General features: G+C 38.2%; 4 protein-coding genes across 4 annotated transcripts; 1 reads left to right on the top strand and 3 right to left on the bottom strand.

The window, feature by feature from the left end:
- Window positions 1-2,084: 2,084 nt before the first annotated feature.
- Window positions 2,085-8,360, top strand: LOC146145718 (uncharacterized). The gene is made up of 5 exons (XM_083389682.1): window positions 2,085-2,257; window positions 2,866-3,015; window positions 5,772-5,936; window positions 6,952-7,074; window positions 7,981-8,360. The coding sequence occupies exons 1-5, from the start codon at window positions 2,149-2,151 to the stop codon at window positions 8,322-8,324; spliced, it is 891 nt and encodes a 296-aa protein (XP_083245808.1). The 5' UTR covers window positions 2,085-2,148; the 3' UTR covers window positions 8,325-8,360.
- A 2,937-nt stretch (window positions 8,361-11,297) lies between these two features.
- Window positions 11,298-32,146, bottom strand: LOC146145717 (cGMP-dependent protein kinase 1-like). The gene is made up of 18 exons (XM_083390655.1): window positions 31,995-32,146; window positions 30,029-30,380; window positions 29,191-29,409; window positions 26,724-26,887; window positions 25,132-25,285; window positions 24,413-24,560; window positions 23,707-23,921; window positions 22,987-23,139; window positions 22,162-22,256; window positions 21,608-21,719; window positions 20,668-20,924; window positions 19,551-19,671; window positions 18,695-18,825; window positions 14,226-14,388; window positions 13,245-13,392; window positions 12,602-12,738; window positions 11,822-11,985; window positions 11,298-11,403 (listed from the first exon to the last, which is right to left on the bottom strand). The coding sequence occupies exons 1-18, from the start codon at window positions 32,144-32,146 to the stop codon at window positions 11,298-11,300; spliced, it is 2,991 nt and encodes a 996-aa protein (XP_083246781.1).
- Window positions 32,147-42,441: 10,295 nt separating this feature from the next.
- LOC146145716 (uncharacterized) lies at window positions 42,442-45,883 on the bottom strand. The gene is made up of 4 exons (XM_083390654.1): window positions 45,745-45,883; window positions 44,660-44,829; window positions 43,506-43,665; window positions 42,442-42,578 (listed from the first exon to the last, which is right to left on the bottom strand). The coding sequence occupies exons 1-4, from the start codon at window positions 45,881-45,883 to the stop codon at window positions 42,442-42,444; spliced, it is 606 nt and encodes a 201-aa protein (XP_083246780.1).
- A 17,055-nt stretch (window positions 45,884-62,938) lies between these two features.
- Window positions 62,939-134,385, bottom strand: LOC146145715 (uncharacterized). The gene is made up of 22 exons (XM_083389672.1): window positions 134,196-134,385; window positions 133,675-133,730; window positions 108,891-109,033; window positions 90,852-90,929; window positions 88,603-88,710; window positions 87,802-88,178; window positions 86,923-87,269; window positions 86,423-86,498; window positions 85,525-85,759; window positions 83,672-83,794; window positions 79,994-80,093; window positions 79,302-79,368; window positions 78,398-78,684; window positions 74,651-74,731; window positions 72,994-73,251; window positions 72,343-72,516; window positions 70,687-70,771; window positions 69,712-69,885; window positions 65,235-65,312; window positions 64,914-65,045; window positions 64,412-64,517; window positions 62,939-63,981 (listed from the first exon to the last, which is right to left on the bottom strand). Exons 1-22 carry the CDS (start codon window positions 134,233-134,235, stop codon window positions 63,795-63,797), a joined length of 3,312 nt encoding a protein of 1,103 aa, XP_083245798.1. The 5' UTR covers window positions 134,236-134,385; the 3' UTR covers window positions 62,939-63,794.
- Window positions 134,386-144,179: the final 9,794 nt, after the last annotated feature.

Here is a 144,179-nt window from a genome sequence, read left to right as displayed (position 1 = left end):
GTGTCAAATGCTAAATGGCTTGTTTCGCCATTATCACTGCGGTCAGCATTTGGATTGTTTTTAGCTACTTAAGACCGCAATCCGCTTGATAACTAACGTCTTCTTAGCTATCGACTTGTGCTGTTAACAACGTGGATATTTGCAAGTTGTATCGGCTATATGCTAACTTGTTTCGCCGATCTATAGTTTGAAACTGGTTGTTCGTTCATCAACTAATACAATTCTAATCACCAGAACGTCTTGTGGCGGCTCGCGAGTTAGATACGCACCTTTGAAGTTGGAGTCAGAACAAAAGTGTCAATTATAACACTCTTCTGTTGAATAAACTATTATAAGCTCAACAAGCTGAACTCGTGCCCCACAAACCCACGTCGACGAACATACGAACAAGATATTTATCCTATAATAAAGGGAAAGCATATTCTGGCAGTCAAGTGTTCTTTAAATATGACTGTGTTGATATCAAGGGTTCTTAAACTGGGGTCCATGGACCCCTTGGGGGTCCGTGAACTAGTTTTAGGAGGTCCATCAACGCCTAATTGAAATATCAGTGTATATTTTGGAAGTAAATCAATTTATCAAAGAGAACAATTTAATTAAAAATAGAACGGTTTTACACTGACTGTAATAAAACTTAATTTCACTTTCACATTTTTGGACCGAAATCAGCAGATTTAAATCTATTTGTATTGTGAGGTAAATTTATGACGTCAGTTTTACATTTTTTGACCTAGCGTGGTCCGCGCGAGCTCTTTTAGGGGTCCGTGGTAAAAAAAGTTTAAGAACCCCGGTTTATATCATCTGTGCGATATGTTGTATTCCGTGATTCTATTTGTTACGTTTTTGTTTTGCAAGTAACGTAAGGCTTATGAACCAGTGTTCTAACGGCTTAAGCTATCAATTATGTTTGACTTGACATACGTCTATGGATAAAACTACTTGACTTAAGTTGTTTTACAAATGATGTGACATAGGATCCTGTACATACGACATACGTATAATAATGGTGGAGATGTAAATGATTTATTAATTTGTGTTTCAAAAATTTTATTTGATGTTAAAGATTAGGACTTCTCTAATCTAATTAGCTATAGAAGTTAATAGTATTGACGCGGACTTCGGTAAGTAAAGTTTTGTACTTAACTTGTTACTTGGGAATGACTTAAGTGATATTGCAAATAACTTGACTGGGACTTGGAATTTTAAATGACTTTAAAATGGTTTACAATATTGGTATTAAATCAAGGTGTACATTTTCTCAAATTTTGTTCCAACTTATTGTTACAAAAGCCAGTAAAAAAAACTCAGCGATCATCGGACAAAAAACGTTATTTAGTCAGAACGCCCACATTTAGTAACAACATCGACATTTTCCTTAAATATCAGGCAAAACAAGTTTTATATCTGCTGCTTATTTTTTTAAGCATTCGCAAAGCAAAATGTGGAAGTTAAAAACAATTCAGTTGCGATCATAAATAACCAAGCAAATCCTCAACCTCTATTACAACTTAAACATCAGGCAAACCCTGAGTGATACACGAATCACGCACAGTACATCTCTGATAGCTTCAACCAGTGGTTCGCAACCGTTTATGGCTGCCACCCCCAAGAAAAAAATAAATAGGGTTTTGGCACCTCAGTAGAATTTTCGTTGAGTAACTCACTATTTATAATGTCAAGTGGTTTACTATAAACAAACGAAACTGTAACAATGCGAATAAACTCTGAGCAAAGTGCGAATAAACTCTGAGCAAAGAATTGTATTGTGATTTATTGTACTCTAACTATAGACAAAGAGTAAAAGGCTTTGCAATAATAGCAAAAATAAAATGCTAAATATTTCAAAATATCTCGCAGCACCCTTGAGCATTAGAAATAGCACCCCAGTGTGCCGTAACACCACTGTTGGGAAACACTGCCCTAAACATTCAAAAGAGTTTGCCCGCAATTCTCATAAGGTTGTTGACTTGCTGGCCACGCAACGAAGACAACCCAGGGATTTTTTCATATCGCCTGCCTGTATCCAGTTACCAGTATATAACGCCGACATCCATCGCACATATCTTATTATGGCCGTGTTAGTAGAAAGGCATTACTTTTTTAATCGTCAAAAGATTGAACTTCACTCGAATTCTTCATTCGTCAAACATGGATGATTTGAGCAAAAAAACAACGCCTAAGAGTAAACATCTACTTCTCCTTTTATTGGCTGTTTTAGCTTCTTTTGGTTTGTCAAACGCAATTGACTCTGCGGCAGGTATGTAGCATTTTACTGGTTTCTCTTTGTCTAAAAAATTGAACCCTTTCCAAGGTGATAGATATAGTGGTTTGTTTCAAAGCTTGTATATTGTTTGGCGAGAATTTTAAGTGACAATGTTTTGCTGAACTATACTTTGTAAACGCCAGTTCATTAAATGTATATAGAGTGTATCAAAACAATGTCTATACAAAAATTGTCCTTATTTTTATATTTTCGACAAACACCTTGCTATATAGATAAAACACTACAAAAAATCAAATGAATAGTTGAGTATTAAAAAAGTGAAATAAGCTATTGCTGCCAACTGTTATATTAAAAAAGTGTTTATATTGTTGTACATTTTGACCGGAGCTTTAAGTTGTGAAATTGTAATGATATTAAAAATAAAAATTGGCATTGATCCTAGTCAACAACTGATAATACAAGTATATATCAAACGTGTTTATTAAAATGATGTTGTTTTACTCAACCAATTTGGCTACGGTAAATTTGCTTTTTAAGGCATGGCAGTTGAGTATTTAGTTGCGCGATGGTGTTTCGCTATAATAAAGTACCGGACGCTTTCAGCAACACATTAATATCAAACACTCCGATTTAAACTTCAGTGTTCGCTGCTTGGCAAAGCACCCTGACCATTCCCGGTTCGACCGGAGCAGCTATTATCTTGCGAAACAACACGGCTGCCTACGCTGATCAGACAAGCGCCGCGACCGCTCTGGGCACAGCCACTTCATGTTCCGGATCTGCTTCTACTAGTAAGTGCTGTTTTGTAATGTAGCAAACTGTGTTTATTAGTGTTGTGAAAAAGTTTTTTTTAATGACTCAAGTCCCGGTCAAGTCATTCGTAAAATAACTTAAGCCCAAGTCTAGTCTTTTCGAAAACATAACAAGAAGTCAAGTCCCGGTCAAGTCATAATTATAGGCAGTTAACTTTAGAAAAGTCCAACTGATAAACTCGTCTGAATATGAGCAATAATTTTATGTAAAATATATCTTTACCGTAACGTATAACAATCAAATTGTTTTATGTAGGCCTGCAAGTATTAGGATAAATAACCCAACTTTAAAAAAATGCTGAATGAAAATAATTTATTTCAACACCAGTCATATGTTTAACAGATCTAAGTCAAGTCAGGTCATTTAAAATAGTGACTTATGTGCACTTGAGTCAAGTAATTGGCTTAAGTCATTACTACACTAGGCGTTTGATTAAATTTGTTAAGTTCGAACTCGTGCAGAACTGTTACTGTGTAGTTGGCCCAACTTACTCAATCTCTTGATTTGGGAAATTTTTTCTCAACATATGGGTCGCGACCCGAAATTTGGGCCGCAGTTGGATATGGTTGGATTTAGGTATGTCCTTTAAATTCATTTTATTCCGATACAGAAAACGTCATTACTATGTTTGGTAAAACAAGTAAAAGAAATGAAAGTGAATAATTCAGCGGCACAGTTTTCACGGTTATTAGAACAAAATGGCTTTAGCGTTGAGAAGTTTAGTTACCAAGTTGTTACGTACTGTTTTTTGATAATACTACATTTCAATGTAGTAATAACTGTGTTAAATCCAAAATCATGGCTAAATTTCGATGTTAATTAGGTTTTGGATCGGAACCGATACCAACCTAGTATCGGACAAGTACCGAAACTATCACTTAGGGTCGTGTATCGGCTCCAATCCTATATTATTGGACATCCCTAGTTAGATTCAATAGAATTGGTCCGGAGCAAATTTCTCCAATAATATAATTAATAAGCAATACCAAGACACGACTTTTATTTATTAAATTCTACCTTATTTTTGCTATTGTCTTCCGTTATTTTTACGCTTCGTATTTGGGTCGCCACGAAACAATTGTTAACACTGATTTAGGGCGTGACATAGTGGTTTGAATGAAGCAGGAACGTAATTTTGGTTTAAATTTGCTAAATACTAAAACTGATCGAACCATGACTGTGTTAGACCCGTTATGTGGCTTCAAAGAAGATTGCAACTTTTAACTCTTAAAAAGTTTAGTTGTAAAGGTTAAAGGTGCTTTGCACGCAAATCAGTGTGCTTGTTTTCTGGTGTTTTGGATTATGAAGGCAACCATACAAATCCACCAAATACACCAAAAGTAGCACATTTGTCTTCCAAAAAATAAACTACACAAGTTGCATTTTATTAACGCTTTGACACAATATCTTGTTACAATATATTTTATAGGGGTGTTGAAATACTCGAGGGTTGCACCACCACCTAGAAAGGATTACACATTTTTTATTCTATTCTTGTTAACAAAAACAAAGATATTACGTAAATCGAATGTACATGCTTTGTTCGAGACGCCCCCTGCTTTGTCAGGTAATGAAAGCTACCATTGGCTTGGTATGCCTATTGTAAAGCATGTGCGACGGCACTGTAATACATGTGGCTATCAGGTTTACCGTGTCGCAAGTTTTTCCAATCGCGTAACTTTGGTTTCGCCGTGTTGTAATTTAAAGCAATAACGACGTTTAGTCAGTGAAATGCCAGGGATATTTATAGAACACAACGATGGTTATTTTTCTTAAACTTTCTGGGGGACTCTATAGCTGACGCTAAAGGTCAAACACACAAAGAGTTTTGGCAATGTTAAAATATTGCACTGTCTTGTTTTTCTACCTGCAGGGACTCGTGCCTAATACAGATTTTGCGGGGATTTTAGTTTTCACCAATTTCCGTGACAAACTTTATTCTGTTCCATAAAGAGCACCATTTTATGTGGGAATAGCTGACAACAAACGGAGCCACTTGTATTGCAGCGTCTTGTTACATGTTGCTTCAGCGACTAATCGTGTGTTTCCCACAGGTGATGAAACCTTGTGGAGAATTCCCGTTAGGAATTGATTTTGTTCTAAAATTGTCTTGCCCTTTATCTGAGAAGGGCGGTGAACGGAATAGGGGAGCGACTGTGCTTTGTGTTGCAATTTCGCGAGGTCAAATCTTGTGTAACTGGCATGGACTACGTCAACTATACAGATTTTTGTACGAGTTTTTTCGATTGAGTGGCACTCCGCCATGGCAACAGATCGAGCCACTGTGTTTTCTTTGTAGTATTTCAGTGATCTTGTTATACTCTGCAAATCGCGTATACACCAGCACGACTCAGTTAAGAAAACGCACGAAATAATATTGTTTTGTTTATTTTGTCGCGCACTTTTATGCGGGAGACATAAAACAAAGAGGTTCTTAAACTATGATCATGACGCCCTGGTGCGGCATTTTAATTTTCCCAGGGCGTCGCATGTTAATTCCGTTTCTTATATAACAATAATGGATTATTATTATCTTCAGCAAACAAATAACTAAATTGGATTTCGTGCAAATTTGGAATTTCGTGAAAATAAATAATGGTGCGTCGGAAGTCCAATAAACGTTTTTTAAATTCGTCGTAAGAAAAAAGTTTAACAACCACTGGACCAATAATACGACGCGGTGCATACTTATTTCCTCAAACAGCAAAGCATAATTTTATTATTTTATTCAAAGTTTCCTCCCTGTGCACCACTTCACTTCACCCGTGTCATGCCAACGCCGATTGTACCAGTCCTGCAACATCTCTGGCAACCTGTCAGTGCAAGTCGGGATACACCGATACCAGCACGGCAACCTACCCACCTACAAACCTTGTACCACCCGGAACCAACTGCGAAGGTAGCTAGAGGCTGTGTCGAATAATATCCTTAGAAGCCAATATCCAATCCTAAATACAGTAACAAGTCATTTCAAAATAGCTTAGGTTCCTTTTTAGGTGCGCGAAAATCAACAAAGTCAAGTCATTTTGTAAAATAACTTAAGTCGAAGTTATTGTGAATAAATAACAAGTCCCAGTACAAGTCATCAGTTGCCCAATTCACGTCCTAGTCAAGTCATAGTTTGAACAGGTCAAATTCAAGTTAAGTCCTGACCATCAAAAAGAAACCTTAAAGTATTTGAATTAATAAACTCGTACGATTATGAGCAATGTCTGAACTAAAAAAATAAGAAAATCCTAACGCATAGCAAGCAAACTGTGTAGGATAAATAGCTCAAGTTTGCTTAAGGAAACTCTTAATTTTAACCCAAATCATTTGTTCAAAATACTCTAGTCAAGTTAAGTCATTTCGTCCAAAAGTTTAAGTCAAGTCAAGTTATTTGACAACAGTTTGGCTTAATTGCATTTAATTCAGGTTATTGAACTAAGTCATTAACAACACTGCCTAAGGGGTGGTATATGTCTTCATACTTTACTAGGGTGGTATCAAGGCCATTTCGCAACCACATTTATTTTTGCATTCAAAACTTATTTTACAATCCAACGCAGCGCATTCGATTTTACAAGAATTGATTTAAAAGCAAATGTCAACGGAGGGAAACAGAGCTCCATAACCTTGAATCACGTTTTGGCCTGATACAGGAAAACTACATTTCAAAGTTTAAATTTCACAGTTTTTTTTTGCTTATGACGTCAATAGTTATCAGATCGAGTAATTTTTCCAGTAGTATTTTTATCGGACTAAAGTACACCGGACCCTCGCAATTCAGGTTGGATCCAAAGCTAAAAATTGTGTAACGCCGTTAGAAATTTTAACCGACGCCCGATTTTAAAACCTCTCTCGTAGCTCATAAGATTTAGAAAAAAACTAAAAGCCATGCCTACTGTACAACTTCTTACATTTATGTTTGCCAGACATAAACGAGTGTTCGACTTCGGCTCACAACTGCCACAGCGATGCTAATTGCACCAATACTGCAGGATCATTCACTTGCGCTTGCAAAACAGGGTTTACTGGAGACGGAGTGAGCTGTACAGGTAATACAGTTCTACATTACACAATTGTCTTAACTTTCCGCTTTGTGGATCATTTTATTGTCAACGAGATTGGCTATAGGTTGTTACAATCGTTTATTAAGTTTTGCCAACGAAGGAAAAACAGAGCTGCATAACCTTCAAGCACATTTTGGCCTGATCTTTAAATTTTCTTTTTTCCCCGTTATTGTTGTCCTAGTAATGCTAGTATGTATGTTTTTGCCTATACTTGCAATATATTGCAATATTGCCCTGACGCAGATTGCCCGAATATTTGGTCAAAACCTTGGTGATTTAATAAAATATTGCCTAATGAACAATTTTACAATTGAAACAATGCCTGACAGAAATAGCACAGGGTGTCCATAAAGTCTCTTTACAATTTAAAAATATAATTAAAAAGTGAAATGATGAGATATCGCAATGAGGTTTGTTTTATGTTAATCGGTATTTCATAAAGTTTTTATTGACACTAAAATTTATTGTTTCAGGCAAAATTTTAAATGTTGATTAAATGTTTAGAAGTGTATTTAATGTGTCAATTAAAACTTTATGAAATACTGATTAACATAAAACAGACCTCATTGCGTTATCTCATCATTTCACTTTTTAATAATTTTTTTAAATTTTAAAGAGACTTTATGGACACCCTGTATATTCATATAAGTTTCACAGTTTGGTTTGCTAATGACGTCATTGGTTATCAGGTTACTTTGGGCCAAAACACCTGTTATCGGAAATAAAGTAGGCTATAACATACATCTGCCATTGAGTTTGAATACGAAACCTATATTGTTGTGTGACGCCCAAAATCTAAACAAAGTACAGTTTTAAAACCTATATCGTAGCTTATAAAATTTTTAATAAAACTAAACAACGTGCCGCAATTTGTTATACTTTGTTGACCAGACATAAACGAGTGCTCGACTTCTGACATCTGTCATAGCGACGCTGATTGCACCAATACCCCAGGATCATTCACTTGCACTTGCAAAACAGGGTTCACCGGAGATGGAACGAGCTGTACAGGTAGGCCTAATACAGTTTTACCTTACACAATTGTCTTGACTTTCCGCATTGTATTTAATGTTATTCTCACAAAGATTATAGGTTGTTACATGCTTGTTATACGTTTAATATTTTCAACCATTTATATTGTTTCTGTTTTGTTCATGTTAGTGTCTCCCAGTCTATACCTTTCTTTTATTTATGTTTATTGCATTATCTTGCATTCCTATATTCCTAAGGACTAACAACGAACAATAATATAGGGTCTGAATAAAATTGATTTTTAGGCATATTGGAATTATTTAAAAATCACAGCTTGTAACACATAGTAACTAGACCGAGGGCAACCAAACTTTTTTTTTTCGGGGGGAACAACTATAAAAATTATGACAGGCCGGGTAACTGTAAGTATTGAATATATTTACCTTGTTTGGCCTAAATAACATAAAATGGAGGAACCAAAAAAACAGTTTCGTTTGAAAATCTATCTAGTATAAGCTTTATAAAATTACCGTTTTTTTTAATTCTTGAAAATTTAGCTCAGTTTTGCAACCTACCGGTACAACATTTCCTGAAATGAAGAATTATTAACCGAAATTTGACTTATGGAAATATTCCCTGGGGCAGAAGAATTAAACCAGCGGGCTGTAGTTTAGTGGCCCCTGAGCTAAACATAAGTAGCGCAATATGACTCGGAACGAGCAAAATTGATGACTAAGCAAACTGTGACCTAGCGGAAGTCGACTTCCAAAAAATCAAATTCAAAATGAATGCAAGAGCTGATAAAACTAAAAGCACAACCATCTCACGTTTATTTCGTTGATTATACCGTTCATCTCATTTCAGCCATTGCGACTACGACTGTAGCGCCCACTACGACGGCAACCACTGCTGCAGCTGCCACACCATCAGGATCTTCGGCTCCAAACCTTCTTCCACCTTTGATTCTGACTTTGTTCTTTGGCACTCTGTACAGCGCACTAGACTCTGTTTACATTGCACTTTAAAAATGTTAGTGAAGCCAAGGGCATTCTGTTCTACTCAACTTTGTATAAAGGCTTTATGTATACATATATATTTTTAAGTTCTTTATTTAATGTAATTGTTTAATGTAATTGGAAAGGTGTGTTTTATAAATCCCTTGAAATGCTAAAAAAACATTTGACAACCACTACTTAAAAGTAATCAAACGTTCTTTTTATTGGGCCACTAGCGTATAATAATTTAAATTATTAACTAGTTATCTTTTGAATTTCAATATATCTATAAATACTCTCTTAAGATGTTCCAACAGTTAAGCTTTTTTGTCAGTTTTTCTGTTGCTTTTTTCACGCAAGATTGGCAACCACTGCTTATGTATAAATGTTGGCCTTTAATTTTGTTTAAAGAGATTACAACTCTTTAATAGATATGTAAAGATAAGTGCTAATTTTTGAATGTATTTATAGAAAAAAGCTTTTTTTCAAAGTTCGTTGGAGAAATTGAAAACAGGGTTTTAGTCCCTCAAACCAACCTGAACAAAACATTGTTTATATACATAAATATGCTTTGTTTGTGTATTAGAAATTATCGTAAGGAACGTCCCATAGCAATTTAGATTAGGCTATTACTGAAGACCAGAAGTTCTTAATCAATGTATCGACAAGCATGATTTTTAAATGTAGGCGCTTATTTTCTATACCGGTGCACTTATTTTTTATAAAGCTTTAAACCTTGACGTTATCCTCCATGTTATTCTTACGTTAAAAACATATTATCCAGAGGGGGGCATAAGTTTTAATAAATGTTGGGGGTGACCCAAAACGTTTGAACTCCTGCTAGATACAATTGATGGAGATATTTCAAAGTATACCTTCTAAGCGCGATTAAGTTCAATTAATATTACCTAAAATAAAGGCTACAACATTTATAATTGATAAGTTCAGACACATATCTGGTCCATGGCAAACATTAACTTTTTGACAGTAGCCTTTGTCACACGATCACTGCATTGTTGGAATTGAGCTGTACATACTCTGTTGGTAACCATTATTCTTTTTTTACCTTTTTGCACTTATGTCGCCATGCAGACCCATCATTCGAGTCTAAAGTAGTGTAAATAAATACAACAAAAGTTGCCGGTTTAGTTTCTGTGTTTTACTCTTTTGGGTTGCGACCGCCTAAATGTTTTATTTCTATGAGGCATATTGTTAAAGTTGTTGATATGGTTATAGAGTGTTATCCACATTACGAACACCACCTTATTACACAGCATGTAGCCCTCCTGCATATATTATAAACATTTACCTTTTTGCGACGCAAATAGTTTGGAATACGAATTTTTTTATTAAGCAAAAACGAAAGTTAAATAGAAAGGCAACACAAAATCGTAACTAGAATAAAAGTACTCCCGATTTAAACGGTATAAAGCTTACAGGCAACTATTTTTCGTCGTTTGTTCGTTTTTCTTGGCTAGCAAATCTATAATTGCAACAATTTTACTACGCTCTTTACATGTTTGGAATACGGTAAACTAATATACAATCAATCTATTATGAAAACAAGCTACAGTACTAAAGACGTTAGGCAGAAATACAAACTCAATCTTTACAGGATAAGAAAGGGAATTTCCAAATCACTATAAAAACTAACTAATAAGTGCAGATTCGTGAAACAAGTTAAATATACTTTTCAAAACCGGCTACAATTGCCATTGTAACAACAAGTTAAATTAGCCCTTTGCCAGTGCACCGCAGGCAAATAGGGCGACAATTTAACAAGATAAATAAAGATGTTTTATCATTTTTTTACTTTTTTTACGGTTTAGCTCATTGGGTAAAACGGGCTTTGAACAAAATACACTATGAGGCCAAATGTAATAAAAAATGAAGTATAAAGCAAAATATTGAAGAAAATACCAGTATACCCAAAATAGTTTGCGCTCGCTTTACTCGCCAGGTGCCCTACCACGCTTTTAGACGTTTCAGGTGCGGCGCCTTACCTTAAAAAAGGTAACGAAGTACTGGGTTGAATAACAAACCATTACAATGGACACACGACAGCGGAAAAATTACGCGAAACAAATTCTTAAAAAAACGACTTTTTTAGAGTTTGGAACTTTATTCATTTTGCAGTAAAAATATGAAAGTTTGTTCACCACATAAATATGTTACAGTGATCGGGAAACATTCTTTTTTTGGCGCGTAAGAATGCGAATAGAAGTAACGGCGAAAAAGTTGTTAAAAATTGTTGAATTCTTTGCCTGACTCCTTAGTAGCATCATTATCAAAATAGTGAGTGTCGTGAACTGATTTTAGGTTGGGCTTCCAGGGCGGGGTTAGTGTTCTGCATGAAAAAACACTCGTTTAATATTTATCTTGGACAGCCCAATCATGACAATCAAAATTATTTTGACAGCGAAATATTGCAGTGTTGTATACAAGTCCTGTCAAAATAATTTAAATTCAAGACAAGTCATTTGCAAAAACAGTCAATCAGCATGAAAAATAGATAACAAACAACTAAAATTAGTATAATTATTTTATATCAGCCGACAATTCGCAATGGAAACATCAACAAGACTAACAAATGGCAAGCAAATATTTTCTAACGGTTAAACAAAGATAAATAACCCAATTTTTACGAATGTTTTTTAATACAACACCTATAAGTTAACGCAAGTTATTTTCTCTACACTCCAGTCAAACTACAGTAAACAAACTACGTCATTTCGAAAATTGACTGGAACAAATGGATAATTTACCTGAGACGTAGCGCCGTCCAATCGAATCCGTCGAACCAATTGTGTGACGTCACGTCTTTTATTGCGTCACGTCCGGCGCCAAGTCGTTCTTCCGGTCTGATCTGGCAGAGTTGTCCGATGAGCGAGCCGGCCTCCTCTCCAATTTTGTTCAGCGCTCTTGCGTCCTAAATTGGTGTGAAGTCCAAGGGTAAAGGAACATTGCATTAGGGACATACATCTTTAATTTTACATAAATTTAGGTACAAAGAGTTTTGGTTCATTCTTAGACCACAGTTAGATACATTGGCGTAATAAAATCGCTTGCCAACAACGCTTAAGACAAGACAATGGATCGTCAACTATAAACACTGTAAAGGTGTTTCATGATTTGGGTTTATAGGACTAAAAAGCTATATATATACAAACATGTATATATATATATTTGCATTGTGAACTGGTTAGGCACTTTTTAAATCAAAAGTATCCAACAACGCCATGATTAGCCTTAGCCTTAGCCAGTCATCCGTCAGGGATTTCACTTTAAGCAAGCAGAATCTAAACTTACAATTTACAGACTGGGGATTAGTTTGAAATAATTATATCCCAAATTGGTTGTGAAACTTATATTGTAGTTCACGCCTAATTTACATAATTATTTTGAGCTAGTAATATTACCATGTGACATAGATTAAGTTTGGCAAAAAACTGCCTCACACGAAAAACTTTAAAAGGCACCAAAAGGTAGCGGCACATATGCACTTTATAAGGTATTTTAACTGCTGATTATAATGGACTGCCAACCTCAAGGTGAGACTCCACTCCAGCCAGGATGAGGTCGCTAAGATCCTTTCTGTTCCTGTTCCTGAACGGAGCTTTTCCGGTGAGAATTTCAAAGATGAAGATGCCAAGTGCCCACAGATCGACACTGAGGGTTTGAGCTGGAGAAAAAATAAACTGTTGAATCTACTGGATTAAGTCACATATATAGACCATCGACTTTAATGACTCTTTGTCTCGAATATTGGCTCTTTACAAATTTTATAATAACTTATTGCGTTTGGGCTGTCTAAGGTGCAACAGTCTGTAACGTAAGTCCAAGTCCAAACAATAGACATAAAATCCCAGTTTAAGTAAAATCTTAACCATCCATTTATAGAGCAAGTCAAGTGCAAATGAACTAATAAAACTGGTAAACCCAATTATAAGTATTCTCAAATAAAAAACGACAACATATAGCAATCTAACTGTTTCAAGTGCACCAATTGAGATAAATAACACAATTTTAATAAAACAATTCATTAGAAACACTTAATTTTAACAAGTTGTTTACAACAATGACTTAAGTCCAAGTCAAGTCATTTATCCAAACGACGCTCAAATCAAGTCATTGTTACCAAAAAAATTTAAGTCATGTAAAGTAATCAAGTTCCAAGTAAGTACTCACCCTTGTAAAGAATTGTCTCAGGCGCCATGTATTCCGGCGTGCCGCAAAACGTGTAAGTTCGAAGGCTCGACCTGCCCGTCAGCTTCTTGGCGAAACCGAAGTCTGTAAGCTTGCAGTAGCCGCTGCGGTCTATCACCACGTTCTCCGGCTGAAAATGGAAATGAACGGATTACAAACGCATTTGTGGGCGTAATAGAGCTGGAGTAGCTTATAAGACGCTTTGGAATTCGAAATTTTGCAAAAAGTGAGTTTACCCCATTTGCTCCCAGCTCATAAAAAACACCTTTTACTTATGTGTTAAAACATAATTTGCTAATGTGGACAATTGTGTGTCGATGTAATTTAAAGTTAGGATAGTTTTTTTGTAAATACTGATCAGCATTGTATGGGAGGTAAGAGTGTAGAATGATTATAATATTATGTTTGAAGCGCTTTCTGTTTAACATTGGAAACCTTTGCGAAATAGGCGATACTGTAACTGTGTTTAGAATTTGTTTAGAATTTCGTAGACCAACCTTGTTTAGTGGTTTTTAAGTAAAATAACTTTAAAGTATCAAAAGCAATGAGTATATAACCCACACGAGCAAGTAAACTGACAACTGCATCCCACAAACAAGCAGTGACACATTCACATTTAAGTATTAATATGAAGTAAAATAACCACTTCAGTAAACACGCAATTAGTTGCACCTCAACCTTTAAGAATGAGTATGAAATAGCATGCAAGTCTAGCCCACACACATTTAGTTTCCTATTTAACCCGAACACATTTAAGTATTAACCTAAATCAATAAGCATTAACATAAAGTAATGACATACTCTGATATTGCAACTGGGAAAACATATATATGGCAATCAAACAACATTGAAAAACACAATGGAAAATCCTGTATAGGTTATGGAAACGTTGGTACATTTTTTGAAAAATATTGCCAGGAGAACAATTTTACTATTGCTACAACAACTATAGTTGCCCATTACCTTGAGGTCCCTATAGACGACGTTCCTTGAGTGAAGAAAGGTGAGACCCTCTATCACGCAAGCTGTGTAGAAGCGCGCAAAGCTGTCATCCAACTTCTTCATTCCCTTCATCAGCGTAAAGAGCTCGCCTCCTCCGCAGTACTCCATTACTAGGTAGGCGAATCTGGAAGAAAACAATCGTTATAATACGACTATGAAGTCTTGGTTATGTCTGTTTTTAAACATTTAAAAAAAAATTGTATTGATTTGCCGTCATGTAAGAAAACAAAGATAAAAAGAGTTGATAATAAATCCCAAAGCCTAAATCGACATCATTTTGATAAAAAGTGACGATACGAATGCTATTTGTATCATCATTAGGAAATGTGACGTATCGAAAGCGTCTTTATCGAGACGGTGTCCATTTACTCGACCTTTTTGGGCTTGGAGATTCATATCGAGCTACATTGCAGACCCGTGCATACGGTACCAAAGATAAACGATGCCAACGAATTCTCCACTTACTTATTTGACATAAGAACGGCAAATCTGGAGGCATTTCTATTTGTAATAGTCAAATTGACAAGCTGATTGGACTAAGTATGGAAAATCGTCAACAAAACAACGGTACTGTAGAGTGTAGAGGCTGGCATTTTTGACAGAAAAAATCGTTTTGGCACTTTCATCAAAAAGTAGATATCTTTAAATTCGTAGGTGATGGTCATATTCATTTTGGTTGTAACAGTGTTTGTTTTTTAAATCACAAACGGCAATCCAGGTGGCATTTTCGTCTGTCAAACAAAAAAAAGGATGACGTTGGGAAATCTGCGAGCGAACTTTTTGTTGAAAGATCCATCTAACGTCCTACAGTGATAGCAGTATTTGCCTGAATTAAACTGTAAATCAGTTGGCATTTTTGCTATATAAATTGTATAGAATAAATTGAACTTCTGAAGAGAATAGCTTTGTTGAATTTTCAAGCAAACAATACGATAAAGAGGCAGTGTTATAAGACAAATTACATTGTTAAAATGGACACGATTTTGCAGCAACGTGCTTCATTTGTTCAAAGTAAGAACAGTTTTCAGTTTTACTAAAAATGGCTACTTTTAAAAAGTCCCATTTCAATTCGCTAATCTAGCCTGTAATTTTGACTTTAAAGTTTGTCATAGCCATAGGGTTGTTTTTCGGCCTGAGGATATTTGAACGTGTAATGAGTAAATGCATAGTATCCTTATCTCTGCCAGACCCCTTAAATTAACTCGTTTACACTCGTCTGGTTCAATTTTAAGGAAGGCGTCGGTCATATCGCGTAAAGTTTGCCGATTGGTTGAATTTAGATAAGGTAGGGGTAACTACAAATATTGATGCTTTTGAAGAATGTGCGACCCGTCACGATGTTTTGGCAATTGTCAGAAGTGCTGTTTACTGTATAGTGCGCTGACATTTCCATAACTTATATAGACAAAATAGTTTTATCATATGATGAGACAAGGGTGAATTAAACCTGAAGTTAGATGCTAGGGGGGAACAAAACTAAAAACGTTTAAGAAGCACTGCTCTAAATAATTGTCCAGATGGGGTGCGATTGTAACTAACATTGTACCAAAACCTCAAGTTGGCATGTTATCCTGAAAGCACTCTGTTGTGTTATTTACCGAAACTGTTTGCAAGGTCGTTTCTCTCTTTCACCGATGGATAAATTGCGACTGAACTTTCGGCGCAGTCACGTTTTCCCTTTCAAGTGGGTCAACATTTGACTCGCAATCTTTAGATGATTTATCCCACAAGCAACGACGGGTTGCGGCTTTTCTGTCGTGCGAAGCGCAACTTCGCCGTTTCGCGGTTAACGTTTTCCTAGAAAGCATCGTATCGCACTAAACAATTCAACGCAACCACTCGAAATCGTGTACAGTAAAAATAGTTGCATATAACATGATTTTATATGATTGATTTTACCATTAAGAACCCTTCGAAATATTTTATTGCAAAAAGTAAAATAAGACGTGAAGAGTCATTATTGGCGGCTTGATTACCCTAAAGAGCATGTAGAAACGTTCTAATAAATATAATGTCTTACAACAATGCCACGAAAGTCACTGTTTTCAAATGAATTGACTTGATTTTTGTGCAAAATAACTTGACCTGACTTAAAAGTATTTTGGACAAATGACTTGTCTTGACCAAAGTCTTTCAAAGAAATGAGGGTGAAAAAGTATTTTCATTAAGTTTTTTCTAAAATTTACGTATTCATACTAATTTTTGCACATAAAACAATTTGCTTGCTCCATATTGCGTTTTTTTTAACATTACTCTGTTTCGGACAGGAACATACCATTTTTATGACAAGGACTTGACTAAGAATTGTTTTGCTCGAATTATGACTTGACTTGGACTTACGGTATTTTACAAATGACGTGTTTACAAAACTAACCGCAGTACTTTGAGAATTCAGGCAGACATGACCCGATTACCATGACTTCTGCTGCAACTTGTCATAGCAGGCGGCAAACCTGTGAACCCCAAGTGGACTTACAACGTGCAGTCAACAAGAGGAATTTATGAAATTCATGCAAAGTCGCTCGGGGTGCGTCCGCAAGGCGGTTGCCAATCAGCGGATTGACGTCATACCCCAACGCGCAGTACACTGAATCCACAGCAGCGCTGTTTGTCGCAAACACTCGAGAACACGGGCTGATTGCAAGGCAAACTTTGGGGTGGGGTCGTCAGTTAAAGTTGCACCGTGTTCGTACCCTTGCACGTTTTCAAAATGGTCAATGTTGGACATTGGACGACGCTTAATGGTTTTCGAAAAGACAGCCTACATTGGTCTATAGAAAGTCATCGACTTATATAAGACCTCTTATATGTGTGCTTTAGTTTTTTATCACTTGAAAGTGGCTGCTTTTCATGGCAATTCTAAAAGGTGTACATAAGCCTCCATTAAAAACGAAAACGTCCAAACGTTTTTCGTGTTTTGGCACAAGGAATTGTTTTAATTTTCTTTGAAAGTTCTTTGAAAGACATCAAAGTTGTTTGTATATGAACGACCAAGTTGTGCAAAAAAATGGCGCCCCCAATTTATCTAACATTTGCTGCAAACAGTAGGCGAGCTTAATGCTCCTTTGGACCTCAAGCAAGCGCCTTGGGCGGGCGAACAATCAACCAGCCATCTGTTGACCGAGCAGAACTATAAGTGGCGATTCGTAGCCCCAAAACACACCGGCCGGTCCATTAACTATGTTGTAATATCGCCGAATTTAAAGTCAAAAATGGCCTCTTGTATTATCGCAATGTAAACACTTGGTGCGTCACTCTGCAGGCTGATTGCGACACCACCGCGAAACGGAAAATGGACACAGTTACGGATTCCTTGAATTCTCGGCAATTTGCCTTAAGTCTAAAAAATATTGTTTTCCGGCGACATGTCAATCATCACACACTTTGAAAATAGCATAATTTTTTTTTTTGAGAAATTTTGACCTATTTGTTCTTTTTAACCTCAATTCGACATGGAACCAATTTTAAGAGTGACATACCATTGGTAATTGTCATGTATATGATTATGGATAAAAAAAAAATATAGCTATAGCTTTAGGCCATAGGATTAATTTAACATATGATTAATGGAAAGATTGGTTGTGCAACATAAATCCTCGTCGCGTTCTATCATTTCATCGCGTGGGTCTTTTATTATTTAACCCACTTTTATCCCAGAGCAAACAGCATATGATTCACGTTCGACGAAACGGCCTTCGCGATTAATTAGTCGGGGAATTTTTTCGGGGACACGCCAAACTCGATTTCTAGCTTTGCCCGCCCGCCCCAACGGCGGACTTTGACACTATCTGTTAGTCTACGGAATGTTAAGTGACGCATTTCGTTACGTAACGTGATTAGGGGGTCACGTAGTCTGTTCTCTGCAGACAAAGTTACTGATTTCTATTGTAAATTCGTGCTTCTTTCGCAACATGCGCGCCAGATCTTGGACTTTTACGTCACGGTAAACTAATGCTAAAACGTAAGATAGAGTGGACTTTGTACGACTAATAATTATGTCCATTAAAACACACACTTGGCGCATAGCTGTTTAAAGGTTGCATTTTGACGTTTTAAAGTTTGTTCAAAAAGGGTATAAAATTAATATATATTTGTTCGAAACTTTAACGAACTGTTTTTACATTTTTTTTATAGCGGATGGCAAATATTTAAGGCGAACTTTTCACACCGACTAACCATTTAAACCTTGTGAATTTAAAATTGGAAAAAAAAAAAAAAAAAAAGAATTGAAAAAAAATTATTTGTTTCAAGAAATTGAAAACAAAATTGTTAAAATTGTTTTAAAAAATTGAAAACAAAATTGATTAAACAGTATCAAAATATTGAAAAAAAATGTTAAAGCTGTATCAAAAATTGTGTTAAAAAATGGGTGGATAACAAATTGTGCTTTCCATGGTAGAACGTGCATTTATTTCGGTAACTCCGCTTACTTTTGATCGTCGAACGTCGAGTAGAGTGACACGATGAAGGGACATTGTTGCGACGATTTCATCTGAAGGAATCTCTCGCTTTGTACTTGATCCTGAAGCTCTGCCGCCGTAATTTCCTCTTTTGAGAGACGCTGCAAATATGACAACCAATTTTTTAGATTTCTGTACAACTATTGTGTATCTGTTCTAGTGTTTGCTGTTTTGGGTTCACAAGGGATGTAAACAAATGATTTTAATATGACTTTAGTTCCAGTCAAGTCATTAGTTAAATAACTAAAGCTTAAGATAAATAAATCAATTTTGTAATAAAATGTTAAAGAAAAACAATTAACTATACAACCCAAGTCATTTAACTCATTAAATATAAGTCCAAATCAAGTTATTTGTCAAAAAAACTGCAAAAGCAAGTCAATTTACACAAAGTTTTAAATCAAGTCATAAAAAACAGTGACCTAAATGTATACTTACGGATTTTAAAACTGTAAACTGAGCGCACTGTGTCTAAGTCACGACTAATATCAATATAACACTATTTTAAGTTGTGCAAAAAAGATAGTCCATAGAGACACGATAAAGGGGTCCTTGGTTGGTCAACTAGAATTTAAATGTCTTAGCTATCGGTACATTTATGATAAGATCCTATTTATTATACTACAGCTGTTAAGTTACTCAAATTAGCTGCAATTGTAGTTTGTTAACGTGTGTGCAGCCTATGACGAAAACAACATATTCGAGAAAAGGGAAATAAACAAGTTAAAAACAGCCTTGTAAAACGCAGGAAAATAAAAAAAAGCATTATAATTCCTTATTTGTTAATAAATTATGGAAACTTTACGCGAATGCAATTTCAACCCACCTTAATGGCGAAAACGTTGTAGTCCCCAGTCTTGGTGGAAACAAGGTCAACAGATCCAAAAGCCCCGGTTCCAATCGTTGAAATATAGTTGAAACTTGAGCGTACCTTGCCCTTCAGAGATCTGCAGCACAGAAATATGTCATTAAAGACTCTTGTGCAAATTAGAGAGTTTCTATTGTAAATCAGAAATAAATACTGTGTTAATGTCTGTATATATCTTGGTTTTATTTTCAGGACGATTTTATAAACGTATGCATTCATAGTTTACCGCGGAATTTTTTCTCTATGTGGAACATAAAGGCGTCACCTTGATATACAAATAGGTGTAACATAGTAAAAAAAACCTCCATAGCTTATTTTACCTCGCATATTTCGTGCTATTGTTCACCAAATATTAATTTGTTTAACAAGGGCATATTCAGACGGTGTTGCGACAATACCAAGCTGTTTTAAGAGCTTGTCAATCTTTTGTGACGAACTCAAGGGGTATGAGATTTAGAGTCGCGAGGGCGTTCAACTAACAGTCTGACAGTTTGAAATTTACACTAGAGTCATATTAAATTCTCTATATATGTGACCTTGAGACTTTAAAATCGCCATAACAGGTAGTTGCAAGATAACTTCAATTTTAATTAAATTATATTTAAAGGTCAAAGCGAGTCTTAAAAAAAATATATGTTCCGACTGTGGTTGTTTGATTTTTAAAGAAAATAAAACTGGAGAAATTCGCTAATACAATCAACAGTTATTAACTTCTGTTGTAGCCTACTATAAAATAAAATAGAACAATGGTTCATAATTTTTTAGCACATACTTCCCAAAAATATTTTTGGTTCACGTGGACGAGGTTGGGCATGATTTTGTCTAAGATGATGTCAGAGAATAAGTAGACTTCAATCAAGTCATTGACTTAAGTCATTACAACACCGACACCCCTACAGTATATACTTCTTACGCGGAGATAAACCTAAATTAATCAAGTCATTTTAAATTAAGTCATTACAAAACTAACAAACCTACAGTATAAGACATACGAGGAGATGGACTTGGGTCAATCAAGTCATTGCCTTAAGTCATAACAACACTAACCAACCTACAGTATGGAGTATATACTTACGCGGATATGGACTTGTACTGTTGCTCGTGTTTCTCCCCGTAGTCGGTTCGCAGCGGTTTGCGTTTTTCAGTCGGAAAACTGTTTGCGCTTCCGTATCCGCTCGATCCACTGGATCCTGCAGCTCCATCCGTAGAAATCGTGTCCCGGATCCGGATGTTTTTAATCACGTTGTCTTCCGTGACGCGTTCTGAGGTGGATCCTCCGCGAAGGAGGTCGTGTCCGATCTCGTCGGAAGGCAGAAGAATACACTGGACAATCTGGACGAGAGGTTTTATTCAGTTTTATTGTCGTGAGGTGGTGATTAGGGATGTCGGATCGGAACTGATAGCAAGTCTGTACTTCCGCTACTAAATTAATATAGGAATTTAAGCTATGATGGACTAACAACTTATTTTTATTTTTTTTAATGTAACCTATATTGATTTAGGCAGGAGAATGAACTGGACAATCTGGTTGAGAGGTTCATATCGTTTAATTATCGTGTGAGGATTAGAGATGTACGATAATATCGGATCGGAACTGTTAGGAAAGTTGTAGTTGTGATACTCAATTAATATAGGAATTTCAGTCACGATTTCGGAACAAACACAGCGATTTATTTTTTTAAATTAACCCAGTGTGTTCTATAAAGCAATAAATCGGATTTCTACGGCACTACAAGACACAATGCAAACTTACAGAATTTTTTAAAGTATTTGTGTAAATCATTTTTATGTAAATACGTCGACATGGTTTTAGCATTGCCGAAATTGTTTTGTTTCTTGCCGTTTTTTTATCTGGGTTTGCATCACAAGAAGTATGACTGAAATCTGCTGTAAGTTAAGGTTATAATTAAAATGTTTCAACTTAAGTTCCATATTAAAAAAAACACCGCGATCGATACCGAAATTTTTTGCCAGCTAATTTTTCATCGTGATTAAAAGGTTCATAGAAATCTTACGTCGTCTCCAGACGCAACGTAGCTGTTGGCGTAATGCCTTCCGCTGCTTTTTTGGCCGAGAACATGTCCGCTTTTCAGCACTTTCTCCACCGACTCGGTCCCATCCAAGTGCCTACAGTTGTTGAACATCACTGTTATAGCAATTTAAACCAAAGTCATTTTATGAAAACTGTTAAAAAGCTGTGGTTAGGCATTTCGACACAGCGCTTCAAGTTAAGTGTACTTTGCTGGTAAAAATAACTTGAACCGTAAAGCTGACAATAGGCGTCAGGACTGGCAGACAATATGCGTTTTAATATTGACAAGCTTACCCCAAAAGCAAAGTTCATTACATTAAGCTTAAACTGAGAATAAAAGGCCAAACGTTTCATAACAATTTGACTTTCAACGGTGCCGCCTGATTTTATCATTTGAAGAAGTTAAATATAGCTTTAAACAAATATTAACCAAATAGATCGAATTCTGCAAAAGTTATTCAGTTAATAACCCGCAGTGCGAAAATAAAAAAAAACATTTAAGGTTATTAATACGAATCGCAAGGATTGTGCGCTTACTTCGTGACTGCGACTTCTCCCTCCTTGATGACGTAGATATGGTTGATGACGTCATCCTGCCTGATGATGTAATCTCCCGACGAAAAATGTTCAACCTGGGAATTATTAGGCACCTTTAAAATCGCGCTTCAATCTAACAGAAAATATTTTAAAACAGTACCAAGCCACGGAATCCACAAAGGTGTATTCTGCAAACTAGCCCTGCTGAAGTAGTACTTATTTAAAGTTAATAAAATCTCAAGTACACAATCGTTCGTGTGTATACACTTTTTCATAAATAGCCAAATGCGTGGCGGCATTGGATTTTGTAGTTAAGGTAAATATTGGTCGAATTATGTTTTTGCATCAAATGTTTTTTCTTAAAATAGCTGAATATCAAGAGGCCCACTCGGTATTCAAGTTGTACTCAGTTTTAAACAATAGCGACCTTCACGTTTTTCCTGGAAGCTAGTTTATTCGTCCAGTTATGAACAAACAGCAGTCTTGACAAACCACAGTAAAATAACTTCATCAAAAAATGAACTTATATAAACTGTTGCTATGAGGCATGATATTAATCGAAAATAACTTCTATGTTAATTATAATTCTTATCAACAATTATAATTAACAGAAGCTTTTTATGGTTAGCGAGATCTTATTTGGTAGTTATGCATTTACTTCAAAACCCGTTCTCAGAGATTCAAACCTAATTCCAATAAACCAAGATCGATGCATTGTTATTCTAATTTTTCTGTTTTGTCAAACCAGGGCAGTATCCCATTGAGGCTTATTTTCAGAGTAACATAATCCCATATAAGTTATAATAGGGTTTTAAGCAACCGTACCTTGCATTGGTGAACGGCCCTCTTCAGCGCAGCCACGTCGACGTTCTTGAAGAGCTTCAGACAGCGAAGGAAGTAAATGACGTCCTTCTTCCTTCTTCCGATGTCTTGCTGTACAGCCACCGACCGAAATTCGTCCCTGGTAATGTACCAGACCTGCAGACGAAAATAAGCAGTGATATGCCTGTCATTTCTGTTTTGGATTGTATTTTGAAATATGGTGCAAAATCCTGTCTTCATGAAAAGTATAAGCCGAAATATTGCCATTTTAAATTTTTATTCACGTGCATTTACAGAAATTTAATAGAATAGTAATAAAACTGTAGTTTTTGTACGACAAACCAACTCCGTTTTATGTACGTAAATAAACAGCGATAAGTTTGTGATATGATTCTTATAACCCTTCAATTTTTCGAACGCAAGCAAAACGTTTAGCAGTAACGCTAATATCGGTTGAATATTGAAGCAAGTATAGAGCTAAGCTTATATTTTAGCAATAGCAAAGCGCTTCTGTTCTCTGCCTTTAATTTCAACTAAATCATTTCTGTTACAAAATCTATTACCGGAATTAGGAGATTTTTGAATTACTAAATAGCCTTATCAAGGTAACTTAAATAGTTCAACAGGGCTACTGATGGTTGTAAATTTCTATGTGAAGATGCACTGTTACACATGTGTTGCAGGTTAGTAAAAAGCACAAAAACAAACAAGTGTTTAACCTACCACTCCCGGTTGTACACTGCGACAGTTGAAAACCCTCCTGGTGTGATAAAACACGTCAACCTCGCCGAAGACAGTCCATGGTCTGACTGCTTCCCCAGCCGTCATATTGCTGATGTCAGGGGACAATTCCTCCCCTGTCTTGTAAAGGCGACAAGAACCCTCCGCCATTACGTAGAAAGCCTGGCCCAACGTGCCGCCTTGCATTAGTCTTTCTCCTGCGAGAAAGCAACTGCGTTAAGCCCGAAAGCAAATGGATTTACATTACACGAATTTAAGGTGTATCTCAATGGTACCTAATATGTTTAGCAATGCTTTAGAAATGAAAGTGTGATTTTTTAAAAATGCAAACAACAACGTGTCTTTAAGGATAAAGTCATTTATTATTATGTCAGCTCGTATAGGCGCAATTTTATATTCTTATTTCTGTTAATTAATTTCGATAATTTGTGCACCAATGTAGTTTTAAATCCGAAAAATAGCGTATTGCACGTCATTATTTAGCCTAAGTTTTCTTTGTAAACCTTTTATTTTCATTCTATTCTATGCGACTGTTTTAAATATTGCAATATGCTTACCGTGCACATACACCTCTTAGCAAGCCATATACGATACAATACAATGTATCATTGTAAAGATAAAATTAAAGAGACAGATGTAACTTAATGAAATTAATTATTTAATGCGTGAAACCAATATTTTTTCTTACCTCGAGCGATCTTTTTAACTTTCATGACATCGACAATCTTCGTCCTGAGATCCAAGGATAGTTGCTGGAGGCATTTGCTTGCCGAGATGGCGTTCAACAGCTTTCGCCTTGTTTCCGGGTTTTTCTCGTAGGTTTTCGCGACGATTTTCTGTGGACGTCAAATTTGCAATTGAACTAAAGCACTTAAAACGCGGAAATCAGATTTTAAGGTATGTAAAAGGTTTGGTAAACCCAGTATGGCCTACTTTTGAAAACCAGCCAAACGTCTTTTAACCACTGCAAACAATCACAGCTCAAACTGCAAGCCAGGTACCGTATGTAATTAAGAGAATCAAGCTTACTTTAAGGCTTCTTAAACTTGTTCTAACGCGGATCCCTAATTTATTTTTTTGCTTCGCGTGGACCACGGTAGACAAGAAATTGACGTCAAAATACAAACTTCAGAAAATAAAAAATACAAACAAACTTCAAGAAGTACTTCGTTTGAAAAAATGTGATAGTCAAATGGGATCGAAAGACGTGTTTAAGAACCCCTGTTTTAGGGTAGGCCTAATTACCTATAACAGCAAAGGTATTTTAACAAGTGAAGACATTTATCACAGCTCAAACTGTAGGCTATGCCAGGTATGCAATTATAGAACACTCCAAGCGGTAACCATCTGCGTATTTCCACTTTGTTACCGTATCTTATAAATAAGCATGTTTTAACTTAAGTTTACCTTCTGCCGAAATTCGCGCAATCCTTCTCTCTTGGTAGGCGGTGTTGACGAATTAGAGGCCTGCGACACTTTTGCCCCTTCGCGACTTGGTGACGTCATTCTGACGTCACCGGACGAGAGGTTTTTCGGCACGGCGATGCGTTTCGACGATTTGCTGCAAAAATAATAAATTGTATGTGTTGTCTGAGGTGTGTACGATAGGTCGTGTCCCGTTTCAGTATAGTATGGACATTATATTTCGCAAATATTAAAACCGTGGGTCTCCATAAAAAACACTAAAAATAGTAAAAATGCGGCAAAGGTGTTTTAGCAAAATAATATCCACAAAAAAAAGCTAATGCCGTAATGCCATACTCTGGTTTTCTCAGACATATTTTCAGCAATGTGTAAGCGACATCATTTTGTTGACTTTGAAAGCACAACCAACCGTTTAGTACTTATTTCCACTTTGTGTTTAAAACCTTTTATATTAAACGGTTTACCATTTGGGGTAGATTAATGCCGTCAAACGAGATAGCGCAACGCTTTGAGGTCTGAAGTATCAGATAAATTGGCTCGAAATTTAGAAAGCGTGATGCTATTTAGTTGCTGACTTGGCCTAAGTTGATAAAGTGTGGTCATAAGGGACTGTTTGCTATGAAACGTTGTGTTGTTAGACAAATTAAACCTAATCACCCTGGGATTCGTGGTGGGTATAGATATCGCATATTTTGATATGTGTGGTATTGTGTTTTTAAACAAGATCTTTTAAGGTAAGCTAGAAAAACTATTAAATCACTGACTATACGCAATCCAAAAATATTACTGGAAACTAAGCTGTACGTTCAGATAACCAAGACTCTACAATAGCCTAGTTAATAATCAAACCCATCGCCAAGGCCTAGAAATAAAGTCAATTACTTTGCGCAAACGTTGTTACAAACCTTCATGTGTTTTAAATATCTAAAATGGATAAACACCAAATAAAACGTCCACAAACTTATTGTTACCCACGTTTTACTTAGAATTCTAACAGTTATTTTAACAAAAAGGAGCGGGATTTGCTATTTAAATGCTCGTTAAATTAAACAAAGTTTTTTAAAAAAAAATGTTGACTGTTTAAGCCAGTGATTCGAAAACAGTTAGCCGCGATAAGTCAAGGACTCGAGAAATTCTCAAGTGTTGTGTAATTTTTGGTAAGATTATACACATTTCTCTATACTAACAATCAAGCGAGACTTTAATTCGCACTATTAGTTATTTACCTAATTTTTTTTATAATAATTAGCTATTGCCATACCGTTCAATAGGAATGAGTTTTAATTGCATTGGATTGTTATGCAATGATGTACTTTAAAATTGGGTTGCCGCGATTCACCACTGGTGTAAGTTAACGCATTTTTTTTTGCATTTTTCCCCTTAACCGAACTGTGCAGCGATATATTTTTTAAAGTGTGCCGCAAATTTTGTTTTCACATCTTTGTGCCGCCACCTTAAACGGCTTGGGAATGACTAATGCAAGCTATATATTCGTCGCATTTTTTGCGCTGGGCCGAACCGTAAAACGTTTGCCTGTATAGGGTGCAAACGCAACAAAATGAACGCGTTTAAACCTGGGCGCGGGCAAAGTCTCCTGGACGTAGTGCATTAGCTTCTCGTTTTTCCGACGCTCGCTTTCGACGTCCTTCTGCAGCGCCTTGTACTTTTCCTCCCAGGTCATGTTGGCCTGATCTATGGAGGCGTTAAGCATCCTCAGTTCCTCCTCTTTGCCGCGCACCTGAATGCAAAAGTTGTCGAAAGTTAACTCTCAGTCGAGTCATCAGTTGCCCAAGTTTAATACCAGCCGAGTTAAGTCTTAAAGTCATGACATTGACATAAAAAAGGTAAACTATATAAGCTGGTAAACTCTTTTTTATGAGTACAAACTCGACTAAAAATAAGAAAAACGCAAAATAGAGCAATCATATTGTTTTACGTACAAAAAATAAGATAATTTTTTAAACTTTATTGAAACATATTGAAAGAAAACACTTTATTTAAACCTAAGTCGTGTGTCTAAAAGACTTATTCAAGATCATTCATTTAAAAGCAGTGACTTAATTCAATTCATTTCGGTAAAATGACTTGAGTCAATTAATTCATAATTAGACAAAAGTGACTTAAGTCAAGTCAAGTCATTTAAAAACAGTGACTTAAGTTCACTTAACTTGAGTCATTGACTCATTACATCACAAATAAAAACTAATTGTGCAAAGGCTGTAAACTTTACTGGGCAAATTTCCTTGCAATGCTGCAGAATTGTGCAGTTGCGCAGCTCCAAAGAAACAGTGACATAGAGGCTCGGGGGTTGTGTTTGCTGGGTCAACACGGCAGCTGTGGGCGCCGTCGGCTATCCAGGCAATGACCTTCGACGGTCGCACGCATCCACTGAGAAACACGCGAGGAATGCTCGATAAATTGACCCGCTTCCGATAAGCGTTTGCTAAAAAAAATGGTTTCGCCTGTTTAACTCGAGTGCGTGGAGATATTCTGAAGGCCGCTACGTTCGCATTTGATTTATCCCCTACGTATTGGCTTGCTCGCCAGCCAACCTAGGTTAATTGCGAGCAATCTAACCGCCGATAAAAGGCTCTTTGCTCAGAAAAGAGGTTAAGTTGTCTTGTGGTTGTAATTTACGATACCAATAACGTCCAGTACATTTTGAGGTCAGGCAATTTACCGCAACCCTCAGGATAGTGTTTGCTGGCAGTTGATGTTGATTTCCAACGATAAATACCACTTTGCACGCGATTTTCGTGGTTTCAGATTGTTGCCCTGAAAGCAGTGTGTTTTTAATCTATTCAGCGCCGACCTAAATACCATCCAAATATTTTTCAATTTTGGAAAAATCTTGCCCAGAACTAATCGCAATAAATCTAACAATGTAGAACTTTTGCAGTCGGCAACCCAACCAAATTAAACGGCGACATAATTTTGGGTCTTAACCCATAAAGGTTCTGAAACAATGTGTTTAAGGTTACTGACAAACACCGAGGCTATAGAAAGGGTCGCAACATATATTTGCAAGTGTTTCTTTTGTTTTGCGTTTTTTAATTTTTTTCGAAAGGATTAAAGTGTTATATTGTGTTTTTGAATTCACTGCAAAAAAGTCTAGCCTTCCGCCAATAAATGATTTACAAATTCCTATCTACTAACCCACGACAGGCGACGAAAAAGTCGCCTTTCCCTTGGGCGTGTAAACAAACGGCCTGATAGGCGACGAAGCTTGAGCACAAAGTTCAATTAAAACACCCGGTGTTTTTTGGCTGGGGAGTTCGAATTGAGTCAAGTGATGCAATAACTTCTATTCAATTTGAGAGACGCTGTCTGTCAAGTTGCTCTGTCATACACAGGAGTTCTCTTAAAACCAGGCGGGGGCCCGAATTCGTTTTAACGACCACCGACCTTGAATAAGACCGAAACCTTTACTGTCGCTTTTAAAACTGGACCGCAGCTTCTATGCGGTTAGTCGTTCCAAGTTACACATGACAAACGTGTGACGTGGCAGCACGAATCGGGTCAACACGAGGACAAGGTAAATCGGGAAACTTTTCCAGTGTGACAAACAGTGTCACAAAAGAGACCCGCAATAGCCTTGGGGTAGTTTTTCTCTACACGGGGAACTGCGATGCGTAAACATATTGTTCTTGTTATGTTCGGCGGACTTTGATTATTCAATTGTGGCCTACAGTTGCTATTTTTGTTTAAACAAGTCTATATTTAAAACAGGGATGGTTTCGTGTGTTATAACACGTATACCCTTCGTCATATGTTTATCAGGTAACTTGCCAATTCAAATTTCTCACGCACCCTGTTTTTTAATTTTACCTCTGTTGGATGCAATAGGGCGACACAATAACCCCAAGTCGCTATTTATTTAGTTTGGTACAAGTGTTGTAATGACTTAAGTCTATGACTTGACTTAAGCTCACTTCAAAAATCGACTCTTTTTCAAATATACACCCAAGGGGTTTATGGACCCAGTTGAAGAACCCCTGCTGAAATAAAGGAAACTCAGTTAAATTAAAGTCAATCACATACCGTGAGTTGAAGCTCCTTGATCTTTTCCATGACTTCTCTATTGTTTTCAGGCGTCAGACTTTGTGATCGATTGCTTCTCCTGCTTATGTTGGCCACTTCCTGATCTTTCTTCCCGTGATCTTCCGACACTCGCCTCTTGTGAAAGATGTTGAAGATTCCCTTCTTCTTTTTCCCGCCGCCAGTTTTCTGATCTTCTCTTTCGCAAGAATCGTGGTCCATCTTTAAAGAAGCACGAAGGCCGCGTGAAACTTTGAAACCAGTTTGGTTATTCAGTGTTACGCCAAATACAAAGTTTATTAGAAGGTTCTTAGCGTGTTGAGCGCGGAGGTTCTTTAAGATTTGCCTCAAACGTTTGTGAGGTATACCGCAAAACCGTTTGGAAAACAACCTCTTTGTAAACATGCCAGTCTTGAATGTGCGTTATCTATTTCGGAAATACTGTGGTATTTATTTATAACTTGGAGTTTAGTTGGTGGTTTGTCAAGGTATAATTGCATTTCTTTGACTAGTGTACGGCGTTTTTTTTCTCGGTGCAGCGATTGTAAAAAAAATTCTGAACCAATGGCTTAGTGGCAAAACCCCTGATTTCGATATTTTGATTTCGAGTGATTGGTTTGAATTAATGGCGTAAGATCTTTTTATAATTAAAGTCAACGTATATAAAATAATTTAGCTAAACTTCAGCTACACCTTATACATTTCATTTCAGTGTGCTGGTAAACATTAGCCTAGCCTACTTACGAGACACCATGATTTAATTCCTAATTAAAAAATGCGCGCCACGTAAACAACCAATTAAACGCCGCCGTGCAAAAACAGCCAGCCAATCACACCTTACCTCGCCCGAATCCTTGTCGCCGGTCACTCGTGGCGCTCTCTCGTCCTCCTCTTTGAAAGATGCAAAGTTAAGTGACGTCATAGAGACCGAGAGCGGGCTCTGCTCTCCCTCCTCTTCGTCGTTGAACGACTGTAGTGAGCAGCTGGAACCGTACAGCTCGTCGTCGGCAGTCGAAAGTGAAGCCATCGAGTCGCAGTGGTCCGGGATTGTGTCCAGCTGCTTTATTTGGCCTTTAGGCGCCGAGCTGAAGGACGTGAAGCGCGTCACGTGCAGCGAATGCTCGAGGCTGGCCGTCTTGCGGAACTTTCGCATGCTGGGAGGCGTGCGAACGGGTGAAGGTGGGTTGCTCTTGCTGGAATGAGGTTAAGAGGGGTTGTTTTTGACTTGTTGTCAATTGGTTCGAGGTAAGCAACAGATAACTTCCTAAATATTTGTCTAAATATAAAGAAATCAATTTGGGCTAGAGAATACTCCTATACGACTATAGGCGACTGTAGTCTTTCATTTTGCTGAAAGTTAAAACTTTTAAACCTGTGTTTTATAATTAGTACACCTAAAGATAAAAAGCGGTGGCAAACTCGCACAACAAGTTTAACATTATTAAAACTAGATATTAATGTATAGTGAATTAATCCGAAATCCCGGTTGGATTAAATATTCTCAATAAAACTGACTGACGAACTAACACAAGACAGACGATTTTAGGGTTATTAACAATATGGGGTGTTTTTTTAATTAAAAGGTTGAATTCTGAAACTGTTACGTTCAGTAACGTATAAATAAGAACAAAAAATATTAGGATTTTCAGTGTGGAAAAGCCTAGTTAAAAAAATACTTTTAAAAATAATATGGAAATACCAAGGCGTTTAAAGTATCACAAAAATATGCGAAAAGAAATCACAAGTTCGAAGTACTGGACCTGCACTTGCACAACCGCTGGCAATACAGCAATTCGTTATTTACAAGCAAAAAGTTTTTATATAACTTGCCAGCTACATTAAAATCCGCTACATAACTCACTACTAAATTTGATAAATTTCCATATACAAAGGATTTTTGCTATTAATAATATTATACCAAACACTGCGTGTATGCACTAATAACGCTCCTGCAAGCGCAAAATATACACGTTTGGGTTTTTCCTGAGGCACGCTTACTAGTTCTGCTGTCTCTGTGTCAACTTAAGTCAATATAGGCCTAATAATAATCAACCACTCACAACTGGTCGTTATACTGGTGTGCAAACAGCAGTCGGTTAAGGTAAATCTACCAATGTTCAGTTTTTCTAAGGTGTGTTGGCGAAATGTAAGCTAACATACATTTACACACTGAAAGCGAAACATATGTTAAGACGCGGTTAAACTAATCACGATTTCATTACCGGGAAAATGCCCTAATTGAAATAAGCGATCGTAAAATTTTGTTTTAGTGTGATCGATGTATAAAATGTCGCTAAGTTGATTTTATTTAACAAGATTGTTTTTAACTGACTTTTGTTGCGGTAAATAATGTTCAACGCATTTATAAAAATTGCTGAATACTGAATACGCTTACACCTGTACATTTTTTTTATTACCAGTCAGTGCTCGTTAACAGTTGTCTAAAGATTTTTGTGTTAACTTTGGCACTAGTATTGCTACCAACAACCACAGCTCGACACAGCAGTGGTTGTCAAACTTTGGTCCTGTTGTACCCCTTCTGGGGCCCTTTAAAACGGCATGTATCTAAAATTTCGGTTTATTATGTCTCTTGACGAACTTATTGATTTATATAGTATTGAAAATAATCATAAAAAGCAAAGTTCCAAGCCTGCACGCCAATAAAGGACAAACGCTATTTGAATACAACATCTTAATCAATCAAGCTGCTTATACGGAAACTTTCCCTAACCATTTAAAATACCTCGCGGAACCCCGGTCAAGAATCTCAACTCTACAATTCCAACCGCCATTTTTTCTCTACCCACCTTGAAGCGGCGTTCGAGCGTCTGACTGTGGCTCCGTACAAATCCGGGCTGCTTTCCGATTGTGCAATCGAAGGCAGCTCAAGTGTTAGTGGCCGCGTTTTTCTTATTGCCACCGGACTCTTGTTGTCCAACGCCACGTCGCCCGACGTCATATTCGCGCTGAAAGAGCCGGTTTTCCGTTTGAACAAGCCCTTCATTTTGTCACGTTGCTCTGCGGTGGGTCCCAGAAAACGCACAGAATTCCAGATGAATTACAAAACCTTTGCAAAAGACAAAAAAGATGCGAACTGTTAGGGAAAATATGACCGGCAATTTAAATATAGGTGGTTGTAGGCTACTTCCCATCTTTGAGTTATTATACTTATGTAGTCAATGGGTTTATTGCCGTTTACTATCTGCACTGAAAGCATGTTTGTTTAAATTTTAAACATTACAAAAGGTCGCAGAGTAGCGGTAAAGAAAGATACCTGGAAGCTCGATTTTTTGGCCTAGCCAGGGTAAAGATAAATTATATTAGTAAACACCAAAAAGGGGCAATCAACATAATACAATGGTAAATGGTTTGTTCCATAAGACTAAATTGTATTTTCTAAATTCGTAAAACCGGACATTTGTTTTACGAGGATTTCTGGGGATTTCCTCAAAATATGGATATTATATATTTTGTAGCTGTACGTGTTTTCGAGCTTATTTATGACAAGCCGATTTTGCCCTGTCACAGGGGCTATAAAACAAATAACAGGCTGGCTCTAGCAACCAAAATTCAACATACAACTCGTATCAAACGTGATAAATGCCACAAACCGCTTTTACTATAACAATTCCGACGCGTTTTTACGAGGCCTTAGTCACTTTAAAGTCAATTTAGGCTTAGGTGTAAATATTTTCCAGAAAAGTCAAAGTTAGGCCTGCTATTGGAGAGAAAGTTACTGACCTATAGCTCTAATGTTTTCGCGTCTATTTTTAGACTTTATAGCGCTTGTCTCCTCTATGTAAACTGCGGTTCAACTGCGAACTTTCGTAAGAAAATAGTTCAGCTATAACAGTTAAATCATGCAGGCGTAAATAACAAAAAGACTGAAACGCCAAACATTACCAAGCCTTCAGAAGCACTTCAAAAACATGCCTTTTAGGTGTATTACGTAGCGTTGAACTTATCAGTAGCGTTCTGCTACATTTTGACCTATTTTTGTTACTTTAAATCGCGATTAAGGCTGAATTCAAACCGCATTTTTCTGTGCAGTCTCGCGTTTTTGCAGTGCTTAGCGCACTTAAGCATCACCAGTCGTCAAATCATTGTAAGCTCGTAATAACGCGTGGGCCATACGGTCCAGTTATTTATTGGCGAATCAATGTTTGCCGAAAAAAAAATATTCCAAACGCCGCATCCAAGCTTAAGGTAGCACGCCGACAAAAAAGGCCGATGATGTTGGGTTACGCCTGTTGTAAATCGCTAAGCACGCAGCGCTCGCCTGACGGGCCGAACAGCGGCGGTAAACTTATGATGGGGTCGGGGTCACGTTGCCGCCTCGTGTTTACTGTACGCGTCTCCTTGTTTTTTCTTTTGAAATTCCGAGCCCTGGACACGCAATATGTGATACGTCGCACATCTTACGTCCCTTTGCTGTGTTGCATATTGAACCTATGAACTTGCCGCCTACGTCAATTCGAACCGGCATCGGCTGTAAATGATCGCCATTACGTCGGGCACAGTGCGTCCGGAATCCGCAATAAAAAAAGTTTAATTTCGCCACTGAAAGAAACGCCGGGTCGTTATTTATCATCTTGTGACATGCCAGTAAATTGCGCAACGTCTTTTGGTCATTTTTTCAATTAGTATTCCATTGGAATTTAGGGCGTTTTTATTGCCTTTTCGGAAAGAATTTCTCACTTTACGAACCGTACTATAGCAACTTACCTATCTCACCTAAAGACTAAATTAAAACCCTATTGTTGAATTTTAGGTGTCAAATATATTCGAGCGTGTCCATAATGTTTTTCACCAAAAACAATTTCCGTTTTTTATGCAAATCTGGTTTTATTTCTAGAGCAATATCATCATGCCAATTTAATTTACCAAAGACAAAACCGCATATAAACATTGTATAAAAGGTCCTACAAAAACCCAAAGTGTTGTTTCTTGTTCTTTACAAAGTTACATGATTTCGATTTCGTGTAATAATTTCTGATTATCATTCTAGGACGAAACTTTGAACTGTCTTTGTAATGAAACGGTGTCGCAAGTTGTTATCGGCTCTGATTGAACATATAAGCATGAAATTTTGTTCAAAATGTTAACAAGTGTTAGACCAATCTATTTAGCATGGGCAGATTTAAGAGGGCTGCGTTAATGGTTAAGATCAGTTAACACAGGGGTTCTTAAACTTTTTTACCGCTGACCTATATAAAAAATTAGTTTGCACGGACAAGTGTCGGCAAGAAATTTTTAAAAATGACGTCATAAATTTACGTCACAATATAAATAGACAAAAATCTGTCGTTTCCGGTCCAAATAATGTGAAAGTGAAATGCAGTCTAAATACATTCAGTGCAAAACGTTTAATTTTTAATTAAACTATTTTATTTGAAAACTTATTAGGCCTTCATGAACTTCCTAAAACTAGTTCATGGACCCCAGTTTAAGAACCTCTGAGCTAACGCAAAGTTGAAGCGAAGCGTGCGGAGCTCGCTTTTTGCGCAAAGCGACATAAAAGCGAATAAATAACCAACTTTGCTCGCCGAATGTGATCGCGCGTGTTTGTGTGTGCTACAGCGTCCGTCCAGAATCCAAGGTTGCGCGTCAACGTTTGTTAATGACAAACATTGTTGGTTGCGAGCGAAATGAGCACAGAGTTTGAGCTAGACGGCCAATGCCGGAGAGACGGATTTTAAGATCCAATTTTTTTTCCTAATCCTTAAAGACTAAAGCGTGCTGATAAACCCTTGCTTGGACTTACATAAAGTTTGTTTTGTCGTCGTTAATGTGTATACTCTAATGCCGATACTGCGGTATGTGGTACTATATAGTGGTTACAAAAAACAATATTGCTGAAAATAATTTTTTAACTGGGTTTTTCACTTAATTTTCAAATTGGTAAAAGCTTCTATTTCTAAGGGTTCAGCCTGTCAAAAATGGGCCCGCTGCAACACAGACGTGCTCATGACTTGGTAGCATTGCGAACGATATCTTGTAGAAATAAGTAAGGGCGAACGCAATCAAACTGCTAATGTCGCAAGGAAAATCTGAAATTAAATATTTTTCTTCACCAACGATTCAAATAAAAATACAGGAAGAATTGTCTACAGCAGTGGTTCACAACCGATGGTACACGTGTAGTTCATGTATTACGCGAAAATTTTAGGAGTTACGCAAAAAACTAAAAATAAGTAATGCTTACATTGCATTTTTACTGCTAATGTTGCAAAGGGAATCCAAACGTAAATCTTATTTTTTACCAAAGAATTAAAACAGAAATACAGAGAGCATTATCGGCTGCTAAGGTTGAAAGTCATTGTAGAAACCAAGCTTTGTAAAACACTCTTTTCTCTTATTGCTTGCGTATTAAAGGACGGTAGCGAACATAAAATTTTCGCACGGTAAAAAGCAAATACACTCCAGAAATGGCGCAGGTTTTCTGTAAGACGAAAAATGAAATGTTTAGCGCACAATACTTCATATACAAACAAAAAAAGGTTGCGAAAAAACATACCAAAGTTTGATGTCTGGCGTGTAGAGTGTCTTCGTATTGATGCTGGTGTCGACTGCACCATGCACCTAAAATCAAGAGCTTTATGTAGGAACTAAATTGACCCCAAAGGCTAGAAGCTAATTACATTCTTAACGTGGGCGTGCACTACCGCGCCTAATTAGGCGTGCACTACCACGGAAGGCGAGCCTAATTAAATGATTGTGTGATGCGTCGCGCCTTACGCGCGCGCAAGACGGAAAACTATAGTGAAAGGGGAAAAACTTACAGTCATCATGGTTTCCTTTAAGACCAGTGGTTCTTAACAGGTGGTACGCGTGTCACTCTAGTTTTCACGTATTACGCGATTAACTTTCCCGTCGTATGTGGAGTTGAAATAAAAGGGTTTTAATAAAGGTGTAATATGACTGGGATTTGTCTCTTTGAACTTTATGGCCTGAACGTGTAATTTCGCCTGGTGCTGTAGCGAGTATGTTTGTAGTTCAGGGATGTTCAAACTACAGCCCGAGTGGTTAAATCTGCCGGTCAATTTTGATTCAATAATTACAAAATACAGTTAAAATGTTGACGAATGCAATTCCGAACTAAATTTTAAAGAAATTTAAAAGTAACGACAACTTCCGAAAGCTCGTTTACCGATAATCAAGTTATAACATTTTGTTGTCCGCTATCGTTGGCCTTATAGTTATTTAGCCTTAGATTTGAGTAATTGTTTCAATTACCTTGCGTGGAAATTAAGTGTTTTATTTATATTTAAAAAAAGCACGTTAATTGTTATCTATTTTTTTGCATGTAAAAAACATTGTTTGCTATATATTGCATTTTATTGATTTTTTATTTGAAATCCTGCCCATACACCGATAGTTCATCAATTTTAATGGTTTAATGTTTTGTTTTCATGCTGACTTGCTGTAAACTGGCAATTGATAACTTGGATTGGGACTTCGTCTTTAAAAAACTTGACTTGGACTTTCATTTCAAAATGACTTGTTTACATCACCGATGCGAAAAGGTTGTTGCCCTTACATTGGGAAACAACCTTTGGGCAAAACCTAAAACAGTAATTGTATAAACGTTTGCTGACAATAGGCCCAACTTCGATTGATCACCCATGAGTAACAGACTTTATCCCGGCGAAAATCTTTCGGGCTTTGGTCAGTGTTTGGTTAGATGACAGTAGTGCAATATTGTGACGTGCAAAAATCCAATCTTACATAACGAGCTTTTTTATGTTCCTGAAAGTTTTTGTTGTTTGCAAAGCAAATAACGCCTGGAATCTCGAAGGTGGTCTTCGAATCGACGTCACGGTTTTAGCGAATTCGTCATCAAGACCGGTGTTATTATTGCTGATCAAATAACATTCGACGCTTCGTAACTCAAAATATATTTAAACTATTATGCCCGGCTAATTTTTTTAACCCCTTTGAACTAAGTGGAAATGAGTTAAAAGACAAATATACAAATTCTATTTGATGATTTAATCTTGGATTTTGAAAATGCCCGCACTCAAAGGTTATATTCCGCCCTAAATCTTTGACTTATTTATGTTAAGAAATGTTTTATATTTACTAACGTTTTGTGATCAAACAAAATGCGCCGCCCTGTAACTCAAAATATGTTTAAACTTATTTCGCCAGGCTAATTTTTTTAACACTTCCAAACTAAGTGGAAACGAGTTAAAGTGTAATATATACAAATTCTGTTTGCTCAATTACTCGTGGATTTTGAAAATGCCCGCACTCAAAGGTTATATTCTGCCTTCAATCTTTGACTTAATTTTATTTAAAAAGGTTTTAATATTTACAAACGTTTTTTTTTATTAAATAAGTGTCGAGAAAACTGTATGTGTTACTTACTTTTACTACATACACTTATAGTTTTGTGGAAAATATTTGTTTTTCGCACCTAACAGAAAGTGACATCAATGCCAACAAGCAAATCAGGTATTTTTTCGGACACGTCGCGAAAACCGCTATACGTCACTGATGACGTAACAATTAGGAGATCGTACGCACTGACAACAAGCCACCCCGAAGTTTTACTGCTGAAAAGCCGCTAAATACACCAATAAAACTAACGAGATGCGTTGTTTTGTTCGAGACTTTTCTCCTGTGAGAGAGAAGTTTCCAATTTGCGCAGATTTATAACAGCATCCCAAAGTTTAACTTAGTATTTCCAATTCGCCTACTTAGTTCTAACAAAGCTTTACAAAGTGCTAATAGAAATACACCATTACCAGGGATCGCCAAAAAAACTTGTGATTAGCTGCGTGATCTTTTTGCGAACAACATGGGTCTTGTTTGGGACAATAGGGCGCTCTCAACAGCATTCAGGCGTAATTAGTTTCATATTTCATAAGCCTTCTTTGTGAATCCAGGCCCATACCAAAAAATGAAACCGGTCTTTTTGTTAACTCAAATTCATTACACTGTCATAATTTTATTTCTTCTACCAACACAATACACGACAGATATTCTTCTATATATAGTTTAGACCAGATGTTGTAAACTGTGGCGTGGCGACGCCCTGGTGCATCATTTTAATCTTTCAATGGAAATCTTTTTCAAATAACAAAATTGTACCTGTTGGTTATATGCAATCACATTTCTCAGTTCTGATTAACTCATGTGGAAAACAAGCCTTGATAACTTGTTATATCATTTCCTTGGAGGCACATATTATATAATGCAGGGGTGGGCAACTTACGGCCCGCGGGCCAGACCCGGCCCGCCAACGCAAATCATCCGGCCCGCGATCTATTTTACAAACTGGGCACCGAGCGATATCTCATATTTTTCTTGCTATTTAAACTACGAAAAAGCAAATATTTTCTTGCGCTTTGCGTTAATCTTGTTCCTCCATCGAGTGTAAATTGCAAAACACCCTAGTTTTATTCCTGAATAATTGACGTTGCGATGACAATACGATGCGTAAAGTATACACAGCTATCATATAACACCCATGGAGACCTTTTTTAGTTAACAGATTATTCGTTTAATTCATCCTGACTAGGGATGTTGTTTGTAGATATAAGACCATTGTTTAGTTTACCAAACAAGTAATATTTATTTTATTCTTTTTGTGCAATAATATTTGTGAGGCATACGAAGTAAAGAATTTACGAAAGTAATAGTTAATACGACGAATGTCTTTAACAAAATTCGGGTTTAAATTTATCATGAAAAATAATTTTATTGTTTCCAGTGACTCATCATGTTAAGTGGGTAATAACATGATGCCTAACAAGCTTAACATTAATAAGAATTACAATCGCAGTTCGTGAATGAACCCATAGTTTTTGTTTGAAGGTTTAACGCTTTGTCTACACCAGTGCTTCTCAACCGCCAGTCCGCGTCAACTTTCCTGCCGGTCCGCCCAATATATTACAATTTTATATCTCAGTTGCAAAATGCAAGATGTTGAAGGCTTGTCTATCAAATTTAGAACTTCGCCAGTTCCGTAATTTGCAGCATTGTGACATAACATAGAGTTGGGTCTATTTTAGACTTTATCATACGTCACAATGCTACAAGTGTTGTGCCCAACTGTCTTAGAGTGGTTAAGTCTTAAAATTTATGACCAATTATATGTAAAAGCTACGAAGACTTTTAGCTGCATACTTTTGTTGTAATTACATTTTGGGTTGATTTTTGAAGATCCACCGGTCCGCAAAATTGGTTTTGAAATTTTACCGGTCCGTAAGCTAAACATGTTGAGAACCACAGGTCTACACCACCACCCTTATGTAATACGTTGGCCACCCCTGACTTATTACAAAATGTATATAATTAGTTACATCGGGTTGAAAATAACGTTTTGCGTAAACGAATTGCTGCAGCATTCTATCTCTTACGCGTAAGCAATTGTAACCAAGTAACCTGACTTTGAACGTTTTAATTGCATCTGTTTTGCTTGTTGTAGCATAGTAATGACGTCATTTGGTATCGAATAGGATCTCGATAATTTTTGTCCAAAATATCGGTTATCTTTATCGGAGTAAAATGATAAGCATCGGACAACCGTAGTTATAAGGCAGGGGTTGGCAAACTGCGGCTCTCCGGCATGTTTTTTGTGGCTCTTCTAGTTGAATCGTAAAATTTCAAAAAACTTGAAAAGGTTACTAAGAGTACCGTTTATAAACGTTTCTCTTTTTTTCTTTTCTTTATTTAGGCCAGCATTTTGTTTATGACGTAATACTAGACATAGAGTCCGAAGAGTTAGTTAACAAAAGACTGATATTAATAACTATTGTGCGTGTTATTTTACTATTACTGTTATTACTGTGTTGATTAGTACCGTTTTGGTATATTACAATTCTGTTATTATTGCGGCTGGCCTTGCATTATTTACCACTTTTTTATAGAGAAAAATTTTGAGGCTCTTTGTATTTTCTGCAAATGGCTCTTCCATTGAATATATTTGCCCACCCCTGTTATAAGGCATGAAGGTTCCAACGATACCAATATAATCCACAAGATTTAGTATCAGTCGACTAATTTCAACACCAAACACACTGCAACGCATGTCAGTTGCCTGCGACCCAATAAGACATTGTGTTTGCTTGCGCTCACAAGTGATAAATTACTCGAGGAAATTAATAATGATCAATCGTGTCGTGACGATTTCCAAACGCAAGTGGACTTTCGCCAATATAAAATTTAAGCAAACAATTCCGACTGGCCTAGAACTCAATAAGCATTATACGCTATCGCGTATAGTTTAGGACTTACAGACGTTTTTTGTTTGCCAACCTTTTAAATTTAGTAAATCGTTTCGCGGCCATTTTTAGCAGTGGGTGAAATAATTCTCATTGTCTGCTGCAACAGGGTCTTGTTAAACTATCCAACATATTTGGGAAAAAGTGTTTTGCGTTATTTGGAAAATTGTATACAGATTCTCAGAAAATCAGTTTTTAGAGTTTTCAGTTTTTTTAATCCCAGATAAGAATGCTCTTCTTACACAGCAGTGCTTTTTTGGTATTTAAAGTTTTGGTGACAAATCCCTAAAATAAACGCTTTTTAAATTTATTGTAACTTCTAGTTATAGATATTGCAATTGCAGTAAATAAACATACGGCGCCTAAAATCACTTTACCTCCGTCCAAAAACTCGTTTAATGTGCTGCCTGATCACTTTTTCTCTAAACATTTTACGGGCATTGAATCGTTGTGATTGGTATTTTGATAAATGAATGAAGAGTGATAACTGAGGTGCGTTTTTTCCCCTTTAAAAGTAAATGTAATTGTTACGGCTTGTAATAGCGTCCGTCAAAAAATGGGGGGTTGTTTGTTCTCGTAGAAAACACTCCCAAGTCCTACTGCATACCTCCTCGTGGTGTCGGACGGAAACAGTTAGGCTGGCTAAATGCAGGGGTCGGCAAGGAAAGGCAATGGCAAACCATCCTTGTAATTCTTTGCCTAGTCAACATGAATGAACACTGATAGAAAAAAATTAAACGATAACAGCGTTAACGGTAACCAACTCCAGTCAGGAGCAGTTATCTCGCTCGGTAGGGATCATGATGTTCGTCAGGTCATACCCGATCGTCATTCAGCTACTCGTCGAAACCAATCAAAGTTAAAAAGGATTGCAACATGGAATGTACGAACCATGCACCAGAAAGGAAAAGTGGAAAATGTGATTTTGGAGATGAAGAGGTTAAAAATTGATATTCTTGGCATATCTGAAATGAGATGGACAGACCAAGGCGAAATTACTAAGGATTTAAAATCATATGGTCTGGAGGAAGCAAGCATGAGCGTGGCGTTGGTTTCATACTCGGAAATAAAACTGCTGAAAGTTTTATGGGATGCTTGGCTGTATCCGATAGAATCATTCTTCTTAAACTGAAAGGTCAGAGGACTAATCTCAACATTATACAGGTTTATGCTCTTACTGAAAAAGCCCCTGACGATGAGATTAGAACGTTCTACACACAACTGAATTTAGTTAAAAAGAAATGCAAACACGGTGAAATTATAATTGTGATGGGAGATTTCAATGCAAAGGTGGGAAGAGGAAGAGACGGAGATATTTTGTGTGTCAACTATACTTCGGTAAATCTAATCTTTAATATTACTTTGACGTCCAAGTATGTTTCAACCATTTTTATCGTATCTTTATAGCTGCTTCCCCCCAAATTTGAAAGGGTATAGTTTTTTTTTAAGTAGTTTAACTTTTAATCTCAATTTAACCAAAGTTTTAAAGTTTTTTTTGTAACAAAATAACAGCATTGCGATATTTTATTTCAGTTACATTAACTGATAATGATACAACCGCGTATCGAAACGTCTTTATCAAGATGGTGTCGATTTTTCCTTTTTTATCATTGAGATATATTATTTTTTTAAATACCGGAATAGTTTATGAGTTATTGACTGCTTTTCTAACTTTATTACGGGGAACTTTTACGGCAAGACGTCAGCAAAAACTCTATACAGGGTTGAGATGACACTGACGATCAGAGAGCTCACGGCTCACTAACGACATCTTGTGGAATGGTTCCCTTAGCAGTACAATCGAATGTAAGTGTTATGCGGGCCAATCACAATGTTCCGTTTTGTTTTTTTACCGCTGTAAGTAACGAAAAACTACAAGTAACAATCTGATCGTTTCACGTGAAACAATTGAGATAATTAACTCGTGCCTACCCCGCAAAAAAATGCGTAAATATAAAAATGTATCAAAAACACTTAAAAAAGCTGAACGATAGGATGTCGGCAAATTAATATGGTTGAGATGTTAGGTAAATATGGTGAGTCGCCTTGCTGTCATGTGCCTTCTTGTTGCGCCGGAGTTCCTGAGTCGGTTGGGAGACATGACAGTCTTGCGTGTAGGTCCCGGGGAAGATTCTCGCGTCGGAGTAGAGTTCTTATGCTCTGCTCGACAAATATATGGTGAAGGTCAGAATGTGTCTTAAAGCCTAGACTTTTATTGTGTCATTTTAGTCAGATTGACTTAAAAAACAAAAGGGTATGATTTTGTGGGAAATATCTTTGCGGGAAATATCCTATTGCTCAGCTAACTTATCTAGCAAATGTCAAAAAATTCATGTACGTTATGCTTTCTAAAATCAAGTAAAAGTACAGTATTTTCTAAATTATTTTTGGTATCTTTCTCTTTACAGGGCAAATAGACGTTGTTGGCAATCACCTCAGTTAAACCCTGTCCGTTTTATGTAAATCATTGGACAAAAAAATGACTGGCGATATCAATTTTAACTATACTTACTTTTTTAACCTTGTCAATATGCTAAAAAAACAACTTTGCGGTGGTTAAGAGCCTTAAAATCGTGGAAATTGTTTTTCAAACTTACGTTTCACCACTTTCACTTTACAACACATGATAGATCATTGGGGAACGTTTAAGTCGAGTTCAACACTAGCTAAAAGAGCAAAAGCAACCCCTCTAGTAAGGTCCGACAAATGTGTAATAAAAATAGATTTTTCCAAAACATTTTATCCCTGCAACAATAGATTTTGGTAACTTTTGGATAATTGGAGAGGAGTACGACTTCAGGTCAAACTACCTAAAAACAAACGGACACGATGATTTCAGGCTGCGACTCTATTTAAGTATATTAAAGAGGTTAGCGACAATCATAAAAAAATTATATTGAAATTAAAACTTGCATATCATTTTTTTTATCTCGATATAACACTTCGTGAAAAAACTGATGTGGACCCATTCGTGACCCCTAAAATTCTCTGCAGATCAGTTACCCCAAGTTTGGTAAGCTCTTCCTTAAAACATAAAATTATATAAATAAATATAAATATATATATATATATAAAGGCAAGAATAACCTCTGGCCACTTTCCTTGCGTGCAATTTCTTCTCCTCCAAGCTACGATGCAGGAAGTAGTCAGGGTAGAGTTGGTTGATACAGAGCAATAGAGGAAAGTAGTGTTCCCTGTTGGACACAGCGCGCCCTGATCTCCCCGAGCGGGCGGATGCGTGATCGTTCTGTAAAATGACAGAGTTTGGACAAATATTATACTACATTGCGCGAAAAAAATCCAATATGCACGGATCTGTAATGTAGCTTGATCAAGAACTACAATGCCAAATAGGTCGAGCAGGTCGACCTCGTTTTAAAAGAAACTTAAAATGACAGCAATTGCGTCCACCTTTTATAAGTGATGCTTTAATTTACTTCTCATTCAAATTAACTGAAAATGATTTATCGAAACGTCTTTATTAACATGTTGTCAATCTACTCAATCTTTTTTTGCTTTGCAATTCATTTTTTTATTGCATTACCGATATGTTCATAGTGTACCCAATTACACTTTTATGTTGCGAAAGTAGTACAAAGGCATGCTTTATGGGATTTGGCAAATTTTAACGTGATATAAAAATAATAGAGTAGACAACTCTTTTTAAGTGAAGTAGGGTAAAAATTGTCACTAAAGGTCATTAGGTTTCCTTATGTTCTAATTGATTATTTTATAGATATGATATTTTTGCTTTTGTCATTTGCTTAGGCTACTGAAAAAACGATTTTTTTTTTGTTTTTTTTCTGATTTCGTTTAAAGAATTTCAAAAACATTTTAAAGCTTACAGGAATCGGTTCACAAAGACCTAAATTTATTCTAGTGCCAATTTTTTTGTGTTAATGCTGAGGACCGGTTGCATGGCTACTAAATATACTGTAAAACTCTGCAAAATCAACGACAGAAGCGACCTATTTTATAGTAAAAAATACGTAGACATTAAGCTACGACCAATGCCATCAACTCATCACTATTTTTTGGCATACAGAAGTGAGTAGCCATACGCAGAAATGAGGTATCTTTTTAAATGTTCTTTGCACGTTCACACAACGTTCTTTCAAAATGGATTGTTTGCCAAGTTTACAAAATGCTGCCTATATTTATGTGTTTAATGTTCTGTGATATTCATTCTGTGTGTAACTACAACCTGAACCGCAATGTAATCCTGCTTGCTAAGGATTTACCCCTTTTGCTGCAAGCCTCGCTTTCAGGAGTCGTAGTTTTTCCTGTGACGAGAGAGATGCGTTTTCAGAAGCCGTTTCTCGTTTCTCCACAAGAACATACGTGTTCTGAGCCATCACGAATCTCGAACCCCTGTCGAACGGTTTCGCCTTGCTGATTCCCACAAGAAGGCCTGCGGCATACGCCAGGGTTTTTTAATTTTTTTTGAGATGTGGAACACTTTATGTACGGTATCAAATAATCTTGCGGAACACCAACTGAAATAAATATAAATACAAAAAACGCCAGCATATGACCGAAATAAGAACAACATCAACGTCGGAATAAAACACAGGCCGGAACAAAACACCATCTGGCCGTCTTAATAGGAATAAGATCTAAACGGTCAAAGTAAGGCCTATCCAACATTTTATCTAACCCCCAACTCCTAACCCTAAGAACGTCACTAACTCCAACTCCTAACCCTAAGAACGTCACTAACTCCCCTTATACCTTCAACCAGACTTGGACAACTTTTAGGTAATTTTAGTTTTCTAAATCAATGAATTAGAGCAAAATGTGGCTAATTCTACTTTTAATCTAGTTTGTAAACTGCTTGTGTCCCAACTCTAGTTCTAATCTAATTCTGATTTTCCACAAAATGCAATTCGTCGAACGGCATTTTTAGTCTCTCAGACACAACAAATAATTTGATTTAATAATTTTTGATCAAAACGCGACTTAAGATATTTAAAAAGCATAGGATGCTAAAACGTAGAAAAAAATGTAATGCCTATTTCTAGGTAAAATTCCAGTAAAATTCGTGCTTTTAGGAATTCGGTAATTGTAATTCTAATCTAATCTGGAAAAACTCAAATGCTCTAATTTTAATTCTAATCTAATAGTAAAAAGCTAAAATTAATCTACTTGTCCAAGTCTAATTATATCCGCCCATAATACGTGGTTGTAAACTAACCCACTTTTACCATTATTTTACAATATACTGCCGTATTGTTTCTGAAGTTGCTACTGCGCAAGCCTACGACAAATTAGGGATTTAAAAATTCTTGGTAGTCCGATTTCGACTCTAATATATAATATTACGTACCCGTTTCGTCAGTGAGGTCCACGTCTTTACTGAGTACCACCTTACACTTGCGCTTGATCTCATCCAGTAAATTGATGACCGCGCAGTCCGGGTTAAAAATCTGCCGCTGGTCGTTTCCAAACCTCACCGTTATAAACATGCTTCGCACAAAACCTTTTTTGCCTTGCTTATTGCTCTATTCGAAAAGCCCAGTCTTGTTAGCCGTAGAACTAATTAATCGTACAAAAATTGTCGTTGAGCGGATTTGTCCTATGATTTGAGGCCAAACAATTTCATTATTTAAAATCAACCAGTTTTTTTAGAGACCGTTTTGTTTATATCTGCTACTATATACTACATGGCTGAGCGTAATAAAACACAACTATAGTTAAAGAATTGCAATCAAAATGTGAAATCGCTTTCCCTTAGTCAAACTGGCCCCAAAACACGTCTGCCTTGCTTAACCGTTCCTGAGCGTGTAAGATTTCCAGGCAATGCAAATTCTATGTTGGGCGTTGAAAATAATGCTCTATTGAAAACGCCCTGCTAGCAGTAAAATTAATTGATCGCTGTAACAAAAATTAGCCGATTTACACTAAGATTCGTGTTCTTGTAAATGCACAACGAAGTCTATTTCTTCATAAAATATAGGTTGTTACATCTGCAAATCTATCTGTAAACCATCATTTTCTCCAGCTATATTAGGCCAAATTATTTTATTACTTAAAATCTACTACTTTTTTAAAGGCCGGTGCGTTTACATCTGCAATAAAATACTATACTGCATATGCTATATGGCTTGGCGTGACAAAAAAAATAGTTCTAGCATTGCATTTCCCTAAAGTCAAACTGATCTTAAAACACGCAAAAGTACAAAAATCTTCACGCGGAGTCTTTTGTAATCTCTACGCAAGTTCACAAATCCGTTGCGGTAAGACTAAGAGTCGTTGCGTAAAGACTCGAATGTCTTCATACGTGTGATGATACGTGTGTCGACCTCAACAAAAGACGATGTAGGCCGTTTCGTTGTATCCAGCACAAGAGCCGTTCCCGCATTTGTTGATATAAGGCTCGAACCGACGCTGATTTGCTGTTTTAGTCTGAACCGCGGTTTCGATCTCCTCGTTCAACTAAGTGAATTTTGAAAGCAAACTACAATACCAAGACGCGTGTTGTTGCAACAAGTAGTACGCCTGCTGTCTCCACGCTATGCGATTTGAGTGGCGTGTTGACAATTCGATGTTTTTAGCCGGTGTTAGCAGACCGCTATAAGCTTGTATGTAAACTGTAAACTCACTTCTAAACAGTCTCGTCCTGAATGATTTCTTCGTTAACTGTAATGTATATATAAATGGCAAACACGCGGAATTGTTTCTTTTCTAACATATATCATGCAGTGAATACATCAGGTTACTGTTAAATCCGATCAGCGTTTATGAACTTATTTTAAGAGTTCAATATATATATACATACGATGGAGTTTGTCGCTTCGTACGCAAGTCGAAACACGTCTCAAAAATCATAAATATAATGCGATTTTCCCCCGAATGCAATTTCCGTTGTATTTGTTAAACATCGTGGTCAGATCAGTCAGTTTTTGATGAGGAAATAGGGCATCAGAAGGATTCCGGCTAAAAGATCAAAAAAGGGTACATCCACGTCGTAAAAAATCATAGTTCAGAATAAAACCAAAATAGGAAGAATACCTAATAGCCGTAATAACGTCTTATTTGGAATAAGTCCTAAATCTGACGGATTAAGACCAAAAATAACTAGAAACAGGCATATGCAACTTTTTACCTAACTCCAAACCTCACCCCTAAGTAGCCTACATCACTAACTACAACAATAATTTAACCAATACCCAACTTCTACCCCCTATATTTACCCCAAGCTTATCCCAAACAGGGCCAAACAAACCTCTTCCAAAATATATAAACTAAGGAATGTTGACACCAAAACGACCAAACCACCATTTAAACCATCTTCCGATGAATTTAGGAGTTATTTCAACAGGATCTTATCTTTTTGCTTCTAATTGCGCCAATATCATGATTAAACTAGTTTAAGGCGGTTCTAACCGGTTTTTGTTGAAAAATCCGGTAAATTCCCAATGAAAATTGGATTTTTTAAAATCATCAAAAATGGAAAAAACACCAAGGCTATAGCCTTGCCAAATTTTCAAATTTTACAGAAAAACCTTTTTGCTTCTAATTGCACCAAATTTTTGATTAAACCAGTTTAAGGCGGTTCTAACCGGTTTTTGTTAAAAAAATCCGGTAAATTCCCAATGAAAATTGGATTTTTTAAAATCATCAAAAATGGAAAAAACACCAAGGCTGTAAGCCTTGCCAAATTTTCAAATTTAATGAAAAACCTTTATGCTTCTAATTGCACCAAATTCTTGATTAAACCAGTTCAAGGCGGTTCAAACCGGTTTTTGTTGAAAAATCCGGTAAATTCCCCATGAAAATTGGATTTTTTCAAAATCGTCAAAAATTGGAAAAAACACCAAGGCTATCGCCTTGCCAAATTTTCAAATTTTACCGAAAAACCTTTTTGCTTCTAATTGCACCAAATTCTTGATTAAACCAGTTTAAGGCGGTTCTAACCGGTTTTTGTTGAAAAATCCGGTAAATCGCCATGAAAATTGGATTTTTTCAAAATCGTCAAAAATGGAAAAAACACCAAGGCTAAACCCCTTGCCAAATTTTCAAACTTTACTGAAAAACCTTTATGCTTCTAATTGCACCAAATTCTTGATTAAACCAGTTCAAGGCGGTTCAAACCGGTTTTTGTTAAAAAATCCGGTAAATTCCCCATGAAAATTGGATTTTTTCAAAATCGTCAAAAATAGAAAAAACACCAAGGCTATATATAGCCTTGCCAAATTTTCAAATTTTACAGAAAAACCTTTATGCTTCTAATTGCACCAAATTCTTGATCAAACCAGTTCAAGGCGGTTCAAACCGGTTTTTGTTGAAAAATCCGGTAAATTCCCCATGAAAATTGGATTTTTTCAAAATCGTCAAAAATGGAAAAAACACCAAGGCTATCGCCTTGCCAAATTTTCAAATTTTACCGAAAAACCTTTTTGCTTCTAATTGCACCAAATTCTTGATTAAACCAGTTCAAGGCGGTTCTAACCGTTTTTTGTTGAAAAATCCGGTAAATTCCCCATGAAATTTGGATTTTTTTAAAATCATCAAAAATGGAAAAAACACCAAGGCTATAGCCTTGCCAAATTTTCAAATTTGAAAGAAAAAACTTTTTGCTTCTAATTGCACCAAATTTTTGATTAAACCAGTTTAAGGCGGTTCTAACCGGTTTATGTTGAAAAATCCGGTAAATCGCCATGAAAATTGGATTTTTTCAAAATCGTCAAAAATGGAAAAAACACCAAGGCTATTGCCTTGCCAAATTTTCATATTTGAAAGAAAAAACTTTTTGCTTCTAATTGCACCAAATTCTTGATTAAACCAGTTTAAGGCGGTTCTAAACGGTTTTTGTTGAAAAATCCGGTAAATTCCCCATGATAATTGGATTTTTTCAAAATCGTCAAAAATAGAAAAAACACCAAGGCTATAGCCTTGCCAAATTTTCAAGTTGAACCGAAAAAACTTTTTGCTTCTAATTGCACCAAATTCTTGATTAAACCAGTTTAAGGCGGTTCTAACCGGTTTTTGTTGAAAAATCCGGTATATTCCCCATGAAAATTGAATTTTTTCAAAATCGTCAAAAATGGAAAAAACACCAAGGCTATATAGCCTTGCCAAATTTTCAAATTTTACCGAAAAACCTTTTTGCTTCTAATTGCACCAAATTCTTGATTAAACCAGTTTAAGGCGGTTCTAACCGGTTTTTGTTGAAAAATCCGGTAAATCCCCATGAAAATTGGATTTTTTCATAATCGTCAAAAATGGAAAAAACACCAAGGCTTTATAGCCTTGCCAAATTTTCAAATTTGAAAGACAAAACTTTTTGCTACTAATTGCACCAAATTCTTGATTAAACCAGTTTAAAGCGGTTCTAATCGGTTTTTGTTGAAAAATCCGGTAAATCCCCATGAAAATTGGATTTTTTCATAATCGTCAAAAATGGAAAAAACACCAAGGCTTTATAGCCTTGCCAAATTTTCAAATTTGAAAGAAAAAACTTTTTGCTACTAATTGCACCAAATTCTTGATTAAACCAGTTTAAGGCGGTTCTAACCGGTTTTTGTTGAAAAATCCGGTAAATTCCCCATGAAAATTGGATTTTTTCAAAATCGTCAAAAATGGAAAAAACACCAAGGCTATAGCCTTGCCAAATTTTTAAATTGACAGAAAAACCTTTTTGCTTCTAATTGCACCAAATTCTTGATTAAACCAGTTCAAGGCGGTTCTAACCTGTTTTTGTTGAAAAATCCGGTATATTCCCAATGAAAAATGGATTTTTTCAAAATCGTCAAAAATGGAAGAAACACCAAGGCTATAGCCTTGCCAAATTTTCAAATTTTACAGAAAAACCTTTTTGCTTCTAATTGAACCAAATTCTTGATTAAACCAGTTCAAGGCGGTTCTAACCGGTTTTTGTTGAAAAATCCGGTAAATTCCCCATGAAAATTGGATTTTTTCAAAATCGTCAAAAATGGAAAAAACACCAAGGCTATAGCCTTGTCAAATTTTCAAATTTTACCGAAAAACCTTTTTGCTTCTAATTGCACCAAATTTTTGATCAAACCAGTTTAAGGCGGTTCTAACCGGTTTTTGTTGAAAAATTCGGTATATCCCCATGAAAAATGGATTTTTTCAAAATCGTCAAAAATTGAAAAAACACCAAGGCTATAGCCTTGTCAAATTTTCAAATTTTACAGAAAAACCTTTTTGCTTCTAATTGCACCAAATTCTTGATTAAACCAGTTCAAGGCGGTTCTAACCTGTTTTTGTTGAAAAATCCGGTATATTCCCAATGAAAAATGGATTTTTTCAAAATCGTCAAAAATGGAAGAAACACCAAGGCTATAGCCTTGCCAAATTTTCAAATTTTACCGAAAAAACTTTTTGCTTCTAATTGAACCAAATTCTTGATTAAACCAGTTCAAGGCGGTTCTAACCTGTTTTTGTTGAAAAATCCGGTATATTCCCAATGAAAAATGGATTTTTTCAAAATCGTCAAAAATGGAAGAAACACCAAGGCTATTCCCTTGCCAAATTTTCAAATTTTACAGAAAAAACTTTTTGCTTCTAATTGAACCAAATTCTTGATTAAACCAATTTAAGGCGGTTCTAACCGGTTTTTGTTGAAAAATCCGGTATATCCCCATGAAAATTGGATTTTTTCAAAATCGTCAAAAATGGAAAAAACACCAAGGCTATCCCCTTGCCAAATTTTCAAATTTTACCGAAAAACCTTTTTGCTTCTAATTGCACCAAATTCTTGATTAAACCAGTTCAAGGCGGTTCTAACCGGTTTTTGTTGAAAAATCCGGTAAATTCCCCATGAAAATTGGATTTTTTCAAAATCGTCAAAAATGGAAAAAACACCAAGGCTATAGCCTTGTCAAATTTTCAAATTTTACCGAAAAACCTTTTTGCTTCTAATTGCACCAAATTTTTGATCAAACCAGTTTAAGGCGGTTCTAACCGGTTTTTGTTGAAAAATTCGGTATATCCCCATGAAAAATGGATTTTTTCAAAATCGTCAAAAATTGAAAAAACACCAAGGCTATAGCCTTGTCAAATTTTCAAATTTTACAGAAAAACCTTTTTGCTTCTAATTGCACCAAATTCTTGATTAAACCAGTTCAAGGCGGTTCTAACCTGTTTTTGTTGAAAAATCCGGTATATTCCCAATGAAAAATGGATTTTTTCAAAATCGTCAAAAATGGAAGAAACACCAAGGCTATAGCCTTGCCAAATTTTCAAATTTTACAGAAAAACCTTTTTGCTTCTAATTGAACCAAATTCTTGATTAAACCAGTTTAAGGCGGTTCTAACCGGTTTTTGTTGAAAAATCCGGTAAATCACCATGAAAATTGGATTTTTTAAAATCATCAAAAATGGAAAAAACACCAAGGCTATAGCCTTGCCAAATTTTCAAATTTTACCGAAAAAACTTTTTGCTTCTAATTGCACCAAATTCTTGATTAAACCAGTTCAAGGCGGTTCTAACCGGTTTTTGTTGAAAAATCCGGTAAATTCCCAATGAAAATTGGATTTTTTAAAATCATCAAAAATGGAAAAAACACCAAGGCTATAGCCTTGCCAAATTTTCAAATTTTACCGAAAAAACTTTTTGCTTCTAATTGCACCAAATTCTTGATTAAACCAGTTCAAGGCGGTTCTAACCGGTTTTTGTTGAAAAATCCGGTAAATTCCCAATGAAAATTGGATTTTTTAAAATCATCAAAAATGGAAAAAACACCAAGGCTATAGCCTTGCCAAATTTTCAAATTTTACCGAAAAACCTTTTTGCTTCTAATTGCACCAAATTCTTGATTAAACCAGTTTAAGGCGGTTCTAACCGGTTTTTGTTGAAAAATCCGGTATATTCCCCATGAAAAATGGATTTTTTGAAAATCGTCAAAATAGGAAAAAACACCAAGGCTATCCCCTTGCCAAATTTTCAAATTTTACCGAAAAACCTTTTTGCTTCTAATTGCACCAAATTCTTGATTAAACCAGTTTAAGGCGGTTCTAACCGGTTTTTGTTGAAAAATCCGATAAATCTCCATGAAAATTGGATTTTTTCATAATCGTCAAAAATGGAAAAAACACCAAGGCTATAGCCTTGCCAAATTTTCAAGTTGTACCGAAAAAACTTTTTGCTTCTAATTGCACCAAATTCTTGATTAAACCAGTTCAAGGCGGTTCTAACCGGTTTTTGTTGAAAAATCCGGTAAATCCCCATGATAATTGGATTTTTTCAAAATCGTCAAGAATGGAAAAAACACCAAGGCTATCCCCTTGCCAAATTTTCAAATTTTACCGAAAAACCTTTTTGCTTCTAATTGCACCAAATTCTTGATTAAACCAGTTTAAGGCGGTTCTAACCGGTTTTTGTTGAAAAATCCGGTAAATTCCCCATGAAAATTGGATTTTTTCAAAATCGTCAAAAATGGAAAAAACACCAAGGCTAACCCCCTGCCAAATTTTCAAATTTTACCGAAAAAACCTTTATACTTCTAATTGCACCAAATTTTTGATTAAACCAGTTTAAGGCGGTTCTAACCGGTTTTTGTTAAAAAAATCCGTTAAATTCCCCATGAAAATTGGATTTTTTCAAAATCGTCAAAAATGGAAAAAACACCAAGGCTAACCCCCTGCCAAATTTTCAAATTTTACCGAAAAAACCTTTATACTTCTAATTGCACCAAATTTTTGATTAAACCAGTTTAAGGCGGTTCTAACCGGTTTTTGTTAAAAAAATCCGGTAAATTCCCAATGAAAATTGGATTTTTTAAAATCATTAAAAATGGAAAAAACACCAAGGCTATCGCCTTGCCAAATTTTCAAATTTTACCGAAAAACTTTTTTGCTTCTAATTGCACCAAATTCTTGATTAAACCAGTTTAAGGCGGTTCTAACCGGTTTTTGTTGAAAAATCCGGTAAATCCCCATGAAAATTGGATTTTTTCAAAATCGTCAAAAATGGTAAAAACACCAAGGCTGTAAGCCTTGCCAAATTTTAAAATTTTACCGAAAAAACTTTTTGCTTCTAATTGCACCAAATTCTTGATTAAACCAGTTCAAGGCGGTTCTAACCGGTTTTTGTTGAAAAATCCGGTAAATTCCCAATGAAAATTGGATTTTTTAAAATCATCAAAAATGGAAAAAACACCAAGGCTATAGCCTTGCCAAATTTTCAAATTTTACAGAAAAACCTTTTTGCTTCTAATTGAACCAAATTCTTGATTAAACCAGTTTAAGGCGGTTCTAACCGGTTTTTGTTGAAAAATCCGGTATATCCCCATGAAAATTGGATTTTTTCAAAATCGTCAAAAATGGAAAAAACACCAAGGCTATAGCCTTGTCAAATTTTCAAATTTTACAGAAAAACCTTTTTGCTTCTAATTGCACCAAATTCTTGATTAAACCAGTTTAAGGCGGTTCTAACCTGTTTTTGTTGAAAAATCCGGTATATTCCCAATGAAAAATGGATTTTTTCAAAATCGTCAAAAATGGAAGAAACACCAAGGCTATAGCCTTGCCAAATTTTCAAATTTTACAGAAAAACCTTTTTGCTTCTAATTGAACCAAATTCTTGATTAAACCAGTTTAAGGCGGTTCTAACCGGTTTTTGTTGAAAAATCCGGTAAATCACCATGAAAATTGGATTTTTTAAAATCATCAAAAATGGAAAAAACACCAAGGCTATAGCCTTGCCAAATTTTCAAATTTTACCGAAAAAACTTTTTGCTTCTAATTGCACCAAATTCTTGATTAAACCAGTTCAAGGCGGTTCTAACCGGTTTTTGTTGAAAAATCCGGTAAATTCCCAATGAAAATTGGATTTTTTAAAATCATCAAAAATGGAAAAAACACCAAGGCTATAGCCTTGCCAAATTTTCAAATTTTAACGAAAAAACTTTTTGCTTCTAATTGCACCAAATTCTTGATTAAACCAGTTCAAGGCGGTTCTAACCGGTTTTTGTTGAAAAATCCGGTAAATTCCCAATGAAAATTGGATTTTTTTAAAATCATCAAAAATGGAAAAAACACCAAGGCTATAGCCTTGCCAAATTTTCAAATTTTACCGAAAAACCTTTTTGCTTCTAATTGCACCAAATTCTTGATTAAACCAGTTTAAGGCGGTTCTAACCGGTTTTTGTTGAAAAATCCGGTATATTCCCCATGAAAAATGGATTTTTTGAAAATCGTCAAAATAGGAAAAAACACCAAGGCTATCCCCTTGCCAAATTTTCAAATTTTACCGAAAAACCTTTTTGCTTCTAATTGCACCAAATTCTTGATTAAACCAGTTTAAGGCGGTTCTAACCGGTTGTTGTTAAAAAAATCCGGTAAATCCCCATGAAAAATGGATTTTTTCAAAATCGTCAAAAATTGAAAAAACACCAAGGCAATAATAGCCTTGCCAAATTTTCAAATTTTACCGAAAAACCTTTTTGCTTCTAATTGCACCAAATTCTTGATTAAACCAGTTCAAGGCGGTTCTAACCGGTTTTTGTTGAAAAATCCGGTAAATCTCCATGAAAAATGGATTTTTTCATAATCGTCAAAAATGGAAAAAACACCAAGGCTATAGCCTTGCCAAATTTTCAAGTTGTACCGAAAAAACTTTTTGCTTCTAATTGCACCAAATTCTTGATTAAACCAGTTCAAGGCGGTTCTAACCGGTTTTTGTTGAAAAATCCGGTAAATCCCCATGATAATTGGATTTTTTCAAAATCGTCAAGAATGGAAAAAACACCAAAGCTATCCCCTTGCCAAATTTTCAAATTTTACCGAAAAACCTTTTTGCTTCTAATTGCACCAAATTCTTGATTAAACCAGTTCAAGGCGGTTCTAACCGGTTTTTGTTGAAAAATCCGTTAAATTCCCCATGAAAATTGGATTTTTTCAAAATCGTCAAAAATGGAAAAAACACCAAGGCTATAGCCTTGCCAAATTTTCAAATTTTACCGAAAAACCTTTTTGCTTCTAATTGCACCAAATTTTTGATCAAACCAGTTTAAGGCGGTTCTAACCGGTTTTTGTTAAAAAAATCCGGTAAATCCCCATGAAAAATGGATTTTTTCAAAATCGTCAAAAATTGAAAAAACACCAAGGCTATAGCCTTGTCAAATTTTCAAATTTTACAGAAAAACCTTTTTGCTTCTAATTGCACCAAATTCTTGATTAAACCAGTTCAAGGCGGTTCTAACCTGTTTTTGTTGAAAAATCCGGTATATTCCCAATGAAAAATGGATTTTTTCAAAATCGTCAAAAATGGAAGAAACACCAAGGCTATAGCCTTGCCAAATTTTCAAATTTTACCGAAAAACCTTTTTGCTTCTAATTGCACCAAATTCTTGATTAAACCAGTTCAAGGCGGTTCTAACCGGTTTTTGTTGAAAAATCCGTTAAATTCCCCATGAAAATTGGATTTTTTCAAAATCGTCAAAAATGGAAAAAACACCAAGGCTATAGCCTTGCCAAATTTTCAAATTTTACTGAAAAACCTTTTTGCTTCTAATTGCACCAAATTTTTGATCAAACCAGTTTAAGGCGGTTCTAACCGGTTTTTGTTAAAAAAATCCGGTAAATCCCCATGAAAAATGGATTTTTTCAAAATCGTCAAAAATTGAAAAAACACCAAGGCTTAGCCTTGTCAAATTTTCAAATTTTACAGAAAAACCTTTTTGCTTCTAATTGCACCAAATTCTTGATTAAACCAGTTCAAGGCGGTTCTAACCTGTTTTTGTTGAAAAATCCGGTATATTCCCAATGAAAAATGGATTTTTTCAAAATCGTCAAAAATGGAAAAAACACCAAGGCTATAGCCTGGCCAAATTTTTAAATTTACAGAAAAACCTTTTTGCTTCTAATTGCACCAAATTCTTGATTAAACCAGTTTAAGGCGGTTCTAACCGGTTTTTGTTGAAAAATCCGGTAAATTCCCCATGAAAAATGGATTTTTTGAAAATCGTCAAAAATCGAAAAAACACCAAGGCTATAGCCTTGCCAAATTTTCAAATTTTACAGAAAAACCTTTTTGCTTCTAATTGCACCAAATTCTTGATTAAACCAGTTCAAGGCGGTTCTAACCGGTTTTTGTTGAAAAATCCGGTAAATCCCCATGATAATTGGATTTTTTCAAAATCGTCAAGAATGGAAAAAACACCAAAGCTATCCCCTTGCCAAATTTTCAAATTTTACCGAAAAACCTTTTTGCTTCTAATTGCACCAAATTCTTGATTAAACCAGTTCAAGGCGGTTCTAACCGGTTTTTGTTGAAAAATCCGTTAAATTCCCCATGAAAATTGGATTTTTTCAAAATCGTCAAAAATGGAAAAAACACCAAGGCTTAGCCTTGTCAAATTTTCAAATTTTACAGAAAAACCTTTTTGCTTCTAATTGCACCAAATTCTTGATTAAACCAGTTCAAGGCGGTTCTAACCTGTTTTTGTTGAAAAATCCGGTATATTCCCAATGAAAAATGGATTTTTTCAAAATCGTCAAAAATGGAAAAAACACCAAGGCTATAGCCTTGCCAAATTTTCAAATTTTACAGAAAAAACTTTTTGCTTCTAATTGCACCAAATTCTTGATTAAACCAGTTTAAGGCGGTTCTAACCGGTTTTTGTTGAAAAATCCGGTATATCCCCATGAAAATTGGATTTTTTCAAAATCGTCAAAAATGGAAAAAACACCAAGGCTATAGCCTTGCTAAATTTTCAAATTTTACCGAAAAACCTTTTTGCTTCTAATTGCACCAAATTCTTGATTAAACCAGTTTAAGGCGGTTCTAACCGGTTTTTGTTGAAAAATCCGGTAAATTCCCCATGAAAATTGGATTTTTTCAAAATCGTCAAAAATGGAAAAAACACCAAGGCTATAGCCTTGCCAAATTTTTAAATTTACAGAAAAACCTTTTTGCTTCTAATTGCACCAAATTCTTGATTAAACCAGTTTAAGGCGGTTCTAACAGGTTTTTGTTGAAAAATCCGGTCTATTCACCATGAAAATTGGATTTTTCAAAATCGTCAAAAATGGAAAAAACACCAAGGCTATATAGCCTTGCTAAATTTTCAAATTTTACAGAAAAACCTTTTTGCTTCTAATTGCACCAAATTCTTGATTAAACCAGTTCAAGGCGGTTCTAACCGGTTTTTGTTGAAAAATCCGGTAAATTCCCAATGAAAATTGGATTTTTTAAAATCATCAAAAATGGAAAAAACACCAAGGCTATAGCCTTGCCAAATTTTCAAATTTTACCGAAAAAACTTTTTGCTTCTAATTGCACCAAATTCTTGATTAAACCGGTTCAAGGCGGTTCTAACCGGTTTTTTAGAAAAATCCGGTAAATTCCCCATGAAAATTGGATTTTTTCAAAATCGTCAAAAATGGAAAAAACACCAAGGCTATAGCCTTGCTAAATTTTCAAGTTTTACCGAAAAAACTTTTTGCTTCTAATTGCACCAAATTCTTGATTAAACCAGTTCAAGGCGGTTCTCACCGGTTTTTGTTGAAAAATCCGGTAAATCCCCATGATAATTGGATTTTTTCAAAATCGTCAAAAATGGTAAAAACACATAGCCTTGCCAAATTTTCAAATTTTACCGAAAAACCTTTTTGCTTCTAATTGCACCAAATTCTTGATTAAACCAGTTTAAGGCGGTTCTAACCGGTTTTTGTTGAAAAATCCGGTAAATTCCCCATGAAAATTGGATTTTTTGAAAATCGTCAAAAATGGAAAAAACACCAAGGCTATAGCCTTGCCAAATTTTTAAATTTACAGAAAAACCTTTTTGCTTCTAATTGCACCAAATTCTTGATTAAACCAGTTTAAGGCGGTTCTAACAGGTTTTTGTTGAAAAATCCGGTAAATCCCCATGATAATTGGATTTTTTCAAAATCGTCAAAAATGGTAAAAACACCAAGGCTCTAAGCCTTGCCAAATTTTCAAATTTTACCGAAAAACCTTTTTGCTTCTAATTGCACCAAATTCTTGATTAAACCAGTTTAAGGCGGTTCTAACCGGTTTTTGTTGAAAAATCTGGTAAATCCCCATGATAATTGGATTTTTTCAAAATCATCAAAAATGGAAAAAACACCAAGGCTATAGCCTTGCCAAATTTTCAAATTTTACAGAAAAACCTTTTTGCTTCTAATTGCACCAAATTCTTGATTAAACCAGTTCAAGGCGGTTCTAACCTGTTTTTGTTGAAAAATCCGGTAAATCCCCATAAAAATTGGATTTTTTCAAAATCGTCAAAAATGGAAAAAACACCAAGGCTAACCCCTTGCCAAATTTTCAAACTTTACTGAAAAACCTTTTTGCTTCTAATTGCACCAAATTCTTGATTAAACCAGTTTAAGGCGGTTCTAACCGTTTTTTGTTGAAAAATCCGGTAAATTCCCCATGATAATTGGATTTTTTCATAATCGTCAAAAATGGAAAAAACACCAAGGCTATAGCCTTGCCAAATTTTCAAATTTTACCGAAAAACCTTTTTGCTTCTAATTGCACCAAATTCTTGATTAAACCAGTTCAAGGCGGTTCTAACCGGTTTTTGTTGAAAAATCCGGTAAATTCCCCATGAAAATTGGATTTTTTCAAAATCGTCAAAAATGGAAAAAACACCAAGGCTTTTTATAGCCTTGCCAAATTTTCAAATTTTACCGAAAAACCTTTTTGCTTCTAATTGCACCAAATTCTTGATTAAACCAGTTCAAGGCGGTTCTATCCGTTTTTTGTTGAAAAATCCGGTAAATTCCCCATGAAAATTGGATTTTTTCAAAATCGTCAAAAATGGAAAAAAACACCAAGCCTTGCCAAATTTTCAAATTTTTGCCGAAAAACCTTTTTGCTTCTAATTGCACCAAATTCTTGATTAAACCAGTTTAAGGCGGTTCTAACCGGTTTTTGTTGAAAAATCCGGTATATTCCCCATGAAAATTGGATTTTTTCAAAATCGTCAAAAATTGAAAAACACCAAGGCTATAGCCTTGCTAAATTTTCAAGTTTTACCGAAAAAACTTTTTGCTTCTAATTGCACCAAATTCTTGATTAAACCAGTTTAAGGCGGTTCTAACCGGTTTTTGTTGAAAAATCCGGTAAATCCCCATGATAATTGGATTTTTTCAAAATCGTCAAAAATGGTAAAAACACCAAGGCTATTTTTTCAAAATCGTCAAAAATGGTAAAAACACCAAGGCTATCCATCCCCCTTGCCAAATTTTCAAATTTTACCGAAAAACTTTTTTGCTTCTAATTGCACCAAATTCTTGATTAAACCAGTTCAAGGCGGTTCTAACCGGTTTTTGTTGAAAAATCCGGTATATTCCCCATGAAAATTGGATTTTTTAAAAATCGTCAAAAATGGAAAAAACACCAAGGCTATAGACTTGCCAAATTTTCAAATTTTACCGAAAAACCTTTTTGCTTCTAATTGCACCAAATTCTTGATTAAACCAGTTTAAAGCGGTTCTAACCGGTTTTTGTTGAAAAATCCGGTAAATCCCCATGAAAATTGGATTTTTTCATAATCGTCAAAAATGGAAAAAACACCAAGGCTATAGCCTTGTCAAATTTTCAAATTTTACAGAAAAACCTTTTTGCTTCTAATTGCACCAAATTCTTGATTAAACCAGTTCAAGGCGGTTCTAACCTGTTTTTGTTGAAAAATCCGGTATATTCCCTATGAAAAATGGATTTTTTCAAAATCGTCAAAAATGGAAGAAACACCAAGGCTATAGCCTTGCTAAATTTTCAAGTTTCAACTAAAAAAATTTTTGCTTCTAGTTGCACCAAATTCTTGATTAAACCAGTTTAAGGCGGTTCTAACCGGTTTTTGTTGAAAAATCTGGTAAATCCCCATGATAATTGGATTTTTTCAAAATCGTCAAAAATGGTAAAAACACCAAGGCTATAAGCCTTGCCAAATTTTCAAATTTTAGTGAAAAAACTTTTTGCTTCTAATTGCAACAAACTCTTGATTAAACCAGTTCAAGGCGGTTCTAACCGGTTTTTGTTGAAAAATCCGGTAAATCCCCATGAAAATTGGATTTTTTCAAAATCGTCAAAAATGGAAAAAACACCAAGGCTATTGCCTTGCCAAATTTTTAAATTTTACAGAAAAACCTTTTTGCTTCTAATTGCACCAAATTCTTGATTAAACCAGTTTAAGGCGGTTCTAACCGGTTTTTGTTGAAAAATCCGGTATATTCACCATGAAAATTGGATTTTTCAAAATCGTCAAAAATGGAAAAAACACCAAGGCTATTGGCTTGCCAAATTTTCAAATTTTACCGAAAAACCTTTTTGCTTCTAATTGCACCAAATTCTTGATTAAACCAGTTTAAGGCGGTTCTAACCGGTTTTTGTTGAAAAATCCGGTAAATCCCCATGAAAATTGGATTTTTTCAAAATCGTCAAAAATGGAAAAAACACCAAGGCTATCAATCGCCTTGCCAAATTTTCAAATTTTACCGAAAAAACTTTTTGCTTCTAATTGCACCAAATTCTTGATTAAACCAGTTCAAGGCGGTTCTAACCGGTTTTTGTTGAAAAATCCGGTAAATCCCCATGATAATTGGATTTTTTTAAAATCGTCAAAAATGGAAAAAACACCAAGGCTATTGCCTTGCCAAATTTTTAAATTTTACAGAAAAACCTTTTTGCTTCTAATTGCACCAAATTCTTGATTAAACCAGTTTAAGGCGGTTCTAACCGGTTTTTGTTGAAAAATCCGGTATATTCACCATGAAAATTGGATTTTTCAAAATCGTCAAAAATGGAAAAAACACCAAGGCTATTGGCTTGCCAAATTTTCAAATTTTACCGAAAAACCTTTTTGCTTCTAATTGCACCAAATTCTTGATTAAACCAGTTTAAGGCGGTTCTATCCGTTTTTTGTTGAAAAATCCGGTAAATTCCCCATGAAAATTGGATTTTTTCAAAATCGTCAAAAATGGAAAAAAACACCAAGCCTTGCCAAATTTTCAAATTTTTGCCGAAAAACCTTTTTGCTTCTAATTGCACCAAATTCTTGATTAAACCAGTTTAAGGCGGTTCTAACCGGTTTTTGTTGAAAAATCCGGTAAATCCCCATGATAATTGGATTTTTTCAAAATCGTCAAAAATGGAAAAAACACCAAGGCTCTTGCCAAATTTTCAAATTTTACCGAAAAAACTTTTTGCTTCTAATTGCACCAAATTCTTGATTAAACCAGTTTAAGGCGGTTCTAACCGGTTTTTGTTGAAAAATCCGGTAAATTCCCCATGAAAATTGGATTTTTTCAAAATCGTCAAAAATGGAAAAAACACCAAGGCTCTTGCCAAATTTTCAAATTTTACCGAAAAAAACTTTTTGCTTCTAATTGCACCAAATTCTTGATTAAACCAGTTCAAGGCGGTTCTAACCGGTTTTTGTTGAAAAATCCGGTAAATTCCTCATGAAAATTGGATTTTTTTTAAATCTTCGCATTAGATGCACACCATTTGTTTTAAGACGAAAAAGGGAAGCAACATAAAAAATGGCATTAAGTCTTAGCTTTTATAAAACAACTTGCATAAACCCAAGCTTTGGCCGCAATGAACTGCGCTTTTCTTGATTTGCTTTTTATAGTTTCGCTGCTGCATCTAGCAATACTTCTGAAAAATCCACCAGTTCCAAATGGCGTTAATCCCACTCTATATGCAAAACGACTGCTTTTGTTGGTTATGGAGCTTGTATTTCGCCAATACTTGTATTTTCTTAACACGTGCACGGCGCAATAGTTAAAATTAACGGCCGCAGGTTCTGCAACCCTGATATAGTCCTTCCCACCAAGGTTTGAATTCATTACGAAAGCTTCTGCACTTGACATTTTTTTTATTTGCGTCACGCTTCGGTGACGTCAGAGCAAAACAAGCGAAGAAAACGCGCCAGGACAGCGAAGCACAGTGCTGGAAAGACAAGCAAAGAAAATGAACAACAAATCGTACAGAGAGAGAGAGTGGTAAGGATCTTTTTACTCGTCTGGTTGGTAATGATAGCTGGGTTAGATTTAACGAAGTCACCACTCTTGTCGTTTTGTCAGGGGGAATTAGAGAGTTGTTATTGCACTTTAATAAAGTTACGAATTCGTTTTAATTCTCCCGGAGTATTGGCACTGTCTAAAACAAATGGTTGTCGCTTTGTTCTTACTTTCCCATAACCACCACCGAAACGTTTGAAAAGCGAACGCAGAGCCGCGAATTAAGCGTCGGGAAACAAAGAATAATCGCAATGAAAACGAAAAATGGAACTTTAAAACAAGACAGAAAAAAAGTAAAAACTGGATTTGTCCAGCCCGCTGCGGTCGTTACCAGACCGAATAAATAAAAAAACTTTTAAAACAGAAACAGCTTTGAAACATAACCGGAGGAAAAAAGCAAAATAAAATCTATGTCTTTAGGGCGAGTGGACTGCTTGTACATTGCATGCAGACGGTTACACGAAGCGTACGAAGAAAGTAAATAGCTGATGTAATCAACTAACATAAACGTCCCAAAAAATGTTTTTTATATGGATGTAACATAATTTTGCGGGAATTTACTGCCGATCCGATAGTAATTATTTTATTTTTTAAAAACTATTTTAAAATTAGCCTTGTTTTAGAATAATGGTTCTCATTTAATGGACTACCATTAGAAGATTGCCTATATTTGTTTAAAACAAGGCATTCTAATTTAACAATATTTAATTTATTTGAGTAACAGATCGTTAGGGATAAGACCGTATTATCGGACGACTACAAACACTATGTGAATTATAGCTTAGGGTATCGGCTCCTAGAACAATAATTTAAAACAAGTCAAAAGATCAATCCGGAAGCACTTCAATCTTTCAAGGTAATCGACAAAGTTTTAAAAACCGGGAAAAGCTAGTTGAAACCCGTCGGCGCCAGCTGAATTTTTGACGGCTGACGAATTGTACAAACAGCAGAATAAAAATACAGAATATGGTCTGATTTGTAATTGAAACCAAGTTTTTAAGTTTCTTGTGTAATACTTACCAAGATTAACCAAGTTTTTAAGTTCTGGTGTAATACCTAGAAGGTCTACACATAAGATGGAAACTCAAAAAAAAAAAAAAAACTGTGTGTTTTTACGGTGTATAAACCACCCTCACCAAACTTTCAGTACGCGTGAAAAAATAAGCTGATTTAGAAAACATAAATGACGAAACCTTTTAACTCAATTTAACGTTTGCGATCGCAAAAGCTTGATGAACCGATTTCGCGTTTCGCTTGCAAGAAAATGACAAGTCAGGATTATCGGCGGGCAGCGCGAGACCATGTCCCCCCTCGGGTGGGGGGTTATTTTTCGCGTTCCAATGCCCACAAATCGCGCGCGAAGCCTTCACCCGGGAAGCACAATACTGTGGGGGTCAAAAATGGGGTTCAGGTGGGGCCAAAGAGGTGATAGCGAGCCTCTATCATCGTTTCTACAGCCTCCTGCTGGTAACGGGTGTCGTTTAGGTTGTATTTGTCACTGGCGTCTTTCTCGGGGGCGCGAAGTAAGGTTGGGCCGAAGACGATGCCGAGGTTGTGAGCCGACATCTGGTTGTCGCCTGAGAACTCGGCAACTCTGCGAAATAATGCCGGGCGTTTAGTTATAATAAGTCCCATAACGTAATAGTATAAAGTATACTTAATACAACGATTCAGTGCGTTTTCTGTAAACATTCTTAACTTTCATTGCTTTCATAAAGATTTGATTTATTGAAAAACGCACGCATTTATGGCGCAGCATAATGTTTTAGAAACGTTTAAGCAAATTTAGCTTGTAATCTGGCCGCTTTCAAATCAGTTGATTTATCTTAAAGTTTGGTTAGTTACTGTTGTTTCTCCCTTTTTTCCAAAAAAATCCGTGAAACAAGACAATATCAAGAAACAGTTATTGCCAGGCGTACTGAGTACGGCAAAAGGGAAAATAAATACAAAACAAAATGTGTCAAGGTAAGCATCGAGATTTGATTAAAAAAATAGGCCAAAGCTAATAACAAAATTATACCAACCTTCCCAAATGCTTAATGAGGAACTTTAGCGTTTGCAGATGGGCGCCCGGCATTGCGCTCAAAGCCATTCGAATGGCGTCCAACTTTCCGTCACCTTGCGAGATTTCTGCAACAAAGAAAGAGCGAATAAATTTGAAGGTCGTTAAAAATGAGTAATGGTGGTACTAGTGAGCCTTTAAATTTCGAATTGGCATAAAAGTTGAACACGTTATTGAGGCATACAATACATTGTAAAATAGAAGAACCTAAAGTTTTGCAGTAACGTAATTTTTACAGGACTTGTTTTAAGACTAGTTAATTCCCAAAACTTTGTTTATAAAAATTAGTTCCAGTAATAGTCGTATCATAAATACCAAGGCTCACACTGGTAACTTTGATTTAAATTTCCAAATACCAACTAATCAATTTGTTTTAATGTTACCTAACTTGATATGTATTGTCGCCTGTTTGTTAAATAAATTTTAAACTCAGTCATCAGTGATTAAATATTTGTTTTTCTTACTTGCAGCGTTTATGAATCGCGAGTAGAGTTGATAGGGAACAAGGGGAACTGGTAATTCGCGAAGATAGAGCTTCATTGCACCGGCGATCGTGTTCACGTCATCTTCGAGCGAAATGGCAGCATCAGCGCCGTCTAGCGGAAACGAAAATTGCACATTAAACAACGATAATTTCCAAAAACATGTGCTTTAGATCGCAACGTTTAGCCACTCTAATGTTGTTATAATAACTACAAGAATCGCGGTATAATTACTACAAGCGGTACAAAAATGTTTCTGATAAATCCAATAACTGAACAATGTCTACAGATTCTATATCTTACTTTGATCAAACGACGCCTTCATCTCAATGACGTCATCAAGAGACCCGGGAACTCGGTAAATTCCTTCTGACGTTATACCTGAACGCAAAAACACAAAAGGTTAAACAGTGAAACGCAACTCAAAAAAATTGGTGTGTTTATGGCAGCCTTAGACTTCGGAATATCAACTCTGCAAAAACAGAGTATTTTTATGTCATCAGGCAACAAAGGTTTAGCCAACCAGACACAAAACACAGAAACAGCAAAAACTACAGCTTGGCGTGGATGTTTATCAGATGCAGAAACACTCAACCAATAACGCACAACAGTGTGTAGTTTCAACAACCGAAAAAAAAAACGTTGAAACTGCAATTTTTCTAATCGGCCGCAACACAGCAAAAAAGGAGATAAACAGAGAAAGAAACGAGAATAACGATGCCGTGTGCAATTAAATGCGGATTAATTTGCGGGAGAGCTTACGCTGGTGCAAGTACGAAAACCGCACTCACGTCATCTTAATCGGATACAAACAAACAAGTGACTGCCGAAAGCGGTTCGGGCTACAAAGCTTTGGTCGGTTTGAGAACGAGCGACACCTCTATATAGGGTTGGGGTTTAATCAAGGAGACGAACAAAAGTATTTCGTTATCTGAAAGGGTTCACATAGGGACGGATGACGACTTTTTTCCGAAAATGATTACTCAGATTTTCAAGGGAAAACAGCGGTTACAACTGGTCTGGAGTGACAAGAAAACATAAATGAATGAACAGAGTAATATAACTGAAACAACCATGAATGCTGCTCTCCGTCTTTACATTCATTTAACTAAATATCTTTGTCTAAACCTAAAAAATGCGACCAAAAACCCAATTACTTATACTTAAAATCTTACATTGTCGAGCTGAAAAAATTCGTATTATACTTTATTTCTCGAAAAAAAAATTTTTGGCCCCGTTTTATTCTATATGAATAATTTTTACCCACATGTATTCTTGCAATTTAATTTTTTTATTAAACAGTTGTTAAACTAATAAATAAACTTACTACATAAAGTAATGGTTGCGTCCAGTACTAACCGTTAGGGTTCGAGTTTGCGGAAAGGCGAGTTTCGCAAATGTGTATTTCGTCATCTAAATAAAGGAGGTTCACACAGGGACGCAGTGAATAGCGGCTTTTTCGAGAAAGCGATTACTCAGACTTTATAAGAAACACCTAGGGTAAACAAGTTCGGGAACTAGATTAGGAAACATACTTCAACTGGAAACAAGTAGCAGCATTTTTCGTTACAAGGCCCAATCTAATGATTTTTTATCAACCTTCACGTTGTCAAACAATATGATAACATTTTGAATAGTTCGACTTGTTTCTTAAAAACCGGTAAATATTTGAACAAATAAAACCAAATACGAAATTTAATTTAGACCAACTGCGCAAACTATTCTCTTGTCTTAAAATGTCTTCAATCACAATAGGCCTCCATGTATTTTCTCGTTTGAAAGACAAATATGTCAAAAAATAACTAGCAAATCATGTCTTTTCGGTGTACATTTTTATGTCAAGCATTTCCTGGTATAGGCGTCTTAAGCGACAGCAGCCCCCTCTCTAGTCGCCCAATAGTTTGTTATATAAACGGGCTTCGCATTTGTCGGCTAAACGCTCTCGACAGAAAATCTGGAAGCGGTCGCATTTTTGAGCTGAAATCGTGACTGACGCCCTTTAATCTCCAATTTGCAACAGTCGCCGCGTTTCGGACGAAAGTTAGCTGTTTGATTGCGATTGAAAGCTTGCAAGCCGTTGGTCCATGTTAAGCCACAGGCTCGATATACATCAATACACAATGTTGCATACCAGAGTACGCTTGCTCGTTTCTGGAGGATTTCGGGTTTGGCTTACGCGCCCATAGACGTAGATTATTAGGAACGTCGCGTAAATGTTTATCTTCCTACAAGCAGGAAAGGAATTTGACAAACGCTAGATCGAGCAGATAACGGGTATTGGGCCACAAATACGCCCATCAGGTCGTGGCAATCTTTACAAGCCTTCTTAATGCTATTGTAACACATACAGTGCGTTAATTTTCTGCTATAAGTAAACAATAATTAGTGGCGCAAACACCGTAAAGGTAACGAATCCAGTTGATTAAAGTTTTAAGTGGTGTTGGGGTGTAACTACAATATTCCCAAACACACTTACATAAAAGGCAATCACCTTTTCAAATTAAAAAAACCTGCCTAAGTTTATTAAAATAAACCGATGAAAAGAGTAAAGGAGAAAAAATGAAAAACGTTGTAAGCTTTAGTTGCGTGGAAATGGCAAATTCAAAATAAGCACAAGCTGATCAAAGATAAATTGTATAAACCTTCACGCAAATTTAAAAGCTACTTTGATAACATAATATCACATGACAGATAAAAATACCATTTTTTGCGCTGTATTACATGTGTGCAAAACCTCAATTGCATGGTCAAATGACAGGGCTCAGATTTTTATGAGCGGCATTATAAATTGTCCGTTTTACTGATCTAAGTGAGGCGCCAAAAGTGGCAAAGCTGGCCTGCAGAGCTCGAACTGTGGGTCGTGTTTATGGTCGCCGAATGCGATCCAGAAAACAATTTCTGCTGAATCAAACATTTCAAACCATACCAACGGTTTCACGTTTCAACCTTACACACATACGACCAATAAGGCCTCTGTAGGAACGTGATGGGTCAAGCTCGCGCACATATTATTTACGCTACTGTAAACGGTTTGGCCGATAAAAACGATTAGCGCCCAGGCGCGGTAGAAAGTGACAACAAACTGTCAAAATTCGCTTCATCTATCATTCGTCTGTCACTCAGTCGTTAGGCCGTTTTGCCAGAGATTTATTGCTCCCAAAATAATCAGTTCCCAAGTGTCCTGTTTTGGGCCATTTTGCCAGGGTATTAGGCGAAAAATAATGGTGATTGCTTTGCTTTTTACAGTTGAATTACTGTGCAGGCGCATAAACATTACTGCGGTCAATATAAGCTTTTTACTTTCGCCGTTATGTTATTCTTTGCAAGTGATGAGGTATTCCCTATAAATGGGGGCACGACAAATTACATTTATTATGTAAACGGTTTAATGTTTGATGTCGTCGGTACATCCACACGTAATCTTAAAACTAAAGTGACTATTAAAAACCGATGTGTGGCTAATATGTTTAAAGTTTGCAGTGTTCGAAACTAGTCAGGTCGCATTTATCTTGTTTCAGGACTATTTTTTTTCCGAAAATTAAAAAAAGATGTTGGTTTGAAAGATTGGAATTGACCGAGTTAGCAAAACGACAAGCATGTAAACTAGCCTCGCCCAAATAAACAGGCCAACATAAGAGAACTATAGTCACTTATAGAGTGGCCACACAATAGTGTCAAGTGCCGAGCCCCGGCAGCATTTTTTTGAGCGCAAGGGAGCAAAGTTTTCGGCATCGCTGTTTTGCCGACTCTGTTGGGTCGCGTACGCGTGCCTAGCACAAACTGCCCAGTCGTGTCAGAAGCACCAAAAAACATCGAAATTAGATCGAACGGCGCGGTTAAGGCGAACCCATAAACAGTGGAATTCGAAAAACATCGCGGGCCGCGAGATTTAAGACGCTTACGGTGAATTGGAGCGCAACAACACCGCGAGTGGAACTTGGACCCGAAAAGTAAGGCGCTTTCGAAGTTTTGGGCGACTTTGGGTCATGGCTGATGGAAGGATTACTGTCAAAATATCGTTTCAAGTCTTGGGAATTAGCCGCCTAAGTGATTTATTAGCAGGTGGAAGACCGCTTTAGCGCGAAAACAGAATTCCAAGGCGAGTTACGAAACGACGTCTGTTGCGGGAATTGACAGTCCTTGATATTTCGACAGAAACTCGAAAGAACGCTTTGTTTTCCAAGCTAGGACGCAAAGAGCTTAACAGAATTATGTCAATGCCGAATAAAAAAATGTGACGTCGCTATGTTTGCCAGAAGCGTCATATTACGTCACAAAAGGCGTCGCGACAATAAAAGGACCTGCCAGTTAACGTATTAATCCAAAGCATAATGAGCAAACGCCTCAATTAAAAAAAACAAAAACAAAAAAAAAGTATAATATTTTTATTCAAATATTCATTTGCTCTATCACAATCAATGTCCCATCCAATATCGCTTAACGCAAAACCTAAAACAAAAATTACGTTTTAGGAATTCTTGCGCCCTAAAATAAATCCCTGTTTTGACTTCACTTAATGTTTTTCTTTTTTCAAATCCGCTAACTTGTGTTTATTCACGCGTCTTCCAAAAGGTCTGGTTCAATTGTCCCACTTTGTAGCCCCATTATATGTTTTTCGAACACACAGTTTTAGTTTTTTGGGCTATAGCTAAATCAATGAAAACTTCAAGGCCATAAGCTAATCTTGTTGCAGACGGCTTTAAATTTCAATAAGCGATTAAGGCGCCCCCGAATACTTTAATAGCTTATAGGTGTACGTCTTAATGTTTAGTGCATTTACCTCGCTTTTCAATTTCTGCCACACACAAATCCACCACAATGGGTCGCTCGGTGCCATGCAGTTTGACCAGAGTGGTGAGATCTACGCCGAAAACGTGCTTTACGTGCTTGAGGGCCGGCTGACAGTCGTTGGGCACCAGCTTGGCGCACTGCTTGTGCACATTCAGACCGCAATCTGCAAAGGTGAAAACACATTGTGACGTCACAAGACGGGCGATTTGAACCAAAACACGCTCTGATGCTGTTGTTGGCGATTGAAAAGGTGCATAGTGCACACACATAAGCGTAGTACGCACACTTTAGCACAGGTTAAGTCTGTTATGTGAACGGCATATTACTAAGTGGTTGTTTTTTATTCGCGTCTATACACAGTAAAGATTTATAATACTGAGAAACTGGTTTGGGTAATCGCGTCTGTACACTATAAAGGAAAGTCGCCCATAGTAGTTATACACAAATGTATTACAACTGTAAGTTATTTATTTCAATTTTTGCACGTTAAACGATTGGCTTGGTATATGTGCGTTTTTTTGTTTGGTTAAGTTACTTATAGCTCTTGACAGGACTTCATTTGGCCAACTGATGACTTTGACTGGGATTTGACTTGTTATTTTGTGCAAAAGACTTCCTGTGACTTTAGTTATTTTTAAATGACTTGTTTACAGCACTTAATACCAGTGAAAAAACGTATCGAGCGAAGTAAATAATTTCACCGAATTTTATCCTTGTATGGTTTGTGTAAAAATTAAATATGATGCATTTTGTTTTCTAAAGTTAAGGGTTATTGTTGCAAATTTTATTATGGTAACTTAGTTTTTCTTATATGGCACAAAAAAACGCAAATACAAAATTGTGACAACGTAGCCCACGAAAAAACAAACAAAAAAAGGTCACGACCATCACAATTTACCTTCATTTGCGGTCGACAACAAAAACGACAAATTTTAGCAGAGATAAAATCACGCACAACACTCACCGATGCACTGCACGCCCTGCATGATGATGCCCCACATAAAGTTGCCGCAGTACTCGCACCACTGTAGACCACGGTAGGTGTGCGACTGTAAACACAAGAAACACCGGGATCATTTCGAGACCAGGTGCGAAGCCCGCAGAGAAAACAAACACAAACGGGGCCGCCGCTTTTATAAATAATCATTCCGAGCCTGCTATTAAGCTGCGGCGCTTTTGACGGGAAAGTTGCAAAGGCGAATTGCCGCAATGTGTCTTTATTTCGCGATTTGTTGTGGGAAATAAAGCAGTGTGTTTGTCTATATTACCATATAGAAACATGGTTTTAGAGTTCAAAGGACGACCACTGAGGGGTTAGACAGTTGATGTAGACATATCTGTTTTAAATTTTTGTAAATCGGCTGACAATTGTTTATATCTGAAAATTTTATCAAAACTTGCAAGAAAAAATGCAATAACTCATTAAATTACAAGAGGGCATATAGGTTTACATTATGTTAAGTTATGGGTGCCAGAACTGCAATAATAATCGGAAAAATCTATTATCATTTAAATAGTTGAAAAAAAATTACGTTAAAAAAATTCTACAAAGTACAGATTTCCCCATAGTGGAAAAAATGCTTAAGGCAGGAATTTCTACCCCGAAATAATCATATTAGCCAGAGCGTTTAAATAATCATAATAGCCAGATCGTTTACCGTCCGGGCAACCCCACACTTCAAAAATCAATCGTATTTATGTTGAAAGGTCCAATTTCACATGGCAGTCGTGACCTGTACAAACGTCGACACACCTCAGAAGCGAAACACAACTTTTCCTTTTTCGGCAACGCAACCGACTTTTGTGCGCGGTTGCTACTGACAACGTGTAATAACTGGGTTCTGGTCAGCCAAGGTCTACAATTACTAGCGTATACCGACGCCGGTGCTTGCGGTTTTTGCATGGGAAGGCACGAAATAAGGCTTGTTTGAACCATAACAACTTGAGCAACGGGTTATTAAAAATGCGTTTTGGTATTCGAAAGGATTCGGAAAAAAATTATCTCACAAAAATTTACCCATAATTTGTAAGGAACGGAGCTAAAATAGCGGAGTTTAGTTATAATACATCAAATCCAACTTTCACGGTTACGGCAAATTACTTTTTGAAATTTAAACCTATGAATAAACTAAACGGAGATCAAAAAAGTTTTTACAATAACTTTCCAACTCAAAATGGCAACTGTTTTTTTTTTAACTATTGTTTTTGTAATGCAGCACGGCTACAGTTGAATATGAGAAACGAAAAATTTATTTTGGACAGAGCAAAAATTAAATCAAACATAAAAACAACTCTAGTGCCCGAAATAAGGGGCTAAAATGAACAGAGGAAGAAATGGAATAAAATGGAAAGATTGAAATGGGGTTTTACAGTAATGGCAAGATACGTTTAAATATATTATTGTTTTAACTCTCGTTCTATAAGTTGTCCAATTTGAGAAACTTTGCACCCAATAGCAATCTAATTGTCATTCAATTGTGGGGTTCCTGCCCAACAATATTATATATTTTTTCAAAATCATTACATTCAATGAAATTAAAATCAACAAAAAAACCGCTTTAAGAAAAAAATCGTTTATATAAAGTTCTTAAGAAATCTGTGGTTGCAAGCAACTTCATACCTTATAGTGATGTTCCTTGTCGTAATGCTGCGCTATCACGCACTTGGGACGCGAGCCCTTGGACGGTGACGTCACTGGGCGATGACGTGTCGACGGTGACGTCACTGTTCTGCTTCGCTGGATCGGTGACGTGGCGCCGGGCGACCGGCCGTTTTTAACGGGAGACGAGTCGTTCTGGAATAAAGCAAAAGTATTTGGTAAAATAAATTATTGGGTGCACAGATCTGTAATGTAGCTTGATAATGAATTTCAAAGCCAAAATGACTTCGATCTACTCGATATTTTGGCTTTGTATTTCATTATCACAATAAAATATTTATATTTGATCGAGGGACACGGCACTTACAGTATTCGGAGCGAATAGGTAATTTATTTGATGAACCTTAGTAACAAAAAGTCATTTTTGCATCAAATTGAAATGTTATGTTTTATATCAGTTTTAAATCTGATTATTTCATGAAGAATTATTTATTTGGACGGACGAGTCGATTTTCCTCCCTTTTCGTCCCTACGAAAAAGTAAAAGTGAAAAAATGAGGAAAAAAAAGAAGGATTATACTGAACTGGATAAGACTCTGCAAGGAGCCAGTTACCCTATTCGAATAGAATACCAAAAGCTGTCATTCCGTCCAAACCGGAAAATGGTACTAACCGGTTGCGTTGGCGAGCGATCCTTGGCGTTGCTTTTCGACCTGGACGGTGAGGCCACCGCGGTTCCATTGTTCCGGTGTTTGTTGACGTCACCGGTGGTCGCCCTTCGCTGCAGGCCCTTGGCCTTGCTCGGGGAATCCCCGGCGTTGAAGTTGCCGCTGCTGCTCAATTTAACGGGTCGCTCGCTAGGGGGCGTACGTACGGCGCGGATGACGTGGTGCTCGTCTCGCATGGCTGCGCTTTCCGACTTGTGACGTGTCTGGCGTTTAAAAAATGTAATTTAGAAAAATCAGCGATTTCATTTGTTATTTACTTGCGTCAAATTTCTGGGAAAAAACACCGTTTAAAAATAAGACCATGGCTTAACGCTCGTTTAAATGCGCTAACGGAGTACCAATACTTGAAAATACATCGACAAGAATGATTAATTTGTTTTTAATTTTTTCATCCGGTTGGGTCAGTATCCGATAGAAATAAAAGACACCGTCGGAATGTAAAGGTTTACATTTTTGTGTCGCTTTATGTTACGGTAGAATTATATCTTTTGTATTAAGTAAAAATGCTAAATATTTCTCACAATTTTTTTGACGTTTTCTTTTCCAAACTAAAAGTGGAATCCTTATAACAAAGGGGATACTGTAACGTTATTTTTAGTTTTATTTTTTTTATGGGACTATTACTTAAACATCGTTTAATTGAGCACACAGAGTACTAATACTCGTAAAATAACAGAACAGACTATTATGTTGCGCATTGCAAAATTCCCTTTTTTTTAAATAAAAAATGTTAAATACATCCAAGAATTCCAGGATGTTTTCTTCCTAATTAAAACAAAATCCCAGGAAAGATTTTGGCATACAGGTGAAGGTCATAACAGGAAGCTATTGGATCAGCTCGCACAATTATTAGGTTAAAGCTGACCTTATGCGAAGCAACCACGGTAGGTTTGAAAAACTCGAACAAAAAGATATAGGCTAAAGCATAAGTCGGTCTCGGAGATTACAACTGGCACAACGTGCACTTAGCAGATGTCGAAACCGCGCACGTGAATAACAATTAGCCGGTGCTATTCCTCTAGGATTCCGTCACGATAAGCATTTCAAACGAGCGCATTTGATGCTGGCTAACCGCCATTCGTTACAACTCGCGGGGAAAGCTTATGGGAGGTCCGTGAAAGACCGTGCAAAAATTGGGGGCAACGCATATATTCCATTTTTTGAAATTAACCATTTAAGATACCACTTTGAAATCTTTAAAAGGCAACTTTTGTGAATGCATTCGTAGTTTTGAATCCTAAATAAGTAAAACGCATGGTGTAAAAATCGGCTGTTTCTGCGCTATACACATGACCCTTTTAAATTATCCTTTACATAGCTAATCTCGCTACAAACAACTTTTGGATCTCCAAATTACAGCTTTAAAATGTTAAACTGTGATATTGGAGAACGTTTTTTAGTAATATCGATATCGCATTAATTATTTAAATACACAAAAAGTAGGCTTTTCATGTTTTAAATTGTTTGTTTAAAGAAATTTAAACCGTTCAAACGGCTCAAATCTGAAAGGCATGGGCCGCCACACCAACCCTTTCTCTTTAAAGTGTGTAATTGCAGTACGCTGAAGAGTTAAGCGCATTTCCAAGAAAGCAATGTACTTACGGTGGGAGACACCGGTCCGATTTCCGTCTCTTTAGCGTCCACCAGCACTGACATGTCCATGCTATTTCTCCTCTCGCGAAGCTGCGTACAAAAAGATGTCGTGAACCCAGGTCGTATGGTGCGTAAATATTAATTGATTGAAACAATTGCTAGCTTAGCGAGCTGTCTATTCTTTATAGTAAATATAGGTTAAAAACTTTCGCTAAACAGCAATGGCTTAAACCAGAAATGAAACACCAGTCAGCAGGCGATAACGCATCGATTAAACGAGGCAACGTGGCTAGCGCACTACACAACGGTTAGAATGTGATAGAACGTCGATTTCAAGTGATATGCGCGCGCCACTATTAGGTCTAATTTTAGAGGCAATATAGCAACGCGGGAATGATATTCTTGCTCTAAAGAGTGTCTTGGATGTACAACCACCTACGTTCTATACGTGTATGTTGATAAGGGTCATAGGAAAAATACCGACCCTTAAGGCGTTTTCGATAAGATGCCTTTCGGATAGTAATGGGAGAATAAGCATATCTCCGAATATATCCATTACACTGCAACGCGGCGTCGTGATTTTAGATAACGTCACGTCAAACGTAAGAGTCGGGAAAGCCAGACGACACGAACAGAGAAACCTCAATGTTGGTGCGTCGTGTTGCAACTATTTCGCCGTCCTATTTCGAGACAAGCGTTTGGACTGAGCACGTAGATTGTGCAGTGAGCACGATTTACCAAAATCCTATAAAGAATCTACATATAGATTCCCTTACTTAGCCGTGTTTAAGGCTTACATACGTGCCCCTTGAATGTCCCGAAACTTGTCTTCAAACGGGACATGACTAAGTTTGCCAGTTGTAGACTTGATTTAACGTCTGACTTTTGACGTGTTAATGCCAACTCTAATGAACAAGACCAACCTTAACTGAATAGCATATGGCCAACACTAATGTGCAGCAAAACCCTTCACTAAATAGCACATGACTAATATGTGAGGTGTATACAGTAAAAATAGTGGTGTAGATCACATAGCGAAACGCAAAGGGTTTCAAAAAGTTTTAATATAGAGGCGTTGACAGGCTGAAAAGAATCCCTAGCTTAGCACCGGGCCCAGCAATGCGAACATTAAAAAAAAGATGAGAAAAAGTTGTATTCCGATGACGGTTTTGTCTGGCGATTTCTGGTGCACACTGCACCGGCGGCGATAAACATTTTGCAGCAAGTGCAAAGAGGCCATGGAGTTTAAGTGTTGCGGTGATACCGATATCTCGAGCCAGAAACCGCAGACTCTGGGAGAAACGTTTGGCAAGCGATGATGACCCGCAACATACAGCAAAGTTGCTCAATAAGAGGCGAGCCCAAGTATCCTGGTTAAATTTAAAACCTGCCGTTGTGCTTTTTAACACGCCTTTGTCAAATGCTAGCTACTAGAACAACTGTATGTAAGCCAAGTTATGTAATATTGCATAGAAACGGGTAAATTAAAATGGGTGAACGGGTGGATTTATAGTTGAGAAGAAAACTCGTCAAAGATGAATTCAACAAGCCTTTCCTCGTAAACTTTAAATATATATAAAATACGCCAAAAATGATGCTTTAAATCAACGTTTACCGATTTGATTGGGAGGTGTTAAGCTAACATAATTTGTAGGAATTTGTAACTTTAGGATTCGAGAAAAATTCGTAATGTCTGTGTTTTCCCAATCTGCACGCCGAAGAGTTTTACATAAAAGAGCACCAAAAAAGGTACAAATTCCATACGGCAAAGTCGCGTTTCTCAAATGAAAAATTTCCCATCTTATCAAAATGCCAGCGGAATCGGTTTTCGCCCAAGTCTGTCACCACAGGCACGACAGGGAAGCCACCAGATTCTTGCAAACGCAAGCTGTCTTACAAGAAAGCGACGATTTTATCATTTTGTCTTGCAGTTTATTTTTGGCCACTGTGTATTTTACAGAATATAGTTATTGTCCGTGTTTTTATAAGCGCATTTAGCTTTCATTTTCTTTTAAATTTTTGGAGATTAATACATTGGTATAGCACAAAACTCAAATACCTAAGCGCCATCACATTTCCCCCGCTACGCGCTTATAGACAAACCGCTTCCACACCGGCCGGAATAAAAATAGATCAAAACCGTTCCAAAGAGCCCGTAATTGTATTGCGGGAAACACATAAACGAGAAAGTTAAACGGCGGTGTTAATTTACGTCTCGTCCTTAAACCTGTCGCCTAGGAAAGGTCAGCACTTTAACGTGGAAGTCTGCAAGCTAAAAGTCGCTTTATTTTCCCTTCAACCTATCGAGAAACGCATCTTGTGGCCACGTTTTTTGGCCATTTTATAGGAAACCCTTTACAACTTGTAAGCGGGTTAACAAAAAGCCACCGGCTTAGTTAAAAACGACCACTGCACAGGCCTAAAGCGAATTTTCCACCCACACAGAGTTAAATATAGGAGTCATGTATATAGTCGATGAAGTCGTTTACAGAGGAAGGATACCGCTGTCTGGCGCGATTTTTGCCGCCATTCATAAAAACTTAAATGGTAAAATTGTTGCAGTTTAATGTCACGCCATCGCTGACTAAGCATTAAAATAGACCACGCATATTTAAAATAAATTAGGCGAATTAGGACAGAATACACAATAAATCCGGTTCAGTAAACTATCCAGTAGGTAATGCTTGTTTTCAAACATAGTGGTGTACAACTAATAGCAGGCAACATTCATTTGCTTTAAAATTGATAAAAAAAAATATGGTAAGTTATCTTAAAACCAATATAGTTCGGAAAAATAATCTACTTCAAACGACTCACTGAATAAGTACGAATACGCGAACAGATTCCGCTTTACCTTATTGCGTCCCTTCAAAATCCTTCTATTCTCAATTTTTATCAAATTCCTGAATTTAAATCTGACATATATTCTCTCAGTAGGCTGTCTCCCTGACTCTACAACTACACTTTAAAAACGACAAGTAATCGTCCGAGCCGGCGTCGTGCAGACGATGCCTGCCAGTGTATATTCCCGATGGACCAATCCGCAATTAATTGCACTCCGGCGATTGTCTTAGCGCTTCCAAGTTACGCCCAGACCCCAACTGCGGCTTATATAAGGGAAGGGACCCGCATTGGTTTGCGGAGCGGATTAAGAGGCCTGGGAGTAATCTGCGAAACAGCTGGAAGTAAATGCATGGCGCGTTGGTTCGTAGGGTTACTGTTGAAAGTCTATAGCGTTGTTGCGTGCCTTGTAAAGACCAAGTGTGAGTTTTAAAGCTAGTTCGTGTGAATTTTTCGACAATCGCCATCGTCTATTATATAATTGTGTCTATGTGCTATTTTTAGTTGTTTGGCTGTTTACATGTCCCTTCAAAGACTAACGTTTTCTATTTCATTACCTGCTGGCAACGTAGAAAGTAATCCCATGAAATATCGAATGTACCACAAAAATGTGTTGTGGTCGTGAAATACGACTTTATAACTATTGTTTATCCCCGATGACCAAGACAACTTATGTACGCTTTTATAAAAAAAAAAAATCCATCAAATTATCATAAAGTAAAACGCAGACAAAGGGGTTTGAAGTATTGCAAAAGCACAAACACTTCGCTCACATGTCATAGCGTAGCCTTAGGAAAACCCCAAAAAAATCGACATCCAAAAAATATCGATTAAGTCCAAAAATTTCTCAACGCAATACAAAAACTAACTTCATTGTTATTTCCCCCAAAACATTGAAAAGGCGCAAAATCTCACCTCGTACGGCTTCTCTGGTCTCGGGGGCGCTTCCGTTGGATAAGACAGCGCCTCCTGGTGGTGGTGGTTCGGGTTCAACAGGGACAATGGCGCCCTCCGGCGGTTGGCAGAGGAAGATCTGCTCCTGTTCTTCCTATCCTCATCTTCTTGTTGGGCGTCTCTGCGCTGCTTCCAGGGCGACTCGTCCACCTGTGACGTCACTTTGGAGTGGGAGGAGTGAGAAGAGTGAGAGGAGTGAGAGGAAGGAGCGCGGATGGGAGAGTCGCTTGTTCTCTTGTGCTGACCTGCTGTTGACATTAGAATGAAATTGTTAGAGTTCGTGTGTTTTATTTTTGCGCGATTAACACTTGTTCATAATTATACTGTTTTGTAAAATCGTCGCATAAGTTTGTTTTAAATTTGTGGACCTACTTCAATTTACTTCGCACTGAAAACGAACTTATAGGCTTTAGGGACCAGTTTACAAAGCCAAGACCGCGGGCATCACTAGTTACAGTTATTTGATATGCAAAAATAAATTAATAAACCTGAAACGCTTTGTTGTGTAATCAGCAAAAACCAGACAACAAAAGTAATGTTATTAGCCAATTTGCAAGGTATTCCCTATTCCTATACAGTATACAGTTTATCCGACAGCATTGTTCAGGTAGTTTGCATGTTGCTCAAAGGGACACATGAGACAAATATAAACATATTGTTTAAGCATGAGCTTATTAGTTGCAGTTAACCAAGAAAAAATATTAAAACCCATGTATTAACAATAAAAATAGAGTTCATTGTATTAACGTTTAAGAAAAACTTCTATTCTATCTTACAATTATTAGGATACACAAAAGCTAGCTATACATTCGTTTGGGCTTTGATATTTCTATTCTAAAGATTGATATGACGGGCTTTGGGTCACCTGTCATATGTCGTGGGGATGGCGTGTTTCGGTCCTCTTCCGAAGACAAGTGACTTGCCGAGTCGTGCTGCAACAAGAGAGTGCTATTTATAATTCATGGATCGCGGTTCGGACAAGGATTTGAGCGTAAAGGTGGCTGATATTACTCAGTATCCGACATAAGTACACTGCGATTGGTTATTATAACAAATCGGGGCAAATCATCAGGTCAAATCTTTTAAACCCAGTCAAGCTGTTTAGCAAAATACAGGCATGTTGCTGTTCTTCTTGGCTATGATAGAAACACGTGTTCAACTCTTAGATATAAATTAATTTCTCCCCAAATTTTGATGATGCAAGCATAAATTCTTAAACGACAACTTGAGAAAACCAGTCCTGGGAAAATTGGCTTTAAATGCAATAAAAATTGTTTTGTTTGCAAAATTTGTCCGTTGAAGGGTAAGAGCTTGAGATAAAAAAAAGATGGCGTATTGCAGCACTCATCTGAACAATTAATAAAGCTTTTCTTTGTTTTTAAGGTTGTGCAAAACCAATTTGAAAAAAATTACAACTATTGGTTACACTTAAAATAAACTTGGAACTCTTGATACGCTAAAATGGTCGTATACTAAATCGAAACCACCTTCCATACTAAATCGAAAACCACCAAGTTTGTATGACGTAATGAGCTATGACGTAACAATAACACCTACCGTGTAACTGCTGGCGGTGTCGTGACTGGGGCCAGTTGGGACGCTGCTCAAACTTGACGCGATGCTCAGGCCAGACTCACAAGAACCCATGCTGCCAGATCTGTAACGGTAAACGTATCGTGTCAGTTGGTACCATCGGGATAGTATCGTGACACTTGACATGATTGGTTGTCGGGATAGCGTGCAGTATACCACAAAACGCAAGAAAGTGATGCCACCAACAACAGAAAATACTAATCACGGGCTTTTTGACAACGTTAACCAATTTGTAGTGGTGTAATAATAATGGCTTAAACACAGTGTAAGTATTTGTTGAAAAATCCCTGTGTTGTGTAGACAAAATGTTAAATGAACGATTCTTTCCAATGCTTTGCAGCTTTATTACTTTTTGGGCTGATTTTAAAGTTAATCATGAATTCCAATTTATAATCGCTCTATATATAGGCTGAAATCATGTCTTTGGCAGATACAGAAATCAATTTTTTTAAATTTTCAGAGCGCAGTTCGATTCATTTCCAGCGCTCAAATCAATAGGGACATATGCGCCGTACGAAACTCACATGCTATTTTCTGTCAGTGCCGAGCAAATTCAAATGCGCAGCGACGCGAAAACATGATAGCGTCGGGAGTAAATGGCGAAAATTCAAGTCCCGTCGGATGAACGGCGAACGCGCGGCTTTTACACAAATTAGGCCACTTCAGACGGGGGGCCTAATCGCCCAGGGCCTGTCGCTTGTTTTATTCGCGGGCGTTCGTACGAGGCGACGTTGACACGTTGGCCCTAATGGCGAATTTGGCAGCGAGGGACGAAAATCGGGCGTCTACCAGATTGGCCACGAGCAGACGTGGCTGCTGCTGTACTGAACAGTATTCAGGGCTGTGGCTTTGTTTTCTTATGTAAAGTAAACGAAAGAGTAGCTTTCCAACCAACACAATTATACAACTACGGAAATGATATATTGAGTTGAGAATTTTCCCGGCATTTTTACTCGCTATTGTCCTTATAGTATTAAGTGATTGATTTAAATCAATTCTTCGCAACTTGTTTGTTCAATTATATAATTAGAGCGACGTTATTTTTGTCCAACAAAACTCGTCTAAATAGAAGATTTATTAAAATATTTTCATTCGGTCCTGGTTTTAAGTTGCAAATTTGTGCAAATAGTCTGCTTTGTAACTTAATCCTATTATACAATAACGGCACTTAAAAATTAAGCACCAAAATTAGTATAAAGTAAAGAACTTCCCATAACTCAATCATTCTGGTCAGTAGGGATTTACGTGACAATGTTTACAATGTATTGCTAATGACACAAGAGTACCTCAACATGTCGAAGTGCGATTAAACGACGTATTCAGTTGTAATTTAAATGTTCTCAAGAGTCAAAGCATGCCAACCGGCTTAAACGTCAACAAGATTTTTATTGAATTGACATTTAAAGGTTGGAGAAAATTATAGATCCGGATTGAAATAGAAATTGATTGCGCGTCTAAACTAAGGGAAACATTTCTAGTCTGCCTTCCAATTATTCGGTCTGCTGTGTAAATTCCGAGGCCGACTTTGACCCATTTCTGCCGCCGGTGTAACTTAATCCTAGACGCAAACAACTTTTTGCAGCTTCAAGAAAAAATACCGCAGGCAAGTGTTTAGGTCAGTTTCAAGGGGCCATTCAAAATTAGGCATCACGCTTTTTGCCAACCTTACTTTAGCATTTTCTTGATATTCGTATATTAGTCAGGGGTTCTTCAACTTTTTTTACCGCGGACCCCTACTTTTTTGCTTTGCGTTGACCACGGTAGGCGAGAAATTAAAAAAATTGAGTCATAAATTGGGGTCATAATACAAATAGTCTTCAAAAATCTGCCGGTCTAGGTCACAAAAATGTTAAAGTGTAATGGAGTCTCAATTTAGTACAAAACCGTTTTAATTTTAATTGAAGTTATTTTAAAAAATGACTACTCTACATATTTGCATTACTATTTCCATTAGGCCTTCATGGACCCCTAAAACTCGTTCACGGACCCCCAAGGGGTCCATGGACCACAGTTTAGGATGGGGTCCAAAATATGGTTTAAAAACGCTAAGGGAAGCTGGTAGCTGGCGATAAGATCTCAAAATTCGCTTGCCGCCATCATTTCCGAAACTGGTGGTGTGGGCTTATGTTAGGCGTGAAGAAAATCTCTTTGAACGTGTGTGATATTAAACGCGCTGATTGCAGTGAGGCATGGAAATGAGGTTCGCGAACGAAGATGTGAGGCTTACGAAAGAAGATTTTAATGAGGCTTGCGAAGGAAGATCTTTGGCGCTTTCAATATGATCTGGCATCAGAATTGTGAGATGCGTTATCTGAATTAAGTTGTCAAGATGTGTAGATGCGCTAATCTACAAGATAGAATCCAACATGTTGAGTTCATTAGCGAATTGCGCCCGCAGCCAGATTAAATTCGAAATATCAAAATGAAATAAAAATGACCATGTGTAAATAGAGTAAGTTTTTGTGTTACCAGCGCTCTCCACAAAACCAAGACCAAAAATGCTTTGAAATTTGCTTTCTGGGCTAGTCATAAACAACCCAGTTAACATATAAGTTTATATGGCCCAGTTTGAACCGCTTCACATAAACAAAACCCAAAACATATAGAAACTCAGAATGATAACAATTGCGTCCCACCTTTTATAAGTTATGCTTTGATTTACTGCCCAGTCACATAACTGAAGATGATACAAGCTCGTAGCGAAATGTTTAAATCAAGATGCTGTCGATCTACTCGACCTTTTTGGCTTTGCAATTTATTATCAAGCTACATTACAGATCCGTGCATAGTGCACCAAAAAAAACAAAGTTCTTAGAAATCTGCCTAGCACTGAACAACAGAGAACAACAGGGGCCAGACACGAGCAATCTTTCGTCAAACACAACCCAAGGTTTAAGGCCAAGCGGCAAACGAAAACCTTCATGTTTGCGAACCACAAAGCAAAAACGCGTTCGCTCGAAATTTCATCCGAGCCATTTCTCCGTCGTTTTCAGTTCAAGCGTGAAAGTGTCTGGCTCCCGATGAAGCGCCGCTCACGCGTCAAAACCGCCATGGACGGGAATCGAACCGTGAACCCGCAGCACGCGGCGCATGTCAACTGTAAACAGTCGCCGGGTAACAACAGCAGTCGAGTCGGCGCCTAATTTTTCGCCACGATTTTCGTTTTTCTTGGCAGTTTACTATCTAGTGGGGTTACGCTGCTGCACTAATATACTGTACTTTGGTTTGGTTTAGTTTGAACACGGTGCTGTCGACATTTCATGACAAAGTAGTCCGGTTTAATGAATTAAAATTATATAATTTTGTTTTTCAAAACTAAATCGAATAATTATGCAAATTAGTCCTTTTAAACTAGTTTCATTTTGGTAAAGCAAGTGGTACCGACAACCATACAATACCAAACTTAACTACAAAACAAAAATATTGTACAACTGCGTTTAAAATTGTTCAAGTTTAGGCAAAAAAGATGTCAAAAATATTTTAAAAAAATGAAAAAAAAAAAATTTTTAAGTCAAAAAAGGGTAACTAAGTGCGGAACAGATGTTGTAAATTCAAAAAGTGGTTCTATAAAATCACACTAAACGTGGTGTGATTTAAAAAAAATTCTGCATAGATAAAATGCCAAAAAAAACTTGAACGCACCTCTCGTTGTAGTTCGACCTCGCTTGTTGGGCGCCTTTTAACCGCATGAGGGCGTCGCGTGGTCCCAGAGCATCCCGGACGTTTTGCAAATCGAGAAATCGCGGCTCGGCTCCGTCCATCGAACTATAATAGGTAAAAGTCGACATGGTTTGCTGTGTTAAGTGCTTATACTTAAGTGACAGGTGTTAAACAGACAGTAAAATGCAATGAAGCCGCGAAACGCTATAGATTTAAAAAGCAATTATACTTAGGAGCATAATCTTTGGAGGTTGTACTAATACGTATAGTAAGAATATCACAGCCCGCATAGAAGTACTTATAATTACATATCTATGTTGAAAATGAATAAAGATATATTCGAAACGTTCAAAATGATACCTTCTTCTGTATGGGCTTTTTTTACCTTTAGCGACAGTTATATAAATTATTAGCAGTTCGTTTACTTACATTAACGGCCCTATAGATATACAGCCTTTGAATAGACATTACTCACATCTTGGGATAACGCGTTTAACTTATTTTAGTGTTTATTGCAACGCTTACAGCGCAACGACCAACTATTAAAACCATCGGGAGCAATGCATGGCTTGCGTGGCGTCATTAGGCCAGGCCTGGCTACTTAAATTCTCCATTAAATCCTCTCTAGCGTTCCTATAACGACGGTGAGAAATTTACCAGGCGCTGACTCCAACCAGGAGTGCTAAAGGCACCAGCGTCTAAGTGCAAGGAAAACGAAAGGCGCCAGGCAAGTTATTAAGTCGTTTTACTTGGCCATTCGAAGTGCACTTGTTTTCACTTTAAAACCCTCTGTAAAAGGCCGTTATGGAACCTTTTTATCAGTTTGCAAGCAGAGTTGAAGAACCTGTCGCCCTATAACTGCAATAATAGTAAACGGGAGTAGGCTTAGACGTAGTAAGAATATCAAAGCCCATACAGAAGTAGGTAGCATTTTGAAATGCTCAAAATGAATAAAAGAAATATTCAAAATGTTCACAATGCTACCTACTTCTGTATGGGCTTTGATATTCTTACTACGTCTTAATAAAACCTGCAACCAATATGCTGTATGTTAAGTAGTCCTGTATATTGTCCAATTACTGGGTTAGAAAAACGCCGAAATAGAATGGAGACGCCAGTTCCGAATTTCCGGACAATTTTGATTGCGCGTCGACGGCGCAAAGCAAACACGCACTTGGCGTTGTTTGTGTTGTCTAGTGTTTTGCGTGATTGCGATCACGGTGGCGGCTTACCCACCTAAGAGGTGTTGTTTTGTCTGAAGATATACGGGAATTGCCTAAACTAATGCGCGCGTAAATGGGCAAAGTTGTGTTTTTTTGTTTTAAGATTTGCGACAATGGACTAATACGTGTTGTATAGTATTGCTTTGTATTCACAATTTTCCATTTAAAACCGTTTGTCTGTAGCGTACAAGCGTTTCATATCAAACACGCTGCCGCAGTTTCGACAACATGGACACTTAATGTGTTCAAGGATTTACAAAAAGTTAACTTCACAACGAACTTTCTGCAAAAGGGCGATTGGTGTTCGTTCAGGAAGCTAAATAATGTTTAGACGTACAAAAGACATGTGGATTTACTAATACTTAAAATATAGTAATTCGTTAAAGGAAACAAGCATAATTACCTTAATTTATTATTGCTAGCAGAAACCTATTAGATGCGAAAACTTTTATATTTTTACGTTAAGACGGCAATCAGCAATTTGAAAACGTTAACAGGGACGTTCGATAATATTATACAGAATGCGATTTTTACGAAAAATATTAAATGCACAAACAAATAAAATCACGAACAATATTTCCAACCACGCTAAAAAATCGAGTTTCCGCATACCTTCCCCTTGAATGCTGGTAGATCAACTCAACCGGCTCCGAACGCTGACGTAGGTGGCTGACGCCGCCCGATGACGTAACGCTGACGTCATCGTCGCGGTGGTCGAAATCGCCGGGGTGGTCTTCCAAGTGCTTGTGAACCGCCATGAGTTGCTCGAGACTCGTGCCTTCGCCTTGGGTTGAGAGCTTGGGGTAGGCAGCAGCGCGGTAAGGACTCGCAGCAGCCGACGGGTGGCCTGCGAGTAGTAAAACGCGATTGGTTCCAATTAATAAATTCGTTTTTGGGCTAGATTAGAACAACATTATCATGGTAGGCGGCAAAGATTGGAATAAAATTATCCTTGGCTAGGTATAGCGGAGTAGTATAGACTCGCACTTAAGCAGCGGGGTCTATAGGAAACGCGTAAGTTCGAGTTAAAAGAACGAGTTGAAGAGAAATTCGGTTGACTCCAAACTATAAAATCGAGATTTTTGACTTGTTTAGAACAAGATTATTACGGGGTACGCGGCAGCGCGGTATGGACTCGCCGCAGCCGACGTGGCCTGCGAGTAGTAAAACGAGTAAAAAGTCAGTACGAGTGGGATATGAACAGTTAAATCGTAGATTTGACTTGATTAGAACACGATTATCTTGGGTTAGGTAGCTGATTAGTACAGACTCGCTTTAGAAGCGTGGTCTAACACTAAGGAAACGAGTAAGTGCAAATGATTTGGGGTAGGTCACAAAGCGGTATGGGCTCGCTGCGATTGTCGCGTAGCCTGCAAGTAAGCAAACGAGTAAGTGCGTGTTGATAAAACGATTTGAAAACGCAAAAAGTCGGAGAGAAAGATAAAAACATCGATTGGATCCAACCAATAAAATTGGAATTTTAACTTGATTAGAATAAAATTATGATTACCTTGGGGTGGAAATGCACTTGACGAGGAACTTCGGGGCAGTGGCAATCGACCTTCCTGCTCAACTTGACCGCAATCCTATAGAAAACAAGGCAGGGTGGTGTCAGCAATATAGAATCTAGTGCGAACTTGTTATACAGTAAAAGGTAAGTCCCGTCAAAAAGATAAACAGTTCAATATGGTTTCAATTATAATTGTTTTCATTTTTGGAAATCCAACTTAAAAACAGAGATCGGTTACGTCAGAAACCGGTGTTGTCCTACGTTATACCAATTGAACAAAATGTCTGAATTTAATTAAAATTTAATTCCTTCTGTCCAAGACAAAACGTTTTAAAAATTTTCCTATTTTCTATAATATGAAGCGCTTGTCGCGAATACAAAAAAAAAAAAATACTGTCAACACGTTCGTCGCATCCCTCGAGCATTCAAATCTCCCCTTCAAGAACTCGAAAAATTCTCCCGGGGCATTCAGCACCAAGCAAGCAGTCGCCACTTTTTACCTGCAGAGTGACAAGGGCGCCGCTCCTCAGCTGTTTAACGTGTGCCACGGTCTGCTGGTGCCGGGGTGCCGGGACGGGCCTAGGGCCCTGTGGAACCGCGGCCAGACGGCGCCCGAGCGGCCCGTCGGAGCCAGAGCTGTGGCTGAACTGTTCCTGACTGGTCCTTCTGGCCGGACGGGCCGAACTGGCCAGCTCCAAGTAGAGTTTTTCCTGTTCCAGAGCCAGCTCGACGCCGTAGTCTTGTTGTTGACCTTGAGCGCGCAGAACGTGACCTTCGGTGGCCACGCGCTTCTTAGTGCGCTTGCGCTCATCCGACGAAGTTGGGGTCAGGTTCTTCTTATTGCCTCCTGTATAAATTATGACTAACTTAAAAAAAAATTGCAGGATCGCACGTTTTATTTCGCTCAAGCTGTACTATCAGTTCCTTATTCAAATAGAGTAACTAATTTAATTGGAGGTATTAGTTGCTTAAAGTCAAAGGTCACGCGACAACTGGCGCCTTTGGCAGTATACTTGTTTTTACCTCAGTTAGTGTTGTTACTTTGTGGGGGTAATAGATTACCTTGTTATATAGTACATGGCATTATTGTTCCATTTACACCAACGATGTTATAACAAAATTGTTTTGTTGTATTTAAGTTTTATACAATTTGAATAAGGAACTAAGCTGTCGTCTTTATTAAACACCTTTTGTGTAAGCCGCTTTTTGAGGTATCGCTTTATAGACCACAAGTGTTCTATTTAAGCAATTAAAAATCGCCATAGTTGCTAAAGCTGCTATCGCTACAGAAGAAGAATATATTTTAAGCTGTTGGAGAATGTTAGAGCGATTTAAACACCGTTAAGAACCTGGTAAATACAGAAGTGATTTATTTTTACCTCCGCTCGGTTGTCCGTCGTCATGGTAGCAGCTGTAGGGGTCGGCGTGTACCCCGAACTGCGTCATCAGGTATTCCGGTGCGTTCACATCAGGGGGCACATACCCCACCCCGTACTCGCTATCAAGGGGAAACACCGGGGGCTGGTGGTAGGCCGCGTTTGGGTCGTAGGGAGTTACGCTTGGGGCCCTTGGGTCATAGCAGGGGCCTCTGACGTGGAGGTTGGGTACGACGGCGTCCCCGCCCTCAAAACCCCGGCCCACGGGGTAAGTTAGGGGCTCGGGCGACGCGCTGGCCTTGCGACGTTGGGTGAACCGGTTTGCCCCACCCTGGGTGGCCCCAGCTGTCGCCCCACGACGGTTTCCGATCGAGGAATATCTGGAAGAAGTGACGACAATTGTTTTTTAGTTCTGACAAAGTTTTTTTTGACTAATTTTTTCAGTTCACGTAAGAATTTGAACGGATATGAAAAAAATATGAATATAAAAATAAAAGATTTAACATTATACTGCCGCCAGCTTTCAAATACGTTGATTTGTACTTATCTCAATACTAGAAACGATTGAACGAACCTTAAATAGAAAGGGGCATACAGTAGAAAACAAATATATAATGAAACGTTTCGACAGCCAGCTCCCCTATTTATTCGTTGAATAGTCAAACACGATAAAAAATGTAACCGTTTTAACCGAAATTTATCTTAATAAGATGAATAGTTTACAATGAACGAATACGAAAAATTACAAATTATCATTGTTGTGAAGAAAACGATTGCAACATTTGCCTCATTATTTCTCCGTACCTGCTAAGACTGTTGTAGACCGGTTCTTGGGCCATCTTTGGGATGTAGTTTTGTGCATGGTGCTCAACGTACATCGTGATTAGGCCATCCTCCGCCAAAGCGTGTACGCTGCAGATAAAATAACTCGGTTTTCGTTTAAATACGGAAGCCTACGATTCATTTTTCCTAGCAAACCATCGTACCTTAGCTTGGGTATGTTAGCTGTGCGTAATTACTAATTACATACACCGCTTGCAATTTAAACCCGACGTTTCTATACCTGGTTTGCTGAGACATGTGTTAGATAATACAGCATTTCTGCCGGGAAATATTTGGTAAACGTCAAAATGTGTGTGTGGCCTCGAAACGACTTAAAAGATACCAAAAGTTTTGACAAGTTTTGACATGTATGCCATTAAAGCCAATTCGTGTATTATTAGACACATTTGAACAACTGCAAGAATGTTAATAATAAAACGGAGTTTACACCGCGTGTCTTCGGAAAAGCTAGTAGGCCTACCGAAATAATTAATATTATCCGTGAGTTTTTGAACACAGTGGATGTGCTATTTATACGTGTGATATAATCGATGTTGCAGTTATACTTCGGAAGGACTAGATGAAAATATTTAAATACCATAACCCTATTGGAATACAATGACCCAATTAAAACAATCGTACGGTATATGTTAATCCTTGCTTCAACTTTCCGGTCAATTCCTCGATTGCAAACAAAAAGAGACCCATGCACATTGCACACCTAAAAATGTCTTAATTAAAACGCGATGATAATGCAGAGCAAAGCACGTTAAGGACAATTTCGTCTTATCTCGGGCAAACAGTAGCGACAGTTGTTCAAATACAAAGTCGCAAGCTGCTGTATGCAGTCAACAGGAAGCTAAGCAAACCTGCCACTGCCCCTCATCGAGTTCTAATTGCTTAATTTTGGCCCGGGAACAGCTGAGCACTCGACAGGTGCAAAGGGCTAGTATTATTGGCGGGTCCGCTATAATGGAGTGTATATGAAACACTGCAAATGAACAGGTGCCCATTCCAAGCCTGACGTATTACGGCGAAATGAATCGCGTGAGTTGTGAAATCTTCACGCAATCATTGGGCGAATCGATTGTGGCAAATTAAAATCCATTAGGCCGCCTCAAAACTCCTATGCTGATTATATAGGAATCCAAAAAAATTGATTATCAAAGAGAAACTGGGAAGGTATTAAATAAAAACTGATTGTATATAGAAATCAAAGAAAAACTGAAACATAATTTAGAAATGTATGGGTTTTAGTCAAATCAGTAATAATTCTGAGTGATATAATTTCTTGAAATGGGAATCAATTGAACTGTTATTAAAATCATACATATTTATATAGTTTGATATGTTTGTATTGCTTAACATGCGGTTTGCTACATTATTCGATTTGACGTTGACAGTATTGCTAAAATAAAGTGTGATATACTGGAATGTTGGTATTCCACGCGCCAAGAGGCATTTTTCTAACCTCACTGCATCATAATTTACAAGGTAATGACCACAAAAAACAAGTACGTCAAGGGTGTGGGGATTAACTGAGTCAAACGAACTTTTGTCAACTCTGGAAAATCAAGGGCGAGTTAGGCCGGTTCTGCCACTTTTGGGAAAATAAAAAAATCTGGTACACCACGTCGACATTGACTTGATCAAATCTTGGAAATATGGATATGCGTGATAAACATTGGAATGTAGTATTTCAATGGAAACTTTAGTGTTTATATGACGCTTCTGACACTGATTCAGAATTTAGATTTACGCATGTGCTTTCTCAGCAGAAAGACGATTAAACCTGTGTGGAAAAACTCCTAAAAATAAAGTACAAGTAGAAAGACATTCGGGTTTTTAAATGTCGTAATTTTTTATATAATTTTTCGACAGTTCCTACGCTAAATTGTTAAGTCGAAAAAGCCCGACTTTGTTTACTTGGATTTTCTCTGAAATTTGTTTTCCTACATTTAGACTAAACTGAAACGAATTCCCCATTAGAAATGTGGTTACAAGGGTTCAGTTTTAAAATATTTCGCAAAAAAAGCAATGGCATAAATTAGGCCATTTGAAATAATTCACAACGTAAAAGCCGTGAAATCTTCAATAACATTCATGTAAATATCGATATGAGACATGGGTGGCGATTGTCAGATGGCCTTGGCAGTTATACAGATGCTGTTTACCGATAACTGGGGAACTTCCTGATTTCGGCCTAATTGCACCTCACTACGTTAAATTACCTGTCGAAGCGTTTCTCGCCGACAAAGTGCTTCCCATCCTCGTAGTACAGCTTGAAGTTCTTGACCGCGCCCAGAACTCTGTGAAAATACCGACAAAGTGAACAATACGTTTATATAATGTGTAAATGTTGTATCTCTCTTTATTATTTAACAAACTAATGTATGTTTGTCTTTTTTATGATTGTACAATAATAGCTCCACAGTAATATCCGCCAAAGTGGTAGAATCGGCACTCATCAGATACTAAGATGGTATTGGTGCCAATCTGATACTAAATATTCGGTGCATTTCACCATGATTGGCGATCCAACACAACGTTTTCTATTTTGAAAAAAAATTTCTCAAAAATAACAGTGGAAATTTAGTTTTTTTAAGGATAAAGCAAATTTTGGCTTAACAACCTAGAAAAATTACATATACACTTTGGTTTCACAAATTAGTTATTTTGTCAGTTGTCACCACAATCCAAAAAAATTGGTTATCGAAAAAAAAACAAAGTTCCGGACATCCCTACAATATAATTATGTAAAATTCCCATCAGCACTGGAGAAACTGTCTAATTGGCAATTCCAAATCCGTGATATTATGCATTTAACGTGATTCATCAAAGTGCGTTTATTTTAAAACTATCAGATAAAACTGTTTCTCGAGGACTGAGCTATATCTTTCCAAATTGTGAAAATGCCGCCTTCGCAAAACTGTGAACATCAAGTCATAGCGAAAACAAACTTCGTTTACTGCCAAGGGTATTCGAGTCATGGACGCTATCGGTAAATAAAATCTGACAAACTAGGTAATTCGGCGCTGTTAGAAATCCCCGGCAAATACTCGGCTGCGGTAGAAGATAACCTTTGGCGCAAAACGTCAGCTCTGATCAGATACGGGGGACGTGATTTGAATGGAAAACGCATTGTTGAATGCGCGTTTCTAATCTTCGCATTCGTTAATTGCGAAGATTTTAAGTGTATTTTGGGGTCAATTTGGGTCTGTTTTTTTGTGTGTTTTTTAGTTATTCAGGTAACATGAAACAGGTAATAAATCACTTTCAGTATTTGGTCATTCTACCACACACTAAACAAAAAAAATGTCAGCGCTAAATAAAACTGTTGAATTAAATTTTGTAACGAAAATGTTCCATAAACCACAATAGCCTACTGATTGACATCATAGTTAAGATCGCATTTTTTCATGAAACCTGGTATTTAGTCCAGTAAAGTGGTTCTTTAACTGGGTCCTGGAGTATTTTTAAATGGTCGAGGTTACATATTTTGAATCCATTGATTGACTAATTAACGGTCGAATCACATCCTTAACATTGAATTTAAGTGATAATAAATAAGATGACTGCTTATAAACTGTAATTCTGACAGATTGCATAGAGTAAAATAAATTTATCGTGTTGTATATTTTCTTAATTTTTCATGAGATTCAAAATTGGCCTCGGCTTTTGCTACCAAGCAACAAGATTTCGCCAGGTGAAAAATTTCGAAGCACCACCACTGATCCAGTAGCTGTAGCTAGCGACTTGCAGCACCCCATCGCCATTTGCATCGCGGCGCGACGATTAAATCGAAATCGCCATTGTTCTGTGTCGGAGCGTGTCCGGGCAAGGCAAACACACGCGCTGCTCCATAACAATCGAAAGGCGCACGCGAGCCAGCAGTTTATCGAGTGGAAATACGACGAACAATGGAGGCTTTCTTATTGTTACGTCACAGTGCAAAATGTGCGCCTGTTTACCTTTAAACGTGCCCCACGACCGCCCGCCCGGCCTGCTTGCTAGTGAGTGCTCTGCGGTGAACACGAACGAGGCTGATTTCTCTGACATGTCAATTGCCAACTTGTAGCGCGTATTACGCCACAGACAAGTGGTTTTAAGCTATTTTGGAAAGACAATCACGGTCGTTCTCTGCTGAACTTTAAAACCGGGTACTTTTAAACACACAAAAAAATATATTCTGAAAAAAAAGTCCATAATCCCCGCAAACAATATTTTGGTTGTGTCAAACGAAGTGATCGAAACTACCTTGTTGCGTTTAAAAACGCTACAGACAAATAGTAACTGTTATAAGGAGAAACACTGAAAGAGGATCTAGCTCGAATATCAAACCCTGAAAAGGGTTTTTCCAACCACCCTTGATTCGTAAGTAAGTTCTTGGGAAAAACGCATTTCCAAATAGTAAACCAATGGTCCCATATATACGCTGGTGATTAAACCAAGCCTTTAGAGGTAGTATAAAAATGACAATCGTTTAATCTGCACAGAGTTGAGAGTTTCACTAAAATTGCATTGCAGAGCACTGCAGAAAAGTCGTGTGAAACAACGGTCAGAGACAGCAAAAAAAAAACGACAAATATAGGCTAAGCTGGCAACAGTAAGAAAAAACTAACTGTGTAAAATCCCAACAACCTAAAATTGATTTGATCGAATGCGTGGTGAACTTCGCTGTTAGTCGGTCTTATTTGTTAATTGGCAAAAGAAATAAAACGGATACCAACGCATGGTTCTAACCTAAGGGAATCCTGGCGCTTTTGAAGTGGTAATGTACACTAATACAAGGGGTGGCAAATAGAAAACGCTATAAAATCAAACTGCCGTAGAAGACCGGTCTACTATCGTTGGCGTCATATTCCATGGACGACGCTTAAGCACGATTGGTTACAAACTAGCCACAAGCGTTTCAATGCGGACAATTGCAGAGTGCATGAAGGCTTGCAAGACGCACACCGAGACACAGAGTTGACGTATAATTGCGGGTTGTACTTTCGCTTTTAGTTGGTGTGACGTTGAATCTGAACGCTGGCTGATAACTGGTTGTCATACCCGACGAAAATTGAACTGTGACATTTTTAGTCAGTTTTTATAAGAAGAGCCTACTCCATCTTTATTGTTAAAAATAATTACCAAATATACATTTATTCTGTATGAGATAATTTACAAAGCAAGTTTGTGATAGATTTCATAACATTATACGAAATATGCAAGACGGTCCCAACATAAAATGCTTATAAAGATTCAAAGAAAGAAACGCTTTTAAACAAATATTTTCCATAGAATTCAAACCATCTTCTTTAAGTCACCAAATCGAAACAGCACACTAAAACCAAGTGAAAAATAGATGATACGTTCGCCTATAGCCCAACTTGAAATTACCGCTAATCCTAATTCTAAGTTTGGGGAGTCCCCGTAAAGGGTCGCGGTGTAAATTAGTTCGTTTCTCATCCATCTAAACAACAGCAAAACACGGACAAACCGGCAATTAGCTTGTGGCGTAAACACGAGGCGAAGTGCATTTCGTGTTACGTCACATGCACGACAAATGACGTGTAAGGTCACGTGTGGAATACTGACCAATCGTGAGCTTGCTGCTAATTGCGCAGTCGCAACAGGGGGGGGGGCGTATAATTAGAGGAAAATTTAACAAAAATCACGACGTGCCACAAAAGTACGTGTAAAACTTGTAAAATGAAAACCGTATACGGGGGGTATAATATTGCTTTGAAAAGAAAATGTAAACAGTCTGACAGGCTAGAATATCTTCTGTGTGATAGCTTCCACGGCAATTCGACTTTTATATGTTATAATTGTATTAGCGGTAATTGAAATACAATAGTTATTTTAGTATAAAGAGTGGCAGTAATGACTTAAAATAAGTATAGAACCATTGCATCAGTTGGGCGGTTACGTTAAACACACAATATTGCTATCAATGCGTGTAGGTAGCGGTGGTTTGTGCGTCTGCAAATTTTGGGTATTATCACACATGCATCGGTTGGAATTATTTCGCATTCAATATTCAAAGCGAATTGACAGCTGCTAAATTTTCGTGTTTTTATAAGCCAAACTTTAAGCCGCAAAAAGACCGAATCCGCAAGAAGCGGTGTTGGAACGTTAATAGTAGGTTAGGGCGCCGGCAAGTTAGGTTCACGTTCTCTCCCACCCGCTTATTTCTGTACGAACCGGAATTATCGATTTAAAGCCGGCGTTGGCTTGTAATTGCAGACAGTTTGTGTTACCGCTCCGAAAAGCTCCATGTCGCTTTTGAAGTTGATGGTTCTGTTTATTTTTGTTGCAAAAAACTTTTGTTCAGTTTTCCAGCACATTGGACCATTTTAGATGGTAGAATCTAAATCAGCATGTTAAACTGACTCTAAGTGGTCAATATGTTAGTATTTGCATATTATAAAACAACCTTACGCTTAGCCCGGTATGCAATCCAATTAGAGAAGGTTTACAGAAATCCGTTTGTTTTGAGCAAAAAATACACGTTATGCATCCTACCAATGACATGGACAGATAGGCAAATTTATGAAAAATGTGGCGCCCGAACGCTACTATACCTAATATGTCACCAAATGCCTAGGCGGAAAATCGACATATTCAATCCATGAAAAAAATAAAAAAATTGGGCAAGATTTCAAGTTCAGAGCTTCGCAAACTATAGATCTTGAGCGATTAAACTGCAGTCAGAAAACAAGACAGATATTCAGTCTCGAACGCCAAAAACTTGACCTCAGCCAAGGGTTACATTTGCGTGTCACGAAAATAACATGTGACAGAATGCGGCGGGTCACAAACCAGCCACAGCAAATGCGACAGAGCACACAACGCGCATTACGGACGTCCAAAACACAAGTTCAGGCGACCGCATCTACCGCTATAGTTCGTGCTGGAAGCTTACTTCCGCACATAAACACGGACTCATTGGTCCTAATGCGGATATGTCTGCACACAGCTACACGTACTTGGCCTAATGTAACAAACGCGGGCTGGATGGGACTGGATTAACGGTCGTTTTGTATGCCAAGACCACACGGAGTTCGCGCTGGGCATCTACCCGACTCAAGGTTTAGCGACGGATTAATCCTGTCACTGTATTTGCCCAAACAAAACGCTATAATTGATGACGGCCGTCGACCGCTCAGAGGGACGTCTTTATATCACGTTTATATTTAGATTGTGACGAAGCAGGCACAATTAGCGAAATTCTTAGTCACCAAATGAAGCAACTAAGGCGCTTTCGAACGAAACATTATTAATCATTTATTCTGAAAGACGTTGCGCGTGTAGTTTTTTAAGTTGCACGTTGTGCGTCAAATCGTATGGAAAACACCCAAAATATCGTTCATTTTTCAAATTAGTCACAAATTAGGTTCAATGTACCGCAAATCTGGCTATATTGAGACATAAGCTGTGTTATTTTTAATCGAACGCTGTTGATAGTGATATAACCAGAGTTTTGCCAAGGTGAATAAACGTACGAGAGTTTTCAGCAAAGTTCAACCTATTGGTCCCGATAAAAATCCCCTTCAATAGTTTCACCTAAAATACCTCCGTTTAAGGGTGATTAACCTTGAGTTTCGCGTCATCACCGTTTTGTGGTTACATCAAATATTGAAGTACTGACTTATAAAAAATTCCTGTGAAAGCCGAATTCAAACAAGGGATTAACGGTTTCTTACAGACTATAAATATGAATTTTACCCAAAGCCAAAACAAACTCAAATACAAGGCCGATTTAAATGGCCACTGTAAGAGGGCCATTTTCTAATTTTTACCAAGTTTCAGGTCGTATTTTTATCTTTCGATCAGCAATTATGTTGGCCTCCGTAAAAGTAGCCAACGCCGGCATTTTATTTTGCACGTTAAGTTTAGGCAAAATTGGACAAAACATGGTTAAAAAGGAGCTGGCCGTTTAGAAAAGTGCCATTCATGCCAGCCAATAGTGTGTTGGCTTCTTGTTTGACCAGCTTTGATCGTTCGCCTTCCACAAAGGAAATAATCGGGCCGCTTATTGTCGCTTTTTGGCAGCGCCCCCGTAGGTGGTGAAGGTCAAATATTGGTGTTGAAGGTCAAATATTGGACTTGTGCCCTCGGGCGGGAATGTTTGCAGTACCACCCGTGCTGCGTCTGTCGTTCATGACCTTGGCCTTGCGAAACAGCGAGTGTAGGAAATTTCAGCCACTTCACGAAACGCCTTAAGAATAATGAATAATTCTTTCAAAGACGTTGTTGGTTCGTCAGTCATGATTTATAACGCAGTTATCCAACTTCATTGGACCATATGTCCCACAGTGGACGCTTTAATGGAAAACTAAAAATGTGATCGATAGAAAAGCGACTATTAACTTTTTGTTAATTAAGAGCGTTTTTTTAAGCCTGTTGGTTAAGGGAGATATTAAGAGCTTTTTTACGACTTTATAAAGGCTTAAACAAATCCACTATAAAAATGCATTTCAGTACTTAGAAAAAGTTAAACTTTGTTGAACAATTTACAAAGAAACTTTAAATTTTCAAGAAATTCGTTAAGAGATAATACCTTCTTCCAGAGCTTCCAATAAAGACCTTAGTTGTTACTTCATGTCAGCTAAGAACTGCGGTTTTAATTTTTTGTGAAGTCTGAGGCCAAGTGTTTGACAAGCCGCTGTAACACTCGGTTATCCAAGGTTTTCATACCACGTGTTCTAGTCCAAGATTGACTATAAGCAAGTCACAGACAATACGCTCCATGGATCAAAAGGTAATGATATTCCCTTAAGATGAAAGTAAACGATATCATGAAAGTTGCCGAAAATGATGTAATCGCAGCCGAATCGACGCACAAATCTAGCAGCAGTAGCCGGCTATATCAGCGTTGCATATTGTTACGTCACAGTGCCTTAAACAGTAATATCGCGTGTCGCAATCGACGAGATCCGAGCCGAGATTAGGCCCAAACGTTTGATCGGGTGCCAAAGCACTTAGCGTTGGCAAACCATCGCCTTTTCAACTCGAGTGCTTGTAGGCTTCAATGTAAAGAGTTCTTGTGGGTTTATGCAAGGTTGGACTCGGGACTCGCGGGCGACTTCACAGCATTTTACCGCGACTCAATCAACGAGATTGAAATCAAAAATGAAGGAGGCGTTTTTGGCATGATACAGGATATTTAGCATCAGTTTACACACGCAATTTAAAAGTAATTTGGTTTAGCCTCGATTAAAAATGGACAGGAAAACAAACTGGTGGAGGACTGCTTGGGAAAAAACATGTGAACTGGAAAACAGGTTCTAAATCGCAAGAAATCCTGTTAAAAAAAAACAATCATGACAAGTATTCCATTTGTTTAGAAATTTCCGTATGGCTAACTTCAAATCCACTTTCACCAGCCACGTTCGTAAACCTTATTTGGTAGACTATGGCGTCCATAAAATCCACATAAACCGTGGTTACCAGACCTTGGCATGTGTATATTAGATTTCGTGTGCTGTGGGATGTCAAACGGCGAAGCAATAAACTCCTTTATTGTTTTCAAATGAGAATATTCGCAGGCGCCGGGATATTTCAATATTCCAGCTTCAAATACTTTACAAGTGATACGATTCGCTGATATTTCACAATACTATATCCTCTGGGTTTTACGTCTCGGTAAATCAGCAAAGTTTACAAACAATCAGCATTTTTCGATGGCATAATTTTCATTTCAATCGCTTATCAGACAAGGAGTCAATTGTTTTGTTGCAACGGAGGTATATTGTGGCTTTCAACGCTCATACATGTCAGACAGCGTTGTTACGGTTCAATCGCCATGATAGATGCCAGTTTGCTATTTTCCAAAATTGACGTAAAAACACCCAACAAACAAACTGGGAACATAAACGTCTTGCTTTGTCTCAAACAATAAATATTTGTTCAGTTATGCGCGAATCGCAACATGTTGAAATGAGGTTCTATTTACAAAGTGTCTACAATTCAACCGTATAAAATCTATCCTTTCTAATATAGAGACACATAGGACTTGGACTTTTCAACACCTGATCGTACGGGTTACTCTCGCAAATCTAATATATGTATTGGTAATACTGTGAAGTGACCGGGTTAAAAAGGTCGCACTGCGACGAAATACGTAGGGAAGGACCACAAAGAATGTTAAAAATTTGAATTTCTCAAAAGTGTTTACCGTAAATTTGTTATATCAAGAAACTATGAAAGAAAAGAAAATATACGAGTAAAGAGACCCTACTTATCTTCCAAGAAATTTTACAGCTATTTACTCAGAGTTTGGAAAAAATGTTTGAAGAAGTTTTGAATTTGTGTCCAACATCACAAATAAAAGAAAATTAAAGTAGGAAAATCAAAACAGTCCCCAGCTTAAATAGTGTGTTAGTCAAGCATAAAAACAACTAATGATAAAAAAACAATCGGATTTAAAAACAGCAAAGTATGAAGGCAGCGACGCTTTCGATAACTAATATTGCCCGTTAAATAAACGATATCGCATTCTAGAGGGATCGACAACACAAACAACTTCTGTCAGCGGCGCGTTGGCATAAAATAAAAAAAAATAAAAAAGCAATAGGGTTCCGAGGCACGATCTAAGAGGCCTCGGGGACAATGGGAACGCCAGGAACACTCGGAACCCTCTTGGGCCCTTTCTACGTCAACATCGACGCCCTTGGAGGCCTTACACTTTGTCTGCTGGCTTAATGACTCATTTCTCTGCTTTGTGACGCATCGCTGACGTAACAAGGGCGCTAGAATGCGTGCCGGGCGCGCGCGCCGCCGTTGCCCGGGATTAATCGGTGGTGAAGCGACGGACGCGTTACGCACGAATACGCGCGTAAACGCGGACACGACACGCTTCGACGGAGGAAGGCACACAGTTTATATCGAGGTTGGCGCGAGATTAGAAGAGCCGGAATCCGCTTAAGACCATAATCCCGTGTAATACTTTAAACGTGACTTGCCGCTGCAAATCCCCCTGATATAACCTCTAGGGTCAAGGCCGTCAAAAACGCCAGGGAAGATAAACGGCCAATTTTGTTGTTTTTTTCCTACCGTTATAGGACGCTCTAACGTTTTCGTGGGCGATTAATAAAATACAAAAAGGCTTGTTTTGTCGCTAGTCGTAATATATGAATGATTTTGTTATGAATAAGGTATACGATAAAGTATAAAGCTAAATCAAAGTTTTTGAGAATAACCAAGAACTATTCAAATACAAATTGAACCGTATCTAATACATTATAACTAGTATCCGGCTAAGATCACTTGTCTTGGCTTTTTGAGCGAGGAAATGTAATGGTATTTTAATACACAAAAATGCGTATCAACATGGTTCCCAGCTTTCCAGTATTTAAACATTAAATGCCAACACTTCATTATTCTTTAGAGGCCTGTTAAAAAAATAGGCGACCTGTATCAAACACTTTAGTAAAAGCCTAGATTGGTTGGGCTTTGAAATAAAACGAGCGAAAAAGCACACGTGCGAGACAGACGCGAACCATAAACGGAATAGGGAGAGACCTGGGCGAAAAAATCGTTAAAATCTGGCAACGCGGCGGTTTATTTCGGCCCACTGCAGTATAGACCACACGCACTACCAATAACAGAACACACAAGGCAGGGCGCAGTTCCACCACCAGCCGTTTGATTGTTATAAATGGATGGGACAGATCTATAAACCTTCAAGGCCGCCCTTGAAACAACAACGACGCAGCTGCAGAGACAAGGCACAAAGGGAAAGGTGCCCGAAGACAGACAGACAGGCATACCTTAGCCTGCCATCGCGACAGCCCTGTCAAATCCCGGGTCATTTATAACAGCGACCCGTCTTCATTTAACCGATTCGAGGCTCTGGGGTTATTAATAGCCGATAGGACCTGAGGGCTGTAACCCAATAGTGTAATAGTCGCCGACGCCGCTTAACTTCCAGATCCAGGTTAATTGGAAAGTGCGTGAGCTGGGCTCCGCTGAGGATAGCTCAAGGTGACGTCGGCAACTCCATATAAGGAGGTAGAGGTGAAAAGGCGATATAGGTCGTAAATTAAAGTCTATTGTGTTCCAGCGAATAACAAGAAAGTGATATTGAGACAGAAGCACGCGAGCGCCTAATTATTTTTGCTGAAACAAAATTCTATGAATACCCCTATACATACAATAACATTGATTCTATTTTAAAATACAGAGACAGAAAGCGCTGCAGGCAAACAAATAAATTTGAGAGGCGCAAGTTATATAAATAGAGTAGCACACGTGTTTAACTATTTTAATAAAATCTTCATAAGGTTAATTTTTATAACTTTTTTAAAATAATGTTGGTTCTAGCAACAAATACAGAGGAGAAAAACGTCGAGGCAAAATATTAGGTGTGATTGTCTCTAAAATCAATACTCCACTGTCAGAATAACATCCAACTTCGAAAATGACAACTTGTGGATTGTCATGTTGTTCAGCATTATGGGTGGTACGCAACCTATCAACACGATTAAATCGCAAGGCAATCGTGCCATAACATTGACAAGCAGAGCAATCCGTCTCGAAAGAGTTTAATCAGTATCATTATGGCATATCGCCGGGGTGGCCCGGGTTTTTACCGACTACAAGTAATTGAGGCGTCTGTCAAGTTATCTCGATTAGCAAAGCAAACAGTCGAGGGCCTCTCTGGTTTTCACAAGCAGTGTCGTTGACCGAGCAGATTCAGTCGTGAGCAGGTATTGAGACAAATGGGAGACGGCATTCGGCATTGATATTGGGAGTATGCTGCGGCTTTCTTTTTTTCTTTTAAAGAACTACACTTTTTAAAGAATTATTCCAGTCGCTATACTTCGTATTCTGGCATAAAAGCTTTTAAAACATCAAAAACGACTAGGGCGGCAGCTTATATAGTTTCGGCAGGTTCGCAACACATCCCGAAAGTTATTTTAGCCCAATAGGTATTCTAAACGTACTAAAATATTAAAAATGTTATTTGAATGAAATTTGTCAAAAGGGTTGTCATACGTTATTGGCGATTATAACCAGTGTTTGTAAAGGATTTCACAAAACATAAAGCAACAGTTTATATTATAATTTTCTCCGTTAAATAGTGACCGTCTGTTTAATTATAGTGACCATATGTTCAATTTATTTATACACAGCCCCCTTAGGGTTCAAATATAATCTGCTTTAATTTCAAATGTACTTTTTTGGCGTTTTTATAAAAACAGGTGATTTTTGCTTTTTATTTCAATTTGAGTTCTAAGCAGCCTTTTCCATAAAGAAACTGTTACCATTAAAGTTACAACAGCCTCTTAAGGGGCTCACTCGACGTTCCAGGAATTGGCGGGAGAGTTTGAACGACGCACAAACTTGTACTTGAGCCGGCTGAAGCAACGAAACTGGATAAAAACGTCGACCGGTGCCGCACTCAAAAGGTTGCCCGTTGTCTTTGAAAGCGCGGTATTCGCCGTTTATAAGCTCGCCAGTGCCAAGTGGGGGACTTGAATTTTTTATCAGTAGTTTACGGAAGCTTGACTGGTCGCTAATTGGGTGCTCTTACGCCATTACCAAATTGCTGTAAATATGTTGCTAATTTTGGACGGTTTTTGGGTCTGCAACATTTTGGTTTTGAATAATCAACGGCAATTTATTGACTATTTTAAAAAAATACGCAGATAAGTGGGCAATAATTGTACATTGATTTAATTTACTTCATGTTTTTATTTACAACAAATTTACTCCAAAACACTATAGGTGCCACAAAAGACCCCTTAATTGTTTGTCGAGAGGAAAAGCCAAACTAATATGATTTTTGTTTAATTGACGTTTAAAATTTTTCTTAAATTAAAAATATAACCTTAAAAAAAAAAAAAAGCTGCTGTTACGCCTAAAATTGAAGGCAGGTCGTAAGATATTTGTCGCCAAAAATTGCCCTCACGTTTCGTATCATTCGAGGGCAAATATTATCACGCGGGTGTGTCAAAACAACAGCACAGGACCTCGTAAAACAATTTCGAAAAAATTCGCTTTCATTTTGCGGCGAAAAATCCCGTTTTAAGCATTCGGCCGAGAGCGGACACCGGGAATGCATTAGGCCTGTGCACTTTGTCGCTGACCGGAACAAAAACAAGGAAATTACACGAGTGGGGTCTCTCGCGACAACGCGGTCGCAAAAATGCAGACTATTTATGCGCAATATTGGTCTTGGCACGAAACCGGGTGTTTAAAATGCAGCTTGTCGATTTTTTGGGAAAAAATGTGCCGCTGACTGTGGTTAAACTAGGTTGTAGGTAAAAGTGCAAATAAAACTTAAAATCAATACGAATTTTTCAGTGGCCGCGCAAACACGACCAATAATTGCTTTTAATTAGATCAAAGTCAATAGGCTTCAGATAACCCCTAAAAAACGTAAATTCCGTAATTTTTTTCTAATTTGGCAACAATCCCAGGAAAATACACGAAAATAAACCGAAAAAATTTAATGATGCAACTCTGTTTTTTCTTGTTAAAGACATTGCATATAAAATTGACTGAGAAAAAATAACAAAATTAAAAAAATAATTCAGACAAAAACACTTTGACCACACAAGTAGGCCTTGACACTAACTAATTGGCTAAGTGAACCAGTCAAGTCTGTAGGAGATATTAGCGACTGGAAACCTCATCACAATTGAGGAACGGGCGCACCAGACCTTGAAGACTACTGAATGCTGGTGAGAAATTCCCAGACGAGTCACTCAAAACCGACCTTTAAGGGCCTACGCGGGAACTATTCTGGGAATGCGACCGTAAACCGCTTAGGCGTTATTCGAAGAGCCGCCCTTGGGATTCTCACGTAAAAGAGAGAAAGATTTTGGAATTCGCGCCTAAAACGAGCCGCCCTGAGCTAAGTGTGAGCTTTGCAAATCCCTTGAAACCGTAAATCTACATTTAGCGTGGGACCCAATCGCTGTGACACGTTACATTATAATTGATGGGTGAATTTTGCCAATATTTTGGAAAACTCGAAGCGCAAGTCGTAATTCGTCGAGTAAGGCGCTGTGTCAACTTCAAATTTTGATCGACAGTTAAAGTTACCACGGTTAACAATCGTAATTCGTCTAATAAGACTTATTCCGATATACAAATAGAACTGTATCGAGTTGTCAGTTTATAACTTAAAATCTTAGACCATTAATAAGTGTACAAAATTCAAGGACTAAATCAAGTTTGAATATAAAAATACAATTGTTTTTCCCAGTATTACCCGATTTAAACTTTTAAATTAGACAAATAAGGCTATAAATCAAGAATATATAACGGATAATGTTTTGCAGTTTAAATTGCCCCGTGAAGTAAATAACACAAAACTAGTTTCAGTTACCATATTAATAAAACTTTTTTATATTTACAAATAAAGCATTAAGGCTCGATGCAAGTTTTGCCAGGCTGTAAGACGGAAGCTTATATTCTCAGCAATACCGAGTAATACCAAAACAACCACTTGTCTAAAAAGCAAAAAATCCCCTTCTAAAACAGCGGACGCATAACCAGTAAAGCAATAGCTGTAATTGTGGACCGACCTAAAGAAAACACCACCTCGCCCATTAAAACACCGGCTTGTCATTGTCAGTATCAACAGCAGAGGGTGGCAATAAAGGTGCGACAAGTGGCGAACGGGCGGCAAATTGCCTTTAAGGTTGGACGTTAAGCCCCGGTCGAAATAAAAGACGAAGTTTAGTGGACCGACAAAAGCTGAGTGCGTTCGCCAGCGTTGACGGAAATCTGTTGGTCAGATATTTTGGGCCGAGTAATGGGACTTTTTTACAGTGGCCACAATACAAAATGGGGAGTTGGCAAATAATAAATATCACTGTGTTTTACATTGGATGAGACAAAACATCTACTTAATAATCTTTAAATGCCCTTAAAATAAGGTAGAGAAAAGGGGTTTTGAAATTAGGGTGTATAGGTAAATTGTCCCAATCCAACTCATCGACAAAAATAGATCAGGTTATAGTTTAAGATTTACTACAAATAGTTACAGAAGATACTTAATATTTGTACAACTAAATCGGAAAAAATGTATCGAAGATAAAAAAAATGTGTAAGACGCGCAATTTGGACTACAAAATTCACTATAAGGAAAATGTGGGAATGCTAGGCCAGCATAAAACCGAAATCAGTAATATACATCAAAAAAATACACCTCCCCTGACAGCCAAACCGCAAACACAGGAGGCAGGAAAAAACGGCAAAATTCAATGAATCTAATGTAAACCAAGTACTATTGACGTTTTTGTAAGCATGCAAAGAATCCCATAAACCGAAGGTTATTAATCGAGCGTCGAAGTAAACTTAATTTTAAACTTAATTTTAGGTAAAAATGCTTTCAACATCGCAACCGAGAGTAGCGGCTTGGCGGGTAACAGCCGGTCGCATAAGACCAGCCTCCATGGGCGGCGCATCTGCCACTCTTAAGTGTTGAAGTGGGCGGAAGGGAGCAAAATTCGATCAGATTTCGGCACGCAAATGTGCCAGGCATCGGGGGTCAATCGTAAAGTCTGCCCGGCTAAGGAGTTGCGACATTTTACGGTTCGCTCGCAACAGCTAAACCAAAAACGATACAAGGCGCGCAGTTTCGCGAGCAAGTTAATAAGGCTCGGTAAGAAGGAATTCAAGGAATTGCTCGCCTATGCCAGCTGTGCCGAATCGAAACGAAAACATCTGGTATATTCTATATGGGTCCACAATAGCGTCAGTTGACGAAAATCGTCAAATTGTTGTTACATTCCTCACACGCCGCTTGCGACTTGTTTTCAAACGGGCCAGCGTGCCTTATTTTAAGTGGCGTATTAGATTACGGTAGTGATATGGCGATGAAATCGTTTTATATTGATGCCCACCTCCTTCCGGCGCTACTGTACAAGGGCCTACTTTAAAGCAGAAAGGAGTTAAACGTTTTCTAGCAACACAAACGTAATTTGGTTCAGCTATAACCATTAACTTGCACAATTGTAAAATCCTAGAGGAAATTTACTTTGCTAAATTTCTACTTGTTACTAAAACGTCATTTGTTACTATAAATTTTACTATAAATTTTGTTTTCAAACGTTTAATGGAGCTAACGAAAACTAGTTTACGGTAGCGTTTTTCCTGGTTTGAAACTGGACGAAATCCCGGTTTAGCGCCTAATATTTTGTAGTAGCAAAAAAGCGCCCTCGACATTCCTCGGTTAAATTCAAATGACGGCAAGTCCAGGCAAGAAGCGAAAAGGATTCCAACACGAGGGTTTTGCGCAGTGAATCGGGTTTCAATGGATTTCAATGTGACGAACGCCGAAAGTTTACCGATACATTCAAACCGAACAGTGAAAAGGGCAAATGCCAAGAAGTTGGCAAGTGTTTAACCTGGTGAGCATAAAAGCCTATGAAACCCGTTAACATGGGTTTTTATAGACTATTTGATACACAAATCGATTCAAAGACATTCAAAACTTTTAACGACTTACAGACTTTGTGGCAAGTTGGCAACCCTGTGCTACTGCGTTTTTAATGTCGCAATAAATTGTCAAATACACGCCGGAGAGTTTTACGACAGGTTTGGAATGCCCCTATTAAAACTACGACGAAGGCATACAAGTATAAAACTCGGCGTACGAAAAGGGAACAGAAATTAACACCCGCTTTTTCGTTTAGGAAAATAACCTAATGGGTACACGTATTTTTAGTGGCATTCTCAGTTTCAACAATAAAAAATTCCAAAAAATTTTTGAAAAATTTTCGATGGGAATACCAGTGCCACCAAATCAGTCCTTAGCGGAACTGAATACGTGCATTTTGTGAGACGATTCCAGTTCAATTTCACATAAAACGTTTTTTTAACAGTTGAAATAACAATAATACCCTAAACAAGAATACTGGCGACTTTCTGGCATTGTGGCAAAATGGATCACATAAAGAAACAATTTTCAGTTTCAGGGTATACGCAGGCATTTGATTAACTTTTAAAAATAGACGAACCACCAATATAACCCTTTGCGTAGCTTTTCAAGTGCGCCATACTCGAAGCTGTAACGAGATAGGATCGAATCTCAGCAAAAGGCCTAAGAGCATCTCTCTCGAGTTGTCCGACTGTGAGTTACTTGTGGCGCAAGAAGCGGGAATGCGAATTGAGCTTACAGCTCACGTTTTTTCCCGGAGTCCTGAAACCTTTGAGGGTTTCTGCTCGGGCGCCCATTGGGACTTGAACTCGGTCGGTTGTTTTTTTCGGGCGCCGTGGAACGCGAAAAATGCCGAGATGGATTGTGTTGTTTACCCTTTGATGTTTGGCCACGCGAAGGCGTCGGGTGAAAATAAAACGTCAGCTTTCAAAACAATTTTTTTAGATTTATTCGACTCAAAACGCCTGGTTTTGAAAAAAAATCGAATCACTGGTTTCTTAAAAACAATGTGCAAAATTTGTGTTATATTCCAACGCTTAATATAATGGTTTATAGTTTAAAGTAATAAAATTATAAAGGGGTCTGTTTTAAAATAGCTTATGACGCCTTATTAGACCAAATATATAAATGATTTATGTATGTTTAGGAACAATAAAATTTTAGCCCAGCTTCCGCTTGTGCTGGGTGTTATTTTTCTAAAAAACCCAAGTAAGCACGTAACGGTGAGAAAATGCCAATCATTTCACACACATGACATTTATTCGACCAAGCAAAGCGTGTAAACCCGGTGACAAACATAGTCACTAATCCAGGTGAAAACAGTACAGAGTTGTACATTCATCATCACGACCCTATTTGTCCACGTTCATTTACAGCGTGGGAACAATGGGGCGGAAGGGACGTGCATTAGCCGTGATTCACCCGCAAAAAACGGTGAAGCGACCCCAAAGAACGGGGTTAAACGTCGGCGGGAAAATCGACTTCCTTTTCCCGTGGGTGGGGTCGGGTTACCACGATCCTTTGCGAAGTCGCTCTACTACAAGAGAACTAGCAGCAAACAGGGGATCTATTTGCGGTGCATGGCGTAATGCAGTAAGACTTCACGCCAGGGTGAAGCAAGTTCCGGATTTTGGCAGCCTAGTGACGAAGCAATTCAAAGAGCATGAAACCGATAGTCCACCACAACTACTGTATGGCTTGGACTAAAAAACGTCAGCTAAACTATCCTACTTTTTCAACGGCAACACAAACATGTTTCTGTGGTATTTTTACAAAAACGAATTTGACAACCGTACTGAGACTGGTATGTGTATTTGGATGTCAAATAAACACATTTAAGTAATAAAAGATGTGTTATAACATTAAATGTGTAGTGAAAAAGACAAATATGGTCGGGTGAACGTTAATCAAACGTAACGAAAATACTTATGATAACTCATTATCGACAATATCGCATCTTTTTAAGCAACATTCGAGCAAAACGAACCGATATTACTGTATTGCCCGAAGGAAACTTTAATTTTCGAAAAGGTCATTAATCGCACCTTTCCAACGATCTCAAACTCGACATAATTTTACAAGTGAGCGAAGAGTATTTGTTGCTGGTTGTTTGCGCCGCTAACAAATCACCATTCGGTGTGGGTTTACTGAGCACCGAAACAGGGACTTGAAGCCTTAAAGCCACTACCGTTCGTCGTCTACAGCTGTACACACACTCGGTGGGGTTGTACGGATAACCCGCGATTTTCGGGGAACTGCGATAGCCTTGAACTATATAGTGGCTTTTGTTGTGATTGGAAAAGCAAATATGCTAACGATTATTTCTCGAATTAGGCCTCCTTTTGAACCCACTGCGTTCTAGCTTGGCTGCGTGTTTAGCAAAGACTGGGTATACGGGCTATTCTTCCACGAATTTTGTGAAAGCCATGAGATAAAGTTCTATGATTTTTATAGAACATTGATTTCAAAACTCAATATCACGGCGTTTTTTGGTAAACGTACATGTGTCTAACTGCTGATTAGGAGATATTATTACGAATAAACGTATCAATGACAGCAAAATGTAAAATTTTTACCTAGTAGGATATAAACAACGTTTAAAAAGAACGCATTTTCTGTAGAAACATTCAATAGACTTTTCGCGTTGTGCTAGCTGAAGCTTATAGTATTACGCTTTTGTGAGTGATTGACTGACTCGTCATTTGTGATTTTTTTTTTTTTTTTTAACAATAGTTTCTCAGGCTCCGTTAGCGACCCAGAAAAATACCGAGCCGGTAAGACAAAGGTTTGTCGACGTCTTAGGAATTTACAACCCAAAACAAACCGCCCCTAAAAAACAGGTGAATCACGAAGACCCCGACAAACCCGTGCATCGACTCACCGCAACACGAGGGTGAATCTGCCCCTTTCAGTCTGTGAGCCCCTGATTAGAAAGTTCCCTTCTTCGCAGCAGAACTGTTCGCCGTCCTCACGTGCGATCAAACCGTGGTACTCGCTGCCGTAGAAGAAGGGGCGGTGTGGGACCTGGAAAAGGACGAAGTAATATTCTTGATACCTGGTTTTCACGTGGGAATCCTAACTAATTTTAAGTAAAATTCCCGATAAATATGTCTGATTTTAAATTTTGACTGAGAAGACAGCATAGCACAGAACTTGGGGTTATCAATGGGGAATGCCAATACTATAGGATATAGGAGCTGATACCAATGAAGTATCGGTACCCGTCCGATATAAAGGGTGCACCGGTGCCGATCCGATACCACAAAAATTTAACCATAGTTTAAAATCTAACTGATTTTTTTACAGTTTGAATGTAATCTTTTAAAGTAGCATATTAACGACCACGTCCAGAATAACGGTGGTGGCCATAAAGAGCAAAATGGTGATTAACAGTGGAAATGGCTAGGAGTTAAAAATCACCAATTTTGTCTAGCTGACAAAAATTGTGTAACAGTTGCATAGCTTATGTGTTACAGTTCTTGATATGCAAGCGCTGCCATGTTAATATTAACAAGCCTAAATTTATTAGCAAAGACAACAATTCAGCAAAACACTACGTATCAGCAGTGCCATTATATAGAGCTCGCGAACATTGCAGAGGAAACAGATGTGGGAACGTTTTATCGTGATCTTATCATAAAGATATGCAACGCTAAATCAACAAAACTCGCCGAAATCCATACATTTATAGAAAGGTTAATCCCAGCAAAAACAAGATGGTTACTTCGAAAATGGATTTCCAAACTTGTGCTTAAAATATTTTATTCAATCAGGCGTAAAAAAAATAATTACACATCGAATTGCTACATTAAACAGGAACAAGCAATTTCATCTGGCCGTGTGTTAATTGCACTTATTCCGTGTTGTTTCTCAAGTTCTACAGGTTTTTTTAAAATCGTACAGCTAACGAAAAACATATATTCATGCTTTGTCATAAATGCGTGTGTATTGACGAATTTCGAAATACCGGCTCTCCAATGATTCGAAAAACAGGCGCAGAACATACCAGCGCTCATCAGACCGGCAAACGAAGCGCACCCCTAAACCTCCCAACCAAGCAATAACACTACAAAAAACGCACATTACGTAATCACGCCTGCGCCGTTTGGGAATAGGCGAAGCCAAACACTTAATCCCGCGATCCGAGAAGCAATAAGGTTGAGAGATGGAGAGAGAGCACCTCGCCAACCCCGATCGATATAAAAGCAATACAAGGAGACTGAGTAGCAATAGCTGCTCGTTAAAGTGCCATATGCTGGCAGGAAAGGCATCACAAAGGTGCCAAGTGCGATCGATAGCGTTGGAACACACAGGGTATAGGTACGCGAACGATTCTCAAGCATGCGCCCTATTGGCAATATGCGCTTATTGATTTCTCTTATATACTGTACTATAGGGCCCGCCGTCCCATATGGTAATTTTGTTTACCTCACGCGTTGTAATAAAGCGCGAGCATTTTTTATCCTGGCTCTGCGCTGAGGTAATTGTGTTGGGCAAACGACCTTAAACACACTCTGGCTGTCCCATTAGCGCGAGACTGCACTCTGCCATGCAAAGAAGGTTGCAAACCTACGGCGCGTTTCATTGGGATTTTTTTTTTGATAAATTTAAAATCGATTTTGAGCTGTATGAACCAAAGCGCTTCAAAACTTGAATAATAAAATAGGCTAAGGGGAATAACAGTTGTTTGTGTGTTCAAGCTTAATATTTTGTTGTGTGTTCAAGCTTAATCAGGATATTTTATGGTATTGGCTAATATTTATAATAGGAATTACTGTTCTATCAAAATATTTGAGTTGGATTGGCCTTTTTTACACCAGAAGAGCGATTTATATTTATTGATATGTTGCCTGGTGGAGCTAACTCTACTACTAAAACACCGTTGGTGCTGGTATTTAATTTATACCAAAAAATGCCCGAACCACGCAGTCGTATACCTTGTACTACGTTTTTCAGCTGCAAATCCGATTAGAAGACGCATAAAAAACGGTTAAAAATGCGTGGAAATTCTCGTCCGAGGTAACGCGTGATCCGTTTATCCGACAAAACGCGTGATATCGACCGGTTTGCCAGCGCGTGATTTTGCAAAAAAGGCCTAAAAGAAGTCGCCTCGACTATAGAAAGAAACTGGATGAAGCTCACAAGGGGAGGGGGAGATTCTATCGCAGATGGATCGAGCCGACTTAAGTGGCATAATTCCGAGAGAATTCGCCTTAATTAACTCGCGCCGGCTGCAAGTAATCTGACATCTAATCGATAAAGGCCGATCGATGCTAAATCGCATCTTGTCAATTTAAATCCCTCGATGGGGGTCTGTTCTGCGAGGGGTTAGGGCGTAGTTTTTGCCCTAGGTATAGATAAACCTGCCCAGGAAGACTGGCGGGCGAACAGACGGCCCCTGTGGTGCTTTTGAGTGCGCCGAAAAGAGCGTTTTATGTGATGGATGGACGCATCAAAGACGGCGTGTGTTCATTATTTCCACACAAAATGTTGAACAGGTGCGGACGATTTTTTCGCTTGCGTCGTTGGCCACAAACCGTTAAAGAACACGCACAATTTCGGAAACTAAGTGTCTTTTGTAAACCTTTATTTTTAGATTTTTTTACAATTCACTTGTAACGATAGTCCGGCCAAAAAAGCTAAACTTGGATAGTATTTTTTATTTTCTATTAGTAGAATTGGTTTCCTATATTAGATTATCATTCACAATCCATGATTCATTAACACAATTAAAAAAATATGGTTGGGATAAAAAAAAAATATATATAGTTGGGATATAAAAATCTAAACTGTACCTTTTATCTCATCCAATTAAGTGTTTTGTTTCCTATATCGTCTTAAACAACTATAGCTTTCGAAATCAACGAGTGGAAATGCACATTTGATTGCACGGCTGCAAACTTTACTACGTTGCAAAGAAATGAGTTTTGTTTACAGATTTCCATTTAACGCCAGTCAAGTGCAAAGAGCTTTTAATAAAGTTTTAAAAGCGAGCCTCACGACTCAATCGCGCAATCACAAGTAAACCGACACCGATGTAAGCAAACAAAAAAATCTCGGCAGCCAAAAACTTAATGGTTTTGCGTGCCCGGGTCTTAAAAGGCGAATTGGAAAGCACGGCCTTGCGCAAAATTCTAGTATGGCGTCAAATAACGCAATGCAATACAGAGGTCAATGCTTGGTCAAGGGCCTCCACTTCATTATACGTGGTTTAATTAGACGCGGCGGCAAAACAGCCACGTCGGTGATCGACGGCAAAGATTGCGGCGGCATTGGGCTCTTATGCTACTTACTAGGCCGGTTTTCCTGGCCGCTTTGAAGGCGCTCTTTTATCAGAATGCTTTTAATGCTTCTGGTGGCATTTTTAACTGTTCTATGTTAATGTTAAGACGTGTAACGATTGGCCATTTAAACTGGTCAAGGCGTGGTACGAATTAGTGGTTGGGGTAAAACGGTGTCGTCAGGAATTGCAGGGGTCGGTGGGGTGGGGGGATTTCCTTACAGGCCTTGTTCAAACTTAGCAGCAAATATTTAGCTGAACGGTTATTTATATCAGTGCATTTAACAAAAACATATTTGCTAAAATACATGTCATGGGAGTTGAGCGGGTACAGAACAACGGAGGAATGACAGTGGCTTAATTCAAAATCAGGTGAAGCAGGGCCTTTGGCTAAAGCGCCCCTAACTTGGCCAGTCATAAGTGTTTTTGTACGCAAATTGCAACTATAGATCCATTATAATATGCGTATTTACACAAATGCTTGAATTACGCCTGAGTTTGTTTAACCAATACCCTGTTGTGTCGTTGTGAAAAATCAGAGTCAAGTTTTCAAAAACGAAACCTGGCCGTTCTTGAACTGGCCACGTAAATTGGCCGATATTGATGGATGACTGATCAGGGTCTGGAGGGGGCGACGTACCCTGCAACGTTGCGAGTATAAACAAGCGGCGGGGTTACAGGATACGCGCGGCCACCCGCATACGGCTGCACCTGCTTTGAAATAGACTTGGCAGCCCCTGACAGGTTAAGCTGCCCACATACAGGCTGGCTTTGGCTTGCGACTGTGGACTTGACTGCCTTCGGTGTGGGAACTATTTACTACAAGTGGACGGAGGTCGAGGAAAACGAGCGGTCACAAAGCTGTGCAATGTTTTCCGTAAACGGATCGCCTTGATCTCGCTTCTTTGAACAGTGTTTTTGGGCAAAGTTGAAAAAAATTACCCGCGCTGGTATGTGTCAGGGATTCCGTCTTACCACTAGACATTTGTAATCAATAAAAAATGATGTTGCTACCAGGCATAGTGTAGTGTATCACTAGACGTTTGGCGGTAAAAATACTTGTGTTGATTTGTAAAACACACAGCAATCAATAACAGGGTAAAATGCATCTCATCGATCGATAATATCGACATTTAATGTTTCATTGGATAAATATATACAGTGCTACAAGGTAATGTTTGGGCTTGTCACCGCTTGTGCATTAATTTTTCAATTATAAAGTAACGTTGCATAATTTTCAGAGTACGTTAAGATCGTAATTTAACAAATCAGCTTCAATTCATGGCACCTTTCAAAAACAAGATACAAAAACGCAAAACATACGAAAATCGAGAAATTTGAAGTGCCTTTTATTCCTTGTTTAACCAACAAAGTATATTTTCGTCGCGAGCTAAAAGCCGAATTATGACAACCATATAAGTGGCTGTTTCCTTTTCACAATAGTTCGGATATCGACAAAATTCCCCGCGAAACGAAAACACAGACGTTTCCGAAATAACCGCCTCGTCGCCAATAAAAAGCAATGGTGGTTTTTCTACGTTAGAAGCAACAAAACTGTTTCCGGGATTTTCAGGATTTTAACTCGACCGAAGTTTGAAGTTAATTGACTAACAATGTCATGGTATCTTCTGAGAGAAATGTAGTAAAAGCTAACGTTTATGGGTGTAAATAGGGGTGGGGAAGATTAATGAAACTCAAAGCACCAGTTTAAGGCACCTCCACCAATTTTTAGAAAAGCTAATGTGACAAGTATCGGCAAAATACAAGTATTTTAGCTCTTTATTGATCTTAGTTTACTTTACAGGAACAAAAATAGCGTGACGGCTTTGGCAAAGAATAAAAGGCGGTCGAATTTTTGAAGATTAATCACAAGTAAACAGACGAGCTAAAAAAAAAGCGAGAACGATGAACACTGTAGTACAGGATAAGCGTCCACAATACACCGGCGCCATTGGTCAAAAAATAACACGCGCCTTTATCAGAGTAAGGCTACAAAGTCAGCGATTCCACTGACCCTTCTAACCCGGCGCGGGACGAGCTTTTGGCCGCTGCGTTTTCGCATCCGCGGTAGCACTGTGTTATGACAAGCTCGCCTTTGTAAGTCGATATGAGCTCGTCTGTTAGGCGTCGCATTACAGCTACAATCCGGGCAAGGAAAAATATTGTTTCTGTCGCCGACTTTGGAGCGATTTGCCAATCTGCAACTATTGTTGGCGATCGCCGAAGTCCAGATATGCCGCGTCTCGGCCGGAAGAATTGAAGGATTGCGATTAAGAAAGTAAGCCGAACCCAAAGGTTGCTGGCCTCTGTTGTGTGGATGTTTTTGGAAACGATGCGATATGATTTTGGAAAAGCGGTGCTTCCCGATATAAAGTTGTCAATATGAAATTGTTTCTCAATGTTTTCAACACTGAAATATGAAATTTTGCAGGTTACGCAATTTTTATCGTTCACCAAATTTTTAAATCGTGTTTTAGTGCAAACTAGTGCATTCCGAATTTATGTAAAACAAGGTCGAACAACGGTACTTAGCTTATAAATTCGAATTTCCGCTAAAATCGGATACAGTCGCCTTGAGCGTTTTGCCGAAAACGCATTTTACACAGGAAAACAATGCATAACACCCATTTCGCCGCAAACAAATCAAGTTTTGCAGTTTGCAGAAAAACCGAGCTTCTTGCACGAAAAAACAACGCCTTGATCAAAGTTTCAGCGCGTTCACGACTTTTCGTCAAGCTCGCCAACGAATAACAGCAGATTCCAGAATCGAAGCACGCTAATCGGTCGCAGACGACAACAAGGCTTTAAAACACATTTGTAAGCACTCGCCAAAAGCCTTGCAAACTTGCAAAGGCGGCCTGCACGATTCTCGCTGTGTTTACAACGCTGCGGAACACGTAAAGCGGATTAGTGCTAAGGCTTGGATGGCTAAATGCAGTAACAGCAGTGACTTCTACTTCCATAACATGAATGTTCGATATTATCGAAGCCGATAACATGTGCCAAGTGGTACACTATCCGGACTCGTTCGATACTAGGGTGCTATCGGTGCATTTCAGTCGCGTGTTTCGATCAAAATCAGCAATTCGATCTTAAAGGGTAATTTTAACCAAAAAATAATTAGTTAAGACATTAAGTTAACTAAACTGAAGCAAATTATGGCCTGATGACCTGAAAAAACGACGCAATTTAATATATTTTGTTTGTTTGAGCATAGTACATTTGGTAATAAATGCAGAACAAGCAAAAGTGAACGGGCGTGAATTTACCTTCGCTTGTTAAACATGCGAAGGGCAGTCGTATGCAGTGGACCGGTTTCTGTATACACAAGTTTTGCAAACAGGACGACGAACAACGACGTCGAATCTCAACGCAGCTCACGTCCTGGCCAATTAGCATTTATTTTAAATTTCTATTCGCAGAAAAACTGATTATAAATCGGATAGCGACCATTTTTGTCCAAAAGATCGGGCATCGCTATTAAATGAAAAATACAAGTATCAGACATGCTTATAATAAAAAGGTTCGTTGGCTATTTTTGCTATCGGGTATTCGATTGTCGCGCCACGCCGAGAGAGACGTCGGACGGCGTGGCGTGGCGCGCCGCGCGCTGCCTATTGTCTTACGTCACAATGTCGCGACGAGGCGCTAAGTTATAGGTCGTCGTCGCCGAAGCGCGAGAGTTATGTAACGGTAAATACGCCGTCCGTGGGAAATAACGAGGGCTCGGTGCTTTTTATGTTGTTTCACACATTCAGCTGTGAATCAGTTTCACTTGTTGAACGTCCGAAGCGTATACAAACCTAAATTGTTGAGACGTTGTTTGTAAAATGAACAATAATTTTAAATTCAGCACCCTAAAACCTAAAGTTATGAAAGCTTCCATAGACACCCTAAAACATTTTTACTTAAAATCATTGTTTTTTAATTAAAATTCGCTCCAATTATCTAGTTTCTGATAAACACATACTTTTCCGTGAAGTTTTGTAATATCTTATGTTTGACGACATACTGTTTGACGACATAGTAACACATTTACATAATGTCACGAAACAAACGAGGCATTAATATGCCATCAAACACAAAAAATGTTTTGAGCGTTGCTCGGCTTGAAAACATAAGAGAAATTGGACAAATTTCACGGTTGGTATTGTAGTTCACGTTCCTAACTAGGTTGCTTGCCGGTGGCCAAACAAACAATTTCGTTTTCGCGACGATAACGTGGCGTGTCGCGTGCAGCCGCACCGCTTGTCGCATTGTGTCGAACGGCGCGACATGTTATTGTTTCGGGCGAAAAGTTATAAGCAAAACGAGAGTTCGGCAATGGTGGCGTCGTTCTGTGCGTCCAAATCAAAAACGTAAACAGGGGGGTCAAGAGGGGTTCAAGGGGGTCGGCGGCCGCAAGCGGGGCTGTCTTTTGTTGGGTTTCAACCACGAGGTTTCTGGTGAAAAGCAGCCGCAAACAGAGTCACTCGGGTTGAAATCATGCTTGTGACTAGTTTAGAAAGGAAACAGTGCCTTGCAGTTGTTGGAGTGTTTCCTGGAAAACACGTATCACTTTTCGCATCTCTGGATGTGCAATAACAGAAGTGCAAGGTTACTCGTAAGAGCAATGCATTTTTTTTAAATGGCATGGACGTTGCCTCTATACATTGACGATAGTCATATGTTGGCATATTATACTCTGCATTTGATGATGAATAACCTATCAGCGTTTAAACAAATAGTGAATCTATGTATTACAATAGTAGATCCAAAGGTTTTGAAGTGTACTTCTATGTAAAATTCTTTAAACTAAAAACGACACATAGCAAAATTATCGACCTTTTTTCCGTTGCAAGTGTGTGGTGCTTCCAGCCCAAGACAGGTAGATCAAAGCGAAACATATGTATAAAACGATGCTTATATCAATGTCTGTTTATTCTATCCAAGTGTCTATTTCCCAAACCACAACCCATTAAAGGTTATCCTGGATCACATTCCAGACATACGTGTTTACGTCTCTATCCGCATACCCCAATCAGTCGAATACACCATTCCTAATCCCAGCCTATCATAACCGGCAGCATCTACTGGTGCCCAGAGCCCATTGAAACGTTCAGTAACGCGATCTGCGAAGCGACGTTTTCACACCGAACCACCGAGACGTCTCCCAGGCCAATATCAGTCTAATTCGCTGGGAACAAGGGTGTTAACGGATTACGTGAGATGCTAGCTATTCGTCGAATTGCCAGGCGTCCGTTCGTTTGTCGATGGTGTAATCCGGTAATTTAAAGCCCATTGACTGCGCAACTGGTAACTGCGGGTCGCGGGTTGAAGAAAATGCCCGTGAATAGGAGAAGGGTTGTTGTTTCACAGCGCCCGTGAATACACATTCAGGGGAAAACAGCACAACGGTGGATAGAAAGGGAAAAGATAATTGCGCACTTTTAAACGGGTAAAATGAGGTAATAGCAAAGTTGTAAATCAATGAAAAATGGAAAGGCCTTTCTACGCCATTTATTGGCTTTTACAATTATTTCACCCTTGAGTGTAGTAATATGCTACAACCTATAAAGCGAATGGCAGCCCTTTTTTGTGATAAAATTTAGGCATATTACTGCAAAAAGAAGAATTTTAACGTATGACCATCCGAACTGTTACATATACAATATAATGGTTTAAAGGTTTTACAAATCAGTATTAAGCACATTTGTCGCTTATAAACAATTAGGGAAATTTTCCCAGTATGCTGTAATCTGTTATACATGATCTTTATTGTGACATAGAAATCAGCTTCGACACAGAGTACTGTTCATGAATCATCAACGCTACAGATTAAGCAATTCAAGCAAAACAGGTTTAAAATAGTGCATCTTGCAACCATCAGGGCACACTGGCGTCAAAAACACATCAACGCCTCCAGGGAATATCGGTTGTTTACAGCACAGAAACGTCGTCGAGACACATAGGGTCACTTTCCGAACGGGAGCAGCTCTGACACGCTTCGCGGAACTTGAACGGCAATTTTACGCTGTTTTGTCGTTCGGCTATTCACCATTGAAAGGCATGTTGGCGCGAACGGCCTAGTCCCAATGCCAAATGCGCGTACTATGGCGAAGTCAGGCACAATTGAAAACGAGAACTTGGCAATCTTTATGAAGAGAGTTCAAATTCGAAAAACAACAAGGTCTCTTATGGCTGGTAATTAGAACCATATAGGAGAAACGCGGTTATTTTTGGACCAACAAAAGACTCAAGGGTTTAAATTCAAAACGTAATAGTTTTGTGCAAATGCGGGGTAAACAATAGCTAATTAAGAGTAGCATTCGGCTGCGCGGTTAATTTATTTGAAAACAAGTTGTTATGTACAAACGTGGCGTGAACAGATGCTAATTTCAAGTCGAATTCGGTAACAAGGATAATAATATCGTTTAAAACAATCAACAAATCCTTGTCAGTGTCACAGATTTTCAAACAATGCCGCATACATCAGAAGTGTGGCTTAACAATTAGGCCCAGGCTGAATATTTGCGTTTCACCTTTGATTGGCATAAGTTAAATGAGAGAGGTAAGTTTAAGTAGGTTTAAAACGATGATACCCTACAACGACACGCAACTTTTGACGCCATAATCCCGCACAGTGTGACGTACCGCGCACTGTGACGTCATAAAGGTGGCGGTTGGTCTGGCAAAAAGCCGCTTCTAATCGCATTAGAATCCCTACAGCTAGCGAAAGGCAACTTTACACTTCGAAAAGCGCCCGAAAATCCACAAAAGCGTCACAACAACTTCAAGTACCTGTGCACCTGTCGTACACACCACAAGGCGGCCTACGTTAAGGGTCTCGGTAGGTAAGCGTCCTTTGAATCGAGCACGAACATAGAGTATTTGGAGTTCGTTGTGCTTAAGAACTCGCGGTGAAACAGCGAGTCTAGGATAATCCGAGCTTCGGAAAAATCCGGCGACAACGGTTTTGTAAATCGCGCTTGCTTTCACATTTGCGAGTGGTTAACGTTAAGTAAGAGGACTTTCTATTTCGAAGGGGATTATCTTGACCGCAAAATGGCTCGACGTTTTTTCACGTTGTATAATGCTTTCCATACAGGCAAAATGTGTCCAGCAATGACAATGGTATTTAAAAAAGCATGTGCTTTCTTTTCAAAGTGAAAGTTAAAATGCTGCGCCTCTTTATTATATAGAGAAAAAAAATAAAAAGGCTGCGCAAAGTGTTAATACGGCTACACGCTATGGCACAAAACTTTCAACAATCTGTAGGGAGTACATTTTACGACTTCCCAATTTATTTCGATGATTTCTTTCGAAGTCACTTGTTTTCACTGCATAAACAACAGAGCTTACAGATAACAGGTAGTTGAACTCGGGATTAGCCTGTCGTAAATCATGAGCGCCCAGGCAAAGAAGCCAGTCTCCCGGTGTGTATACAACACGGCGCCGCAGTTGGACCAACGATCGTGAACGACTTAAAGCTCTCGCTTGTCAATAGGCCGTCGCCGGCACTTGTCCGGTCGTTACTTTTCAAGCCGAGCTCAAACCTGGAAACCGGTTCGAACCGGAATTGTGCTGTTCAAGCATTTGCGCAGAAAGTGACGTTGGTGTTTGATCAATGATTGCTGGAACGGACGGCAATCGAATAAAAATACCTATAATGCCATGCTATATCCTTGAATACTTTGTTTGGAAGATTTAATGACTGAGAAACTTTTCCTATAAACACCAAGACACATAAAAATGTACGTAAGGTTTTGATAAAATAAACCCTATAATCAACTCACTCGGTGACGGAAGGTATCCCTTTTGATGGCTACTCACTTACCAAATAAAAAAGGAGAAGTTGAACACATATTATCAAGCCACGACCAAACCTGACTACGGAACGCGTAAAGAACGCAGCAAAAAAGGCCAGCGCGCAAATTAGGTGCGTCATCGCGGTATTTTGTCAAGGGCGGATATAGCCGTAACTCCGGCGGGCTGCCGCGCAAGCCTCGAGGCATTATAAGCGGCGCAATACACGCCAAAGTCGTGCGTTCCTCCGGTAGACCATGAGCGCGCGCTTTCTACGACTTTAGCGGTTTTTTTTCGGGATATGAAGCGTCTTCGGTGGATGTTTTTGGGCGGCGAGATTGCATCTGTGTATTTACGTACTTGCTTTGCTGGAGAGATTAAAGAGGCGATTAATCACCTATAGCTGGTGTTGTCTGCTGCTTGTACCCTTAAGACTGCATGAAATCCTAAAAAAATCTTATCAGAATTACCAGCATTGTTTAAGAAGAGGTTTGAAATATCTGTAGTACAGAATTCTGTACCTCAACCATTGATATAGATACACCTTCGTTGGGGAGAATTTTAATGCCACCAAGATTCATTTTACTGCACCAAACTTTAGGTAAACTTATGGCGGCTTTGTGCAAGCACTCGTACATCAGCAATTGCCAATTGTTGCAACTTGAAATTTTATTGCTTTTAAATGAATACACTTCGGCTACGTTGCAAGTGCAATAGCAGACACAAAATCTTTCATTGGGACACGTATTTCAGCTTTTCAGATGCTTCACACGTCAACGACGCCTTTCTCACAGGAAGGTTCAGCCCAGGCGTACAAATTGAATAAAGTGCCGCAATCGTTGCAGGCTGAATACGAAAAACACACCGAAGACACAACACTTTAGATTTAAAGCTCCACACAGCGCGCCAGACACCGTTGTTTACACGCCATGCCGTACAAACGAGCTGTTTGTGTGCACATTACTCCAGCCTTATCACCTTGCTGGGAGAGTGTTTAAACCGCCGTTGAAACGCAAATGCCGACACCCCCTTTGCTGGCTCTGATAGGCTGATTTCGCTTATGTTTGCTCCGCTACCTCAGTCTACCGAAGGGGTGTTTGACCGGCATATCTGTCCCGTCTACGTCGGCACCTTTTTATAGCGACCTGTTACCAAGTTAGGAGACGCGGGGGTGGAAATTGTGTAAGTGTTATCCTACTTAGTGTTTACCTGAGGTGATAAAAAGCAGCTTTCCAATACCAACACTCGTATAGACACTAGGTGAGCCAATTCACCGGACAAGATCAAATGCTTTTAAAGTGTTGCAAACAAATGTATTTTTGAATGATAGTTATAGCGAATAAGAGTATAGCTCGAAAACAAAATAGTATAACTCGAAAGAAGTAAATTGCGAAGCACCATGACTGGAACTTCAAAATCAAAATCACAGCTGTTAAAACACAGGGTGACGGATTTACTCGCCTAGACCCAATACCAAGTGGTAGTATCGGTAATCGTCCGATATTATTTATATGATAAAGTGTGCCATTTTTAATATCATTTTTTAGTAGTGTGTGCAATTTTTAGTATCTTAAAAAACAATTTTCGCACAAAATGGCAAATACAGAAACGAAGATGACTATTGACTATGCTTTCAAACACTTATGCAAAAATAATGGAAAAGTACATGAAAAAGGTTTATTGCCAAAAAAACGATTATCGGTATCCTATCGGGCATGTCTGGTTACATCTGGGTATCGGTTGAAAAACAAAAATAATAATCCAATGCGAAAACTAAGACTAGCAAACAGCGGCTTCCATTTCGTCCAATGAAGGGATAATCCACTTAGCGGTGGTTAAGGGATTAACGTTTCCAAAACGACCTGACTGGGGACAGAATGGGGCCCTTCAGTCGAGACAATGTTGACTTTCCAGCGTCGTGGCATATAAGTGGAAACGCATCGGACAGTCGCCTTTTGTTTTTGTTTGATCAACTTGTCGGCGTGCCATCTCGATGGCTTGCGAGCAATAGTGGTGCAATTTGCGTCAAAATTCCCGAGATAGAGGCTCTAAAACAGGGAGATACCCGCAAACGCAAAAAGGCTTTCGCGCATAAAAAAACGATTTTTAGAGTTGGAACAAAATACGTGAAACATTATGTTTTTTTTGGAAATAGTACACATTTTGTAATCCATCCACTTTTATAAAAATTTGTAGACTATTGTTGATTATACAGTGGTGCACTTAATGACTTGATTTTGTGCATTTAATTTACTGTTTTTTTTTATCAGACTCTTTTTTGTGTTTTCTTCCAAATAAGTTTGTATTTATTTTTAATCACAATGACTTGAATTGGGCTTAAGTTGTTTCGCAAAGAACTTGACTGGAACTGGAGTATTTTCAAAATCAATTGTTCGCAACATGGGAAAGGTGAATTTTACCATTTGAAAGAAGGCGCATACTAGGGAAATCCAACGACGGAACGGTGTTGCCGTGCTACACTTCCGTAACACATAGTCGGGTGAAAGTAATTTTCGCTTTTAGGCCGAATAGAGAGCAGATTATTTTCGGGCCTAATGAATAACGATCAACCGAAGCAGATCCGGTGCGTCTTTGTCCGGGGCGCGGCTCCGTCCTTCCAATTTCATTGTGACCCATGTAAAATGGGTTGAGCGCGATTGAAATGGGGTAACACACACACGACTATAATCGCGACGACGAACGAGCAAGAATTTCTAAAGCGCCAGGAATTCTTCCCGTGCTTACGAGAGCTTTCGTAGGCAAACGACCCGATGAAAAATACAAAGCGGTAGAATTCGATAAAATCCATCGCGTTTTGACAACTAAAGATCTGAGTGATATTGTTTACAGTGGTGACGGCACAAGCAATTGCGATAAATATTTAATGGGAAAAACAAATTTTATAGAAAAAATTGACTTCGTTATTAAGATTACACAAAAAGCCCGTGCTTTGTGTTTCAAATTAATACGACTTTGGACACGACAAAAATATCCCTCGGAAGTCTTTACAAACAGGTTGGCAAGATATGAACCTCAAAACAATTTTTACCCGAAATTTTTCTTGGTTGCCACAATGTAAACAATGTACATCTCGGTTTGGGTGTATAACTGCACAGTGCACAATACAAAAAATATTACAAACATACAGTTTTTAGCGGCTATGACAGCGGTTGAACGTGAAAGATGAACGTGGAGGCATAATCTTGTGGAACCATTCGCCAGCCTTCGGATCGTTTTCAAGTGGCCCATGGCCGAAGTCGACACAACAAACTTTCAGGCAGCCGAAAAGCGCAAATCCATGCTGAGCCACTTAAAACGCTTAAGTTTGCTTTCGCAACAAGTGCGAGTTATACGATAGAGTCACGATTGCGGCGTTTTCTTCAAACGCCGCCGATCTTAAATGCCTTTGCGTCTTTTTAAGCTTAGGTCAGACGATAAGGCCGTGTCCCGGAGCAGCCAAACCACATAGAAACGGCTGAAATAACCTGGATTGACATCGGACGCACCGCAACCTTATAGCGCAATGCGGGTGGAAATTCCGCTCAAAATATACGGCTGGTGAGATAGCGCTTTTTCTGCATAAAGATCGTGTAGTTTCTTTTACAAATTTAAACGCCTAAAAACTTGCAGAAAGCAAATTAAGGTGAAAATTGATTTAGAAATTAATCGAAACGTTTGGAAAACGCTTCTCCTACTTCTGTACAAGTGTCATATTCAGTCTTCGTCTTAACACCGGGGTAAATTCAAAATAAAGAAGGCATATATTTTCGTTTGGTTGTGTAATAAACCGTAGTAGTTCTTAAATATGACAAAAACTTGACCACGAATGACATACTTGTGTAGACGTTGAATTCTACCATACATATTCGAGTTCTTAGACTTGAGGTGACATAGCGAGGAATTCTACCTGCCCATTGGCCGTTTTAGAGCATTTTTGGCAATGTTCCCGAGTTGAACAACAAAAAAAAGAATTGCGTGTCCATACAACATACAACTGTAGGTGGGCACAGTGGCGAAAAGTGATTGATATTAAACTGACGACTTGGTTGAGTCATAGCGCGGCTTAATCCAACTCCTGTCGAGGCAATATGTACAGTTGCGGCGACGTTGACGTTCAGCCGAGATGGGAGAGCTTGCAGGCATTAATCGTGGCCGCGTATATGCATCAGGCGGCCAGAATAGATGGAACGCCGCCGCAGCCGCAGCTTAATCGGATTGCAGAAAGCCGTAGGAACGCAGGCGAAATGTCACAGGTGCCGTGTAGAGCGTGTCTTGTGTACGCTTTGCTGTGGACAGGCAAAACACCGTTGACCGCCAAGGAAGGTGCTTGGACCGACCGGGATTCGTAGGGTCGCTTATTGGCGAGAAGAACGCCGTGGCTTTACTTGTAACGACGAGAGACCAAGTTGTTTTGCGCGCATTTCTCGATTGAACTCGGGCACCTCTAAAATATGCCGGAAAAAAGTTGGACCAGGCAATTTTGAAATATACAATTCGAAACGTCGCCTAAACTCAGCTTATGGACGATGTAGAAAGTTCTAAGAACATTGAAACTGTAAATAATCAAAACAAGGTCACAACTCCAAAGACAGCATATAAACGATGCCGATTTAAGCAAAGTTACAATTTTAATGGAAGTTATGATTCATGAAACAAGTAACAACAAAGTACAACCAACAGAAAAAACAGGTGCCAATAAAAAATCAAACAAAAAAAAAAACAATTTAATATTGACAAGCTTTCGCAGAGCCGTGCCTCAACGAATCAAATGTAATCCACCAAATACGGTTGCCAACCTGTATATTACATAACGTTACAAATCTCAATAAGAACGCATTTTCGATACGGACGTCCGCTTATCTCTCGCTTGATCATTCCTATAGTTAGGCCAGAAAAGATTCATCATACTTGGTGGGTACGTTGTTAACAGGCGTGAAATTAGCCTACGTTGCATATTCTAACCAAGGTTGAATATATCTCAGGCCGCATCTGGCGGAATACAAATCGCTACAAGGGTCCTCCGATCAGCGATTGCATTTACGATAAGGCGTCCGTGGACGATTGGGGATTTCATGCATAATAAATAGCACGAATACAGCAGGAGATATGAATGCACTACCTGCAGAACCAGTGTTTCGTGTTGTCGCATAAACAAGATCGGCACAGGGCTGTATCAAGACATAAAATACCTTTTTTCAACTTTCCCAGGTGACATAGGTTATACAAAGTAATGAAGGTCCAATTTTTATTCTTGACTGGATATACAGTGTTATTTTGCTTTCAAATGTGGAAATCCGTTTCTGTTTCTTACGCATTGCTGAATTGCTACTGCTGGGACTTTCCTTACCGCAAAGATGATTGTAAAAGCGTAAAATGAGCTTTGGGGTTAGGGTAAAGCCCCTTGGCAGACTTATATCCAAAAACAAATCCGCATAAAAAATTGTGGGGTGGCCCCTCATGGGGTGACATGTGGAATTCAAAACCAGATTACAGCTAAGTCGTGTTTACTACATTACTACAAGCGCTCAATCATTCAAAAAATAAATTGCAGGTTTTTCCAAGTTCAACCTTGCAAATAGGCCCTCTCAAAAACGCGGATCATTCTGACCGAGACAAATAGAGTTAATCACGAGAGGGTGACGGCTATTTGTCGAACGTTGTGTACGCAAACAAGATTTTGGTCAAAAACAAATCACCGTTTAACCGGGTTGAATTGGGTTCGTGACCAATGTGATTCAGTCAAGCAACTTTGAACCTACGCGAGACTCGAGTTTAACTGAATCAACAGCAACCCACTGCAAGCGTGACTGGGCATTTGGCGAAACACACGCCTGGAAAAAGCACTACTCGCCTTAGTAGCGAGACGCAGACAGCAGACGCGTATTTCTATAATGCTATACCAGGCCCTTGAAAAGGCAGCTTAGCGAAAAATAAAGATTACGGCATATGGTGACGAATCAAGAGTTCAAACTGATTTTATTTATGAGTAACGACATGTACGTAAAAGACCATGTCACTGCTAGTATAGTGACGTGATAGTAGTAAATGTGAGTTTGACAAAGATGTGATGACATTTTACACGAGTGATTTTTGTACTGTATGATGTTGCTTCCTACAGATTTACGAGTGTTTCGGGGATTTTTATAACTCTAGAAAATAACCTGGATGTGTAACAAAAAATCATGCAGGCAAGCATGCAAGTCTGTGTTTAAAGTAGTTACAATTTGCAGTGTCGTATAATAAGATTGAACTAAACTGCTTTGCATTGTAAAATAAGATGCATTTTAAAGTAGTTTGACGGCAAAATTTTCCTTTTTTAGTTCGACAAACTTGAACACACTCATTTACATTGTAGCTAAGTAAAAGTGGCGCCGTTTTAAATGTTGCGCCATGTGACATTCACATGTGTGCTGTGTTGGTTGTTACATCACACCCCATCAGCAGACGCGATCTCTTTGCTTTACACATCCGTGATAACAGAGGAAATCTGCGCCAACGGAGCATCTCAATGTTGATACAAGAGGGTCTAGTCGCCTCGGCGCAAATGGGCCACTTGAGAACTTATCAATAGGCCAATTTACATGGCCACTTCAAAGCCGACTGAGCTACCCTGTTTGGCTTAGGCGCGAAAATGACACAAAATTAGGGTAAAAAATAATATATATTGGACGAATTTAAATCGGTTGATTTAACCTATCAAGAAACCTATCTACTTTTTGTATAAAAAAGATTGTTCCCTTCTTCTTTTTCAAAAACATCTCCAAAGATCATGTTTTAAACATTAATAAGAAAAAAGTTCTAAATAGCACAAATGAATGATGTTCAAACCAATTTAGCTACTTTTGAAAGGTCCATAAAAAAGCGGACACTTGTCTTAAGACGTAACGTTGACATATGGTTGTAATCCCTTGGACGTGCGCGATTCATATTGTAAGGCAGCGATGTTCTATACGTAAATTAAAAACAAAGCCTTTGCGCTTCTGCATTAGGAGCACCTTATGGTGTGGCAATGGAAAATTGATTTTTGCTGTCGTACGAAACATTAACTGGGGCTAGAAACAAAAGAAGTAAAGCGAATGTTGTAGATGCATAACTGCTTAGTGCTGATGCAGTTTGACAATGTTAAACAGCAAAAATTCTCTTACAAATAACCTCATAAACACAACTTTAATTGATATTAAGAAATAACTCAAATACTTGTGAGGAAAATTACCCAACCACAAAAGCACCACTTCTATAACAGCGCTTGTTTCAGTAACTTCCTAGGCCGCATTTATCCAAGAAAAAAACAGTACTGCTGACGTAAATCTATGTCAGTACAGTCTCAAAACCGGTACCGAATGCATCAGGCATACCGGGACACTTTTCAGGATTGCTAAAGCTCCGTAGAAATGCTGCAAGCTTCGACAAAAGATCACAAACTTACGCGTGGCTTTTACGTTAAAACACGAGCGGTCAAACTCTAAAAACCGGGATGATCCGTTTTATCAGGTTGCGGTTGTTGTTGACGTTCGAAATTATGGCGCGCGCACGGAGTCGCATTGTTTGCGTTAAGCTTTGTTTGATAGGACTTTGGCGCCGCGATAATCGGATAATTCGGCGATTTCTGCAAGAAGCTTCTACTGCTTTGTCTGCGGTGCGCTTACCGACTCGTTAAAACGAATTGAGAAAGTGAATCGGGCAGAATGCAAGGTCAACCCAAGTCAATGTGATAAAGGGAGGTGTTCTCCTAAACCCGATTGTAATGCTCTCTAATACGAACCGACGACCCAACGTTTACGAGGCTAATAGGTCGTGTAACACTAATCGCCATTCAAAGCGATATGCCATTCCTTTGTCCAACAAACACATTCCTGTTGTCACATAAAAACAACCGTTAGATGAAACTTCTACCTCTAAATGTGCTGGTAGTATACGCAAAGTGGATATGAATTTACAAGGGCATCGCAACCGGGTCGTTAACCTAGAAGCAGTTAACCTACTAAGCCGAGTTTGAAAATTGCTGTAACTAGGGAACTTTAACTATCATTTTTGTTATAAATAGATTAAGAGGCAATAGAAGCGTAATCCCTATAAAATTCAGAGATTCAATGGTAAATTCTCGCAGTTTTTGGTCACAAAGAGGAAAAACTAGTTTCTGATTTCTACTTGTCAGCGAAAGACCTTTGGCGCCGAAAACCACCGAATGCCGAAGCCTTAAAATCACCACAATTTTGAGGTTATGAGCTGATCTAAGATTACGAAACACGGCGAGGCCAAAACTGCCAGTCGAACCTAGGCTAAACCGACAAAAAACAAGTTGGTTTATCTAAACGGTTTTGCAATACAAGTATAATTATATCATCTAATTGTGAAAAACAAAAGAAGAAAACTGACGCCGACGATCGACGTGTTAAAAAAACTATTTAAAATAGTAATGTTAAAATAACTGTTTAAAACACAATGACGCCAAAACTTATGGTCAAACAGGCACAATGTGAAAAACAGCACTTTCAGTTAAACGTGAACATACAATTAAATTTTATAGTTCATCTCCGTTTTGTAAAATTTAGTAAAAGATCCAAATGTGCGCTTGAAATGGTTGAATATGTAACCACGAAATAACCGTCAAAGCGTACATAGGCGGACCAGAAAGCTTTTTTATGCCTTTGTGGTTGTTTTGTCTCCCTTCGTTCACGCATCAGCTACAATTGTCTGTCATCAGACTTGATAACATACCCAGTTCAATAAGAGCCAGGCCTATTCTCTTTAAACATTGTGCCTTTATTTGCATTAATTGAACAAAGCTCATTCAAGAGTGGTTCTACAGAATTCTTTTCAGAATATACATTTTTTGACTCTCGTCATACATTTTTACAACATTTGAGATGCAAAAAACTTAAACAGACGAACAGATTTGGGCATATGGCCGACCTAAAAAAAACGGCCGTTTTTCGTTTAGAAGAAAGTGCCCCTTACAGCGAGACGAACACTCACTACACAATGGCCGTGTGTGTACTGTGTACGGGGATCCCTCTCACTTTTGGACGTAAGTTTACCAAACGCGCCCCATGAGTAAACCAAAGCTAATCGGTTGGCGCTTGAATCCCGCGTACATTGACACGACCAAGTCTGCGCTGGGTGAGTTTACATGCCACTTTAAGGTCACCCAGCTAACTTACAACCACTGTCCTTTAGAAGAAAAATCAATAAACCAAATTATCCCGGATGATAAAACGACTAGCTTAAGGGGTGAGAGACTTGTTAATTTTTGTCGATCAATGTAAAACTGAAACTTAAAATAGATTTTGATGTTTGAAAATCGTTATACATAGCTTTTACCACCCTGATAATTATTTTAATAAAATCAAAAAAAAATTCTGAAACCAAAAAAATATTTAATCTGAATGCTTTTAAAACAATCATGAATGCTTAGCACGAGTAACAGTCACGAAACATCATCTAGAAATCATGACAAGGATATGAAAGCTTTCAAAGATGTCAAGTATACCTTGAGATCGATTGAAATATCTGAATTAAATAGAACGGCCTCTCTTCGAAATGCTCACGCAAATAGCCAAGCAGTTGTCCGGTGATGTGCCAGTCCACGTCGGTTTATCGAAGACGTAGCGCAAATAGTGGAAACGCAATGCAAACAGGGAACAATAGCTCGTTGGGACGAAACCACGCGCAATTGAGTAATCTCTTCAAATTGACAACCGTCGATTCCTGCGGCGAAATCGCACCGTAATCTTGTCCAAACCGCTATACGTAAGCCTGGTAAAAATTGGATTTCACCAAGATTTTTTGGCCAAAAGTTGTAATCACGGTGCCATAGTGTACAACGTGATTTTTTACTTATTGCAAGCGAAACAGAAGCATCGCCACTTACACAAGAATCGGTCACAAGGCAAATGACTAAACGTTGAAAAACTGCTGAAAATGAGACTTCAGCACTTCATGATTTGGGGTTCGCGTTCTAACTTATAGACAAACACACGTTATGCCACATGTCTGAAAATGACATACTTAAAGGACAATGCATTAGCTTCACCCCCAAACTTCAAACGCTTTCGGTAGCCTTGATGTTGCAGAAAGACACTGCGCGTCAAATGTACAGGGCTGGTTAAAAGAGGATTAGAAGCGCGCCACGAAACGTGTAAACGGCTAATCGCTTGTTTTCACAGAGGTTATAACGCGTGAAGCTTTCTTTCAGCATGCACCTGCATAGAATTAACGCATTGGCATCTAGAAAGCAGAGCTTTTTAAAAGCGGTCCAGGGATTTTCTTGCGAGAAGAATCGAAGCGCTGTTCTTTTATGAAACACTTTCCATGCCGCTTTAAAAAGACACCTTCAACCATTTCTTCCAGGGCTGCTTTTGTACGGCCTTTGTATTCGGAACATTTACCAGGCCCGATTACAGCTACCAGTAATTTCGCTATAGTGCTAACTGCAAACCAACCTACAGGTGTTAACCCATATAGGTTAATTGGTTGCTTTTAATACTAGCATTTTATTATATGAAAAAATTGGAAACTCCCGGTTAGATAATAAACCAGGTCTGAAATCCGGACATTAATTTGTTACCGATACATCACTATAGTATTTGGCGAATGGCGAGTACCAATACCACGGGTATCGGTACTGATCTGACAATATCGTGTCTTTACTTGTAAAATCAGATTACTTGTTGGTTATTCACCTTACAGCTCAGCTAAAGTAAAAACCGGTTAACAATAACACCTGAATGGCATTTAGGGCGTTGCTGTTTTATTGGTGCCCTAAATGAGTCAAGTGTTTGACATTTCGTTTTGACGCTAGGCAACCGCTGCCGCTTCCAGTTACTTTCTTATAACGCGTATTTCTTTCCAATGTGTGTTCGTTGCACGCAATAAATTTAACGCGACCGTAGGGTGAACTGAATGTGCGCAGTCAACGGAATTTGAACTACAAATGTGGAATGTCTACACCTTCACACAAACGTGCGTCCAAATGCCGGATCCAGAAGCAATATCAATGTTTAACCGCCGGGGCGATGGGCAAATACGCAACAGCCCTATATTAAGCAATAAAGTTGTCAAAAGACAATTGAAGCGTGTAAAGAATTCAATAACCAGCAAAATCCTCTTGTTTTGATACTGTTCTTATGTCAAAAATGACTCTATTTTTTTAGCTCAGTGGTCTATAAACTGTGAGGAGCTACTTAAACCCAAACGAGTAGCTAGTTATACAATTTTTAGGGTTAAAACGGTAAATAAGTTCAACCAAATTTCTTGAAGTGTGATTGTTGTATTGAATTAGCTGGGTAATTTATGATTCAGTTATTTATTAAACTTTTTAAAATTGGAGGTAATCCAACGCCATCAGGTCCATTCTAAAGGACAACAACGCCGGTAATGTTTACAACTACTGGTTTTATTGAATTCGGGTTAGCTGTAACTTGAAGGGGGAATTAGTAATTTTAACGCTCGCCTATTTATATTCGTGGGGCCGGATGGCAACTGTCACGCTTCGATTCGAAGTAGCAAGCCAAGGGTGGCGAACCATTCGGCCGGATTACAAGCTTTGAAGGCCCGCGCCGCCAATCAGCTAGTAAGCCCGGTACAGAAGCCCTATATCTGGGCAACTTCAAGGCAAAATCAACGTGATCAATCAGGGCAAATTGTGCGTGCAGGGAAAATAATACGGACCGAATTGAGCTCTGTCTGCTGATGAGCTTGGCGAGATAAATAAAAGGACGGCTCGCCAAATAGACAGAACGTGTGGGTAAACCTCGCGGACTCGTTAAAGGCTGATGTATCGGCTGGCAGCGGCTACAGTAGTTAACAGGGGCTCATCGGTTCCTAAACAGGGGTCCATAAAAAGGGTGCAGGGGTTCACGAACTCTCTTACTGTTTTCTTATATAGAGGCAATTCGTAAATGAGCATTTTTTTGTTTCGTGTAACTTTAATAGAGTGTGGTATTAAAGTTCGCTGGTATTTGTACACGTACATTAATACAACTCTTAATTAGAAGTCCTAATATATTTAGGGGTTCGTAATCTTGGTAAGGTTTCAAAAGGGGTCCGTGATTCAAAAACGGGTTGATAACCACTGCGGAGTTACGTTCACAACCAATGCAAAGAAATACCATTCGTGTACTTCTTGCCAAATGTGCTTACAACCAGCAATAAGGTTTCGTTTTTTTTCAAATGCAAAAGAAGCACTCACAACTGAATGAAATACAAACCTAAACAATGACGACGCTCAGAAGCCTTTTCAATCGCTTAAGATCAGGCGCATTGTCATTGGTCAACGAAGATTTGTGGCCGTAATGAGAACGGCCCGCCCGCCGCTATATTTGGACAGTCGCCGGCGAATTAGGCGTTTTCGTATTTAGGCTTGCCCAATGAGAAATGGCGCGTGGTAAAACGGCGTTTTGAGGTTGTTTCGGAATGCACCGGCGTTAGTCAGAATTGGGTTAAAACGTTCAATGTGACGCATTTATAATTAAGAAAATACTTGTTTACCCAACTCATGTCGCTATTCCTGTACATCACAGAGTTTGGACCACCGAAATTCCTGTATAGAGATATCCTATAAAATCGAATAGGATAGCGATTTTTCTCCAAAATAAAGGCCATCAGTATGGGAATAAAACGTGGATTCATTTTCCAGTACAACACATAACCAAAAAAACAAAAATACTCAAAAGAGGTTGAATCAATCATTATGTGGTGCTTTGGTGACAAACTTCGTGTTTGACGTAGAACTTCAACATCAAAGTTAACAAAACACGGAGTAGTACCGAATTGAAAACCACTCAACGACAACAAAGTCGGCTGTTGCTAAATATAACCGCCAGTTGGCCAGAGTGGGAGTCACGCTTGCGTCTATACAAGAAGCACTCGAAACCACGCCGCAAATGAATCATTTAAACCCGGGGCGTAAACACGGTAGTAAAAACGCCGGCGACAGTCACACCCCAAAGCGCCATTGAGAGCCCCTCGCACGTAAAGGGGGTTACATGGGGGGGTGGCAACGTTCTTGAGCATGAAATGATCAAAGGGCGCGCCTTAAATGAGAAAATACCTATATTGTCACTGCGTTTTATTCTGATTGCTAATGACTGGCCAATCGGCGATCGTCTTTCGCACGAACGTTTAAAGTTTAACGATACGCCGGACCAATTGATTAACTTATTGATAATAATTTTTGTCGCACTTGTTTTCATGCACACAGAGGGTAAGTGGTGTTAACAAAAAAAATAATGTAGCCACTCTGCCATTAGTTGATTTAAGCCTGGTTGCTCAAGTACAAAAATATTGGCAATCACTAAAATGCAAGATAATAAATCGACATTTATAGTTAAAACTGCTATTTCTAAATAATGCATATTTGGCATTGTGAAGACTTGTTTTACACCCGAAAATTAACATTGGCTGATCCGTTTATCCCCTCCAAGGTAATCAAAGTATTCATAAAGTTAAACAAAAATATTTTTGGTCGATTTAAGCAGTTGGCAGAGCGAAGCAAAACGACGTGAAAATCGTAATTTCACGGCACTGTTTGTGCAAGGGGGTCGTTTGAGTTCGACTTGCTAGTAAACAGTGCGACACGACAGGCATGAATGTTGCATACCTCTTGCTGGCAGTACACCGGTCTTGGCTTTGGTGCTTCTTCCTGGAGACGAAACACTGAAAAATATAAGTGTTTTTGTGATATTTGTCTTTAAATCGATGACCTTTGCTGTCAAATCAGCGTAACACAAAAACACGGGTCTGGACAAACGCGCTAATCTGGATTGATGTGTTTTTCGTTAGTACGATGTGTTAACGTTGCGTATGGCATTTTAAGGAATCTATTCAGTTCATAATTTCAGTGCTAAAATATGTTTTTTGAGTATTTGGCAATTTAAAGTGACCATATTTATGCAATGCGTGTTTACTGTTATGCTTTATTGACCAATAACCATTTTGGTAACGTTTTGTACATATATGCAACAATTAAGAGCAACTGATATATATTTTAAACCAATTTAAAAAAACGAAAAACTTTTGCAACGTCTATAACGCACTTTTGTAAAACATGACCATTAGAATCGCTTAATTTAACACGTAAATATTTGCATGTTTTATGCAAACAAATTACACAGAACTTACGGTAGCCTTTCCATGTTGGGTAACTATCCTGACTCTTCATATTTGTGCCGCTTGTGTGGTGGTAATAATCCGACTTGTGATTTGCTTTTAATATCCCGGGCAAATCGAACAGTTTGCTTTGGTTCCGTTGGTTTACGTTTGTAGCGAACGCGAACACCTTACTTTGTACATCTTTGGGTAATCAGTATTAAGCAATTTTTATCACTGAAAAACACAATTTTAAGTTAGACGAAACAGCGAATGGTGTACAAGTGCAGAAGCCATTTAATTATACTAATTTATCTATAGAATAACACTATGTATCAGTATCAAGTTACCTGGTTTACTATTGGCTAAAACACGGTTGATTTGATAATCGTTTAATATACATACGTTTTTATCAGCTTTCCTACGGTTTATTGTGTACATACAATCGTCTGAGCATTACACACAATGGCTTGATTTGCGAAACGCCTTTTAGCTGAAAATAGACACAGTAACAGGTTGTTCAACATCGCTCGACCACAAGAACGACCGCGGACAACTTTTAGCGTAATTGCAATTGACAGCGAAGTCAAATTACCGCTCGCCGCGCAAAAGGGTGAGATGAATTATTCATTTTTCCTAGCGAGCCGAAGCCTATTAGCGGCACACTTTACGTCGAACGTCTTTATAATACGTCGCGCGTACGTCGCTTGTAAATGCGCTCAATTGCGATGTAAAACTAGATGGATTCTGCCAGAGCGCTCTCTGTAATTCTGCTGTCTGTCAAAACGGCCCGAATCGGATGTCCGTGTATCCTTTCTATCTAGCGCGGTTGGAAATGAGCCTGACAAAGATGCAGTGCTGATAAAATAGCAGACGGTGTTCTCTCTCCTTGCGAAGTTCTAGGTCCCACATAGGTTGCCATTTCAATCGTTTTGACGCATGTTTGCTCAAAATAAAGCTACATATTTTGACTGAGTAAGGTGGTGCAACGGGGAAAGTAGATTTGATGTCGGAAAGACTGCCCTTTTCGTGCCAGTTAAGTGAAAAGAAACGGATGCGAAAGCGACAATTTGCGCGAATCGGCGGTGCCAATTTACTACACCTCTGGTGCGAGTGAGACAGCCGGCGCAAAACAACTTGCAAATAATTTCAATTTTCAACCTGTGCAAAGAAGTGCATTAGAAAGTCTGTCTATCCGACGACGCAAAGTACATCGGCGAAAGGACAGGACCTTTTTAAACTGTTCAGATATGTCTCGTTCTACACATTACTCAATGTTGACTTTACGCAGTTAATTTTATTTTCCTTAAAAGCCAAGAAGGTCAGCGGTTGTTAGAGTAAATAAAACTTCGTCTAAGGAAACCAGTACCTTGTCTAAACAATCAGTCAAACCACCGTGACATTGCTAGCCAAGTTGTAACAGCAGACTAACCACAGTGTCGAACAAAACCTGGCGGTAAAATCAACGTTCTAGCATGCGACTGACAACAATATCTCGATAAAGCGAGAACACAACAGCTAATCCGACTGGCAGTACTGCGGATTGGCGACTGGATAAACCAGGGTTGTAGATTTGCAGCGCCGTCAGCACACAAAGGCAAAATACATTGGGAGCTTGGCGTACTGCAACGCACTTAGTCATGACGTCACGAAAAAACGCGCGGACGAATTTACGAGGATCGCGCGTTCGACTTAACGACTATTCGGCATTCTTTGGCCACACAACGTCACGGTTGTGCCAGTGTCAGGCCTGGAAGGGGTGTGTGGATCAAAAAAGAGAGCGTAGAGTACACACACATACACATATCGCGGTGACAACTTGGACAAAACACGGGACAGACGGATTCGGCGTGTTTGACGAGCGAACTGGCAAATATTTGCCGGCAGTTTCGAGAGGCGCACAAAAGAAATTCCGGCGCTGTTTGTCGGCCTTATATGCGCGCTTAGGGCAAGATTACGACTTTCAAAGTCGGCGCAGTGAGAAGGGATCTCATTGTCGCAGGCCGACGCTTACCCGAGGACATTATCATACCGATTTACAGTTGGCGCAATTAGATTGGCAATCGTATTCATTTCGAGTGCTAATACAAACGCGCGAATATACAGATGTAAAAGTGTTGATCTGATAATAATTGAACTGTACTATCTTATAAACATTTTCATAATGTGATATTCGTAACTAATTATTTCCAATCTGGTTATGAATGGCTAGCGGCCAGATGAAATTGACCACCGAGGCATTAGTTTTAAGCCCGCGGCTAGCAAAACTCAGTAACTGGCCTATTTATGTTGCGTATAAATATAGGCGGACGACTCGTACAATGCGGTACAATTAGCCTCGCTTATCGCCTGTACGTTGCTCATACAGTGTCGTAGTTAAATCTCAAAATTATCTCAAATTCCAGACAAATTTCCCTAAGATATATCATACCTATTCACCTTCGTTAAATAACAAATTAATCGAAATGCAAGTTGATTATTTCAAATAAGTCGTCAAGATTATTTAAACGCCAAGGTGATCTAGGAACGAAAAATGTCGTGTTTATAAGTTATTGCAACTACACGCTTTTCAACACTGAGCGTTGAAACAAATACCCATAATGAATAAAGCATCCGACAACACTAAAGGTGGCATATTAATACCGTTTCTTTTGATTTTAAACAAGCTAATCATGCGTTTTGCTGTCATGCTGCACTTTAACATGCACTTTAAGAAACGAGCAAAAAGCATTATTCCGTAGGGCCTTGAGTTCTAACATCTGCTCTGGAAGGTGAAGTCAATAGCAAGCCTGCTGCTGACCCGAAGGCCAATCAATCCGAACACATTTTCCACAAGGCCTTGCACGCATTTCATATTGCGCGATCAATAGGCTCGGCATTCGCGGAGCTTTTTACCTTGCGGATACTAGACCAGTGGGTTCTCAAACCTTTTCAGCTTGTGGAGCATTGAGTAAATTGAAACACACTAACTCTATTTTGTTTTTGTTTGCAAAAACTATGGAAAATGGTAACTGGACTATCATCCTTACTGCACAAGAAGATAGATAACTGCAATAACATTACCAGTTATCGTACAAACATTATGCATTCAAAGCTGACATGCATTGCATAGTTATTTGTGATCCAACAAATAGGTTACTCACACAAATTAGACCAGTGGTTCTCAAACGTTTAACAGATTACAGCCCACTAAAAAAAGAAAATAAATCCGCAGCTACCCTTCGTTACCTGACTCAAATACTAACAAATTTTTCTGCAACTTTGCCGAGAATCTGCCCTAGACAAGAAACTAGGGAGGATTTTGTTGCATGGTTGATTGGTTGTATATTAGACCCCTGTCGGCAAGGTGACGTCTAGGTGCCGACTGTTTACACAACCCGAATCCTTGGCAGTCGCGCGGCGCTCTCGGGTGATTTATTGCGGCCGAACAAGTGTTGGTCTGCGCGCCCCAAGAAATAATCCCGTTCTTGCTCGACGGTCCGTGACATTGGCAGCTCTAGCCGCGGAGACGTGCAACCCGTTTACGGCTACGGTTCCAAAACATCGTGGTGTTTGCTTTCCGACAGGCGGTCCCCTACTGTTTTCTTATGCGAGTTTAAAACGCCTTTGTGTACGGTAAATATGAGTAATGAAACCTAACCCTTGGCCAGGCACGCGCTGTTTATTTGCTTGCCGTTGTCCTCAAAGTTTAAAGGCAGACGTCAAAATAAAGCCTTTTGCTAATGAAGTGATGTGATTCAGACTAACAGACAAATCGCCTAAAAGAACAGAGAAAACTATCAGGTCAAAGGTTAGATCAGCTCAGCAGTTTTCTCCACAATCTCATTCCAACGATATGACGCTGAATGAAACACTGCTGAACGTACAGCGTTGCAAATATAATCTCCCGGAAACTGTAAATACTTATCGCTCCGTTGCAACCCTTAGAGCTAAATGTAAACACAGCGAAAATAGCTGCCCTGTCAAACAATCAGTTCATTTCACAATCTTATTCCAATATTATGACGATGAAGTATACACAACTGAACGTACAGCGCTAGCAATATAAACTTGCCTTGCACCGCAAAAGCTTAACTCTAGTTGCAATCATAAAAGTGAAATGAAAACACAGCTAATATTCTGCCCTGTCAAAATCAAATATTGCCTGAAACTGGAAACGACTAATCCTCTTAAGTTAGACTAAAACTTGAGCCAAACTGACTAGCTGTGCACTCCTGTCCGCTTGCAACAACTAACGGGCACCTGTAACAACACGCGCAATCAACTGACATCAAGTCTGGAAAACCTTGCCTTACGAGCGGCGGGCGTCTGCGTTGCGAATGCGGCGCTCGCTCGGCGAAAAACGGGCGAAATGCGCCTCTCGTTTGCCTTTCTCTCAGGAGCACAGCAGCAGTAGGCGAGACGGGGCGATAAAAAAGGGAAACGAATCTGAATTTACCGTTGCGAACGCCGGCGACTGTATTGCGTTCTAGGACAGGTCTCTCTCTCTCGGGCGCGGGCGAGCGACAGACAAGACGAAACAATTACACAATCGTGTTAAAACGCGTGATGCGCACTAGACACAATGGAGAAGGCCAAAAGCCTGTTGAACTGACCGCAGTACCATACCTGGTGGAACTGTGGCGAACTTGCACGTGTTGTGCGGTTTGTTAACGAAAGGTTTCAAGTTGAGTGTCGCACAATGAGGTGGGGCCCGGTCTGGCAACGGAATTCCTCGTCACTCGAAACCAAGTTTCTGATTTTTAAGTTGTATTTTAGCACTGCTTTACTCAGAAAGTCAATGTTTGTACAAGTTACTATGTGTACAGCATGTAGCTGTTATGGATGACCTGTTATTTGAACATTGAATCTATATCCAACATTACACAATTATTAAAACATATTCTGCATGGCCCTATTTAATCTTTATGGGATTTGATATTCTTACTACAACCTCTATTCATTATGCTCCATAACATATTGTATTTTATTATTTAATTTATTCGATAGTCAATATCAGGATAGTGTATTAATATATTGCATTTAGTTCAAAACAAATTAATGAAATTCCCAATAAAAGTAAAAATGAACAAATCTTTAAAAACTTAACATAATTTTTACCTAATACCTGAAAGACGCGGACAAACGTTTATTATGACCTTGAAACTTTAAAAGCACCCAATTATAAAAAGTAATTGAATCATGAATCGATAATGTAAATAATTGTTTTTATAGAATGGCACACTTTAACACACTGTAAGTAGCTTATTATGTTTGTTGTAAACAAGTTTCAGTTTTATCAATCCTTATGACAGTTTCTATCAGCAAAAACAGTTGTTTGAAAATTCATTATTTTACACGGTAATTACGCAACGTGTTTACAGCTCTTAAGATGTACAAAGCATTTTTTTCAGTACATTTTGTTTAATGTTAAAAGTCATCTCATAATCGTACAGGAAGATTAAAACTACGAAAGACGAATGAAATTTAGAACTTTAACAACTTGATTTACCTTTTTGTTTGGTAATCATGTTAGCTGTGAAATAATTTGCACGGGACGACCTCATTTCGCGCAGTCACGGAACAATGGTTGATAAAACTGAGGATGCTTCATGAATTTAAGGCTAGACAATAACATATTTCAACTCGCCAATGTGAACTTTCACAATTTCTGGGCCATCGAGACTGTAACACCAACTTCGTGGTAAATCACAAAGAACAATATGTCTTGGAGATTCGCACCCATAGCCAATACATGGAAACTAACAGACCGCGGGCCTTGTTGTAAAGAACTGACCAACGGATTGTTAGACGGTGACCAACGGGGAATACAAAGACATGGTGTCCGAACAAAGAAATTGACGCCGAGCACTTTTAGAGCTTTTAGGACGGTAAATGGAATCGTTGAGATAATGACAAACCTGATGGAATAAATTGAGAGCATTTATAAACTAGTCGATTACCAAACAAGATGCTTTTTTTTGGTAAGTTATATTTTGCGAATGAACACATGTCGGGTTATAACAGTATGTCGGGTTATAGCATATCAAAGTTATAGAATAAAACCTTACAACATTCCAAATGCAGTTTCTGACATGCTAAAAGTAATAATAAAATTTGTTTTTTAATTGAAAAATATTGAGATCCAAATCGCAAAACACCTTCAATCAAGATTTTTTTCACAGAACAATCTTAGGTAAGTAGTAAATGCGACTTGTTACTATGGATCGACTAAATTAAGTATTTTACGGCAAGCCAACGAAAGCGTAGTTATCAAAATGCTAGATATGTACTTACAGCGACACCTAGAGGAAGTGAGTATATAATGTCAAAACTTTATATGTGATATTAGGAACATACATTAATGAATTCAATAGGGCCAGAACAAACAATATAAGGATTTCCAGATACGAAAAAAATCCTAACGGTCGGAAATGTGGCCTAGTCTCTTATAACGCCTTTGCTTGGCGTTTGAATAATAAATGATCCCGGCCGTCTTGGAAATTCTCCAATCGAAAACCACAATAACCAAATTGAGTGTTTACCCTAAGTAACGACTCGGCTCCTGAATATTTAATGCTATGTTTCGTGTAAGCCTTATGCTGTTACAATGCGACTTGGTCGGCGTGAAACATCAGTTCGCTTTGCTTTTCCGTGTTTGTATTTCTATATTGAACCCGCTTGCATTCAATATATTGAGCCCGCTTGTATTCAATCCTGATATAACGAAGTGTGTACTTGATATATTTATATATTTAATGACAGATAACCAAAGTGTTTATTCTAACTGTTTATTTTTAGGCCTAAAGCCGAACGCAATACACTTTTTAATTTGTGTTGGCTATATTTGATACATAGATTGTAATTTTTGATTAGTATACATCTAAAAATAAATAAACTTCATATTAATTTAGATCAGGCTTCAACCGGGTTTTTCGTATAACCCAATATTAACCGAATAAACGCTAGGATGTACAACTGACAAAAGGTATACGAAGGGTACAAAATATACATATTGGGTCAGGATCAGTGCTTGTCGAAACTGTAACAAATTCTTTATTTTTTGATTAACCCTGACATCTGTTCAGTTCTATTTAGGAGGCCCGGTATCCTGACTTATATCCAATCGCTTTGTTGTTTCGAGAAAAGACATACCACGTGTCTGCAGCTGTTTTTGTGGAAAGGGGGTACTTTTCGGAAAAAACGAAAAACAATTTATTTTTCATTCGAAAAACAAATACAAAGTTGGTACAACGGATTTGTGTTCCTAATATTTTTAAATGTGTCAAGCACTCAGATGCAAAACCACCTAATATTCGATTTAGTGAAGTTCTACGGGTATATCTAATATTTAAAAGTGATCCGAACGCGCCTCTTGTGCATTGTTCTGCGTCGCTCTAATAATAGCCAAACATTTGGATAAAAGTACAACATATCACCAGAGGTATAGCTTAAATCACTGGTAGTTACAGTTTAAGGCCGCTATGTCCTGCTGGTCGAAAGTCCATTTCCCGGTTGACCTTATGATCCTTTGACATGCAAATAAATATTTATCGCAGCTCAATAGAAATCGCTCGAGTTTATGGCGCAAAGAAAACTTTACCTGTATTTGAACCTGGATATCTCAATTTAGACACTTGTGCGTACTTGTGTGCCTACTTTAGGCTTTTAAAGACAGTTCGCGCATTTGTCACTGTCAGATTTTAAATCCCTGTTTGAGAGAAGGTGTCAACATTCGCTGGACGAGAAAATTACCCGACGAATGAAAACAATTTTCTATGACGTTTGCGGAATCAATCAAATCATGTTGACTGTTCCCGAAGTCGCTATATTCGGAGTTTTGTTAATACTTGCAGAACAAGGTATTTTGGTAAAGTTCACTGCAATGAAGATTTTTGGTTAATCTAGGTTACAATTATTACAATCAAATTTTTTTCAAATTATTATCTTAGTAATTACGCGAATTCCGCGCCCTAGTGAGAAATAGATTTAAATAATTATGCTGAATTTTTTTGAATGACATTAAAGACTTTTGTACTGACCAAATTAAGTACGGCATGGAATTTCGCTGATATTCCTTACCCTGCAAAATTTGTAGTAAAATACTTTTTGTTGTCATAATATGATGAGTGTTTATTGGGTAATCAGGTCGCACTCGAAGGTGTAGCACATTAGGTTACAGGGACGACAGGGAATACAACATACCCAAGCGAGCCAAAGTGTACGAGGTTAAATACAGGAGCAGAATCCACCAACACATTTCACTGGTGCCTATAAGTGGCCATCTTGGAACGAACGGTTCTTGTCAGGTATAGCCAATTATACCTTGTATGTTCATACTTCATGTAATTCATACTATACCGGTACTTAGATACTTAATTGTAATAACAGAATTATTTACCTTATCGCAAATTAGCGATTAAAATATAATTTTTCTAATTAGAAATCGACCTAAAATTGGATTAAGTCAAATTGCAAAATAGCCTACATGTTAAAACTTTAAAGTGTAAAGACCACTGAAAGAAAAAAGGCCAACACATGTATTGGGGCTCACATTCACAACTACGATATTTTTCGTACGAAAAGTGTAACAAGAACATGCGCAATACAGTTAGGTTAAATAAAACTTTTGTGCAACAGTTTTAAAACAAAATATCCCTATATATTTAGATAAATTCCAGCAGCAGTGAGTCTGTAAGCTTCGGTGAAGCAGCATTTCGACATAGTGCTGTCATGTCGCTTAACACAACTTGGGTGAATATTCGCTGCAAGCCAGGCAAAGACTTTCACAACTTTACCATGAAAGCAAGTGGTGGTAAGAACAATTTGAATTTAAACGTTACCAACCCATACTCACATAAACTAAAAAAATTGCAATTTTTGTACATCAGTTGTAATAAAGATTCGCAACACGGGGAGAAATGTTAAAAATTACTTTGAAGCTGCTTGGTTTGGTAAAAATAACTAAACACGACAAATGGTTGAAGACATATAAACTGTTTCTACCAGGCATAATAATAAATCAAAAACAGCTGGTAATTGTAAGTGGTAACCAACGTTTCGGCAACCTATTCAAATCGCCTTTTTCAGACTGAATGAGTGGACATAAAAACCACCGACAAATCAATCAAAATATGCCTTTTTATAAACAGATAGCATCTTAATGCCAGTTATTTTTTTTGCTTTTAGTAAAGAGTCTTACAAAAAGAGTGTTGAATATTTCCCAATCTTCTGTTGCCACCGAACTGACGAGCCCCAATTTTACACAAGAGTACCCGAGTTACCCGAGTTACTCGTCAATGGAATGGATCCTGGCGAGTCCGACTCGCTGTCGCATCTCATTCAACTTCACCGAGTTCGAGATTAACGAATGCGACTTGGTAACGGTAAGTGGACACGTCAAACTTCAATTTCGAACTTTGTCTGTGAAATTACAAAGCCCCGTTACATCGTAATGTAAAGCGATTTCTGCTTGGCTTAAATGCGAATAACATTAGGGCGCATCTACAGTTATCTCATTAAATGTAAATAGGAGTGTCAATAAAAAAAAAATATTATGGGCCAAAAGTAGGTTTACAGTTATTCCACTGCGTTGGCTTGGAAGAAGAGGCAACATTGAATGGTCACCACGCTCATCTGACCTGATACCAATAGATTTCGTTTTTTAGGGGTGTTGTGTTGTAAAGAACAAGGTTGATGAGAAGAACCCCAAAACAATAAATTTACTTTTAGACCCAAACCCTACTTTTTATAACTGTAAGCCTACTTTTGGCCCACTCTGTATTTGACCCACAGTGATTTAGTTTACGTTGTTATTGTCATGCCTCTGAGTAATTTACGTATAGGGTATGGAATTTACCAGATATTTTAATTGATCCAATATCGAGTAGCGCAAAATAACGCTTCTATAACGGTCTATTATTTTTCTAGCTCACTTTTATCACCTAATAATTCAATTGTTAGTCCGTTCTAAATGGCAGGCATGCTGTATCTAATAACATACACTTTTTCGATCGGTACGACATAATTTTCAAAGTT

Source organism: Ascidiella aspersa, chromosome 5, assembly GCF_963924565.1.
Source record: "Ascidiella aspersa chromosome 5, kaAscAspe10.2, whole genome shotgun sequence".
Lineage (NCBI taxonomy): Eukaryota > Metazoa > Chordata > Ascidiacea > Phlebobranchia > Ascidiidae > Ascidiella > Ascidiella aspersa.
Note: the sequence above shows the minus strand (reverse complement) of the source record. Positions and strands in the feature narration are given on the sequence as shown.

Excerpts from the sequence above, each read along its gene's own strand:
- LOC146145718 (XM_083389682.1), top strand. The coding sequence starts at position 2,149 with ATGGATGATTTGAGCAAAAAAACAACGCCTAAGAGTAAACATCTACTT. Across the intron at positions 2,258-2,865 it reads CGCAATTGACTCTGCGGCAG|TGTTCGCTGCTTGGCAAAGC; the intron begins GTATGTAGCATT and ends TTTAAACTTCAG. Across the intron at positions 3,016-5,771 it reads TTCCGGATCTGCTTCTACTA|TTTCCTCCCTGTGCACCACT; the intron begins GTAAGTGCTGTT and ends TTTTATTCAAAG.
- LOC146145717 (XM_083390655.1), bottom strand. The coding sequence starts at position 32,146 with ATGACGTCGGGCGACGTGGCGTTGGACAACAAGAGTCCGGTGGCAATA. Across the intron at positions 24,561-25,131 it reads TGCGCGAATTTCGGCAGAAG|AAAATCGTCGCGAAAACCTA; the intron begins GTAAACTTAAGT and ends TGACGTCCACAG. Across the intron at positions 23,922-24,412 it reads AGTTAAAAAGATCGCTCGAG|GAGAAAGACTAATGCAAGGC; the intron begins GTAAGAAAAAAT and ends GCTTTCTCGCAG.
- LOC146145716 (XM_083390654.1), bottom strand. The coding sequence starts at position 45,883 with ATGTTTATAACGGTGAGGTTTGGAAACGACCAGCGGCAGATTTTTAAC. Across the intron at positions 44,830-45,744 it reads GGACCTCACTGACGAAACGG|GCCTTCTTGTGGGAATCAGC; the intron begins GTACGTAATATT and ends CGTATGCCGCAG. Across the intron at positions 43,666-44,659 it reads CGAGGCTTGCAGCAAAAGGG|AACGATCACGCATCCGCCCG; the intron begins GTAAATCCTTAG and ends GTCATTTTACAG.
- LOC146145715 (XM_083389672.1), bottom strand. The coding sequence starts at position 134,235 with ATGAAGAGTCAGGATAGTTACCCAACATGGAAAGGCTACC. Across the intron at positions 87,270-87,801 it reads CGACGGACAACCGAGCGGAG|GAGGCAATAAGAAGAACCTG; the intron begins GTAAAAATAAAT and ends TAATTTATACAG. Across the intron at positions 64,518-64,913 it reads GCGATTCATAAACGCTGCAA|AAATCTCGCAAGGTGACGGA; the intron begins GTAAGAAAAACA and ends TCTTTGTTGCAG.